Source organism: Lepus europaeus, chromosome 6 (assembly GCF_033115175.1).
Source record: "Lepus europaeus isolate LE1 chromosome 6, mLepTim1.pri, whole genome shotgun sequence".
NCBI lineage: Eukaryota > Metazoa > Chordata > Mammalia > Lagomorpha > Leporidae > Lepus > Lepus europaeus.
Genome location: NC_084832.1, coordinates 86,841,688 through 86,985,866, shown reverse-complemented (window position 1 = coordinate 86,985,866; position 144,179 = coordinate 86,841,688). Strand labels below are relative to the sequence as shown.

Genomic DNA, 144,179 nt, shown 5'->3' with positions numbered 1-144,179 from the left:
TATCAATTATTCAAGTTAACAAAAGCCAATATCATTTTTTAAACTTCAATGGAGATGGAATATTTGGAAACCAACCAATTGAGTTTATCCACAGCACCCCTGAAATTGTTATAGGAACCCAATAGCTTAGCATGAGACACAATTGCACTACTCTTTCCTTGAACTTTCCCAAGTCTTCCCACTGTATTACACTTTGTTCCAGAAGTAGCACACTTATTACCTAATCGTTTTACAAATAATTTCAGTATTTATGTGAAATCTATAATCACAGTTTCCTCCTACTTGATTTTTCATGTGTTGTCAGTTTTTAGCCCATTTTCCATCATGTTGCCTATAGCTTGGACTTCAATATTTCTTTTTTTAAAAGATTTATTTATTTATTTGTTTATTTGAGAGGTAGAGTAACAGAGAGAGGGAGAGACAGAGAAAGGTGTTCCGTCTACTGGTTCACTCCCCAAATGACCACAATAGCCAGAACTAGGCAAATCCAAAGCCAGAAGCCAGGAGTTTCCTCAGGGTCTCCCACGTGGGTGCAGCCATCTTTTGCTGCTTTCTCAGGCCATAGCAGAGAGCTGGATTAGAAGAGGAACAGCTGGGACTTGAACTGGAGCCTATATGGGATGCTGGCACTGCAGGAAGAGGCTTAGCCTACTACACCACAGTGTTGGTACAGTTGTACAGTTTTAAAACTTGCCATGGGACACCAAATCCCCTTAAGCTGGGTGGTAAAAAGTATCATCTTAAGTGTTAAAGTGGTCATATTGATAGGATTAAGGGTCTGGTAATAATAATAGATAGAATTAAAAAGGAGTGAATGCTTCAACATGGGAAGTAGTCCACAGAGCAGACTCATAGAATGACGATCACTTTAAATAGCACCCTGACCTCAGAATCAGCCCTTAAGGCATTCTGGTCTGGCTGAAAATCCCACAAGAGCATTTCAGGCACGGAAAGCCAACACATTGTGGCAAAAAATGTCCTACATGAAGAACCTTAGTGGGTGAGACCCCAGTGAAAAGAAGTGGTCATCAAAGAAGGAGGTACTTTTTTCTGAAGGTGGAAGAGAGCTTCCACTTTGCTTATGCTTTGTCTAAATACTTTTGGAGTTGGTGGATTCGGAAGGCCTAGGCAGCTCATGTCAAGAGCCTTGGGTGATCACTAACGTCATACATAAGAGTGTCAATTGTTAAATTAACAACAGGAGTCACTGTGCACTAACTTCCCATGCAGGACCTCTGTCTTCAAAGAGTTGTTTTATAGTTATGTCTAAGTGATTGAAGCCAGGAGCCAGGTGCATCTCCTGGTCTCCCATGCAGGTGCAAGGCCCAAGGACCTGGGCCATCCTCCATTGCACTCCCGGGCCACAGCAGAGAGCTGGACTGGAAGAGGAGCAGCCGGGACAGAATCCAGTGCCCTGACCAGGACTAGAACCCAGGGTGCCGGCGCCGCAGGCAGAGGATTAGCCTATTGAGCCGCAGCACCGGCCAATAGATTGATTTAACAAAAAAATTGTCATTTTCATTTGTTTGCTTTTGAGACAGATTCCATCCATTGGTTTACTCCTCAAATGCCTGCTCTGGCTAGGACTGGGCCAGATCAAGGTCAGGAGTGAGGAATTCAATCCAAGTCACCCACTTGGGTGGCAGAGACTCAAGTTTTGAGCCATCATCGCCTGCTTCCTCCAAGGGTGCAAAGTAGCAGGAAGCTGGAATCAGGAGCAGAGCTAGGACATGAACCCACACACTCCAGTATGATATATAGGCATCCCAAGGGGTATCTTAACCCCTGCACAAACACCTACCCTTAAATACAGTATTTTTGACAAAATCCAGGCTACTGATTCTGTGATCAAGCACTTCTTCTGTAATGAGTTCTCAAATCTGGGAGGCCATTGTTGTTTTATTGATTGACTAGTTTATCTGAGAGGCAGAAAGCCAGACACACAGATGGGTATATCTCTCATCCTCTGGTTCACTTCTCAAATGCCTCCAACAACCAGGGCTGAGCTGGGCTGAAGCCAGGAGCCAGGACCTCAATCCTGATCTCTATCAGAAGTGGCAGGAACCCAAGTATTTGAGCTATTCTCTGCAACCTCCCAGGGTCTGCATTAACAGGAAGCTAGAATTAGGAAGCAGAGGCAGTTATTGAAGCCCAAATACCCCAATGTGGTAGGCAGGCACCCTAACCATTAGGCCAAATGCCCAACCCTAGTAGGCAATTTTAATGCTACTGAAAACACTGTTAAGACACTAATTCCACAACCACAGAGGTAAGATCCCCAATGAACATTGGCTGCAAAATTTATCCTTTTATGATTATGTTTATTAGATGGGGTGAGGTTGATTTGGATAAGGCACAAAACAGCTGGAAGTACTAAGATTTTGGAATTTATCATTTTTTTAAAAAAAGACATTTATTTGAAAAGCAGAGTGTGACAGAGGGAGAGAAAGAGAGAGAGAGAGGTCTTCCAGCCACTGATTCACTCCCCAAAGGCCACAATGGCCCAGAGTGGACCAGGCCAAAGCCAGGAGCCTGAACTCCATCCAGGTCTCCCACATGGGTGGCAGGGCCCGTCCACTGTCTTTTCAAGCTCATTAGCAGGAAGCAGAGCAGCTGGCGTCCTCATGGGATGCCAGGGTCACAAGCCACAACATAACTCATGGCAGCAAAACACTGGCCCCCTCTCAATCACTTCTTATAGGTTCCACCTGGCCCCACATCAGACTATCTCCTAATGGGGACTAACTTTCAATATGAATTTCAGAGGGGACACACTACATTCAACCATAGCGCCACTTGGTTTAAGTTCTAAGTGCACACTCGAACCTCATTTGACAACAGATGGGGCAACAAAGAATTTGAGACCAGAGAAGCTAGGTCCTTGTCAGGAACTAATCAATTCCAAAGCTAGATGGGTTGACTTTTGCCAAACATATATTCCAGATATATAGCTAGCCATCAGCACCATCAGCATTTCTGTCACTCCAAATTTCTTTTGTGTTCCTCTCCTCCACCTGCTGGCAATCCTGGGTTAGTTTTCTGATACTGTAGTTCAGTCTTTTCTAGAATGTCATGCATTCTAGGTCTTCTGTGTCTGCCTCTTCCTTTCCCTGCTCAACGTAGCATCTTCCAGATTCATCTGTGTTGTTACAGATTTCAGTAATCTGTTCCTTTTTTTAAAACTTTATTTGACAGGTAGAGTTATAGACAGTGAGAGAGAGAGACAGAGAGAAAGGTCTTCTCCGTTGGTTCACCCCCCAAATGGCCGCTACAGCCGGCACTGCACCAGTCCGAAGCCAGGAGCCAGGTGCTTCCTCCTGGTCTCCCATGCAGGTGCAGGGGCCCAAGCACCCAGGCCATTGTCCACTGCCTTCCCGGGCTACAGCAGAGAGCTGGACTGGAAGAGGAGCAGCCGGGACTAGAACCTGGGCCCACATGGGATGCTGGCGCCACAAGCGGTGGATTAACCAAGTGAGCCACGGCGCCAGCCCATCTGTTCCTTTTTATTGCTGGGAATCCTATTGTTTACCCATTCATCTGAGTTAAAGAGCTTTTGGGTAGGCTATTAGATTGTCCAGAGAAACAGAAGCAATAGCAAGTGAATGACGGATGGATAGGGAGGAAGGAAGTGAGGGGGGTGTGGCGGGGGAAAAGGGAAGGAAGGAGGGAGGAGAGGGGGGAGGAAGTGACTGACTGTTAGGAAATGTATTTTTTGGAAGCTGAGAAGTCCCCAGATCTGCAGTCAGCAAGTTGGAGATGCAGGGAGCCGATGTGGTTGTTCCAAGTCCAAAGACCAGTGGGCTTGGAGACCAGGAAGAACAGATATTTCAGTTCAAGTCTGAAGTCAGGAAGAAAACAGTGTCCCAGCCGGAAGGCAGTGGGGCAGGAGAAACTGCCTCCTACTGGAGGGAGGGCCTGGCTTTCCCTCTGTTCAGGCCTCCACTGGTTGGACGAGGCCCCGTCCACAGTAGAAAGGGCCATTGCTTTACCTGGTCCACGGATTCCAATGTCAGTCTCATCCAGAGACTGCCTCACGGACACACACACCCAGGATAATGCTCGGCCAGGAAGTCAGGGCATCCTGTGGCCTTGTCGTGTTGATGCTTAAAATTATCCATCATGAGTGTTTTCTAGTTTGAACTAACACACATGTTGTCGTGTTGATGCATAAAATTATCCATCACGAGTGTTTTCCAGTTTGGACTAACACACACATTTGCTTATAAGTCTTTGTGGAGACATATAAGGGTACTTCAAAAAGCTTGCAGGAAACAAAAATTAAAAGTTAAGTTTATCTTGGTGCAAAAAAAAAAAAAAAAAAAATTGAAATCCAAGCACGTAAGAAGTCTTCAAAAAGTTCATGCAGGGGCTGGCACTGTGGTGCAGCGGGTTAACACCCTGGCTTGAAGCACCAGCATCCCATATGGGTGTCAGTTCAAGACCCAGCTGCTCCACTTCCGATCCAGCTCTGCTATGGCCTGGGATAGCAGTGGAGGATGGCCCAAGTCCTTGGGCCCCTGCACTCGCATGGGAGACCTGGAAGAAGCTCCCGGCTCCTAGCTTTGGTCTGGCCTAGCTCTGGCTGTTGTGGCCATTTGGGGAGTGAACCAGTGAATGGAAGATCTCTCTCTCTCTCTCTCTCTCTCTCTCTCTCTTTCTCTCTCTCTCCTCTCTCTCTCTCTTTCTCTCTCTCTCTCTTTCTGTCTCTCTGTAATTCTAATAAACCTTGGAGGGGGGAGTAAGCTAGAATCAAGAGAAGAGGTGGGGCTCAAACCCAGGCCCTCTGATGTGAGACAAGGGTACCCTAATTGCTGAGCTGAAAGCCCACCTTGCAGATTCATCTTCCAAAGAAACTGCAAACTCTTTGCCCGAGTGGTTTTATCAGTTTACACCTCCACCAGCAGTGCGGGCAAGTTTCACTAGAGCTACCTCATTGCTGACAAATGAAAAACTATGGAAGATAAATTGTTCTATAGGAAAAGTGGCTGGGAGAAAAGCCTTGGAGGAGTGGAGCTATCTGAGGGCAGAGACGCGCAGGGTCATGGCCACCGGCCAGGTCGGAGAAGTGAGGAGCTTGGAGAGGCCCTGCTAGTAAGTCATTGATAAAGCTGTGCTTCTGAGCTGACAGTCCATTGCCGGGTCCAGCATTGTAAAAGGGCCACTCCTGCGGCTGTGTCGAGAAGAGATTGTGAGAGGGCAAGGGCAGAAGCAGTGAGAACTCCCCGGGGACTCCCCTGGCCTCCGGGCTGCAGGTGGTGGTGGCTCAGCCCAGAGGCTGCAGTCAGGCGGTGTGGAGTGGACAGAATCTGTTTCCAGGGCCTCCGGGGGCTCTGGGGTGAAGGGCAGAGGCCAAGCTGATCTGGCTTCAACATTGGAGATGGGGCTCGCATAGTGGCACAGCAGGTTAAGCTGTTGGCCTGCAGCATTGGCATTCCACATGAGCGCTGGTTCAAGTCCCAGCTGCTCCATTTCCGATCCAGTTCCCTGCTAATGCACCTGGGAAAGCTACAGAAGGCCTTGGGAGACCCAGATGGAGCTCCTGGCTGCTGGCTTCAGCCTGGCCCTGCTCTGGCTGTTACAGGCATTTTGGGAGTGAATCAGTGATGGGAGATCTCTTTCTCTGTCTCTCCCTCTCGCTCTCTTTCAAATAATAAATTTTTTTTAAATTACAGAGAGAGAGAAGTATATGAAATCACTCCCTCCTAAGACTTCAAGAAATTTTGCCTGTTTTAATCGTTGATGCTGAACAGAAAGGGGCCACTCTGGCCCACATAAGGGACAGCCATATGCTAGTTTTCACATGCAACCCCATGATGGGTCAGCCAGGATCCCGCAGAGCTGAGGGTGGGCTGTAAGGTGTCCCCAGAGTAGAGAAGCCCCTGCAAATCCTCACTGGAGGAAACCCCTCCACCCTTTGTCCCGAAGAAGCTCACAGGGAGTTTTCCAGGCAGCAGCCAATTACAGAAGCAGCGGTCTAGTCCCCCTTCAGCCCCAACTGACAGCCATTCTTCATTTACCCATACGTGGCTCACAGAGAAAACGCATCACACACACAAAGAATTGAGGCCCCATGCGTGAGAATAAACAAAAACAAGAGAGGGTCAAAATAGACCCCCAAAGACTTCAGATTTTAGAACTCTCAGACACAGAATGGAGAATGAAGATTGAAAACACAGGATTAGAAATAACTGCACTGGCATTTATGCTAACGGCCAAGACGCTGGTTAGGAAGCCCACATCCCATGTCGGAGAGCCTGGCTCTGGCTCCTGGCTCCAGCTTCCCCTTTAATGCACATCCTGAGAGACAGCAGTGGTTGCTCAGGTCGTTGAATCCCCACCACCCATGTGGGACTGAGTTCCTGGCTCCTGGCTTCAGCCTGCCCGAGCCATAGTGTACCTAGTGGAGTGAGCCAGCAGATCCAGCAGATGGGGGCTTCCTCTCTCTCTCTCTCTCTCTCTCTCTCTCTCTCTCTCTCTCTCTCTCCCTCTCTCTCTCTCTCTCTCTCAAATTAAAAAAAAAAAAGTTAAAGAAATATGTACAGGAGCCAATATTGTGATACAGCAGGTGAAGCCTGTGACGCCAACATCCCAGATCAGTGGTCACTTCAAGTCCTCACTGCTGACAGCTCCACTTCCATCCAGCTCCCTGCTAATGTGCCAGAGAAAGCAGTGGAAAATGGCACAAACACTTGGGCCCTTGCCACCATGTGGGAGACCCGGATGGAGTCCTGGCTCCTGGCTTCAGTCCAGACCAGCTCTAGCCATTGCGGCCATTTGGGGACTGAACCCACAAATGGAAGATCTCTTTTTGTCTCTGTCTCTCCTTCTGTGTCTGTCAATCTGCTTTTTAAATAAATAATACAAGAATTTCTTTTTTTAAAAAAAGAAATGTGTGCAGAGGGGCTGGAGAGAAGATATTTACCAAGTACAGGATTGCAGCTGGATAGCAGGAAGAACTTCTGTTATACAGCACAGAAGGACGAGTGTGGTTGAAAACAATTAATATTCCAGAGTAGCTAGTAGAGAGCATTTGGAATGTTCCCAGCACAAAGAAATGATAAATGTCTAAGGTAATGGATATGCCAATGCCCCAATCTGATTATTGCTCATCATGTACCTGTACTGAAATGTCACATTGTACCCCATTAATAGGTACAATTATTGTGTGTCAAAGTTTAAAATATTCTTAAAATGAAAAACTGAAGAAATATATACGGAGAGCATGGAATTATGTATAGTGACCAAATTTTAAAATATTAATAATTGAAATTAAAAACTCAATGGATGAATTTTTTTTTTTTTTTTGACAGGCTGAGTGGATAGTGAGAGGGAGAGACAGAGAGAAAGGTCTTCCTTTTTGCCGTTGGTTCACCCTCCAATGGCTGCTGCGGCCGGCACATCTCGCTGATCCGAAGCCAGGAGCCAGGTGCTTCTCCTGGTCTCCCATGCGGGTGCAGGGCCCAAGGACTTGGGTCATCCTCCACTGCACTCCTGGGCCATAGCAGAGAGCTGGCCTGGAAGAGGGGCAACCGGGATAGAATCCAGCGCCCCAACCGGGACTAGAACCCGGTGTGCCGGCGCCGCAAGGCAGAGGATTAGCCTGTTAAGCCACGGCGCCGGCCTCAATGGATGAATTTTACACAGAGCTGAAGGAATTATCTAGAATGCAGCATGGCAAGTCAAAGAAATAGGCAGTGTGAAAAGAGATCCAGAGACATAAAGGATGGAGAGCAGGTCTCCCGTGTGTCTAATGCATAAATGGAAAAGAAGGAGCTAGGAAAGACAAGGAGACAGCATTTGAAAAGATTACAGCTGGGGGCAGTGCTATGGCGTAGTGAGTAAAGCCATTGCCTGCAGTGCCGGCATCCCAGATGGGCGCCAGTTCATGTCCCAGCTGCTCTACTTCCCATCCAGCTCTTTCTGTAGCCTGGGAAAGCAGTACAAGATGGCCCAAGTCCTTGGGCCCCTGCACCCGCGTGGGAGACCCGGAGGAAGCTCCTGGCTCCTGGCTTTGGATCGGCGCAGCGTCGACTGCTGCAGCCATCTGGGGAGTGAACCAGCGGATGGAAGACCTCCCTCTTTCTCTCCCTCCCTCTCTCTCTCTCTCTCTCTCTCTAACTCTCTATAACTCTGTCTTTCAAATAAATAAATAAATCTTTAAAAAAAAAAACGGAACAGAAAACATTACAGCTGGGAATTCGCAGGGATCAACAAAACGTCCTCCCATAGGTTCAAAACCCAATGAATCCCAAATTAGAGAAAAAAACAACCAACCAAAGGCACCCTGGACACACTCTAGTACCAGCACAAACCCCCAAGTATGAATTCAAATGTAAAAGGGATTTCTCTACCCCCACCGAGGTAATGTCTGCTTACATTTTGATTTCTTTTCTTTGAGATATTTTACAAGTGTATACTCATACAAAATGAGGATCTCATATATAATGTATATATTGCATAATATATGATGAACATTTCTCCATGTTAATGCATTTTCTTAAAATCAAAATTTGAAAAATTTCATGACATTCCACTGCATAAATGTACGACAATTTCCTTCAGCAGAAAATACAACAGTTGGCTATGTAAGTTGTTTCCAATTTTTGGCGATTTTAAAGTACTACATGTTGTACATCGATGCTGTACATTGATGTTGTACATTGATGTTTTTCTGCAACACTGATTATTTCTTTGGGACAGATCCCTAGAAGTGGCATTTCTGGGGTGAACAACATGGATGGCTGAGGTTTGGGGAGGCCTTTTGCCATTCTTCTTTCCAAAGAGATCGTGTGGATGGCTCCTCTTTGGCACCACAGGGGAGAATTCTAATTTCACTCTACTAAAGTCAGTGAGACATAAGTTGGCGGACTTCCCGCACAAATGTCAACTCACTTTTCTTTCTGCAAGCACTCCACAACCAAAGACCCCAATGCTAGTGGAAGAGCCCCACTTCACATCTCACTAAAGAATAAAGGTAACCAAAATCCCCTGGGACACACACACACACACACACACAACCACGAAACTTTGAAACCTCTTTCAGCTATTTTTATGCTTCGTTTTCCAAAGTGACTATGCTTCATTTACTCCAACAAAACACTTTAAAATGCAGTTGTCATCTATTCTCTGCCTCCTAGAGCTGGCCAGTTTGTTTTATGATAAATGGTGGCCTTAGTTCAACATCACGTGATTCCAGGGGATTCAGCACACGTCCCAGCCGCTAACCAAAGCCCCTAATCTCGTTTTCACATTTCTCTCTGGTTATCCTACTTGACCCTGCTGACAGAAGCACTTTGATTGTGCTGTGTAAAAAGGACAAGGGATTGAGCAGGAACAAAAGTGGGGTCTGAGAATTGTTTTTGCTACCATGTGCCCTGTCCAGTGCGCGGGCTAACTGAATAGAGAGGCTTGGAATCCTGCCAAGGCCACTTGATGGAAAACTCTGACTTCCAAAAAGTATTCTTAGTGCTTTTTAAAAACGTCATGATGAGCCCAGGTTGAAAGAGAAAGACCCATCTGTCCACAGCAAGAGCACAGCTCGCTAGGCAGCCATGTGGGGCAGGGACCCACGGACCTTTGCCACGAAGGGCTGTGCCGTAAGTATTTTGGATGATGCAAGCCAGGGGTCTCTGACGCAACAAGTTCTCCGTACTGCCAGTCTCAGGAAGCAGCCGCAAGGAAAACGCAGACAGACGCGTGTGGCTGTGCAGGCCTCTTGACCAAAGAGGGCCGCGGTATTGCCAGCCCCTGTTCGTGATCTCTATTCAGTCGCCTCGAAGGCCCCAACTGACTCCGGAAGTCTTTGAATCTGTTACTTCGGGACATGTAGCATTCGGGACCTACGTTGCCCAATACCAGCGGGTGTTAGGGTGAGGCTGGAGGGAGAGGCAGAGCTGCCAAGGCTCCAGGGCAGGCAGGGGCTATGCATCAGCCAGGAAAACGCAGCAGTCAGAACGAGCCAGACTCGGGGCTCTGTTCCCTCCGTTGGTGTGGCCGTTAGCACCGCCTCGGTCTTACTGAGCTCCTGTACGTCTCTATAACCAAGGCAACTCTCCAGTCTGAAGGTGTGTTAAATCTGTTTCTGGGTGGCGGGATGAAGAAGGGCAGCCCACAGACCCTCGCCACTCCTCCACGGGGGACGCACAGGACAGAGCCATGTCTGGCCACTTCTCCACAGGCTCCTCTGGATGAACTACAAGGGATCTTCCACAAGTTCATGCAAATGCGGATCATGAAAAAACTATGCATGGACTTCCAATTTTTTGTGTGTGCCAAAATAAACTTATCATTTAATTCCACTTTTCCATGAACTTCCCAAAATCCCTTCAAATCCTTCTGCCTGGCTCTAATAGTGCCACCCACATCCCGGTCTGTTTGTTTTTAACTGCACACTGCCTGCACACCAGCCCCTGCTGGGCCCACCTGGAACCCAGCTGGCCAGATGAACATTCTCCAGCACCATCTTGGTCACTCAGTGATTTACAAACCCTCGGTGAGTCTCTGATGCAGCTTCTTGGCCTTCCAATACCCGCTGTAGCTCCTGGTCTGCACCATTCCCCAAGGCTCCCCGCGTGAACTCTGCCCCTCCACTGATGTGGGCTCACTGCTCTTCTCCCAGGCCCCACGCTCCCCTGCATCAGCAGCTTCACTTTTGTTCATTCCTGATGAGACAGCGTCTTCTGGTTTTCCCTAGCTGGTCCCCAACTCCAATTAAAAGCCCAATCCCTCCACGATTATCTGCCCAATCACTGAGGTCTAACAAGATCCTTTGTCCTCTGTAGACCAGAGAATCCTCACCTGCTTGCGGGTCCCACCTGCCACGTGGCTAACCTGGCGCCCAGTGTGGCAGGAGCCTCCCCTCACGGATGATGAGCGCTCAAGGGCAGGCATCGAGTGCCCCAGGACGACGTGTCCGATGGTTTGGATAGAGTGTAACTGTTCCTCAAAGGCCCAAGTGCTTAAGGCAGGGTCTCCAAAGTTTTATGGTAATGGTACTAGGAGAGTAGGGGCCTAATCCAATTCTGGTGTTGAAAGGAGCAGGCCTTTGAGAAGTGATCATAGTGGGTTCCATTGTGGGAGGGGAACCCCCCATGATGAATCCCAGGGACTCTGTAAGGAGAGACCCGGACAGACACGTGCTCCCTCTTGTCATGTTCTGTTCTGCACCGCCAGGCAGCCGCCAGCAACAACATCGTCACCATTAATTGTGGACTCTGAACCTCCAGAACCACAAGCCAAAATGTCCCTTTTCTTTTTTTTTTTTTTCTTTTTTCTTTTTTGACAGGCAGAGTGGACAGTGAGAGAGAGAGACAGAGAGAAAGGTTTTCCTTTTCCGTTGATTCACCCTCCAATAGCCGCTGCGGCCGGCGCATCGTGCTGATCCAAAGCCAGGAGCCAGATGCTTTTCCTGGTCTCCCATGTGGGTGCAGGGCCCAAGGACCTGGGCCATCCTCCACTGCACTCCTGGGCCATAGCAGAGAGCTGGCCTGGAAGAGGGGCAACCAGGACAGAATCCAGCGCCCCGACTGGGACTAGAACCTGGTGTGCCGGCGCCACAGGCGGAGGATTAGCCTAGTGAGCTGTGGCGCCGGCCTCCCTTTTCTTTTTCTCTCTTTTTTTGAAGACTTATCTATTTGAAAGGCAGAGAGAGAGAGAGAGAGAGAGAGAGAGAGAGAGAGAGGTCTTTCATCTGCTGGTTCACTCCCCAGATGTCTGCAACAGCAGAAGCTAGGTCAATCCAAAGCCAGGAGCCGGGCCGGCACCACGGCTCACTAGGCTAATCCTCCACCTGCGGTGCCGGCACACCAGGTTCTAGTCTCAGTCAGGGCGCTGGATTCTGTCCCGGTTGCTCCTCTTCCAGTCCAGCTCTCTGCTGTGGCTGGGAGTGCAGTGGAGGAGGGCCCAAGTGCTTGGGCCCTGCACCCCATGGGAGACCAGGAGAAGCACCTGGCTCCTGGCTTCGGATAGACGCAGCGTAGCAGCCATTTGGGGAGTGAACCAATGGAAAAGAAAGACCTTTCTCTCTCTCTCTCTCACTGTCTAACACTCTGCCTGTCAAAAAAAAAAAAAAAAGATAACAAAGCCAGGAGACAGGAGCTTCCTCCAGGTCGCCCACGCAGGTGTAAGAGAAAGCAGCAGCCACCTTCTGCTGCTTTACCGGACATTAGCAGGGAGCTGGATCAGAAGCAGAGCAGCTAGTACTCAAACCAGGGTCCATATGGGATGCCAGCACTACAGACAGTGGTTTAACATGCTGTGCCACAGCGCAGGCCCCTTATCCCTTTTCTCCTGCTCAGATTGGTTCTTTAGATATTCATGTTGTGGTGACAAAAAGAAGCTAATACAACACATCTCAGTGCCTTGCCCAATCACTATCTGAAAGAAATGAGATGAGGGGCCAGGAGCTTCTCCTCGGTCTCCCACTCAGCTGCAGGGGCCTAAGGACTCAGGCCAACTTTTACTGCTTTCCCAGGCCATAACAGAGAGTTGGATCAGAAGTAGAGCAGCCGGGACTTGATCTGGCACCCACATTGGATGCCAGCACTGCAGGCAATGGCTCCACTCACTAAGCCACAGTGCTGGCCCCAGGTTCTTTTTACAGGCAGAGTTAGATAGTGAGAGAGAGAGTTATAGACAGTGAGAGAGAGAGACAGAGAGAAAGGTCTTCCTTCCGTTGGTTCACTCCCCTAATGGCTGCTGCAGCCGGCACTCTGCGTTGATCCAAAGTCAGAAGCCGGGTGCTTCCTCCTGGTCTCCCATGGGGTGCAGGGCCCAAGCACTTGGGCCATCCTCTGCTGCACTCCCGGGCCACAGCAGAGAGCTGGACTGGAAGAGGAGCAACTGGGACAGAATCCGGCACCCCAACCGGGACTAGAACCTGGTGTGCCGGCACCGCAAGGCGGAGGATTAGCCTAGTGAGCCGCGGCGCCAGCCCCCCAGGTTCATTTTAATAATATCAGAGAAACACAGAGTGGCAGTCTTTGCCCAAAGGCCTCACACACTTAAACAAAAGCTTTTATAGGGCACCCCAGCAAATTATGGAAGTATTTCAGATAATCAGAACTCCTCAGAGAAACTACATAAAATGAAACACACTTGGGAGCAGGTGGATTGGAGAGATGATTTTATTTAGCTACAAATAATGGAGAAGAAGGAAATGTTGATATCCCCAGGGGACAAAATTGTAGCCATGTGCACTGTATTAAAATGTGTCTCCTTTCTGGTTCCCATTTACATTCTTTACTGGTTTTATAAAAAAAAAAAAGACTCAAAAAAATTTAAAATCTCAAGGCAGAATATTTTATTGACAGGAAGGAGAAAGAAAAATATTTTACCGACAGGTCCAGAAAGCTGCTGTTTCAGTTCCATAAAGTCACTGGGACTCCCACCATCCCCCGCACAAAGCTCTTTCCTTTCTTTCTGCTTCGTGGCCCTGATCCCCTGCATTTTGCCGGAAAGTGTCTCCATCAGCCTTTCGCGGCTCAGCTCTGTGTGAGCACAACCACGCGCCGACACAGAAGCTTCTGGGCTGCATCACCAGACTAGGGGGAGAGCAGAAGAGAGAAGGCAGAGAGCTGAAACTTCCACCTCTTCTTTCACAAGGGCTGGCTCTTCACACGCAAGTCTCTGAGCAAAACTCCTAGATCTGGCGGCTCCTGACACTTCCCAGAGAGTTGAGATTTCAGTTACAGTTACCGGCTTCTTCCTCCAGGGGATGGGGAAGGGGCGTGGCCGCGCCCCCAAGTCCCTGGCAGCCAGCAGGGGGTGGTCAGAGGGCCCGCCAGCACTGGGGAAAGGTAGTGAAAATCAAGTCTGACCAACACGAGGGCCCTTGGAAAAGTCCACGGAGAGCGGAATTCGGAGAGGGGTTTACTTGGGCTGCAGAATTTGTGCAAGCCACACACAGCAGGGGGTCTTCACGGAAATGCTTCCTGTGAGAAACAGCTGTGCATGGATTTTTGCAGCAAAATAAACATCTTTGAATTCCATTGTCCACAGATGTTTCGAAGTCCCCTGCACAAGGCATTCAATGTAGAGCCGCTTGGTATCAAAGGTTGTTTTCTGACCCAAAGGAGGGTACTCAAGAAGACCCTGAGGGGCTCAAGACACAAAAGATAGTGCTTCTTTATTTTTTATACTCAATCCAGGTCTGCCGTGTGGGAGGCAGGGGCCCAGTCACTGGAGCCAGCACTGCTGCTCCAGGGTCTGCATTAGCAGGAGGCTGGAGTCTGGAGCCAGAGCTGGGCATGGAGCCAGTTACTACAGCGTGGGACACGATGTCCACTTGGCATCTTAACCCCTAGACCAGACACCTGGCCCTACTTCCTAGATTATTTCATTTCTCCCCCTTCAGGTTCAGGAAAAAGAACACAGTTTCACGCTTGCAAGCGCTCAGCTAGAGAATTCTGTGAGTTTAGCCAACCTCCTGAACAGCTGGCAGCCCCGAAGTGCTGCGACTGTGTGCTGGATATTGTCACCTGCCACAAAGCCGGACTCCTCCCCCAGAGCCGGAAGCAAGCCATCAGCCAGGCTGCCGGGATGCCACTCTAAGGAAAGGAGCTGAGGCAGGACCAGACATGCAGCCGGAGAGCACCCTGACCTCGGCGGGGCCCCTCCAGCTGGGAGTAGCACAGTGGTGGGAAGCAGGGCTTTCCTCAGTGCAAGCGACCCCAGCATCGGAGCTGCTCTGCTGCCCATCCAGCCCCTGCTAATGCGCCTGGGAAGGCAGCCAAAGATGGCCCAAGTGCCTGGGCCCCTGTCACCCACATGGAAGACCCAGATGGAGTTCCAGGCTCCTGGCTTTGGCCTGGCTCATCCCTGGCCTCTGCAGTCATTTGGGGCAGTGAATCAGGGGAGGAAAAATCTCTCCCTCTCTCTCTCTCTTTCTCTCTCTCTCTGCCTTTAAAATAAATAAATCAAAAAAAAAAAAAAAAAAAGAGGAAGAAAGGGGGGAAGAGAGGGAGGGAGGAAAGAAGGCAGGCAGGCTTTCATCAGCCATCTGGAAGGAAGGTGAGGCCCCAGGGCTACTTACAACATAGTGGAAGGTTCCCCCCATGCACCCTGGTGAACCTGGAGCCATTTGGTGAGTGGGATGTACAAATCAGAGGCCTACAGATCATTAGGGAGAGGCTGAGCCCTTACTGTGACCAGCGTCAGCTCAGCATCACTTATTAAATAAAAATTGAGCAAGTATTTTAAAGATATTATTTAGGGGCTGGCGCTGTGGTGCAACAGGTTAAAGCCCAGGCCTGAAGCGCTGGCATCCCATATGGGCACTGGTTCTAGTCCCAGCTGCTCCTCTTCCGATCCAGCTCTCTGCTGTGGCCTGGGAAAGCAGTAGAAGATGGCCCAAGTCCTTGGGGCCCTGCACCCGTGTGGGAGACCCGGAAGAAGCTCCTGGCTCCTGGCTTCAGATCAGCACAGCTCCTGCCGTTGCTGCCAATTGGGGAGTGAACCAGAGGATGGAAGACCTCTCTCTCTCTCTCTCTGTCTCTACCTCTCTCTGTAACTCTGTCTTTCAAATAAATAAAATAAATCTTTTAAAAAAAGATATTATTTGAAGAGGTGCCAGATAATTAGCGCCACCCACCCACCCACCCACCCACACAGCTGCAGCCCAGAGCAGCTCAAAGCCAGCTGTGCTCACTGCCCCTCTCCGAGCTGGGGCTGCAGCTCAGTCCCCAGGACCTGTACCCAACGCTCCTGTCTGTCCCAGCTGGCAACTCAGCCTCATAAACTCCCAGCTGCCAAGAGGCTAGCCAATCCTACAAACCCCAGCAGCCCCTCTGCGGTAAGAAATAGGCAGCCAGGGGCCAGCCCTGCCGCAACGGTGCCCGGCGGGGTGGAGCGCGAAGGGCGCCCACAGAGGCCGCAGGGTGGGCGCAGGGCGGCCGCGGTCAGAGCGGCGGCGAGGCCAGCACGTCTCCCGACCAGGAGAGACAGGGCTGCAGCGGGGCCATTGGCGGGGGCGGCGGGGCTTCCTGGCACTCACAGCCACAGCTGCAGGTCGGCAGACAGCTGCGAAGCGCAGGCTACCAGGTGGGGGCGCACCTGTCCGCCCCTTCCACGAGCGCGCGCCGGTGAGGCCACTCGGTCCCTCGGGAGCACCTGCGCATCCCGTGCCGGGGCAAGCCGATGCTGGGGAGCCGCGGGGGCCGTCGGCGTGGGAATGAGCCTGGGAGGACGTGTGTCCCGCAGAGGCTGAGAGGGAGCCCGGCTTCAAACAAGTACGAGCCCAGCGACTCTCCCCAGGGCGCCCCCTCGTCCATCCCAGGCTTCTGCCCCCCGGGCCCTTTGGTTCTGCCCGTCTCTCCCACTAGCAGAGGATAATCTGAGGCTGGATTCTTCCTCCCTGCCACACAGGAGGCCCTGGGATCGTCCCAGGCTAACGTGTCCGCTGAGCAAGTCCCGAAGTGCGGCGACCTGAACACCTCTCTGTGCAGGAGAAGTGTTCTTGTCTGGTGTAGATAATGCAGGAAACAAAGGAAGCAAGGGAGCGGCCATGTACTCCATAAGATAGAGAGGAAATCATAAATAAAATGAAATACCCAAAATGTCTTTGCCCAGCTAATGCCTAACTTACTCAACAGATGCTAACATTGCAAGTCATGAGGTATGATTAATGTTCTTTCTAGGAGTCAATCATTTTGAATGCAATGATTTTATTACATTTTTCTTATTGTGGAAAAATATGCATGCAAAGTTTGCCATTTTAACTGTATTTTTTCTAGCGGAGTATGTTCTTCTTTTCTATTTGAAACACAGAGACAGAAATAAATCTTCCCTTCGCTTGTTCACTCCCCAAAATGCCCACAACAGCCAGGACTGGGCCAAGACAAAACTGGGAGCTGAGAGAGGAGAAGCTCACTTCTCTCTGAGTTGACTATTCTAGCTATGTCACATAAGTGGAACCATACAGCATTTGTCTTTTTCTGACAAAATATGTTTATTTTACATAGCATAATGTTCTCAACATTCATGCATGTTGTGGCACAAGTCAGGCTTTCCTTTCTCTTTAAGGCTAAACAATATCCCATTGTGGGGGCCTGCACTGTGGCACAGTGGGTTAAAGCCCTGGCCTGAGGCGCCGGCATTCCATATGGATGCTCGTTCTAGTCCGCTCTTCCCATCAAGCTCTCTTCTGTGGCCTGGGAAAGCAATAGAAGATGGCCCATGTCCTTGGGCTCCTGCACCCACATGGGAGACCCGGAAGAAGCTCCTGGCTCCTGGCTTCAGATCGGCACAGCTCCTGCTGTTGAGGACATCTGGGGAGTGAACCATCGGAAGGAAGACCTCTCTCTCTCTTTCAAATAAATAAATCTTAAAAAAAAAAAAATCCCATTGTGTTAACTGCCACATTTTGCATATCCTCCTGTTCACTGTTATCTGGGTGGTTTTCACCTTTTGGCTACCATGAATAAATTAAAATGCTTTTTCCTTTTTCTTTTCTTTTTTTTTTAAGATTTATTTATTTATTTGAGAGTGTTACACAGAGAGAAGGAGAGGCAGAGAGAGAGAGGTCTTCTATCTGATGGTTCACTCCCCAGATGGCTGCTATGGCCGGAGCTGTGCGAATCCGAAGCCAGGAGCTAGAAGCTTCTTCCTGGTCTCCCACGTGGGTGCAGAAGCTCAAGGACTTGGGCCATCTTCTACTGCTTTCCCAGGCCATAGCAGAGAGCTGGATGGGAAGTGGAGCAGCCGGGTCTTGAGCCAGCACCCATATGGGATGCTGGCGCTTCAGGCCAGGGCGTTAACTCACTGTGCCACAGCGCCGGCCCCTCTTTTTCCTTTTTCTAAGGCAGAGTTAGAGAGAGAGAGAGAGAGAGAGAGAGAGAGAGAGAGAGGTATCTTTCACCCATTGGTTCACCTCACAAAGGTCAGGGCTAGGCCAGGCTGAAGCTAGGAGCCAGGAGTTTCTTCAGGGTCTCCTACAGGGGTGCAGGGACCCAAGCACTTGGGCCGTCTTCCACTGCTTTCCCAGGTGCAGCTGCATGGAGCTGGATGGGAAGTGGAGCAGCAGGGACTCAAATCAGCACCCATAAGGGATGCTGGTGTTGCAAGTGCCAGCCCCTAAGTAATTACATTTAAAATTTACAAATGAAGTAGTACTAAAAGACATTTAACAAAATTAACAGCCTCTGGCTCACTCCTGATTCCACTCCTGTTGTTCCCCAGAGGCAGTAAAAGTGTCTTATTATTTAGTTCTTTCTTCTGGTCATTACTTACATTTTTCTAAACATACTTGTAGTGTAGTGCATGTTCTTGAGTTTTTAAAAAAATGATTTTTTAAACTTATGCTTTTTAAAAATTTTATTTTAAAGGCAGAGAGACAAAGACTGAGCTCACATCCATTGGTTTACTTTCCAAATATCCACAACAGCCATAGCTGGGCCAAGCCAAAGCCAGGAACTTAGAACTCAATCCAGGTCTCCCATGAGGATGACAAAGACCCAATCAACTTGAGTCATCACTTGTTGCCTTTCGGGGTGTGCATTAGGAGGAGGCTGGAATGGAGAGCAGAGATGGGACTCCAATCTGGATGCTCCAATGTGGCGTGCAGGCCTCCCAAGCAGGGTCTTATCCACTGTGCCAGTTTTCAACTTTTGTGTGATCTGCTGACTTGTCACTGTGGAAGAGCAGCTTCTCCAGCATCCACACGGCCCTCGTACATCCACACAGTCTCCCTTCTGCTGTGGTCTCAGTGAGTCTGCTGCAGGCATTTGATAGCAATCTGTGATCAGTCAGGGTCCAGGCAGGAGACAGAAACCACACCAGTGACACTGACCAAGAAAAGTTAATATAAAGGACACTTAACCAGTAACCAGGGTGTAAAGTACCAGGAGGAATAAAAACTGTAAGGAATGCAGCCATAGTAGGGATGGAGAATAGCTGCTCTCGTAAGATGGGAGACAGGTGCCTGCGGGGAAACAGGGGCTGAGACTGAGACTGGGCTGCTGGCTGGGACCTGCTGCTGCTGCCTGCTGGGGTCCTCATAGCAGCTCTGCCCACATGCGGTGGCGGCACCACAGCACTGGCCCCTCTTTACTGAACCTTGACAAAGGCATCTCAGAGGTGCACTTTCTGAAAACTTGTGTTTTGGAAAATGCTCTTCCTCCCCCTGATGGTTTGGCTAGATGCAGATTTCTAGGCTGGAAATAATTTTCCATCAGAGGGTTTTTTTTTTTTTTTTTTTTTTTTGGACAGGCAGAGTTAGACAGTGAGAGAGAGAGAGAGAGAGAAAGATCTTCCTTCCGTTGTTTCACCACCACCACCACCCCCAAGTGGCCGTAGCGGCCGGCATGTTGCAGCCAGCACGCTGCGCTGATCCAAATTCAGGAGCCAGGTGCTTCCTCCTGGTCTCCCATGCAAGTGCAGGGCCCAAGGACCTGGGCCATCCTCCACTGCCTTCCCAGGCCACAGCAGAGAGCTGGACTGGAAGAGGAGCAACTGGGACAGAATCCGGCGCCCCAACCGGGACAAGAACCTGGGGTGTCGGCACCACAGGCAGAGGATTAGCCTATTGAGCCGTGGCGCCGGCCTTCCACCAAAGTTTTAAAGGCATTATTTTCTAACTTGCAGCACTGCTATTAAAAAGCCCAAAGACTGTCCGATTCCTAATCTTTAAAAAAACAAAACAACAACAAAAAAAACCCTTACTTTCATTTTATTTGAGGCAGGGGGAGGGGGTAGAGAGAGATCCATCCTGCATCCTCCATCCTCCAATTCACTCCCCAAATGCCCACAACAGCTAGGCTGGACCAGGCTGAAGCCAGGGGTCCAGAACTCAGTCTGGGTCCCCCTCACGGGTGGCAGGGGCCAAGTACTTGAGCCGTCACCCACTGCTCCCAAGGTGTGTATTACTAGGAGGCTGGAATCAGAAGTAGAGCCCACTGCTATATGGGAGGCCAGTGTCTCTTGGAGCATCTTAACTGCTGCGCCAAATGACCACCCGGACTCCTGACCTTTTTCATATTATGGCTTTTGGATTCTTTTCTTCACATCTGTATTTTTGAAATTTCATTTGTCCTGGTCTGTTCGTCTCACAGCGAAGCATTCCCATGTTATTTCTTTGCCAGTGTCCTCCTGTGTATTTTGTTTTCTCTAGAACTTCCCGTTGTTTGATGCTGAATTCCCAGGGTTGAATCCTAGGCTCCCCCTCTCCATACTTTGTCCCAGCTTCATGTAAGACTTTCCCAACCCTGTCGTGCAGTCTACTGAAATCTTTATTTCTGCTCTCGTAAGTTTTCCAGTCTTTCTTAGCATCACTTTTCCATAGCCCCTGCTTACTGCTTCTGCATGTTTTAGTATTAATCTGTTTTTTAAAGCTTTGCTTTGCCTCCTACATATTGCAGCCTTCTTCCACTTTTTACTCAGTTTATCTCCAGCTTTGACACAGAGAGCATGCCTCAAGTCTGTCGTGGAGAGGAAGCTCGGTGGGCCTGGGCGGCTTTGCTGACTGCTGCGGGTCACTGTGGGGTCACTGTGCAGGGTTGTGATGTCAGCCACCGAGGCATCTCTGGCCCGTCCTGGTCTGTCCCCTCACCCCAGCCCACAGCAATCCTCGTTTCTTCTGCCTGATGGGCCAGAAGCCTGGCCCAAGACTGAAGCTCGCTTTAGCTTACTGACTTGCCTGCTGCCCTCCCGGGGGGAGACTTCCACACCTGCTGCGGTCTTGCCAGAGGCTGAGTGTGGGGAAAGGCTGGGGAGAGGACCCTGGAAAGGACTGAATGGCTTCGTGGACAGTCTTTCAAACAATCTCCTACGCCCTGTCTGCAGGAGTACCTGATCCTGCCCATGCTGGAGACTTTTAGGAGTTCTGGCGCATCCATCAGTGGATTTTTGCTGTAGCAAGCTTTTCTTTTGCAGACACATTTTAGCTTTCCAGGCAGAGTGGTGATTAAACCAGACTGTCTGTCGAAACCCTCGTTTCACTAGTTGCTGGTGAGCATGGGCAAGTTATTCACACTGTTTGTGCCTCAGCTTCTCCATTATGGAAGAGGGATGATGACACAAGTGCCCTGTAATAGCTACAGCGGATGTCAGCACACGACAGCCCCCGGGGGGAAATCTGGTCCATAGGCTGTTGATGTATGTATATAGTGCCAATGAGTCAAGAATGGTGTTTACAACTTCATTACAACTGTTTAAAGAAAGGCCAGCACAACTCCAAGAGCATGCAACAAAACATCAAGAGGCCCACAAAGCCTACAATATTCTCTGGCCCTCATTATAAAAATGTTTTGTGACCTCTGCCTTACTAATACAGGTAAAGCACTACCCAAAACAAGGTCACTCAGGCTGGAAACATGTTTCATACATGTGTGGCGTTTTCAGTATATTGATGGCTTGAGACTGCTTGGAAGCCCAAATGTTTAAGTTAAATAAGAGGCCCAAGAACTCTGCTCTAGCATACACTAGCTGTGTGGCAGAGGGCAAGGGGGATCAGAAAAGAATACTGAGAAGAACATTTATGAGCTAGGAGAAAACAGAATACTGGAAACTACATTTTAAATATGTTTCAGAAAGGAAGACATGATTTACAGTTTTAAATGCTGCTAAGGAACAGGTCGAAGAACTACCCATTGGCTCTAACCACATGGAGGTCAGGGGTGACTGGTGAGAGCAGTTAGCAGAGCATGGGGTCAAAAATCTTCTTGAAGTTTAAAACAAAAGAGGAACTAGAACATGAAGACAGAACAACTCTTTTGAGGAGTTCTGCTACTAAAGGGAGAATGAGGTGGAGGGAAATAGTTTAAAACAGCGTTCAGCTTTGTTAGTATGCTGGTGCTGAGACGTGGGATCAATCGAAGCCCTTCTACTGCTCCAAAACTGCATGGATTTTCCCACTGAAGTAGAAAGCAAGGTCAGCAACTTAAGCAGGGATTGGCAAACTACTGGCTGCAGGCCAGGTCTTACCTCCCTATTCCTGCATGGCACACTAGCAACAATGCTTTCCATGTTTATTAAAAGGTTGAAGAAATGATGGCTGCTTCTGCACTACCAGCACGAGGCTGAATGTTTGGAACAACACAGGATGTGGTGCCCACGATGATACAACAAATGGCAGTGATGGTATAACACGATAGTGTTTCAAGTGCCATATGGGTTGCTGTAAACCAACATTTTGTTATTTTCACCAACCCAATGACCCCGTGTCAAAGCAGTTAAAGTATTCCTCGGGGCCTGTGTTGGCGGCAAAGTGGGCTAAGCCACCACCGGAGACACTAGCATCCCATACAGGTGTGGATTGGAGTCCCACTTGCTCCACTTCTGATCCAGCTCCCTGCTAAAGCACCTGGGAAAGCAGTGGAAGATGGCCCACGTGCTTGGGTCCCTGCACCCGTGTGGGAGACAGAGATGGAGTTCGTCTGGCCCGGCTCTGGCTGTTGAGCAAGACATTTGGGGAGTGAACCAGAGGATGGAAGAACTCTCTGTAACTCTGCCTTTCAAATAAACAAACCTTTAATACAAACAAAAACTTAGAAAAAAAACCCAATTGTACTTCAGATGTCACCTGTTAGCACATATTGGAGGATGGGTTTATGTGACAGATAGCTATGCTAAAAGAACACAATTACCCATCAATATTACCAAATAAAGCACCCATCTCAAGATTTCCAACTCACAAGAAAGCAATGGTCAGAATTAGGAAATTTAATACATACTCATTCCAACAGAAATTTCCTCAAAAAATGAAAACTTCAAATGAGGCTTTAACTCAAAGTTTCCAAGTAGCTCATTTGCTAGCTGAGTAAGGAAAGCGGTTTAATGATGGCAAAATAAATTATATTTGATTGCAGTAGCCAAAGATATATCCAGAGAAAATAAGCTTGTTTGTAACATTACTGGCCTTTTGGCAAGAAAAGTTGCTTTAAGAGTCATTGTAGAAATGTAAAAACAAGGCAGATGTCTTCCAATGGTTTCTCTTCACTCTTGATGAGTCCGAAGATTTTTACCAGTATAACTGTTGTCTTTCCCAAGAGTCAAATGTCAAGAAGAATTAGCTTTGATGAACAGATCTGTAGGTAACTACAGGCTAGAGTATCTTCAAGTGAAGAAAACATTCAGTAAAACCTGAAAGTAGAATCTGCTAAGATGGGTACAACTGATGGTGTTAAAAATACAAAGTAGGCAAAGTCTTACTTGACATGAAACGACTAAAGCCCAAGGGTGCTCACAGTATGCTGCATCAGCAGGTACTGTGCAGCAAATATCTGTTACTGAACCAGCAGTCACCATCAGTTCTATGAATTTCTCAAGACGGAAAACCTGAATCGCCCTCCCACACCGTTCCACAGCTAACCAGTGAGAAGGTTTCCCTGTACTGTTTTGTGCCAAGACCATATCTGGATGAGCAAATTACACTCAACCACTACCACTGAACAGCTTCGAAATAAGCTCTTTGGTGCAGACTTGATAATGTCTCTTTACAAACTAAGTCTAAAATTACAAGGCAAAAGAGTACTAATACACAAGGCATACTGCAGTCATTTCCAACTACTAACGCTGCTTGAATCACAAGTTAACATCAAGCTGCTGATGTGCTTTTCATGCTGTCGGAAGTTAAAAGCAACATTGCATTCGCACATTGGCAGTAGACACAGTTTCAACTCTCAAACAGTTCCAGCAGTGTCCTTCAGAGCACAACCATGTGCACATGAAGTTTCTGAATTTCAAAAGCATTTAATTGTGCAACTGAGATTTCATTTAACTTCTGATTAATCTGCAACATAATGACATGCTGAGAGGAAAAGATTAAGAAAAGAAACTAACAGGATTATACCGATGCCTTCTGAGAGATAATTATGCTTGATTAAAATCATGCTCATGGATGGATACCAGTATTTGGCAGTGCCTACCTGTTTGAAAAGAGATTTTCAAAATGTAATATATAAACCCTAAGAGATGAACATTTGCAATCAATCTTGATAGTGAATTACTAACTTTGAACCTCAATTAAACAAAACATATACTCCTTTAAAAAGCATTCCATCTGGGCCAGCTCTGTGGCGTAGTGGGTGAAGCCGCCGCCTGCAGTGCCAGCATCCCTTATGAGCGCTGGTTTGAGTCCCAGCTGCTCCACTTCTGATCTAGCTCCCTGCTGTGGCCTGGGAAAGCAGAAGATGGCCCAAGCTCCTGGCTCCTGACCGGTGCAGCTCCAGCCACTGTGGCCATTTGGGGAGTAAATCAGCAAAAGGGAGATTCTCTCTCTCTCTCTCTCTGCCTAACTCTGCCTTTCAAATAAAATAAATATTTTAAAAAAATAGTAAAAATCATCCCATCCTTCTCAGTCACAGACCTGTATTAGAAAAACTTGTACCATCTTTAGAATTTTGTGAACAGAATCCTAGGTGCCTCTGTAAAGCCCTTGATGTTCCTTTGTCTTCAAAGCCTAATACTGACTTGCTGTCCTTCACACAGTCTACTGGCTCCTGAATCTAAGGGTGGCAGACATGTTAGAGGCGTGGGGCTGGAGATGTCTGGAATGGTAGTGCAGCCACTGCCAGCCATGCTCTGTGGTCACAGCCAGTGGTGGCTGTGAGGTGGGCAAGCAGTGCTGGTGCTCATTCACCTGCTTTCTCCCTTCCCCAACTTTGCTGCAAGCTCACCAATTAGTTGTCTCAGCATGTGAGAAGAGGTCCATGAGCCACAGGGGTAGCCTGGGAGACTTCTAATTCATGTTTCTCAGAAACAGCCAGGGGCACACACAGCCTCTCAGGCCAAGACCTAAAGTGGGTCCTGGCTCTGACATGTAGTAGCGTGTGGCCCTGATCCTTCAATTGGGGTAATTCCAACAAAGCATTTTGGTTTAGCACACAGAAAACTATTCCCACAGCAACTCTTGCCCCCACCCCCTCCCCAAGAAGCCTCAATCTAATGGCAAGCAAGCAGAGAAGAGGGTATTTCAAATACTCCACCATGCTAGCTTTGACTAGTCACTTACCTGCATGTGTTCCCTACAGTTCACAACTCTGGAGCTCAGTGTAGATGAAGTTCAGAAGTGGTCTATGAATAATGGGAGACAGAGACCAGCACCAAATACTTCCACAGCGTGGAGTTTCTCTGAGTCTCCCAGGGGAGGGTTTCTCCAACTCCGAAAACAAAAATCTATTTTACACTTGCCAGCCAATGCACACAAATATGAAATGAGTCTCATGAAGAAAACACCTTTATTCTATTCTTTCAATTCTATTGCATCTTACTACCACTAGCCATCAAACTCTGCAAGACATCTCAGAAGCACACCAAGAACAGGCCTTTCTTCATGGATCGTAGGTCTCATTTCCAATACTGCCTTTATTTTCTCTTAACTTGTAAATACTTACAATCATTGACTCATTCAACACACTTATTAACAACTATTATGGGCTGGGTACCAGCCTTGATGCTTAGGATACAGCAGGGAACAAAAATGTTCCCTACATTACATTCTAGGGGTAGACATTCACTATTTCCCAGTCTGCACCTCTCCCTTTCCAGAACAGGAAACAGACTTGTATGACAGAGGTTTGGGACCCTAGTTGCATCTGTCCTATTTCATCTTAAAATATAAGTGATTGTGCTCAGTAAGGGCTCCACACCCATCTCATTCTTCTATTTCATCATACTCCAGTTTCTCCCCAGTAAGATTAAGTCCTTGAGAGGGGCTGGGTCTCATGTCCTATTAGTTCCCAGCATCCAGGTTAGTGCCTAGAGAAATAATCACTCAATTATGTGTTGAATGGATAAATGATTCACTCTGACATGACTGCAGCTCTTCAAAAAGTATCAAAGCAAGATGGAAAGTAAACAAAAGCAAAGTTTACTTTTGTTTTAGTATTTAATGCTTCTACGTTGTCATCTATGTATGCCTGTTCTAAGTTCTATTTAGTCTAATATGCAAATTTTCCAGAAGCCTCCAGTTGATGGGGTGCTGCCCCAGACACTGTTATATCATCTACGGCATGTATGTATCATGTTTGAAAAGGGAGGAAAATACTGAATTCCTGAAACCCCTTAGGGTTTCAGGTAAAGGACTGTAGCATCTAGTACCAAAATGAAAGCCTTGTGCTATGCACTATTGCCATCTGCTGACACCAGCTTGGAACTACAATACATAGTACAAATGGAAAAGTTTCATCTTGCTTAAGAATATTACATCCACAGCTTGGGACAGCTGAGAAATTCTATTTATAAAATCTACTGTTATGAAAAAAATCCTTGGTACAGAGTTCTAATAAGCTACAAGATGTTGATTTTGTCCTGTCCACACTACATTAACCCAAAAGTTGGGTAACTCACCCTGATGGGTGTTCTGCTACTCTTCTGGGGGATATTCCTAACCCTTCTTGTGTTGAATTGGGCTGAAAGCCAGAGATAAAGACTGATGCCCAAAAAATGATACCATCAAAACAAATGAAATTGCTCTACAAACCATCTGTAACACAGCTATAAACCATGTTGAAGTTAGAAGAATCTCATGTTTTAACTTTCTCACAGGTAGTAGTAGTCCTCTCTGAAAACCCATCCTAGACCATAATAGCCTTTTAGCGTACTTAAGTGTCCACAAATCTTCACTGTTCTAAACTGTCATGAACGCATCCTCTGTATATTCTTTTGGGGTTAAATGTACAAAATACTTTGTTTATGTCTCCAAAGATACAAGCCTTAATACAACCACACTCTTCCTCTTTAATTTTCTATTCCTCCCTAACTACCCTGGTTAGCACCAGTTCTTTGACACAGAGGAAATATGTTAACAAACACTACGGTGAATTTTGTGATAATGAATTTTTACTTGTGCAGTTTACTTCTGAGGAATTACCTGAATTGAGCTTTTAGAACATTAGATCTAAAACATGTTCCCCCTTTCCAAGAAAATGTCTCTGAATAAATCAAGATTCAAATGTGAATCTGTGAATGTATAACTAATTATGCTCAATACAAAATTCTAGAACCAGAAATCAAGACAATGCCTTCATTTTACAAAGAAACTGAAGCCCAAATAGAATAAAGTACCTAAAGTCTTGACAAGATTTATAATTGTTTTTCTCACTGCATTACAAAAGAAAAATATACCATTAGCATTTATACCTCCCATCAACAACTCATGGTCTGTGTCCTCTTCTTTGGTTCTGTTCTTAATACAGGTTGATTATCAGTTACCCGATATGCTTGGGACTAGAACTATTTTACATTTCAGAGTTTTTCAGATCTTGGAATATATGCATAGACTTCATCAATTAATCATCCCTATCCTAAAAATCCAAAATGCTCCAAAACCCAAAAAAACTCAGTTTCTCTTTGGCTCTCTTTCTCAAAAAGCCCAAAGTTATGAACTGAATTCAGTATTTAATTAGGACATCAACTGCCCAGATTTTAAGGACATCGCCTTTCCAGCTCATTAAAGGGTAAGGAACCACAGTCACTTATTTGGGGTGTTATTCTAACATCTAGCTTCCAAGCAAAGAAAAAGAATTACAAACTAGAATACCAGCTTCTATTCTCAGACTCAGGCTGATGGAGCTAACATGTCTGGACATCAGCTTCTAGACTTCTAAGAATTTGTTAGTAGTTGACACACACAGAAACAGCAGCACAAAATCACTCAAACAGTGAAAAACAACATTAAAACTGGTCTAATCCTAAGAATATAGTACAGTAAAATAAATGATATTCAAAATCATCTTTCAAAGTGTGTAAAGGGCTTATTAAGGGGGAAAATCCAAAAGTATTGTAATTTAGTTAAAGAAATTTATTCTTGAAAAATATTTTCATGTACACTTTCATGACTATTTTGAGGGGAACAAGGAGATTATATCCTACAGTCAATGTTAGCTTAGAACACAAGTGACATATGTATAACAATACATTTTGGAAATAATTGGTAAAATGTAAATGTTTATAGTAATTAAGACTGAAATAGGTGTAAGATCTCAGATTAAATGGACCACATTATAGTGCAAATCAAAACTTGCCATTTTTATGAACTCTCCAATGCTGTAATCCTTAAATTCTATGCATAAATGAGTTAACCCCTTCCCAAATGACAAATGGCCAGGACAGAGGGAAATTCCATCAGGGAAAAACAATAATAAATGTAAATGCATAGTACAATATGCATCCTCCTGTTTCAATATGTTTTACACACTGGTAACAACTCCATGTAATAAAGGAAAAACATGAATTCTTATTTAAGCAAAAAGTATTTTTTATGAAAAAAAATGAGCTTCTTGCCTAGAAAAATCCTTTAATATCTTGTTATCTAATACAGTAAAAACCCTTAAAAATGCATTAATGAAGATTCCATTTGCATGTGAAATCCATCTCCCTCAAAATAGGTAAATGTTTCTCACTGGGCGATTTTAAATGGCAAAATCTTCTTAGAACAGAAAAATATAGCATCTCAATAGACTTCTCAAGAAATAAAGTTATATTTACAGGATGCTATCTATAATTAGAAATCACCAAGAAGCAAAAGTACACTGCTATCATTTCATTGTCCTTTTTCTCAACAAAAGAGACCACACAAATTAAGGAGATCCAGGAATCAATGACACGTGTTCTAGGTGAAGTAACTGTCACAGAACAAAGCATTCTCATACAATAAGTATTTTTTTTCTTTTCCCCCTGAGAATCCATTGGATTGCAATCAAGACAAAGAGCTCTAAATCCTCAATCATGTTAAGACCAAAATTATGTAGACATTTGCACTTCGAAGAGGTAAAAAGTACAAAAGGAAGGAAACGCAAATAGCAAGACTTGGTGCTTAATAGTAGTATCATGGCAGAAAATTATGGTATTTGGTAAACTACACATAAGTGACATTTGGGGAAAACATTATTGCTGTTGATGGAATAAGCACCACTGAAGAAGAAAAGATGGTTAGGGTTAACCACCTTTTAATCAACAATATGCATTTATAGGAAAAGTGCCTACAGAAGTAGTTCTGGAAAAGGTTAAGTCAGGAAATTGTTGTATTATCTGTTTTAAATATGTACCCACTTTATTAAACAGACAATCAGCAATCTATCTTAGTAAAGCAGTATCAGATTTGCTAATGTCAGTCTGTTCATCATTCAACAAATATAAAATCAAGGGACAGAAAAGTTATTTAAACTTATAAAACAAGTTAGAGCATTATAAATTAATTTTTATGCCAAAAACATTTCAGATATTTATTGCTTAAATATACAGTGATTACAACCTCTGAAATTTTCCAAATTTTGTTCAAGAAAATTTCTCTTGTGTACTAACACTTACCCTAAGGAGAATGAAATATCTAAGGGATATGAGGATACTGCCTACCCACTGTGGAAATGAGCCCAATTTCTCCCCCCAGAACAATTTTTACAAGCTAATGTCACTATGGCAATTCAGGAATTAGAAAAAGAACAACAACATGGTTATACACATGCTATATGAAGTTAGTCAAATGATTTCTTTACGATAATTTGCAGACAGCACTTTGCTCGGTCTTTTGAAAGCAGGATTTGAAATAAACTGCCTTATTGTAAAAGACAAGGTCTGAACAGATAAACTGCTATGCAGAAGCACAAAGTTGGTTTTTTTTTAATGCATTCTTCTATAAGAAGTAATTAGATTTTAATAGCCAAACAATCTAACATGGAACGTGATTTCCTCTGAGATAGACTTTACCCATCAGTTCTTCTCTGTTCTTCCGTCTGAAATATCAGAAGCACTACACTGGTAATCTTCATAGTAAAATGTGACACTATCTTAACCAAAGTAGCTTGACTTTCTAGCAAAATGACTTCAGGAGTGGCATTTCTAAAAGTATCCACTGTATGCATCAGTCACATTTGGAAGCAGGCATGAGAATTCTAATAAAACTGGTAAAGTTTTAGAGTATTACACAGTTAATACTTCAGCATGATATGTACCCTTAAGGAGGGGAAAATAAATAAATAAAAATCAAGTCCATATAAATGAAGATTTCAGAAACTTATGGGTGTCACAAAAGAAAAACAGAATTTTAAGCTTTCATCAGACATTTTACAATGAAAATGCCTTGATGTTCTTGTTTTCAACTTAATCATTCTCTCTATACACATATACATCTACATGTATATGTATGTACACCTATCTTATTGATTGGGATGATCAGAAAAGCCACAAATGAGAAAAGGACACTAAGGTTTTAATAAAGGGAACAAAAAGTTGTTTTCACCAGTATCGATTCACATTACAGTACACCAGTATTGACAGCATTCTCTTGTCTATTTTTGGTACAGAAGATGGTATCTCTCTACATAACTTTGTAAGGCTTCAGTAACTAAAACGTAAAACAAACCAAAAAAACCCAAAAAACCAAGCCTATTAGTTTACAGTTTATTTTAAAAATTCTGAAAGACACTGCAAGTTCTAAACTTTTAGTAGTGCTACCCACACACAACCATCTGGTCGAGAACCCAGTAAAGGAGCCCCCTTTCAAGGAAGCTTTGCAACAGTAGAGTTGTGCAATATGGGATGTTTCTTACTACAAGAAAAAAATTATACATGGCACATTCTCATTCATATTTGTAATGTAAAAAGTTACAAACATACCTAATCAAATAAATAATAATAAAAAAAGAATTTGAATGTATTTGTTAAGTATTCTAAAACCACTACATAGAATAATGGCAACTTTCACTCACGGATTATTTACATGGTAATACCCAGTGTGGGTACACTGCTACAAAACTCAAAACAGAAGGAGTAAACTTGAAATGTTTTCCATAATAAAGACTAGCAGCACGACTATCTAATGCTGTTTTATCCCGATTGCTTCTGAAACGTTCGTTTTTAGTCTGTGTCTTCATCCAGTTCGTAATTGTCTTTGTCATAAATATCTTTTACTAGAAGAACCCGTACAAGCATATTTTCCAAGGTGTTTCGGTCAAGCGAAGTAGATGTGTACCAGACAGGGCTATCTGTAGAACTAGAGCATTCTGGTTGCAAATAAAAAACATCCGTTCTCTGATTGAGATTCTGTGGACTTTGGGGGAAAGGAAAAAGAGTCAATTCCAGAAAACAAAAAAAAATTTCCAACAACTTTCCTCTTCTTTCAAGACTAATTGAGACCCCACTAAGCACAGTGTGTACTCACACACTATGTCTCACTGCCAACATGAAGTCTCACAGCTAATCTCCATTACTTCCCCACCATAATGTAAACTCTGCATTTCACTGAATCCAAGACACCATTAGTAGACATTATTTTACTGTTACCATGAAGTAAGTTAAACACAGCCGATTGTAATTTTAATGTGCACCAATTTAAGTATCCCAGTTTCAGAAGGTGAAATGTGAAAAATGTAATCAAATGTAAAAAAAACATAATCTCAGAACTGATGAAATTAGGCAGAGCATAACAGAAATCCTTACAGCATTGTACATAATTTTTATTTATCTTTAAATATTCATTTGACAGAGTGAGAAGGAGTCAGAGAGAGAGAATGTTTGCATCCACCGGTTCACTCCCAAATTCCTGCAGCAGCTGGAACTCTTCCATAGGCAACAAGAACCCAACTGCTGGAGCTACCACAGAAGCCATTCCAGGTCCACGTCAGCAGGAAAGTGCAATTGACAGGCAGAGGTAGGCACTAAACTCAGGTATCACAACTGCCAGGCCAAACACCTGCCCCAAGACTTAACTTTTAAAATACCAACAAATAGGGGCCAGTGCTGTGGCGCAGTGGGTTAACGCCCTAGCCTGAGGTGCCGGCATCCCATATGGGCACTGGTTCGAGTCCTGGCTGCTCCTCTTCCGATCCAGCTCTCTGCTGTAGCCTGGGATAGCAGTAGAGGATGGCCCAAGTCCTTGGGCCCCTGCACCCGCATGGGAGACCCAGAGGAAGTTCCTGGCTCCTGGCTTCGGATCGGCACATCTCCGGCCATTGCGGCCATCTGGGGAGTGAATCATCGGATGAAAGACCCTCTCTCTCGGCCTCTCCTCTCTGTGTAACTCTGACTTTCAAATAAATAAATAAATCTTTAAAATAAATGAAATAAAATACCAACAAATAATAAATTTCTGAGACACAAATATCTACCTAACAAAGAGTTACTACTACTGGAAGACCTTGATATTGACAGAGCTCCCCTAAATCACAGTCAAAAATAGCTATCATTGCATAGATGCCGCTTTAGGAGTTCCTAAAAGCTATCCTGGGGCCCTAACTGTGATTTACAAATTTCTGTTATGTAAGTAAGTACATTCTGAGTTGGTGCTAATATTTTGAAAATTTTATAGAGTATTTAAAACAAAGGAAATGCATAAAATAATCTATAGTTCCTAAACATCTCACTGGTTTGAAATATTTTTTAAATGCTTGCTGGTGTCATATTGAAGAAAACAGTACTGAAAGAAATAGTATTCTCAGAACACTATTGTATCTTTCAGACCTCTTAAATGACTATTTTTGGGAGTTGGTGCTGTGGTGCAGAAGGTTAAGCCGTAGAGTGCTATGCTGGCATCTCATATATGGGTGCCAGTTTGAGTCCTGGCAGCTCTGCTTCCCTGCTAATGTACCTAGGAAAGCAGTGGAGGATGGCCCAAAGCCTTGGGCCTTTGCACTCACATGGAAGACCGGGAAGAAGCTCCTGGTTCCTGGCTTCAGCCTGGCCTAAACCTGACTATTGCAGCCACTGGGGGAGTGAACTAACAGAAGAGCTCTCTAACTCGCCTCGCTTTGCCTCTCCTCTTTCTCTTTCTCTCTCTCTCTCTCTCTCTCTCTCTCTCTCTCTCTCTCTCTCTCTCTCTCCAACTCTAACTCTTACAAATAAATAAACGTATTTTAAAAAGAAAAAAAGAGGTACCAAGAGGGGCCGGTGCTGTGGAGTAGAAGGTAAAACCGCTACCTGCAGTGCTGGCATCCCATATGGGCACAGGTTCAAGTCCTGGCTACTCCACTTCCAATCCAGCTCTCTGCTAAGGCCTGGGAAAGCAGTAGAGGATGGCCCAAGTCCTTGGGCCCTTGCACCCATGTGGGAGACCTCGAAGAAGCTCCTGTCTCCTGGCTTCGGATTAGCACAGCTCCGGCTGTTGCAGCCAATTGGGAGATGCACCAGCGGATGGAAAGACCTCGTCCCCTGCCCTCTCTCTCTGCCTCTCCTCCCTCTAACTCTTTCAAATAAATAAGTAAAATCTTTAAAAAAAAAAAAAAAAGAGAGACTATTTTCTGCTAAATCTAAGTACTTTACATCTCCATCTATCTATTCTACCTTTGAACATTTCTTTACAGTCAGTAAACTAAAGTTTTACTAACACAGCCATGTTTGAGAAGCAACAGAATTAAAAGGTAATGTGAGAGGCCAACATTGTGGCACAGCGGGTTAAGCTGACGCCTGTGATGCTGGAATTGTATATGAGCACTGCTTTGAGTCCAGGCTGCTCCATTTTTGATCCGGCTCCTTGCTAATGGCCCTGGGAAAGCACAGGAAGATGGTTGAAGAGCTTGGGCCCCTAAACCCATGTGGAAAACCCAGATGGAGTTTCAGACTCCAGGCTTTGGAGCCTTGGTCACTGCAGCTATTTGGGGAGTTAACCAACAGATGGAAGAGCCATGCCTCCCTTCCTCTTCCCATCCCCTTTCTTCTTCTTTGTAACTCTGCCTTTCAAATAAATAAATCATTTTTAAAAAGGATCAAGGCCGGCGCCGTGGCTTAACAGGCTAATCCTCCACCTTGTGGCGCCGGCACACCGGGTTCTAGTCCCGGTTGGGGTGCTGGATTCTATCCTGGTTGTCCCTCTTCCAGGCCAGCTCTCTGCTATGGCCCGGGAAGGCAGTGGAGGATGGCCCAAGTCCTTGGGCCTTGCACCCGCATGGGAGACCAGGAGAAGCACCTGGCTCCTGGCTTTGGATCAGCGAGATGTGCCAGCCGCGGCAGCAATTGGAGGGTGAACCAATGGCAAAAAGGAAGACCTTTCTCTCTCTCTCACTATCCACTCTGCCTGTCAAAAAAAAAAAAGGATCAAAAAAGTAATGTGAATTTTTCCATTACCTTTTCTGAAACTGCCTTCTATACTACTTGGCTATTTTCCAGCTCTAACAGCAGAGAGAACCAGTAGTTGCAATAGAAACCCTATTGCTTAAGAAGCCTGAAATATTTATTATCTGACTCTACAAAAACACTTTGTGCCTCCTATTTTGCAGTTACTCAAACTGCTCTAATTTAAAAGAAAATAAAAGCAGCAGTAATTGCATTAGTAGAGAATGATTTTTTTAACATGAAAGAATATTAATGTACCAAGTATAAACTGGGTATTTCACTACAATGGGAGTATAATTCTAACTGAACGGACTTGGATTTCCGTGAGAAAAGGGTAAGTGAAAAAATGTCACCTCTTGGTAGTGTTATATTGAAAACAAGTAATTTATACTATCATTTTTTAACTTTAAGTATCATTAACACTCACCTTTTAGACAAGTAACACTCAAACATTTTCACAGGACATCTAGAAGGATTGGCTGTGTTTTCAATTTGTTCAAATACTGGCTCATCATCTTCATGTTTTCTTTTTCCAGTAGTAATTTTATCTTAAAAAAATGAAAAATAAATCTCATAAAACCAACCTTGAAGAATGACAGAACTATTCACTCATCGTGTCTGTTAACAATGAAAGAATAGGATCTAGGGTCTGCCACAGCATGTTAAGATGTGGCTTCAGGCATAATTTTTCAGAAAGGAACTGAAACATATTAAGAAGACACAGGTTGTCTTATTCCATGAAAATTACAATCCTTAGGTTCCTAACATGTAACCCAAACAATCTTCAGTAAGGCAAGATTTGAATATCCCCACCACAGACGATCTGAAAACAACGAGTTACACTACCTTCATTATCTGTCCCACATAAGGAAGACACTTGGTATCGAAGACATGCTTTGTTTTCCATTGTTAAAGGATTTTTTTTCCAATGCCTAAACACAGTGCCAAAGGAAAGTCTTAAGTGTTGTTCCACTGTTTTCAGGCCAAAATACTTAGTGTTAAAGTAGAATAGGGTATTCAGAAGGGCTACTGGAGAGTGTGATCCTAGTTGTTTTATCCTCCAGAGATAGTCTTCTTCAACTCGAGAGAATATTGACCCTTAAATAGAGAAAACTATTTTAAAAGAATTATAATAAAAGTTTTTATTTAACCATCTAAAAATAAAGTTAATTTAAGAACAAATCTATACTAATCCTCCATTCAAGGCAGCTCAACAGGTAAAAATTCAGAATTACCTACATAGCTCTTTAGCAATACAGAAGCTAGGAAACACTCATTATATGGAACCATCACCTCTAGAATAAGGGATTGGAGGTCTGCTTCTATTCTTCACCAGGACAAGCAGCCATCAGTCAGAAAGGAAATCAAATTTAAAAAGCGGCCGGCGCTGTGGCGTAGTGGGTAAAGCTGCTGCACACAGTGCTGGTAGCCCATACAGGCACCGGTTCCAGTCCCGGCTGCTCCACTTCCCATCTCTTTGCTATGGTCTGGGAAAGCAGCAGAAGATGGCCCAAGTGCTTGGGCCCCTGCACCCATGTGGGAGACCCAGAAGAAGCTCCTGCCTCCTGGCTTTGGATCGGTGGAGCTGGAAGACCTCTCTCTCTCTCTGCCTCTCTGTAACTCTGCCTTTTAAATAAAAAAATAAATAAATCTTTTTTTTAAATTTTTTTGACAGGCAGAGTGGACAGTGAGAGAGAGACAGAGAGAAAGGTCTTCCTTTGCCATTGGTTCACCTTCCAATGGCCGCCGCGGCCGGCGCACTGCGGCCGGCGCGCCGCGCTGATCGGATGGCAGGAGCCAGGGGTTTATCCTGGTCTCCCATGGGGTGCAGGGCCCAAGCACCTGGGCCATCCTCCACTGCACTCACTGGCCACAGCAGAGAGCTGGCCTGGAAGAGGGGCAACGAGGACAGAATCTGGCGCCCCGACTGGGACTAGAACCTGGTGTGCCGGTGCCGCAAGGCGGAGGATTAGCCTAGTGAGCCGCGGCGCCGGCCATAAATAAATCTTTTAAAAATTTTGTAAAATTCCTGGAAAAAAAAAGGTGATTTTCATATATATTAATTTTTTCATATTTTAAAAACTGGTTTAAGAGAATTTAATACCAGAATCTCCACTGTAACCACCCAGTATCTTACTCCAGAGAAGGCAATCACATTTCTTAGAAAATTTTTCCTGAAAATTAGCTATTTGTAATGTATTTCTAATTCAGTAAGACATGACCAGATGAACTCAAGAGTACTCTAAATTAATTTCTTCATTATTTTAACATATTTTCTGTAAAAATAACAATCCCAGTAACAAATTTCTAACACCTTTATTTTTAAAATAGGATTACCATCTGGAAGTATGCTTGGTTGCCAACTTCGGAGTATTTTATTCAATTCTTGCTCAAATGTCTGGTATCCTGGATCAATAAATATGTTGTCTTTTCGATTACTACCACACAAGTACTAGAAAAAAAAAAAAAGTCTTGAAGGAAAACCAGCTAATCATAAAGAGTGAATATAACATATGTATTTCTTAAGAAAAAATAAGAAAGCTTTATACCTAAAAAAAAGTATCTTAAAGCATGAGGGATCACTAACTTTGTGTGTACACAGAGATCATAATCATAAATTACCAACTAATCTGTTGCTAAAACACTCAAAGTTGAAATACACACCCCAGAATCCACAATGTAAAAGTCAGATGAGAATTGTCAGCCTGTCAGACAAAACAGATTATCTAACTCTAGTGTTTATTACGTACTGCATGGAAGAATACTGAAAATTTTAGAGTAATTAAATTGTGGCTTAAAAAAAAGACTGAAGTTTGGGGGCCAACGCTGTGGCACAGTGGGTAAAGTCATCGCCTGCAATGCTGGCATCCCATGGTGTGCCAGTTCATGTCCCAGCTGCTCACTTCTGATCCAGCTCTCTGCTATGGCCTGGGAAAGCAGTAGAAGATGGCCCAAGTCCTTGGGCCCCTGCACCCAAAATGGGAGACCTGGAGGAAGCTCATGGCTCCTAGCTTCGGATCGGCACAGTTCCGACTGCTGCAGCCATCTGGGGAGTGAAACAGCAGATGGAAGACCTCCCTCTCTCTCTCTCTCTCTCTCTCTCTCTGCTTCTCCTTCTCTGTGTAACTCTTTCAAATAAATAAATCTTTAAAAAAATAGTTTTCATTTAGTAAGTATCTTATTAAAATATAAAGATTATTGTACTCTCATTTTACTTACAACTTCTTTGAAAATGAGACTTCTATGCTTAATTTTAGAATGATTGTATGTATAGAACAGTATTAAGCAATAAAAATAAAATGGGAGAGGGCGCACTGTGGCATAGAGTTAAGCTGCAGCCTGTGGCACTGGCATCCCACATGGGCACTGGTTCAACCCCTGCCTGCTCCACTTCCAATCCAGCTCCCTGCTGATGTGCCTGGGAAAGCAGTAGAAGACAGCCTAAGTGCTTGGGCCCCTGCACCAATACGGGAGATCCAGAGGCTCCAGGCTTCCTGGCTTTTCAGCCTGGCACAGCCCTAGCAATTGTGGCCACATGGGGAGTGAACCAGCAGATGGAAGCTCTCTCTCTCCTTCTCTCTCTAACTCTGCCTTTCAAATGAGTAAATAAATCTTTAAATATTTCACTTAACCTAATATATCTAAAATATGTAATTTCTACATATATAATATAAAACTTGATGAGATTTTACTTTTTTTTTTTTTTGGACAGGCAGAGTTAGACAGTGAGAAAGAGAAACAGAGAGAAAGGTCTTGCTTTACCATTGGTTCACCCTCTATTGGCCGCTGCAGCCGGTGTACCGCACTGATCCAAAGCCAGGAGCCAGGAGCTTCTCCTGGTCTCCCATGCTGGGTGCAGGGCCTAAGCACTTGGGCCATCCTCCACTGCCTTCCCAGGCCACAGCAGAGAGATGGACTGGAAGAGAGGCGACCGGGACAGAATCTGGCACCCCGACCAGGACTAGAACCCGGGGTGCCAGCGCCGCAGGCAGAGGATTAACCAATTGAGCCGTGGCACCGGCCAAGATTTTACATTTTTAAAAATATAAATCCTTTAATATCTTGTATTTAATGCTCAGATACTTCTCATTTCAGACTAGTCTCATTTCAAAGGCCCTGTTCTGTTTTTTTTTATTTTTATTTGAAAGGCAGAGACTGAGACAGAGAGAGGTCTTCTACCCACCAGTTCACTCCCCAAATACCAGAAACTGATAGGGCTGGGCCTGGCCAAAGCCAGGGGCTGAGAATTCCATCTGAATCTCCATGGACAGCAGGGACTCAAGTACTGGGCTTCTGGCTTTGGACTGGCCCAGCTCTGGCCTTTGTGGCCATTTGGGGAGTGAACCAGTGGATGGAAGAACTCTCTCTGCCTCTAACTCTGCTTTCAAATAAATAAATAAATTCTTTTTAAAAAAATCGCTAGGCAGGAAGGGTGAGAAAAGAGAAACAAGTACACAGATTTCCAATGCAGACTTGTGAAGACTGGAATATTACTGTTGAAACAAATTGCTGTGTAGAACTATTGGCTTGTTGCCAAATTATTGGTGGATTATTTTACACAATTTTTAATGAAACTATTTGAATAACATTTAATAAACTAACCAGTTGTAGAAACTTTTTAAGAGTAGACTTCCTTAACTATATCCAGGAGCCCTCCAATTATATAATATTCACATTTCTTTTCTTTTTTTAAAAAAATAATTATTTTATTTATTTGAAAGACAGAGTTACAGAGAGAGAGAGGTCTTCCATTCTGCTGGTTCACTCCCCAAATGACCGCAACAGACAGAGCTGAGCTGATCTGAAGACAGGAGCCAGCCTTTCAGGTTTCCCATGTGGGTGCAGAGGCCCAAGGACTTGAACCGGTGCCCATATGGGATGCTGGCACTGGAGGCTGGGGCTTTAACCCACGGTGCCACAGCGCTGGCCTCTCACATTTATTTTCATGTCACAAATTATTGTATACATTTATTACAAATCAGAACTTTCTAGCTTTAGCTAACTCACCAAAACATTCATTGCCAACACGTTTGTTTTATTTGTGACAATACATGTCTGAACAGATTAAGGGTCTGAACATATTCTCTCAAATATGTGCTTTTTGACTATTAAATATGTTTTAAGGGACTTTCATTGCTTCTCCAAATAATAGTACCTTAATTTCCACTTAAGTAAATAGATTTGTACCAGTGTGCTGTTTTACCCTACAAAGCATTTTTAATCTATAAAAAACAAGGCCCCCTGGGTGGGCATTTGGCAGAGCAGTTACATATCTGCATCTAGTACTGGAGTGCCTAGGTTCAGGTCCCAGCTCCACTTTTCATTCTAGTATGCTGCTAAGGCAGGAAGGACGGGAGATGGCAGATGATATCTTGGGCCATCTTCTACTGCTTTCCCAGGCCATAGCAGAGAGCTAGATTGGAAGAGGAGCAGCTGGGACTTGAACTGGCACCCATATGGGATTGTCGGCACTGCAGACAGCGACTTTACCTGCCACAAGGGCCTGCCTAATGAATTTCTATAATGTATTATAAGGCTCAATTCACAATGTCTTGCCCATGGTCAGATTTTTTCAAATTTCATTCTTAGGTGGAATTAGTCCCAATTGTGTGCTACTAACCATGAGTACAGCATTGTTTAAGTACGTATTTTTGTGTATATATTTCAAATCCTTGAATGGTGTACCTTTTAGTAGCTATTAAGACAAATTGCTCACCAGATTTAAAATGTATTAGCTGTGCAACTTGGGCATCTACTTAACTTGACTTCCTCATCAAAAATTATTGATGGGGCCAGCACTGTGGCACAGTGGGTAAAGCTGCCGCCTGCAGTGCCAGCATCCCATATGGGCTCTGGTTCGTGTCCCAGCTGCTCCTCTTCTGATCCAGCTCTCTGGTATGGCCTGGGAAAGCAGTGGAAGATGGCCCAAGTACTTCTGTCCCTGCACCCACGTCGGAGACCCAGAAGACGCTCCTGGCTCCTGGCTTTGGATCAGCCCAGCTCCGGCCATTGCAGCCATTTTGGACTGGACCAGCAGATGAAAGAACTTTCTCTCTGTCTCTCCCTCTCTCTGTAACTTTACCTCTCTAATAAATAAATAAAATCTTTTAAAAAAAAAATCTTGTGAATAAGAATTTTTTTACATTTAAAAATGGTTAATTTAAAGCAGTTATCTAAGTGGGCATATAACATCCTAGTTATTTCCTGGTCTGCAAAGCTTATATTATTATTACATGGCCTTTTAATTTAAAGTTTATTTTGTTTATTGAGCTAGACTGTTAAATAAACAAAAAAGTACAACTTCTCAACATTTTAAATGAGAGGGTTAACATATCCTACACACATTTCAAGGATCAATTTATTTAATAATCTGACAACCTGTGACGAAGAGCATAAATTTCTTGGAAGACAAAATTGTAAAACCCAATTTAAGAAGAAAGATAAAATCTAAATAGTCCTATGTTAACTAAGTGATTGATTTAGTGACTTACAGCCCTTCCTACCCCCACCTCACACATACACAGGCACCCAAGAAAACAAACACAAATAATGCCAGGCCTGTATGACTTCACTGGTGAATTTTATCAAATGTTTAAGGAAGAAATAACACCAATTCAAATAGGTTCTTTCAGAAAATAGGAGAAATGAACATTTCCCAACTCATTTTAACGACCAGTATTACTCTGAAACTAAGGTCAACACAAGAAAATTGTGTATTATCCTTCATGTATTATCTGTAAAAACTGCTAATAAAACATTACCAAATCTAATCTGACTACATAAAAAGAGTAATATACCATTGTTAGGAGAGTCTAATCCAAAAATGTCAGGCTAGTTTAATATCTGAAAATCAACAGATATAACACACAATTATTAATGGTTTAAAGGAGTAAACACCATGATCCTCTCAATATAGAAAAAGCATGGTGGCAAGGTTCAATACCCATTTATGATAGCAACTCTCAGCAACAAAATAGAAAGTTTTTTAAAAATTTCTGTGTCAACTAGGAATAGAAGAAAGCCTCCTTAACCTGGTAACAGAAGATACAAGAAATCCAAGAGGTAGCCTGTATTTAATATTTTCCTCCTAAGACTAGATACAAGGCAAGGGCTTCTGCTTTCACTATTTCTAGTCAGCACTGTACCACTGTAGAAGAGGAATCCTAATGGAATAACCAAGAAATGACATGCAGAGTAGATGAAATAAAACTGTCCTGATTCACAGACAAAATGATTATGTGTGCTCCAATTTGCTCTAAAGGAGATTTATATGTAAATAGCTTGTTCTGAAAAGGATTTAGAAGATTTCATTGCTCTCTGGTACTGCATTTATCCATATTGTTCCCACTATTTTTATGATAGGTTTAATAAAAGAGGAAGGAAAGAAATTCACACACAGTTCTGTAATCCCAGAGCTAGGATCACTCACAATTTTTTTAATTTTTTAAGTGGAAACACAAGATATGAATGTATCTACATAATATTCTATAGCAAATTCTCTAATTAATATCCTATAAATATTAACACTAAGTATAACAAAGAGACAATAATAGCTTCACAACTCTTCAAGTCAAATTTTAATGTCAAATACATTTTCATGAAAATCTAAAGGACAAAATTTCTGTTTTCAGAGATTTGGGGATTTTGGAATGGCAAACCTATACCACCATCTAAGCATGAAGCTCCAAGTACATGTATATCTAGCAAAGGGGAATAAGGTAAAATCTATTATATTTCTTTTGGATTGCTACTGTAAAATATTTGATGACCCTTCAGTATACTATAACTAACAGCTATGAACTATTTCCCCTAAAAAAATCCCTGCTCTTAAATAAATTACATACAAATTCAGACAATTCTAGTTGTTTCAGTAACTTATTTCATTAATTACCTATTGTTAGCAGCACAGCATTCAATTGTAGGACTATCAACTAAACTCTAAAGAGATCTTCCCTGTAACATACATTTCAAAATACATATGACTCAAACCACTAGAACTTATTCAAATCTGCAGGTCATCACTTTTAAAAAGCTGATTGTCAGGTGTATTGTGGAAAACACTCATTAATAAGTGGATGAAGGTTATCTAAAAATCCCTAAAGATAATGAGTCGTTTTTATGAGATGATTTCAAATTAACAGGTGGTTATATTATTTTACCCAAGTTAGAAATACAACAGAAGCAGATAATGAAACAGACCAAATATTCACAGAGGTTAAGGTTAAGATACTCTCTACAGGCAGATCAGCAAGAATCTATAGTCAAATGTGGCTATATGTAATGCCCCATACTGTGAATTCATTTATTTGTAACTGATAAGGAAAAAATTGTATCACTCCAATATCACATAGATGAATGTGTGTGTAGGCATATATGTATATATAAGTGGAGAATATTTATTAGACTTTGTATCAGTCTACTTTTTATTACTATACTGGAAGGCCATAAGCAGGCAACTTAACAAAGGAAAAAATCTATTTTGGCTCATGGTTCTAGAGGTGTGGAGTCTAGGAGCCTCCTCTGGTGATGGCCTTCTGGTCGGCAGTGTCCCAGGATGGGGCACAGCATCACATGGCAGGAGACAGGGAGCACACATCTGTATATGTGTATCTCTCTCTTTTTATTCTTAGAAAAACACCAGGATTCAATCATGGAGGTGCCAGACACTCAATGACCTTGTTTCATTCTAATCTGATACTTGGCCGGCACTGTGGCTCAACAGGCTAATCCTCCACCTTGCGGCGCCGGCACACCGGGTTCTAGTCCCGGTTGGGACGCCAGATTATGTCCCGGTTGCCCCTCTTCCAGGCCAGCTGTCTGCTGTGGCCAGGGAGTGCAGTGGAGGATGGCCCAAGTGCTTGGGCCCTGCACCCCATGGGAGACCAGGAGAAGCACCTGGCTCCTAGCCTCGGATCAGGCGGCCATTGGAGGGTGAACCAACGGCAAAAGGAAGACCTTTCTCTCTGTCTCTCTCTCTCACTTGTCCACTCTGCCTGTCGAAAAGGAAAAAAAAATAATCTGATATTTCCCAAAGGTTCCACCTCTAAATAACATAGTCTCATTAAATTTCCACCCTGTTAATGTCTCACAATGGGGATTAAATTTCCACACATGAAAACAAAGTATTCAAACCATATTACCAATATTCAAACCATATTAGAAATACTGAAAAATATGCACAAGTTTTGAGTGGCCTGTCTGTACCCTATTTTTCCCCCACAAATCCTTTTTGGTTTTGATACACAGTTCTAGAAAACTTCAAAGTTTTTAGGGACATATATATTGCATTGTAGCAGAAGTTGAAAGTAGCTAAGAACATCCATATAGTATCTTGGTATTTCTCAACAGATTAAATTCCTGTCTTTCTTGGTAAACCAATAAAGGTTCAGGAATCCCTTTAAAATTCTGGAAGCACAACATATTATTTTTGAAAGCAGCCATCAAATTACTAACCTCTTGTATTCCAAGGCAAAGATAATAGATACTATCAGGTGCATAATTCTCTCCATTTGGTCGTCGGATCTCATTGACAAAATGGGCTAACCCATAGTTCAGTTCAGCTGTGGTGTGAGAGAGTAGATCTTCTTTTAATTTTACTGATTTAGCTAAAAAGAAAGAAAAAGTCAGTAGTTGTTACTATTTATTGTTACAACTTTCAAAACTTTCTGAAATTAATTTCTTCTTTACACGAACTTTAAAGTAAAATAAAAAACATTCTTAGAATTGTTTTAAGTTACACATATGGTTTTTTTGTTAAAGGTAATCAATAACAGAATCTCAATTTTAAGACTTAGAAGAAAAAAATCAAAATACTTACAAGATTTTAGCTCATCTAATACCAGCAGATCTTCATCAAGTTGCCTAGTTTTGACCCAGTGTTTCCATGCATTTACCCCATATGTGTATTTGAAAGGAAAGCTGCATTCCGAATTGTCAGAGCTATCATCATGAGACTGGTATCCTGACACAGCTTTTCTCTTGGCTCCCTATGAATAAAATACCATTGTGAAACTATTTTCTTAAACCTACATTATTTCATGACTTTATGTAAGCCATCACTTAGCAAAGGCAAATTAAAAGGAAATATCTGTTTATTTACAACCAACTGGTTATCCTGAATCAGACAATAGTTGGTTACCTATAACATTTTCTAAAATACAACTCCAGGGAATGTCATGTTTCTACACAAATCACTTTGCAAAAGAAGATCATAGAAAATTCTTTTGTAAGAGTCAGTATAGTGAGAAAATAATTAAAAATAAGATAATTTAAAAACTAATAATTTAGAATAAAAGTATCCCAAATATTAACATAATATTTCCCTTACAGGGAAAACCACACTCAACTCCTTTTCACTTTTTATAGGTATTGTTTGCAGTGTAAGTTTTCAATTTTGATAATAATATGATGTATCTGTTTTTGTCCTTTTTTTCCTTCTGCTTTTGGTGTTGAACCTAAGAAATTATGCCTAACCCAAAGCCCTGAAGATTTTTTTAGCTGTTTTTTTTTGTTGTTTTTTTTTTTTAAGATTTTATTTGAAAGGCAGAGTTAGAAAGAATGAGACAGAGATCTTCCATCTGCTTGTTCATTTCCCAAATAGCCCCAATGGCCAGGCCTGGGCCAGGCCGAAGCCAGGAGCCAAAAGCTTCTTCCAGATCTCTCAAGAGAGTGCAGGGGCCTGGGCTGTCCTCTGTTGCTTTCCCAGGCACATTAGCGGAGAGCTGGATTGAAGGTAGAGCAGTGGGGACAGGAACCGGCACCCATATAGGATGCTGGCATTGCAAGCGGCACCTTAACATGCCACACCACAGCATTGGCCCTGGTACTGAAGATTTAGGCCTATGTTTTCTTCTGAGAGTTTTATATTTCTATCTCTGACATTTTGGTCTATTACCCCATTTGAAGTTAATTTTTGTGTTTGGTGTCAAATAAGAGTTCGCCTTCATTACACTGCAGGTACTCCTTCAATTTTCTTCCTTTTTAGGTTAATTTGTGAAACTCGTCTTTTGTAAGGTGTCTTTTGCTCTTGCTTTTTATGTTGAAAATCAGAAAGACAGAAAGTTGTTGATAGAATATTACAACAATTACACCTGTTAACAAGTGATCAAACTACCAAACCTGTCTTCTTATGCACTCACACACTTAAAATAGATGAGATATAATAAACCGTATACCTCATCCTCATCAAATATAATGGTAGAAAAAAACAGCTCTCTAGACAAGCTCTCAATTCCTGTAAAAGAACTGAAATTGCTTTCTTAGCAGTAGTTTTTTTATTTCTATTTATATCAAGATAATTTATAAAGAAAAACTAAGTGGTAATAATATTCACTCTTTTCCTATGTTGTAACAACTATAAATCTGAGACATTAGTTAAAAATAAATTACCACCTGAACTCTTTTACAACCTAGAAAATAAACTATCTTCCCAAATCGTCAGACACCAAAAGATCACTATATTTGTCTCTGTGCCTACAAAGATATTGCTATACTGGAGTATTGCAATAATGAATGTAAGTCTACGATTGACTTTTATACCTTTTTTTTGTTTCGAGGTCTAGGCTGTTCCTCATATTCTTCTCCAAAAACAGGTGGTAATAAAAATTCATTTTCCATATCAAGCTCCTCAGCAGCTGACAAATGAATCAAAAGAACTGTTATTCCAAATAAAACAGCACAAGCATATTTATATAAAACAAGGCCAACAAAGCACTAACATGTACATAGGGATAAACTGAGTTGGGTTGGGGGGGGTGTGTGTGTGTGTGTGAATGAACTGCTGCCATCTTAACATGACCTGTGAGCTCTGATAAATCCTGTTAAACTCCTAAAAAGGAATCTTCATGGAAATATGTGATATGAGAGGAATCATTACAACCTGAAATTCAATCATAAGATCTAAATACTTCCAGTGCAAATCTGTGTCAATCTATTAAATCTTTCTCTAAAAACATGTTTAATATTCTATTCAATGTGTCCACTAGTCATCTAGATTAAGAAAATAAATCATGACAAGCAGTAACACGTTACTTTTACAAAAGACCGGAAAATAAATTTTCCCCTTTGAAGGTAAACTTAATTCCATCAATATTTTCAAATTTAAAAAGGCACCAAAATCTCCTTAATTTGTTCCTCTATCTTGAAACCATTCCATAATAATTTACTTTCAAAAAGATTTATAGGGGCCAGCACTGTGGCACTGCGGGTTAGGTTGATACTTGCAATGCTGGCATCCCAAAGTAGAATGCTGGTTCAAGTCCTGGGTACCGGCTTCCAATCAAGCCTTCTAATACACCAAGGCAATCAGGGGAAGAAGGTCCAAGCACCTGGGCCCCTGTCACCCACATGAGAGAGCCAGATGGAGTTCTGGCTCTTGGCTTCAGCCTGGCCCAACCCTGGCTATTACAGTCATTTGAGGAGTGAACAAATGGATGGACGAGCTCTGTCTCTCCCCTTCTCTCTGTCACTCTGCCTTTCAAATAAATAAATCTTTAAAATAAAAATCTTCATTTTGTATAGCTCTGAGAAATTCTTGTTAAACTCTATAATCCAAATCTATGCCTCACTTAAGAAACACTAAAGTCAACAATCATTAAATACAGTTATGACTCCTTAACTGGATCCTAAAGCCATAAAGTAGTATTTTGAATACCTCTGGGAAAATCTATTTCAATATCCAAATCTGGTTCATAGGGTACATCAGGCATATTGGACTGTGTCTCTGAGTCAGAGTTCTTCAAGATATCTGAACCAATTATATCTGTTTCAATAATCACACCTGTAATAAAATCACAAAATCATTAGAAATCAAAATAGAAAATCTGAAAAGTAGCTGGCAAAAATAAGTCACTTAGTTGTAAATGTGATGTAAGAATAAAAACTTAAAATAACAGGTCACAAAAAGAAAAAGCATGAAGGGCCAACAATGATACAGTGGGATAAGCCTATGCCTGTTATGCCTGCATCCCATTACTGGAGCACTGATTTAAGTCCTGGCTTCCCCACATGCAAACCAGCTTCCTAATGCGTCCAGCAAAGGAGCAAAAGCTGGCCCAAGTAGTTGTGCCCCTGCTACCACATGAGAAACCTGTATGGAGTTCCAGGCTCCCAGCTTCAGCCTGGTCCACTCCCAGCCCTTGCAGCTATTTGGGGCGTGACCCAGTGGATGGAAGATCTCTTTTTGTTTCTCCTCTCTCTGCCACTCTGCCTTTCAAATAAATAAATAAGGTATATAACGGTCTTAAAATGTAACTAGAATAAATTTCATAATTATAATTAATTTAAGTACATGAACACTTTTAATCCTATAAATTTTGATTGATTCAAAGTTAATAGGCATGCTGTGATAACAAAACATCTCCAAAATGCAGAGTATTTTGAAAAGCAATCTCTTCTTCCAAATAAAGACAGTAGATAACTGCAAATTTCAACACTGAATTCTAACCTAGGTTTCCCATATCATTCAATATATGCTTATTTACAACTGCCTTCTCATGTTTTGATGTTTCTCATGTCTGAGTTTCTTAACATATCTGTTTGTAACCACAGTATGAAATGTATTTTATCTGATATATATTCTGTAGGGTGATGGTGGGAGACAAAAAGAGAAACCTAATACAATACACTGGAGACAAAGGCTCCACAGAACTATTTACCCTTTCTATCATGGACTCTTTTTTTTCCTGTTCCACTTTTTTTTTTTTTTTTTAAACAAAACAGTGGTCGCAACAAACTAATTTCACAACTCATTAACATAATGTTCCAAAAACACTGTCACATTATGAAATATTTAGAAAATTACATGTTGTGATTGTCCTCTAGGGCAGAAGAAATTAGGCATCTCATGGTTGAAACAGAACTCTGAGTATTACCGGAGGGCCAAGGGTAGGAATAAATATTCTCAGAGACTTAGAACCACCTACAAAACACTCATATAGGTTATGATAAATCCTGATCTACACAATGTAAATGATTGATAGAAGCAATAAAGTAAAACTGGAGATAAAAATTACAAAATAAAAATTTGGATCATTATTAAAGCAGACTACAAGTTAGTTTTCTGTCAGTATTACTTTTTTTTTAAAATATGGAACGCTTCACGAATTTGTGTGTCATCCTTGCCATGTTAATCTTCTCTGTACTGTTCCAATTTTAGTATATGTGCTGCCGAAGCAAGCACCAGTATTATTCTTAACAAGCATTATATTAAGCTGATTTTTCTGAATCAAGCCCTGTTAAAAGAGACCATACAAGTTCCTGTTTTGGTGACTGGGTGAGGCATGAGAGGGCATCTGGCTAGATAGAATATGGAACTCTTAATATAAAATACATTCTTTTTATAATGCTTCTCCCTACTCACAAATCAAGTTGAAACACAGTGATATACCTTGAAAGTATTGCAACTACAACACCTGTAAACAATCAACAATGAACTTATCACAAAGGGTAATACAGAGGTGCTCACTGTTGATGCTGGTGGCCTCTGTCTTCCCCTCATCTTCAGTCATGATGTCAGTCATTGTAAGCAACCCTGTATCAAGAGGATCTGAAGAAACTTTGCTCTTTAGCTCCTCAATTGCTGCAGGGATCTTCTCACTGCTATCCAACGGAGCAGGCAGAAAAACAGGAACCGGCACCTAATTAACCAAAGTATTTAGTGTTAGGTTTACTAAGCATTAAAGGTATTTTTCTAAATTAAAAGTTACTCTGACACATGACCTACTATATAAAAGAGATACAAACTTTGGCAAGAGTACATATCAAAACTAAAATGTAAGGACAGGCATCTAGTGCAGCACTTGAAATATTGCTTAGAATGAGATCAAGTCCTGGCCCCGCTCGTGATGTCAGTTTCTGCACCCTGGGAGGCAGTAGATGATGGCTCCAGTACCTTGGTCTCCACCACCCTTATGGGAGAGACCAGGGTTGAGTCTGCCTGCTGGTTTCAGGCTGGTCCAGACCTGGCTGTTATAAGCATCTGGTGAATGAACCAACAAATGGAAAGTCTGTCTCCATATATCTTGTTCTCTCTGCCTTTCAAGTGAAGTTTAAAAAAAAAAAAGTCAACCTTTTGAAATAAAGGGAAAAGAATTTTTGAGGAATTTCATTCCCACAGGGGCCTACAATAGCCATGTTCTGACACATAAATATCCTAAGTGATTTGGGATGGAATAATGTAATTTTCTTTTACACGAAATATTATTCTCTTCTTCAGTTCTAAATCTCATACCTTCACAACTATTTCTTTTGAAAATGAGCTCAAATATAAAACACAATATGCATACAGAAAACGCAGACATCTGCTAAACTTCATTCTCAAGGACAAACATATACTTGATTAAACACTAAGCAATCAAGGCAACAGAGATACAACCAGACCTAGCTGTTAAAGGCAAAAGACAGTTTTACAAGCTTCACTAAGCTAATAAACCCAACTACTCACACACTGTTTTCCCACTTGTGCCAAATAAATCTCAAAATGAGTAAGAGCTTAAAATCAGACTTACAGGAACAGGAACTGTAGTAGGAACAGGAATATTCTGACTGTACATGTGCATAGGTACTGGAATGTACACAGGCACAGGGATAGGCACTGGAACATATTCTGTCTTCCAATTATCATCTAAAAACACAATACACATGTCCATGAAACAGTCAACTAGCATTTATACACAGCTACTCAATGTTAAAATAATTTGATAACCAAGAAAAAAATTAACTACACTTCAGAACTCCAGCTTTTACAAGATTAGATCATTTAAAACAACAGAACAGAACAGAAAACAGCAATTTTTCTAACTTAAAGACAGCTCAAATAAAATTTGGGCTTTTTTTCTTAAAGAAAGAAAACATTCTTTAGAACATTATATAGTGACAGGCACCTTCCTCACCCCTACAAAGTTTTATTTACTCAAACTAGAATAAAGATAACACTGTAAACTGAATAGAATACATATCTAAATTGTTTCATCTCATTCCGATAGGAAGGAAACACAATTGTTATCATTACAGATCACACATAAAGAGATGATTTTCTCAGAGGGAACACTGTAATTAACCCCAAGGAAATTTTTGATAGCTATTGCTTCACTTTTGACATCATCTGTATTCTAGGCCTTTATCAGAGATTGATATTTTAAATTATATGCAATATTCTCAAGGTAATATCTATAACCAGATAAGCAAAAATCAAAGGCAAAAGTCAAAACAACCAAAGGAATCTATTCTGTAACCTGTCACTTAAGAAAGCTGTCTATTTAATTAAATTAGGCATAAGTATAAGGAATATAAGGAAGTATGGGAAGTCAAATTTTCCTAATTTACCTGTCTGACAAGATTTGGTCTGCATATGAGGTTTACAGTAAGTAGCTTTTGTCATTGTCAAAGGTTTGCAAAGAACCGCTTTGTTCTTCATCTCTTTTGTAGGTGTTGGAGAAGGAGGTGGTGCTGAACCCTACAGAGAAGCAAAGAAAAGTTTTTAATTTTGCCTTTAATCTTCATTACTTCCTGGTGCTAATGAATATGTAGTTTCCAAGTATAAGAAAGAAACACGAAAAAGTTGAAGAGATAAACAAAGCATGATACTGTCACTATGTTTACCATAGTCTTAATTTGGTAGGGTCAACCTGAATCTCTCCTAACTACTGGTAAAGTAGTTAGATCTGTGTCATCTTTCAAGCACAAAATCAAGGCTGCAAATGTGAACTGTGAAAATAAGAAGGCTCTTCTAAATTTACTTTTGTAGAAAGAAAAAAATTTTCACATTATGGCTGATACTCTAGCTCCCTCTACTGGAAAAAAAGATTTAAAAAAATTATAAATTAAAGAATTACCAAAAGTATTACCAAACTTTAATTTGTATATTTCCTGTGACTGAGCCAACTGCAGTCCTACAGAAACAGTCTCTCAAACACTGTACACACGGTTCACAGCAGTTTTATTTGCATTACAAACAAAACAAAAACACAATAAAAAAATCTGAAATAAGCTGAAGGTCTGTCCGTAAAACTAGAGGTATGGTACTCTCCATACAATTCATTGATATGGGAGAAGGATAGGTACTAAATATTAACACAGTGAGTCCTCACTATTCACAGCAGTTACGTCCTATATAACCACCCAGAACACTAACTTGGAGAATACTGAACCACTGCTAAAAAGAAATGCAGGGTTAGCTAGGTTTCTTGTGAACCTCTGGCCACCTTTTCATCAACTGATCAACACAGAAGCATGTTTCTATTTAAAGACACTTTATTTAGTAGTTTTTACAAATAATTATATGCAGTAATTGCTTTATAATAAAATATTCCCATTACAGCATTGCTGTGCAATACACAGTACTGTATTGAGATTAAATACAATTAATGATATTAACTCGAACTCCATCATGCACACACACTGTATACAGATAATATAGTGTATAAATACTAAGCAGGGCTCACATACAGCACACACATACTATACTCATACAGTACATGCATACCAACAACACACATAGCACGTGTATACTGTACAGTACTCACAGTAGACTCAAAACTGTACATATACTATATACTACACAGTAAAACAAAGTCCTGAAAAAATACATTAAACAAAGATTAAGCATTTAAAGTTTTATAAAACATTTTTAACTCTCAACCTAGGAGTGCACTATGAGAACAAAAGAAAACGTTGGTAGAATTGGCTCTTGTAACTCGTTCACAATTATCAATGATTTTCCTGTCACATACTGGCTCTAAAAACTGTGTTATCCTTATCTGCTTGGCTCCATCTCAAATCTTTTAAGTATCTATCTTATGGTAAAGCTTGTCACAGTGATGCTTAAATGTGAGGTTGTCCTTAAGCATAAGGTCACATTTTCCCATGTCATTGACAATTTTTCCCCAAGGTAGAATTCAATTCTATTATCATTTTTCTTCATATAGCTAAAGCATTCTCCACTCATTTTCTGTGTGATATACATCTGTTTTTAACATTGCTTTTTATGGTCTCTGTAACATCTTCTAGTCATGGAAATTTTTCAGTGTGGCCAGTTACGGATTGGAGCCTGCTTCACTCCTCATAGCCTGTGTCAACATAATCAGTACATTGCACATAGGACTGACTTCAGTAGTCCATCATGGTGGTTTCCCTGGCATTGTGTGCCCTGATCGAGGGCTGGATAAGAGACATCATATTTGCAGGCATGAAAATAACTACATTAGGATGAGTATTTTGGGTCTTCACAGCAACAAACTTAGGTATTACCCAGTAGTAAAACCATAAAGGCAAAGTTTTCACCATGGAGATTATATCCACAACTTCTAGGACAATGTAGTTTTGTTATCAATCTCAAAGTATGCCAAATACACTCAGGTTGTCTGTCCCACCTCTCATGGAATGAAATATGTGCTCATGGATTTTGAGATCTATGTATCATCACAAATTTGCACTTAAAAGTCCAAACAGCAAGGTTGCACAGTCTTTCAATAACTTAAAGTATTTGAATGATTTAAAGCCAGGGATGTTGGAGACCACCAAGTTTGTTAATCAACAACCTTGTAAAAACAAACCACTGTCAATAGCACTGAAATAGTTTTTCTATACATCCTTTTCTTGTATAACACTTAACAGTTATTCTTCCATAGTGCCCTGATTAGCACCTCACCTTCAAGTTTAGTATTTTCACACCTTTTGCCGTAAAATATGTGAACTAGCCAATGTTGCGGAGATGACTTAACATTTTCCTAATCCTGGGTAATATTGTGAGCTGAAAGTCTCACAACAATGCTGTACACTAAGCTTATTTAAATTTGCAACAATCCAGGGCCAGCACTGTGGCACAGCAGGTAAAGTCGCCACCTGAAAGGCCAGCAGCCCATGTGGAACCGAGTTCATGTCCCAGCTGTTCCACTTTTGACCACCTCCCTACTAATGGTCTGGGAAAAGCAGCAGAAGTTAGTCCAAGTACTTGTGCCCCAGTCACCCACATGGGAGACCAAGCTTCAGCTTGGCCCAACACTGGCTGATGCAGCCATCTAGGAAGTGAACCAGTGGATGTAAGATATCTTTCTCTCTCTCTAACTTTAACTTTCAAAGTAAATAAATAAAACTTTAAAAAAAAATTGGTGAGGCAAGCATTGTGGTATAGTGGGTAAAGCTACCACTTGCAACAGCAGCATCCCATATTGGTGCTGGTTCGAGTCCCAGCTGCTCAAGTGCCCAGACCCGTGCCATCTATATGGGATACTGGGATGAAGTTCCTGGCTCCTGGCTTCAGATAGGCCTAGCCCTGGCCATTGTGGCCATTTGGGGAGTGAACCAACAGATGGAAGATCTCTCTCTCCTCTGTTTCTAACTCTGCCTTTCAACTTAATAAATAAACCTAAAAAAATTGGCCATAATTAGCTTCACCACACACTAGAGATGATACCTCAACATCTGGAGCAGGTTTGTATACAAACTGGCAAATTTCTTCTTCCTTTTTCCAGATGTACTATATTGTTAACTCATTGATGTTACACTCACACCAACAGCACCATAACAGAATGACACTTATCTAACACATTTTCTCCATAAGGCACATCACAGCTTCCCTGCACTGAGGTACTCTAGAAGGCACTTCAGCACCACACTTGTGGGTCAAGGTAAACAGCAAAATCATCATGTGCAATGAAAAGCAAACACATGGTGCTAATTAGACCATAAAAAGGACAACTGTTCATAAGATGAGAGATGAAACAAGGTATGGTATCAGATTCTATACCTCACTGGGAATATGCACACTTAACCTCTCAAAATTTTACTCCTCTGCGCATCTGTGAAAGTGTAGCAATGATTCAAAGGTTACAAATGGATTTTGGTAAGTAGGCAAATTCACAAATGCGGAATCCATGAAGAGTAAGATCAACTGTACTTATAAAAAACCTCATCTGTGTATTTTTAAAAATGTCTCAAAGAGTGACACAAAAAAACTTTTTACAAGCTGTCTCATAAATATGGCCAACCAGTCTGGCATTAGGATGGGCTTACTTCATCAGCTACTAGACACACAGTCCTGAAAAATGAGCCAGGTAATTAGGTTTTAATGCTACTGGACCATGACATCAGGCAAGTGACTCAATCTCTTAAGTCTCAATTTTCCTAATTGTATAATAACATAACAACCAGTATCTACTATAACTGGGCACTGGGCAACTTTGAACTGGAAAATAATATCCCCATTTAATAATGGGTTGGGCTGAGGCTAGCATAGTGGCTCAGTGAGTAAAGCCATGGCCTGAGTTGCCAGTATCCCTTATGGGCACCAACCAGTTTCTGTCCTGGCTGTTCCACTTCGAATCTAGCTCCCTGCTAGCTAATCCTCCACCTTTCTGCGCCAGCACACCAGGTTCTAGTCCCGGTCGGGGCGCCGGATTCTGTCCCGGTTGCCCCTCTTCCAGGCCAGCTCTCTGCTATGGCCCGGGAGTACAGTGGAGGATGGCCCAAGTCCTTGGGCCCTGCACCTCATGGGAGACCAGGAGAAGCACCTGGCTCCTGGCTTCGGATCAACGCGGTGCACCAGCCACAGCACACCGGCCGCAGTGGCCATTGGAGGGTGAACCAACGGCAAAGGAAGATCTTTCTCTCTGTCTCTCTCTCACTGTCCACTCTGCCTGTCAAAAAATAAAGTAAAAACAAACAAACAAACAAACAAAAAAGAATTAGATGGGATGTCCAAAATCATGATGTCCTGGTATTGTTCAAAATCATACTTCTTATCATTCTGCAAATATTACATCATGTCAATTAACTATGCTACTTGATGAAAACCTTCACTTTGACTCCACTCTGTTTCAGGGTACTTTTACTTTTCTGCTAGTTAATAGGCAGGATTTATGCTCAAAACTGTGGAAGGATCACAAATAATGAAAATTATAGTAAAAAAAAATCCCATCTGCTCAGTACCTGCTATATGCAAGGGACTATATAAAGCACCAATTACTTCATCCTCCTAACATCTGAAGAGGTACATCTTCTTATCATTCTCATTTAATATGTGAGGAAGCTGAGGCTCAGATATTATACAAACTGGCAAGGGTCACAGACCTAAAATTCTATAATTAGGATTCAAAAAAATTCATCAAAGGTCAAAACCACTGTTCTTAACCCCTATGCATACTGTGTCTATGAGATCTGGATCAAAACAGCTACTGTGGGTTTATTATTTACTATATGACCACACTGAGGTGGTCATCACTATTGTATAAATAATGAAACACAAGAAAAATAGCAAAGTAAATTCCTCAAAATTACACAGCCAGGGGCCAGTGCTGTGACATAGTGGGTTAAGCTGCCGTATGCAGCCCAAGCATCTCATATGGGTGCTGGTTTGAGTCCTGGCTACTCAACTTCTGATCCAGCTCCCTGCTTATGATCCTTGGAAAGCAGCAGAGGATGGCCCAATTGCTTGGGCCCCTGTACCCGCGTGGGACACCTGGCTCCTAGCTAGCCTGGCCAAGCCTTGGTCATTGCAGCCATTTGGGGAGTGAATCAGCAGATGGAAGACCTCTCTTTTCTCTCTCTGTAACTCTTTCTAAAAAAATAGATGAATCTTTTTTTTTATTTTATTTTATTTTTTGACAGGCAGAGTGGAGAGTGAGAGAGAGACAGACAGAGAGAAAGGTCTTCCTTTGCCATTGGTTCACCCTCTAATGGCCGCCGCGGCCAGCTTGCTGCGGCCGGTGCACCGCGCTGATCCGAAGCCAGGAGCCAGGTGCTTCTTCTGGTCTCCCATGGGGTGCAGGGCCCAAGGACTTGGGCCATCCTCCACTGCACTCCCGGGCCACAGCAGAGAGCTGGCCTGGAAGAGGAGCAAACAGGACAGAATCCAGCGCCCCGACTGAGACTAGAACCCGGGGTGCCGGCGCCACAGGCGGAGGATTAGCCTAGTGAGCCGCAGCGCCAGCCAATAGATGAATCTTTTAAAAAAATTATGCAGCCAAACTCTCTCATCCTTTGAGGTTTGTGGATGGGGAACTAAAAGATACCAAAGTTTACAAAGAAAAGATGAGAGAGGGCTTTATAAGACAAAGGGCACAGCTGCAATGGAAACTTGACCTTCCTTTCCTACTAATAATGTACCCACCCTCCATCTTTCTGTCATTGTAATGTGGTTCAACTGATATAGGGAAAAAATATTTAACATTGTGCTGGGAGATGGAGTTTCTTAAAGTTTTGTTCAAAAGCTTACATCTTTGAAACAAGGTTGGACTTATGGCTGCATAAAAACACAAAATAGGAATAATGATTTATCCTCTTTGCTGTGGATAAAAATGTCTGGTATTAAAGTGGGATAACTCGGCTGAATAGTTTGTTCCAGGAACTCTCTTAGATACAAAAATTCAAAGATGCCTAAGTCTCTAATATAAAAAATGGTATGGCATTTGCAAAGAATCTATACATCCTTCCATGACTTTAAATCATCTCTAAATTACTTATAACGCCTACTTCTATGCAAATACTATGTAACTAGTTGTTACACTATACTGTTTAGGGAATAATAACAAGAAAAATGTCTGTACATGCTCAGTGCAGATGCAAACATTGTAGGCCTAACTTCACAGCACACAAATCAGAGGAGGCAAACTGCTCAAAGAAGTGCTGAGGAGAGACTGAGGGGTTGATGGCAGAGGCTGCAGCAGGGTGTGTTCGCTGGATTCAGCATCATGCTTGTTTCATGGCAATTTCAAGATTTCATTTTTGCCATTTTGGTTATTTTCCTCTCAGTATTTTCAATCCTATATTGGTTCAATCAGTAGCTGTGAACCAGTGGATACAGAGAGCTGACTATATTAGTGATACTGGTTACATACTTGAATCACTTAGAGAACTTCTCAAAAATACAGAATTTCTGAGCTCAGGCCCAGGCATCTCAAGGTTTTACAATCCTGCTCGGTGATTTTAATGCATAGCCACAACAAGAGCTGCCCCACATGCTTTCTGTGTTGCTGTAAGTGATCCTGAATGACCTCCCTTGCCTGATATACCAATGTTTCGATACTGGTGATGACTTTCAGGCACAGCATACACAGAGAGAGAGGAGGCAGTGCCTCACTGCTTTGAGAATTGTGACAAAAGACCTACTGTAATGATACATATATATGGCAACTTTCAACCCAAAAACTCTTAAAATACTAGCATAAAAGCAGAATTTAATGTATTACACAAAACACTAAATAAATTTGAAAACTCATGAATCCTAGCTGCTAGAATAGATCTTCAGAGCTGTACTTGAGAAATGAATGTATAAAGCCATTAATAATGTGACCCAGACTATTTCAGTCGATTTCCAATTGTTTTTACCAGTGATACCTTCTAAGCTTGTCCTAGGAAAAGATAACGGTCAACCATTTCATTCATACTATTCCTACTGTCACAAAGATGCATCTATTATGGGAACTTCAACTCAAATACTACATAGATGCCTCACTTCCATGTAAGAGGCTATAATTTATTCACATTTATTTTAGCTAGCATGTATGAAAGCCTCTGATATTAATACAATTCCACTGAATACCTCCACTGTCAAAACAGGAAAGTAAAATACTTTGACAATTATAATCAGATCAAATTAAACTAATTACTTATCATATTATAAAAATCACAATTTAGCGCTTCATTTAAGCAATACTTACTGTCATTTTGGTTCGGGACGTCTGACAACCCTGATCTAAAAAACAAATTTAAAATAAGACAAACATCACTTTCCTTAGAATTTTCTGTATCTCTATTTCTCAATTAAATTTCAGTGCTTTCTAACAAATGTTACTGAAGGAAATATTTCAAACTATTTTAACTAAAAAAAAAAAATCTCAAATTGGAATATAAAGTTTGGAAACACAGAACTAAGTAAGTAGAATTAACCATTTCCTCATTTTGCCCCTTCTGAAAGTTCTTAAATAAAAAGTTACAGCTTTTAAGGGTTGCTGTTGTTATTCCCAATTATCCTGAGCATATACAACTTGCTAAAAATGGTTTCCATTTAAAATGAAATGTTTTTTTCAGGCCCTGTTTTTCAATTAGTATTTAATTTTTAAAAGGAAATAAAAGGAAAAGCAATGCATCTATAAAACTATCAGATAGGGTACTTAATCCAGAGAATCCAATGAATCTAAGGAAGAATTTGCTGTTAAATAATCTCCAAAATCAACTATACACTATCAATGCCCTGGATTCAAAACTAAGAAAATAAAGACTAATACACAGGGTTTTTCAATTACACCTAATTTATTACACACCATAATGTAAGTTTTCAGGTCCTTTCTGAGTGGTCATGTTGGGCTCGTTTTGCTGACAGTAGAAACGTAATAAGCAATGTTGATCACAGAAATGTTTCATTTCGCCACGCCACTGCACTCGCTCCTTTAGAGTCCCTTGAGATTTACAACAGTCACATCTTGCAGCCTTAAAAAAAAAAAAGTTTCAGACATTAGAAGATTTAAAATATTACGTATGTATAACCATTTTAAAAGATTCTTCTAAAAGCTTATCTTTGAGGCTAGCACTATGGTGCAGCAATTAAGCTGTCACCTGCGACACCAGCATCCGAGCGCCAGTTCTTAGTCTCCACGGCTCAACTTCCAATTTAGTTCCCTGCTAAAGCATTTGGGAAAGCAAAGCACGATCCAAGTGCTTGGGCCCTGTGGCCATTTGGAGAGTGAAACAGCAAAAATGTCTCTCCCTCCCTCCTTTTTTTGTTTTTAAAGATTTATTTATTTGAAAGTCAGAGTTGCACAGAGAGAGAGAGAGGTCTTCCATCTACTTTTTTAAAAAAAAGCTATTTTCTCCAATTTATTATCACATATTAGCAAATGTAATATCTGATAAAGAAAAAAAAAAAAAATAGGGGCTAGCACTGCAGCCCAGCAGGTTAAAGCCCCGGCCTGCAGTGCCAGCATCCTATATGGGCACCAGTTTGAGTCCCAGATGCTCCACTTCTGATCCAGCTCCCTGCTAATTAATGCTCTTGGCAAAGCAGCAGAGGATGGGCCACGTCCTTGGACATCTGAGTCCATGTGGGAGACCTAGAGGAAGCTTCTGGCTCTGGATCAGCCCAATTCAGGCCATTGCAGTCATTTGGGAAGTAAACCTCTCTATCTCTGCCTGTCTATAACTCTGCCTTTCATATAAATAAAAATAAGTAAAACTTTAAAAAAAATTTTAAAAAGAAAAAACAGAATATGAAGCACAGACAATAAAATCAACAATAAATAAAAGTAGGTGCAAAATGAATCAATCTAATTGACAAAGTACCTTTCTATTTTTACCAGGAGTCAAAGGCCAGCATTATAAAGATAGGATAAATAAAAGAACATCGGTAGATCAAATTGATAACATTTCACTATTTTAAAAATTTTAGATCATAATGATATACTCATGGAAGTTGACTACAATCACATTGAAAATTTCTGATTAATAAAGATTTCTCAGGCTATCTAAGAACAGACCAATTCTGGGGGGTGCTGCTGTGATGCAGCAGATTGGGTCACCACCTGCAGCACCAGCATCCCATATGGATACTGGTTCAAGTCCTGGCTGCTCCACTTCTAATCCAGCTCCCTGCTAATACACCTAGGAGAGCAGTGAAAGATGACCCACGTGTCTGGGCTCCTGCCACCCATGTGGGAGACTTGGAAGAAGCTCCTGGCTAAGCCCTGACTGTTGTGGCCACTTGGGGAATGAACTAGCAGGTGGAAGATCTCTCCCTCTTCTGTCTCTTTAAAAATCATAATTATCTTAAGAAAACCAATTTGACCTACATCTAGGCAAAGAATCAGCCCTAACTAGAACATAATGTTAATATGGGGGGGAAAAACCCACTAACATTCACATATTGCATTTTAGAAATTCCACTTTCCTTTGTTTTTGCTCATTTTTACTATTTCTTAACATCATAATCAGTGAAGGGACAAAAAGATGTGATTCATTTAAAACACTATGCTTTGAGAAACTACCATCTGGCTTGGCTGCCACCTTTGAAATTTTTGATAAAGTAATAAATATTAAGCATTCTGTAGTGCATACTAATTGTGGATGTGGTTTTTCCTTTATTACTCTAAATAAATCTAAAATTTCATAGTGTAGATTTTGAAATCTCATTTTATGTCTCAAACAAATTCCATGAATAAACCACCACTATCGAAATTCCTAGTCAGGGATGTCAGCAAATACCATTTTGGCAAACAGGTCTTATATAACAAATACACCCGAAGATTAGAACACAGGTTTTTTCCCACCTCCAAGACAGGCATGTCTCCTGCTGAATAGATGTTAAATGAAGATTTGTAACATGAATTACAACCATTCAGTGATTCCGATATTACACCTCTTATAAAAAAAAACCTTGGAGCCCAAATTTTACATTGCTGGTAGTATTATGTGATAAGCTCAGTAACATTAGCACTTAAACAACTGAAGTCACATTTTACTCCATAGTATAAAGTCCCTATGTAAATTCTTACCACCCAACTGCTCTAGAAATCACCACAGAAGTATTCCAAGGGGGTTGGCGCTGTGATATACCAGGTAAAGTAGCTGCCTGCAGTACAAGCATCCCATATGGGTGCTGGTTCAAGTCCCAGCTGCTCCACTTCTGATCCAGCTCTCTGCTATGCTCTGGGAAAGTAGCAGCAGACAGCCCAAGTCCTTGGGCCCTGGCACATGCACGGGAAACCCAGAAGAAGCTCCAGGTTCCTGGAGCCTAGCTCTGGCCACTGTGGTCATTTTGGGAGTGAGCCAGTGGATGGAGGACCCCTCTCTCTCTCTCTCTCTGATTCTGCCTCTCTAACTCTACTTTCAAATAAATAAATCTTAAAAAAAAAAAAAAAAGAGGGGCTGGCACTGTGGCGCAGTGGGTTAAAGGCCCAGCCTGTTAGCATCGGCATCTGATACAGGCAGTGATTCGGGTCCCGGCTGCTCCTCTTCCGATCCAGCTCCCAGCTATGGCCTGGGAAAGCAGTAGAAGATGGCCCAAGAACTTGGGCCCCTGCACCCGCATGGGAGACCTAGAAGAAGCTCCTGGCTCCTGGCTTCGGATCAGAGCAGCTCTGGCCATTGTGGCCAATTGAGGAATGAACCATCAGATGGAAGACCTCTCTCTCTCTCTCTCTCTCTCTGCCGCTCACTCCTCTGTGTAACTCTTTCAAATAAATAAATCTTTAAAAAAAAAATGTTCCAGGATCCAATTTTTTTTTTTCTTTTTATAATTTATTCTCAAAGAAGAGACAAAAGCATAAGTAAAGAAGATTGGGGGCCAGCGCTGTGGCACACTAGGTTAATCTTCTGCATGCGGCGCCAGCACCCCACATGGGCACCAGGTTCTAGTCCCAGTTGCTCCTCTTCCAGTCCAGGTCTCTGCTGTGGCCAGGGAAGGCTGTGAAGGATGGCCCAAGTGCTTGGGCCCTGCACCCACATGGGAGACCAGGAGGAAGCACCTGGCTCCTGGCTTCGCATTGGCGTAACTCCGGCAGTAGCAGCCATTTGGGGAGTGATTCAATGGAAGGAAGACCTTTCTCTTTGTCTCTCTCTCTCACTGTCTGTAACTCTACCTGTCAAATAAGTAAATAAAAATAAATAGTAATAATAATAATAAAGAAGATGGAAGTGGGAAAAGGAAGACCTTTCTCTCTGTCTCACTAACTCTGTCAAAAAAAAAAAAAATATGGAAGTGGAGCTAGCACATTGATGTAGTAGGTTAAGCATCTGCCTGTGGCAGCCCATATGGGTACTGGTTCAAGTCCCGCTGCTCCACTTCTGGATCTTCCTGGGAAAGCAGAAGATGGCCCAAGTACCTGGCCCACTGCACCCATATGGGAGAGCTGGAAGAAGCTCCTGGTTTCAGGTTGGCCCACCTAAGGCCATTGTGGCTATTTGGGAATTGAACCAGCGGACGGACAACCTCTCTCTCTAGTCTGTAACTCTGCCTCTCAAGCAAATAAATAAATCTTAAAAAAAAAAAAAGGAAGTGACCATAATTCTGAACAGAGGAAGAACAAAGCAAAAGTAAACCTGTAATGAAACTATCTCAAAGAATCCGATATAAAAGCCGAATGCTTTATATCTCCTCCCTATAATTTTTACAACGGCTCTTCAAAATGAGTACTGGAGGGGCCAGAACTGTGGCATAGCTGGTAAAGCCGCTGTCTGCAGAAATGGCATCCCATATGGGTGCCGGTTCAAGTCCTGGCTGCTCCACTTGCAATCCAGCTCCCTGCTGATGTGCCTGGGAAAGCATCAGAAGATGGCACAAGTACATGGGGCCCTGTTCATACATGGGAGACCCAGATGAAGCTCCTGGCTCCTGACTTTGGATCAGCCCAGGTCCAGCCATTGTGGCCACTTGTGTAGTGAACTAGTGGGAAAAAAGTGGATCTCTCCCCTCCCCCTTCCTCTCTGTAACTCTGCTTTATCAAATAAATAAATAAATCTTAAAGGGGGGGGGGGGGGGTACTGAGAATTAAGGTCCAAAAAGATAAATAACTAAGGTCAAATATAAAAGAGACAGGATTCAAAGCAGACAACTCCAGGCAAAACTTGGGCTTCGGGGCAGCTACCTGGAATGGCAGTTAAATTGCTGCTTGGAACACACACATCTCATACCAGAGTGCCCGCTCCACTTCCAACTCCAGCTTCCTGCTAATGTGCACCCTGGGAGGTAGCAGGTGATAGCTCAAGTAGATTGGATCCTGCAGTAAACATGGGAGACTGGGATTGAGTTCTTGGCTCCTGGCTCCTGGCTTCAGTATGGTCCCTCATTTGCTGTTATGGGTATTTGAGCAGTAAAGCAGTGGATGGGAGCATTTTCACTATCTCTCACCCCAACCCCATGCCATCTAATAACAGAAAGAGTAAGACCTGAATTTTATCCTGTATACTAAGCTATAAAGAAAATGGAAAGACAAAATGAGTTACCATAAATGACTAAGGAATAAAACTCTGAATGAAAATAAAATACTGTAAGAAGGCTTTCAATTTAATAGCAAAAACATAAATTCAAGTTATTCCAAGTACTACTACACTAACTCTTAGCATATAATATGTCAACTTATATAAGAATTTAGAAGGTCAAGGTCATAAAACTAAACATTTCACAAAAAGAATCTGAACAATCAAATCACCTCATCATTCTGTAATTACTGACACTTGGTTTTTGCAGAAACAATACGTGAAGCTCCTTTCTTCCAGAATGTTCAAAACAAATTTAGATGATTTCTCTTTATCCAAACAACAAAGGACAAGATTAATGCCAATTTACAAATGGAAACCAAATTTTTCAGGCTGAAAAGGAGAGTAAGAATTCAATACTAATAAATGCATGCTTAAAGCCATAATCAAAATTTTGGAAGGTTGTGAACTTTTCTTTGTTTGTTTCCTTGACATCCACTCATGCAACATGTTTGGAACTGAGATAAATTATGATGAAAATTTAAAAGCATTGTAAATGACTACCATTCCAGACCAGAAAACAATTCCACTCCAACTTCCAGCCTAGCTCCAGCCATGAGAGAATATTTAGTAAAGCTTGACATAAGTTTCCAATTTAAAAAATAGTACATCATCATCTATTGCATGGTTTCCTTGTATCATGGTAAATCAAGAATTGTTTGTTAATTCAAAAACTCTAATCCAACTTACCAGCTAAACAGAAGTATATATTACCTTCAATAAGTGATAAAAAGGTCTATATTGACAGTCTTTTATATTTCATAGATAGTTTCAACTCCTCATTTCTGATTAATACATGGGTATACATACTTACAATTTTCCTATCCATTTGTTCTCTATTTCTTTTTTTTTTTTTTAATTTTTTTTTTTTAATTTTTTTTTTTTTGACAGGCAGAGTGGACAGTGAGAGAGAGACAGAGAGAAAGGTCTTCCTTTTGCCGTTGGTTCACCCTCCAATGGCCGCCGCGGTAGCGCGCTGCGGCCGGCGCACCGCGCTGTTCCGATGGCAGGAGCCAGGTGCTTCTCCTGGTCTCCCATGGGGTGCAGGGCCCAAGGACCTGGGCCATCCTCCACTGCACTCCCTGGCCACAGCAGAGAGCTGGCCTGGAAGAGGGGCAACCGGGACAGGATCGGTGCCCCGACCGGGACTAGAACCCGGTGTGCCGGCGCCGCAAGGCGGAGGATTAGCCTCTTGAGCCACGGCGCCGGCCTCATTTGTTCTCTATTTCAACAAACCTAATTTTGTAGGGAATGGGAGGGACTATCAATACGAATGAAACAGTGGTATTTTACAAACATTTTTAAAATAATTTTTTTACAACTTCCCAATGTAGCTATCCTGAGTACAATGAAATAATTCACTGCCTCCAAAAAAAGATTTCAGTGACTAAACAGTAGGTTACTGGGTACAATGCAAAGCATTCCAAAAAGCACATTTAAATAGAGAATATTGGGCACTGTTTCTAACATTAATTTCAAAAACAATTTTCTAAAAATCAATACACCTAAGCAGTTTACAAACAAAAAATTTTTAAGATTAATTTTATTTATTTGGTAGAGGGACAGGGATCTGCCAGGAGTCTGCTGGTTCACTACTCAAATGGCCACACAGCCAAGGCTGGACCAGCCAGAAGCCAGAAGCCTGGAACTCCTGTTTCTTCCACATGGGTGGCAAGGGCCCAAGTACTTGAGCCATCTGCTGCTGCTTTCCCAGGATCGTTATCAGGGAGTTGTATCAGAAGCAGAGCAGCCAGGACTCAAACTGACATTCTGATACAGGAAGCCAGCATGGCAAGCAGGTCCTCAACCTGCTGTACCACAATGCTGGCCTCCAAAGAAAACATTTTAAAGTTCAATTATCAGTTAAAATTCATAAGTCACACTAGTATAGGATATGCATATTAAAGAATTTATTATTTTCATTATTCACCCTAATGGTATACAAAATAAGTAAAAATGTGCTAACAAACTGCAATCTGAAGTTGAAAGTTTAAAAGAAAAGCTCAGTTCTATTAAAAATATGGTCACATACAGCTGGGGAACAGTGAATGTTCTGAAGTATTATCTTTAACATATTATCAAACATTTTAGCTATTATTTCATTACAATATTAAATCCTTTTCTTTGAAAAATCTGAAAGATACAAAAATGTAAATAACTATCCTCCCACCAAGCTTTTCACATTATGCCTGGAAACAATCATTTTAAGGAAACGTCTATCTACTTCTTTCCAAAAAGTTATGTAGGAGAAGAAAAAGACATTAATCTTATTATCAGAATGTTCTGGCTGCATGATGTCAAAGATCTTTTTATTCTAATTTGGAATATTTAATAAGCCTCTATTGTAAACTCAGAGCAAGCTATTACATGGGCCAAAAAACACATATCATTCAAAATAATCAAGTAAAAGAAATATAAACAGATTTTTGAAGCACAGTAAATATCTAAATAAAAATGAAAAAATTATATATACTCTTTTTAGTCTCTCAGTCTGAAACACAAAGATAAGAGAAAGTAAGATTATTGTGTACAGCAAATGCTCATGACTAAACTTAGAATAACAACAGTTGAATTGGCTGGCTCTTATTTTTGAGGTTTACTTATGAAGTACTTCTGATGAGGAGTTTGAAGTTTATATACCTAAAGTTGGATTTACTTGTAAGGGTCAGTATTTTTAATAGGGTAAAATTTAAAATTTTGAATATTTAAAATAAAAAGATAAACTACAAAAAACATATATTTAGTAGGGAGTTAATTTACCATGTTCTCAAGGTGATGATCCTGATGATAGTGGCAGCAAACAGAAGGGATTTTTGAGAGGTGTAAGAAAATACAGGGATCAGCACTGTGGAGCAGTGGGCTGCTGCCTGAAATGCCGGCATCCCCGCATTAGAGAACTGATTCAAATCCTGCCTACTCCACTTCCAATCCAGCTCCCTGCTAATGTGCTTGGGAAAGCAGAGGAAGATGGTCCAAGTGTTTGGGCCCCTGCCTTCCATGTGGGAGATCCAAATGCTGAGCCTCTGCCACCATTTAGGGAATAAATCAGCAGATGAAAATCTCTCTTTCTCTCACCCTGAGATTCAAATTAAGTAAATAAATCATACTTCCAAAAAATACAGTGAAAACCAAGTAGGATAAACTTGCTCTTTGATTTCAGTAATGGCTGCTTACAAACAGAGGTTAGGGAGATTAGGAAGAGGCAATTCTTCAAAAGTTGTATTGCATATACTGATTGCATAGAAAAATCAGAATTGTTATTTGTTTTATAAATTCCAACCATCTGACAAAAATCCACTTACCTTTATTCCTGAGATTAGCAAAATATGTAATAATGCAATTGTGTATGTTATATAATTTCTTTTTTTCTTTTCTTTTTTTTTTTTTTTTTTTGACAGGCAGAGTTAGACAGTGAGAGAGAAAGACAGAGAATGGTCTGCCTTACATTGGTTCACCCCTCAAATGGCCGCTACAGCTGGCGCTGCGCCAATCCGAAGCCAGGAGCCAGGTGCTTCTTCCTGGTCTCCCATGCCAGTGCAAGGCCCAAGCACTTGGGCTATCCTCCACTGCCTTCCCAGGCCACAGCAGAGAGCTGGACTGGAAGAGGCGCAACCGGGACAGAACCGGCGCCCCAACCGGGACTAGAACCAGGGGTGCCGGCGCCGCAGGCAGAGGATTAGTCTAGTGAGCTGCGGCGCCAGCCGTTACATAGATGCTTATTTGAAATTTTCAAGTAATGAATGACAAAAATATGTTCATTATGCAGAAGGTTTACATTAAACACAATTAGATAATTATAACTGGATACTAAACTAATTTATTTTTATATATCCTGAAACATACCATTTCACTGAATTTTTATTCAGCTAACCACAGTCTTTTGTCAAAAAGCATAATTTTTGCTTCCTCAACAAAGAGGCCAACAGATTTCTCCATTTTAATTAAAAATAATATAAAACAGGAAGTAATGAAACAAAAAAAAGCCAAACACATTTACTGTGTGCTGTGTACAAAAACCAAAATCCACCAACAGATTAATTTAAAATATTAAAATTATAGATTCAAAATCAGGCAGAAATCTTCACAATCACGTTGCTAACAACTTCTGTCTCAAACATTAAGATAATAAGTGTAAGAATACAATGGGATTGCCAAATTGGTGGTCATTAAATAGCTTTATTATTGTGACAGTATTCAAAACCATTTTTTGAAGATTTATTTATTTATTTATTTGAGAGGTAGAGTTACAGAGAGTGGGAGAGACAGAGAGGTCCTCTAGCCACTAATCCACTCCCCAAATTGCCGCCAATGGCTGAGGTTGGGCTGATCCGGAGCCAGGAGCCAGGAGCCTCCTCCTGGTCTTACGTGTGGGTGCAGTGGCCCAAGAACTTGGGCCATCCTTTCCTGCCCTCCCAGGCGCATCAGCAGAATGCTGGACTGGAACAGGAGAAGCCGGGATTTGAATCAGCACCCACATGGGATGCCAGCGCAGGAGGTGGAAGCCCAACCTACCATGCCACAGCACCAGCCTCTCAAAAGAATTTTTCAAAAACAAAACTTCCCTAAACCATGGGGAGAAAGGTGCATTTATGTGTGTTAAACTAAAATTAAGCTTCAAAAGCCAAAGTAACACTTTTCTGAGGGATTTCTCAAAATGTCATCTACAATACCACAAAATGTTGGTTTAGAAGAGAAGGAGTCCATGTTAGACAGCATAAAGTTTGTCCTTTGTGTACTTTTAAAATTTAACCTAAAGTTGAAGGCTTAAATCATTGGGAATCCACAGTAAAATAATGAAGCAACTTTTTAAAAAAGTAAATGCCAAACTTTTTAGCTAATTATTTTACTTCTGAAAATTAAGAAAGTATCTTCTTTTAATTTACAAAATCCTAGTTAGCATATTGAGTTGTAGATATTCAAAAAATGATACAACTCTCCTAGCAGTATCATCATGAAAAGTAAAATAAATAGTATTATTCTCCATCTTTTAACCGTTCTATTTTCATTCTTTATAGATATCTCATAATTTGGATGTTACTATCAAGCCTATTTTCACATGCTTTATAATTTTATTATCCACAATGAAGCTCCAGCCCTGAGACAGTTTCCATGTTATTGACACAGGAATTAACAACTGTTTTGTGGGTAATATCTGACTACCCAACATCCATATTTATACCTGATTTTCTTATCCAGAAACATAATAATGCAATGAACTAAAAGAAATTTATCTTTACTTTTAAAAACATGGACTTTAATAACATACATACACACAGTTTCAAATGAAATATTTTAAATCTCTATTAAGTATCTTCCCCACTTCAAAGTCTCCACAATTAAAAATTAAAATACCTGGATTCATTACCTGACTCCAGATTTCTGCTAATATTGACCCTTGGAGGCAGTGGTGATGACCCAAGGAATTGGGTTCCTACCACCCACTCATATGAGCAAACTAGATTGAGTACCCCACTCCAGGCTTTAGCCCCAACACAACTATAGGCATCTGGTTAATCAACCAGTGGAAAGGAGTGAGCTCTCTAATAATTTTTTTAAAGATTTATTTATTATTTTGAAAGTCAAGAGTTACAGAAGAGACAAGGAGAAAGAAAGAGAGATCTGCTATCCTCTGGTTCACTTCCCAAATTAATGGCCAGTGCTGGACGAGGCTGAAGTCAGGAGCTTGATCCAGGTCTCCCACGTGGCTGGCAAGCGCCCAAACACATGGATCATCTTTCTCTGCTTTTCCCAGGCCATTAGCAGGAAGTTAGATTGGAAGTGGAGCAGCTAGGACACGAACTAGTGCCTACATGGGACACCAGCATCACAGGCAGTGGCATTACTCACTACATCGGCCCCTCAAATAATTTTTTAGTAAGATAAAGAAACAGCAAATTTAGGGAAATAGTCCATTTGATTAAACTACATTTATTGAATATAGGTGTCTCCAAGTCTTTAGTATTGCATAAGTAATTTTTTTTAAGAAAGTAAAAATTCTACTGGACTTTATAAACAATGAACTGAAAAGATAGTATAACTGAGGCTATGCCTAAAATGTATACATCTTAAAAATAAATGAGTCACCATATTGATAATGGAAATAGCTAAAGTTTTTTAAGACTGCTCAAATGGCTGCCATAGTGAAAATCTGGAGTTACTTGCCTTATAGTACCAATCCTGAAATTTCTTACAGCAGTCTTCACTGCAGAAATCTCTCACTACACCATCAAGTTCTTTAGTTGCACCCTTCTTACAGAGCTGAGAACAATAGTTGCAAGTAACGCATCTCAATCCTAAACGTCTGGCAAAGTCCTGTTTGTACAATAGTTTGCAGCCTGAAAAATACAAGATTTAAATATTAAAACAAAAAAATCAAAAACTAATTTTTGAGCTGACACAGATCTTCTAGATCAAGTTGATTATTAGCTTTAGAAAGCATCCTATATATTTAAATAAAGTTATCTTTTGTTGCCTGACCAAAGCTAGAAAAACTGTAGATCAACATCAACCTGTAAAAACTGGAACAGAAGATGAATATTAGATGATATTTTCTAGCATGTGGTTTCAAATACTTTTTTAAGACATTAAAATCTATTAAAGTGTTTTAACAGTTTTCATTGTTCTGTCTAGTAAAATCTTGGAGTATAAGAATAAGCACACCACAAATAGACATTTTAGAGAAACCAAACAATGTAGACTGCTGAATACCTCTTAAGTAAACTTACAGAAATCTTCAGCTAAGTAGATACTGTAGCCAAATATTCCAGCTTACCTCACCCTTCAGGGAAGAAAAACTGGTTTATGGACTTTTCCAAAGAAAATAAAATACTTGCTCATCTCTTCCTTAAGAAAATGTTATTTTAAATATCTTTACATATCTATTTTATTTATTCCCTAAAATATCTATGAGAATTAAATAAATACTCTTCCATGCCTTTACTCTTGCTGGGTCACATAAGTAGAATGACTTATAATGTCTCATCAACCTTTGTAATAAGGAGCTCAAATTACAATGCCACCAGAAACACTGCATCTTGAAACTAATTTTAAGAACATGAATTACAATTGTTTTCCATATAATTTATCTGAATCATTTATATATATGAATTTATACATGTGTATATGTATACCTTGAAATATATTGTAAAACATTTTGAAAAATTTATCTTTGTTGCTTTATGCAACCAGGTATTGTGGATAATTTTTTAATATTTTATTTTCTTATTTCTGACAGGTCCTACAACAGAACTAGGTGCAGTAAAAGAAAAAGCCATATCTAACAAGAAAAGTTGCATGAGTTTAACTTTTCATTATCTATCTAAACTTTTAAGTCTCACCAGTTGAAGATTAAGCTATTTACGGACCACTATCTATCCATTTTTGTAAAATCCATATATAGTGATGTACTATAAACTAAATATTTTAGCCAACGAGAGACCACATATAGAACAGTGGTCATGTAAGATTATATTGTCTAGTGACATAACTATTTTAGATGGTCAAAATACACTTGATGATGTTCATAAAACAATTGAGATGCATTCCCCAGATTTCACACTGTTAAATGATGCATGACTGCAATCTAAGTAGCACAAAATCAGATATCTATGCAATTAGTAATAATGTGTTCAGACTTATCAATCACTAAGATTGTCATTACACAAAAACTCAGGTAAAGATAGTTAAATTAATTCGGAATCAATCTTTCCAATGAGACATTTTTAGGATTTCTCACTTGCACAGTTTGGCTCTTAAATAACAGTAAAATGTGATTACCTTTAACTCCAGGTGAAAAAGTACTAACTAAACATAAATAGGATACCTTGGTTTATAGACAGCACACTCTTACATACGTAGTTTTTTATCACATGTGGAAAGTACTAATGGAGACACTAGCTGAATGGATTCATAAATCTTTTATTTTTGCTGCCATTACCACTACTGCCATTAAGGATTTCCCTTACCCCAAAACAGAGTAGAAATATATAAAAAAAATAGATCCAAAAAAATTTTTTAATTCCACACTGGAAAATAACAGGTGAAGACAGCAAATAGGAAAGCTGGTGGAAGCTCAGTGAGAAAAGCCAAAGAAAGAACAGAAAGTGAAAGCCAGCTTAGAACTTGATATGACATTTGGGAATAGAAAAAATAACAAAAGCCCAAAACCCATAGTTACGATCTTGGTTCCTATCACTGGAGAAGTACATTTAGAACTAGAGTTCCTTCTATAATCTGCATCCTAGAATCAGAGCAGCAAAAGTATAGATGAGAAGAAAGAAAATCCTTGAATGTTTTCCTGATATCCCAAACTGAAACTTTAGAAGCATTTTCCCATTGTAGTACTGCTATAGGAAACATATTGAGTATCCCTTATCTGACATGCTTGAGACAACAAGTATTTTAGACTTCGGGTTGTTTTTTTTAAGATTTTGGCATATTTGTATAGACTACCAACTGAGTAGCTCTAAACTAAAGACCATAAAAGCCCCAAAATCCAAAATTTAAGAATCTTGTTAGCAGTAAGAGATTTTCTATTTTCAGATTTTTGGAAGGCAGCTATGCTCACCACTAAACCACCAACGCCGTTTATTTTCAGATTTTTGGATTAGGATGTTCAATCTGTTCAATTAGGAATGTTCAATTACTGAAAACCTGTGCAGGTTAAGCAGCAAGCAGAGTAGGGAAAATAGAGCTAACGGGAAGCCACTCTCATCTATTTGGAAAACCAACTTTCAAATCACAAGGTGTAAGCTTAGAGATGATATGGTATAATAACAATGCTTTAATTTAATTATCAGAACTTCCTTTTAATGGAAAAAAAGAGGTTACCCAATTTTTAGAGTCTTAGAGATCTACAAAAACATACAAAATCACAAAGCAAGTCAGTAGAAAGGTGAACTTAATTTTTTTAGTTCAGCTACATTAAAATTGGCAGCTACTCTGGACATATACTTGTGTATTTTAGAAATATTTTGGCAAAAAAAACATTAAATATCAATACAAGTTATGAATAACACTGTATATACACTTGCCTTCACTACAGAAAGGTCTCTTAACGCCAGAGAAATTTACTGTTTCATGAAGAGTCTTCTCCTCTTGACAGTATTCGCAATATGTAACTATGCAATGCAACTTCTTATAGTCATCTGAACAAGTTTTGCTGCAGAACTGATGCACTTTGTTCTAAATGCACAATGGGAACCTTGGTAAGTAATGACAACCACCTCAAGAACACGTTTAAGAAATAAACAAGCCACTTTTACAGAAACAAAGTTAAATCATTTACCTACTTAATGTGATGATCCTTTAGGACATACTTGCTATGGTACATGAACACCTAGTTTAACCAGTTCACTGCTAAATGTAAATAGCACCACAGAACTCAACACTATTAACTACTCTGAAATTACTCAGTAATAGCAAAATTATCACTAAAATAAAATGGCAGTTTTATATTGCTAAGAGAATTAGAGAAATGGGAAAAAAAGCAACGGGAAATACAATACAGGTAAGCGAAGATGAGAAGTATGACAGCAATAACATTTTCAGTCAAAAAAAATTCCTTGTTGAGGATAGGCAAGTAGGTTCAATCATATTCCAATTACACCTAACAGATCTATCATGGATAAAAGTATTAAATTTGGTGCCATCATACAGTATGCTACGAAGCTTGAGACTGAGTTGGTTCCCTTAAATAGAACGTGGCTAGAACTTTAGTTAATTCTTCTGTAACCAAAGTTATTTCACAATAACCAAAGATACCTTTCAAACATAAGAACACTTTAAAAAAGTTCATGGAATATGGAATGAAAAGTACAAAATGTAGAAAATCTGTTCAGTTTTTTTTTTTTCCTTGCACTTTTTTTTTTTTTACAGGCAGAGTGGATAGTGAGAGAGAGGAGAGACAGAGAGAAAGGTCTTCCTTTTTGCCGTTAGTTCACCCTCCAATGGCCGCTGCAGCCAGTGCATCGTGCTGATACGAAGCCAAGAGCCAGGTGCTTCTCCTGGTCTCCCATGCGGGTGCAGGGCCCAAGCACTTGGGCCATCCTCCACGGCCTTCCCGGGCCACAGCAGAGAGCTGGCCTGGAAGAGGGGCAACCGGGATAGAATCTGGCGCCCCGACCGGGACTAGAACCCGGTGTGCCAGCGCCACAAGGTGGAGGATTAGCCTGTTAAGCCACAGCGCCGGCCGCATTCGATTTTCATAACACACCTTTTTCCATGAACTTTTTGAATATTCCTCATATCCATTCAAGCAGTGATGAACAATTTAAAACTTCCAAAAAAGCAGGCTCTAAAACTCAAATTATTTTGAAGACATAGACTAAACCTAACACATAGTAAAGACAGCTAAAGACCATAATAAAGACAGTGACAAAATATAGGAAACAACTCAACTAATAAGACAATCATTAGGTGAAAGTTGCCACATTATAACTAACCGGCAATAGAAAAAGGCAACAAGGGAACTACAACTGTCAACCATGGAGTAAGAAGCCCCAATCTCCTGAGGTACGCTCAACTCTCATTCAGTATGACAGTCTCTCAACTTAACCTTCATATTAACAAAAGCAACACAGCAACAAGACTGGTGCAATACTGACACATTCTTGCTGGAAAGGACCTCATTGTCATCTAGGATCATCAGAATTCAATTGCAACATGATACTATTCCATGTGCTTGCTAATGGATTTCCTTACTCATTCTCTTTTGTGATTTATTTATTTCAAAAGCGGAGTTGCAGAGAGAGAGAAGGAAAGAGACAGCGAAAGAGATCTTCCATTCACTAATTCACTCCCCAATTGGCTGCAACTGTCGAAGCTGCACTGATAAGAGGCCAGGAGCGAGGAGCTTCTTCTGGGTCTCCCATAGGGTGCAGGGGCCCAAGCACTAGGGCCATCTTTCACTGCTTTCCCAGGCAAATCAGCAGAGAACTGGACCAGAAGCAGAATGGCTAAAACCTGAACAGGCGCCCATATGGATTGCCAGCACTACAGGCCATGGCTTAACCCGCTGATTCACAGTGCCAGTCTCCCATACTTATTCTCGTTTCATTCCTTTCTTCTCTAACTAGGCATCCAACATTATTTCTGCTCTTGCTTAAACAGGGTTATTATTCACAAGAAAATCATCACTGGATGCCAATAGCAGTCTCAAAGGATGACTGGTTTAAATGCTCTGGAGATAGCAGCAAACTAAATAAGCTAAAAATTTTCCAGGCAGTAAGGTATTAAAATAATGAAATTTTATATTTCCAAAGTACTTAGAAATCACAGTCCAATTCTGGGTATGACCTTTATAGCCTACAACTTACATATTGAGTGATTTGCCAAGACACTAATAAATTCTGACCCATGAGTAGTCTGTTAGTACTAACTACATCTTGTATACCATTTTATTACATATTCCATGCCTCATATCCCTACTATACCCATTCCAAAAAAAAAAAAGAGAGAGAGAGAAAGGAAATATTGGCCAAACTGAGTATAGCTCAAGAAAGCAATAGGTAACCAGTAACCCAAGCCATCTATCTATCCATGACTGCTCCCTTAATGGAAACAAAACCCAGTACTCAGAGTAGCAGCTAAGAGCAAAGTAAATTAGTAAACTTGTAAAAGTTAGCACTCTTATTTAAATAAAAGAAACTTTTATTAGCATAAGGCTCTCTTATTTCATTAAAATACAATGTAGTATATATGACTAAGAAATTCTCACTTTTACAGGTATTGGTGCCCGAAGATATTATAGATCACAGGTAGTATTTAAGAGGACAGGAGGAAAAACAATTTACAGTCACTCCAGGGACCCTAGCTAAAGATAACAGCATCCTGTATAACTACTATGAATATATTCTGAGTATGACGTCAATGATTTTTGTCTAATCTGCAAAGAAACAGATCTTATGTTGGTCTCACAGCCATAAGAAAGCAAACAATCCATTCTTCACAAAACCTGAAAAGCTTGTTCCTATCTACTAAAAAGGAAATATTACAGGTAATTCACCAGACTTTTCATTTTAGCACTAAATAATATATGTAATAAAACATGACTTGCCTCCCATTCCAAAATTTCCGGTTTGGAACAAAAGGAATTTTTGCAGTAGTTGCATTTCAACTGAATATCACTTGGTGCTACAAACTGACCATTTGGAGATGACTGCATGCTTAAAGCCTGGAACAAAACACAAAATATATTGTAGCTCATATATACTTTAGAATTTCTACTTGTGACTACTGTTAAATATGTACTGTCTCTAGAAAACAACATGTATATAAATTTTTTTTATCACATAAAGTTACATTTCTGAATTTTATATTTAAAATTATAGTGGCATTCTAAGTTAGTTTTATAAAATCAAAATTCAGTATTTTTACAGGATTAACTATTATTTACCAAAAATACTAAAAACAGTATGAAAAAACCTTATAGTACAACTATGGATTTTTTTTACTTAAAGCAAATATAAGTAAACAATAGGAAGGTTGCCAAATTCTGAACTAGCACATGGAAGTTTAAAAACATTTGCCTCCTATTGACCTCTCCAATAACCATAAGGCATCTAATTTTTAAACAATTTGTCCCACTGTATCATTGTCATATTTTCACTCCAGGTCCATCACAGAAAACTTATATCACTTTTTAAAATTTTACAGTCCTTCAACAAAGTTAGAAAGAAATTCATACTAGGAATTTTTTAAAAATAAAATAGGGCAAGATAGGATATAAGCAAATATGGACTTTAAAAGTATTTTTTATTTTTTAAAAAAGTTATTTATTTATTTGAAAATCAGAGTTACAGAGAGGATGAGGCAGAGACAAAGAGAAACAGAGAGAGGTCTTCTATCCACTGGTTCACTCCTCAAATGGCCCCAATGGCCAGGGCTGTGCCAGGAGCCAGGAGCTTCATCAGGGTCTCCCATATAGGAGCAGGAGACCAATCACTTGGACCACCTTCCACTGCTTTCCCAGGTGCATCATCAGGGAGCTGGATAGGAAGTGGAACAGCTCAGACTTCCATATGAACTGTGCCCAAATGGGATGCTGGTGCCACAGGCAGTGGCCTCACCCACTATGCCACAACACCAGCCCCTGAGTTTTTTAAAATTCCTAATCACAGTAGTGAGCACAATGCTATTTAATGATCATTCTTTACAACTCTAATACAAATTATATATAATTATATATGTATGTAATACAGGGGTGAAAGAAACCTTTATGTTTAAAACTCCTAAATAGAACACATTTATGAAAAAATAAAACCTATACATTTGACATTTACATTTACTAAGAATAACTTTTAAAACAAAAACCAACATGACCATTAGAGATTCCAAAATTTTGAAACTTTCCATTAAAGTTAACTATTCTTTCAAATCAAATGGAATACGTTTTAGTCTGAATGTTTGTAATCCCCCAAAATTCATACTGAAATCCTAAACCTTGAGGTAGGGGCACTTGGGGTGATCAGATTACCCTCATGATCTAAGTGAGGTTTAGATAATCTGAGAGAAGCTGGGAGAGCATATTTGCCCATTCCACCATGTGAGGGTACAGTGAAAAGACACCGTCTATGGGAAGAGGTCCTCAACACACACAAATCTATCAGAGCCTTATCTTATCCCTCCCTGTCTCCAGGGCTGAGAGAATCCCAGTCTAAGGTATTGTGTTACAACAGTCTAAATGGACTAAGAGAATACTATCCTATCACCTTAATTTTAAATGCAAAAACATCTAATAATACATAAAGCTCAAAATATATGCCTTGCATAAACATAAGGAAAAATATTGGGTTTTTTATTGAGACAGACAGAGAGAAAGGTCTTCCTTTGCCATTGGTTCATCCTTTAATGGCCGCCGCGGCCAGCTTGCTGCGGCCGGTGCACCGCGCTGATCCGATGGCAGGAGCCAGGTGCTTATCCTGGTCTCCCATAGGGTGCAGGGCCCAAGTACTCCGGCCATCCTCCACTGCACTCCCTGGCCACAGCAGAGAGCTGGCCTGGAAGTTATTCTTTAAGATGTTAATATACACACACATAGAAGGGCTCATTAAATCATAGGCAATATAAGTTTCAATTAAATGAAAAAGGTAGTTGAAACACTCTCAATAATCAATTCAGTTTACCCAACAAAATCAAAAAAAGTAATAAAAGTTCAAGAACTGACATACAGCATGCAACAGACAATGTCTTTCTCTTCTAATAATCCCTAGCTCCTGGCTCCTGGCTTCTGATTGGCCCAGCTCCAGCCATGTAGCCAACTGGAGAGTGAAGCAGCGATGGAAGACCTCTTTCTGCCTCTCCTTCTCTCTCTGTATAACTCTTTCAAATAAATAAATAAATAAATAAATAAATAAATCTTTAAAAACAAAAAAGCTAACTTGGTAGAAACAGTATTTACCATAGTCATATCAATTGCCATGATCTCAATTTTTAAAATAAAAGTTAGACTTGAATGTGGTTTATCACCTAAGTTCAGTAGGAATCTAACAGTCAATTAATTTGACAGTCACTTGGCTAAATTCAAAACCATCTCAATTTAAACGCTAATAACTGGGGCTTCCATTGTGGAGCAGCATGTTAAGATGCCACTTTTGATGCAGCATTCCATATGGGAGCACCTGCTTTGAGTACCAGATGCTCCACTTCTGACCCAGCTCCCTGCTAATGTGCCTGGGAAAGCAGCAGAAGATGGCCCAATACTTCAGCCCCTACTGTCTATCTGTGGGATCTGGACGAAGTTCTGAGTTCCTGGTTTTGGCATGGCCCAGTCTTGGCTGCTGCAGTGTTTTAGGAAGTGAATCAGTGGATGGAAGATCTCTTTCTGTCTCTCCCTTTCTTTCTTCCTTTCAAATAAATAAAAATAATCTTTTTTAAAAAAGGCACTAATATCTATTATAGCAACTATCACAGCATACTTATGAGACTTATATTTTCATTTTAAATAAATTTACATAGAGCATAGAACCTAGAGCAAAGTAGAAGGGTTGGATGAATTAACTCATGAAGCAAAATTTTATGCATTGGCTTGAACCTTTAGGTAGTACCCTGAAACTTTAATATACAACAAGTAAACCTTCTGTTACTACCTTATTAATGCTTGAATGCCTTCTAAATTATTGCTTCCTAATGGTCAACAGATTAAGTTTGAGCAATTCCAGTAATACTACCTCCTGAGAAACACAGATCTCCGAATGAAAGTTCTTTACATTTACCAAAATGAAAAATATCTCCCTGAAACTGATCTGTATTAAATTAAAACCTACTATCACATCAAATGCCATTTTTTATATGATTTCTACGAAGAAACCATGTATACTCATCACTTCCTGGGTACATACACATTCATTTATCAAGGAGTAGGTTTTCCTTAAGGTTCATGTTTTATCCAAACCATCTAACAAGAGAAGAGACTACTTCAAGTACTGAACTCAATTATATTAAATTTTTCTTGAAAATTTGTATCACAATAACAATTCAAAAATCAGATTATCTGTGCTAAGCAGACAGTGCAACCAGGTCATCTGGTATTCATTTTAAAATCTCCAACCATCAATCTGACCCTCAAAATAACATGTAAAAATAAACTAATAAGATAAAGCACATTAATTACAGTTTATTTTCTATGTTTTTTTAATTAGGATGAGAGGGTATACAAAATAAATAACAAACCTGAAATTTAGCCACACAATTGGAATTGCAAAAGTTATACAGTTTTCCATCAGGCATTGTGGCTTGGTATTGAGGTAAGGAGTTTCGCTTACAAAAATGGCAAATAATTCCCAAACCTAGGAGATAAAAGGTACATATCTGATTTCTTCATAAAGCAACTAAAGTTTTTTTTTTTAAATTTTGAATGCTGAGATGATTTTTCTTTTAAAACAACCTTCTGTATTCTTTTATTTGCACCTTAAAAATATTGTCATGAAATACAACTCTGGTATTACATTTTAAACATATACAATACATCCAATTAATTAAGTTTTGGAAGGAACAAGAATTTTAGCTAAGAACACAGAAAATCAGTAACTTTAAAAAGTATATAATGATCAAGTTAACCAAAACAGTTTTGAGGTGGGAAAGTTTAGTATGATAAGAAAATAAAAGCAGTTAGAAAGCAAAGGAGAAAAGGTAACATACTATTTGTGTAAAAAGTAATGATGATATTAAAGATTAACTTTCCAAATACCTGAAACTTACTTTGTGATTTTGCATATTTTGTCTTGTGACTGTTCATGCAAGCAGTTGAACAATATGGCTCCATATATCCATTAGGACCTATACATTGAGTCATATCAAAAAATCTGCACTGTGTTCGGCAACCAGTACAAGTTGTCAGTTTTCCATATTTCTACAATTTGAAACATAAAAAGAAAAATTTTAAAGCTGCAATTTAATTAGAAAAAAGTTGTATCGCGCTGATCCGAAGGCAGGAGCCAGGTGCTTTTCCTGGTCTCCCATGCGGGTGCAGGGGCCAGGGACTTGGGCCATCCTCCACTGCCCTCCCAGGCCATAGCAGAGAGCTGGCCTGGAAGAGGGGCAACCGGGACTAGAACTCGGTGTGCCCGCGCTACAAGCGGAGGATTAGCCTATTGAGCCACAGCGCCAGCCTAAGGCTGTAATACTTTGAAAGAAGGAAATTAAGACTTCTAATATTTTTTTCATTGAACTGCTATTATTCCAAGTGCTTTTGAGATTTCTCTTTAAACATGATTAGTCACCTATCCACAACATGTAAAACCTCACTCACGGTGCAGGTATTTGGCCTAGCAGTTAAAATGCCTGTATCTCATATTGAAGTGCCTGGGTTCCAGTTCCAGCTCTGCTCTCCATTCTAGTTTTCTACTGAAGTACATCCAGAAAGGTAGAAGTTAATAAAACAAGTAATTGGGTCCCTGCTGCCCATGTGGCAGACCTGAATTGAGTTCCCAGCTGCTAGCTTCAAGTCAGCTAAGCCCCAGCCATTGTGAGCATTTGAGGAATGAACCAGAGGACAGGAGGTTTCTCAAATACCTAATTTTCAAAAAATAGAGACCTCATTCAACCACAAAATACAAAAATTTTTTTAATTAAAAAGAATATTTTAAGCACATTAAGAGATTTCTAGTTATAAAAATTAATAGTCCTTCTGCCAGCTGATTATCTGCCAACAAGGTAACTCAAATAAATGATACAAAGAATACAAACACAAGACTTTTAAAAACTGCCAGAACAAAAGTATTATCATTGTCCTACAAAAATGTAATTCTGATAAACTAGTGTGGCTGTATTAAAAAAAATTAACTTGACGGTCACAATTAAAATCAACCATAAGGAAAGCAAGCCTTTACTGTAATTTTAATTACCTTTTTTGTCTGTCATGATGAAGTTGAAACCTAGTATCAGAAATCATGTTGCGGCCGACGCCGTGGCTTAACAGGCTAATCCTCCGCCTTGTGGCACCGGCACACCGGGTTCTAGTCCCGGTTGGGGCACCGGATTCTATCCCGGTTGCCCCTCTTCCAGGCCAGCTCTCTGCTCTGGCCCGGGAAGGCAGTGGAGGATGGCCCAAGTCCTTGGGCCCTGCACCCTCATGGGAGACCAGGAGAAGCACCTGGCTCCAGCCTTCGGATCAGTGCTATGCGCTGGCCGCAGCAGCCATTGGAGGGTGAACCAATGGCAAAAAGGAAGACCTTTCTCTCTGTCTCTCTCTCTCACTATCCACTCTGCCTGTCAAAAAAAAAAAAAAAAAAAAAGAAATCATGTTGCAAAATAATTGTGCATGTGTGATTCTGAGATTATTTAACTCTATCTTAATACCTGAGATTATCTTCTACAACATAAAGATCTAAGAAGGTCTGAAAATGTTCCATGGATGGATGAACAATAGATGTCAGGGAGATGACAGTAAGGCCAAAACTAACATGTGAAATGGATAAACTGCATATAAAGTCCCCTTAAATAACACAGGATGTTAGAACACACACAAACACACAAAACAAATTGAAGATAAAAATAATGACCCAAAAAAAGTAACATCAACATCAAAATCAATAAGAAGACAGCCTTCTTTTAAAAAAAAATTTTATTTCAAAGACAGAGTTACAGAGAGGCAGAGCGAGACAGCAAGCTATCGAGCGAGCAAGCGAGAGAGAGAGAGAGAAAGAGATTAGAGTCTTCCATTTGTTGGTTCACTCCTCAAATGGCCGCGACGGCGGGAGCTGGGATGATTCGAAGCCAGGAATCGAAGCTTCTTCCAAGTCTCCCACATGGGTGCAGGACCTGGGCCATCTTCTGCTTTCCCAGGCTATAGCAGAGAGCGAGATTGGAAGTGGAGCAGCTGCAACTCAAACCAGCACCCATATGGGATGCCAGTGCTGCAGACAGTGGCTTTAACAGCTATGCCACAGCGCTGGGCTCCAGTGACAGTTTTCTTAGCATACAACAAGTACAATAGGCTTGTGAAAGATATACTAACGTACGTGTCAGGAATATATGTTTTAGTCTGAAAATGCAAAAAGAAAACAAAAACACATGCTGCCTATTCCTCACTTACTCAATTTTTCACAAAGGAAGCCCTAATTAACAACAGCAAAAATACTAACAGAAAAGGATGCCTGCAAACATACTGTGTCGAGTTACAACCCTACCAATGGTACAAGGAAAAGAGAAATTGCTCTGGTTTTATCTTCTGAGTTCTTACCTGATGATTAAGTTTTTATACTGGAAAAAAGTCAAAAGAAAACAGATCAACAAAATCATGGAAGATAAAAGAATGTTTAAAATCCAGAACTGGGGGCAAGTATTTAGCCTACAAGTTAAGATGCCTGTTAAGACATCCACATCACACATCAGGGCACCTGGGTTCTATACTCAGCTGCAGCTCCTGCTAATGCAAACCCTAGGAGGCAGCAGTGATGGCTCAAGTAATTTTGTTCCTGCCACCCAAATGGAAGATCTGGATTTCTTTTTTTTGACAGGCAGAGTGGACAGTGAGAGAGAGACAGAGAGAAAGGTCTTCCTTTTGCCGTTGGTTCACCCTCCAATGGCCGCCGCGTTTGGCGCGCTGCGGCCGGCGTACCGCGCCGTTCTGATGGCAGGAGCCAGGTGCTTCTCCTGGTCTCCCATGGGGTGCAGGGCCCAAGGACTTGGGCCATCCTCCACTGCACTCCCGGGCCACAGCAGAGAGCTGGCCTGGAAGAGGGGCAACCGGGACAGGATCGGTGCCCCGACCGGGACTAGAACCCGGTGTGCCGGCGCCGCAAGGCGGAGGATTAGCCTGTTGAGCCACAGCGCCGGCAGATCTGGATTTCATCCCCAGTTCCCAGCTCCAACACTGGCCCAGCCATTGTGAACATTTGTGGAGTGAACCAATAAATGAGAACTCTCTATCTTTGTCTCTCTGCTCTCAAAAACAAAACAAAATGTTTGAAAACACAATAAAGATTAGGAATACGGAAAAATATTCAGAACACTTGCTACTGTGCTGTAAGATTACACAGAGAAAAGATAAACCTGCTCCTACTATCTATATGTGATTCTGACAGTGACTTAATTTCCAGGATGAATAAAAATTTTTAACAGGAGGCCGGTGCCGTGGCTCACTAGGCTAATCTTCCACCTTGCGGCGCCGGCACACCGGGTTCTAGTCCCGGTCGGGGCACCGATCCTGTCCCGGTTGCCCCTCTTCCAGGCCAGCTCTCTGCTGTGGCCCGGGAGTGCAGTGGAGGATGGCCCAAGTCCTTGGGCCCTGCACCCAATGGGAGACCAGGAGAAGCACCTGGCTCCTGCCATCGGAACGGCGCGGTGCGCCGGCCGCAGCGCGCCTACCGCGGCGGCCATTGGAGGGTGAACCAACGGCAAAAGGAAGACCTTTCTCTCTGTCTCCCTCTACTGTCCACTCTGCCTGTCAAAAATTTAAAAAAAAAAAAATTATTAACAGGAATCAAGTAAATATGGAGACCATGACACTGTCTGGAAAACGTATTATTTTATATTTATTAACATCTAACTGAAAAGCAACACTCTCCTTCATTCTCATTGCAGACAAGAAACAAACCACATAAGCTTAGTGGAACCTGTGACTTAAAATTTCTCAATTTTTTATATCATACTTGTTGCAGATACTCAGCATAACTATGATAAACTTTACTTCAAAACAATAGTTATTAATGCTGCAAGGGGCCTGGTGCTGTGGCATAGCAGTAAAAGCTGCCTGCAGTGCCAGAATCCCATAAAGCAGTAAAAAAAAAAAAAAAAAAAAATGGCCCAAGTGCTTGGGCCCCTGCACTCTCATGGGAGACCTGGAAGAAACTCCTGGCTCCTGGCTTCAGATCAGCTCAGGTCAGGTCACTGCTATCATTTGGGGAGTGAACCAGAAGTATAAGATCTCTCTCTCTGTCTCTACCACTCTCTGTAACTCTGCCTTTCCAAAAAAAAAATAAATAAATAAATCTTTTTTTTTAATACAGATAGAGTTAGTGAGAGAGAGAGAGAGAGAGAGAGAGAGAGAGAGAAAGGTCATCCCTCCATTGGTTCACCCCCCAAATGGCTGCCACAGCCAGAACTATACCGATCCGAAGCCAGGAGCCAGGTGCCTCCTCCTGGTCTCCCACATGGGTGCAGGAGCCCAAGCACTTGGGCCATCCTCCACTGCCCTCACGGGCCATAGCAGAGAGCTGGACTGGAAAACGAGCAACCAGGACTAGAACCCGGCACCCATATGGGATGCCGGCGCCTCAGGCGGAGGTCTAGCCAAGTGAGCCATGGTGCCGGCTCATAGAATAGATCTTAAAAATATATACTGGACAAACATAAATTAAGGAACACTCAAAATGTGCAGGCAATGAAAGACAAAGGAAATGTTTAGACTGATGGAGCACGGACTTTCCATCTCCAACCATGACAGACCAGCAGAACTAGATTTAACTTGCCACCTTTAGCAACTAGATAACTAGACAAAAGATAGGAAACAATGGTTTTCAAACTTTGTACACAAGCTAGGCAGGGACTGTTTAAGAAAAGGGAAAAAACTTAATTGAGCTCTTCAGCCAACAAGCTTACTGCCTGGAGGCAGCTGGGTGGATAGGGGAGAAAGCCTACTAGTTTCACAGAGCTAAGGAAACAGAAGATCAGAGCAAGCAGAATTTGGGAAGCAGAGTATTGAAAAAAATGGAGTGATACAGAAAATAGCTCTGAGTATCTAATCAGGTATTTTCAGAAAAAACTGAGCTGTGTATTTGTGGAAAGAAACCATCTGAGGCCAGATAAAGAACCAGAGAACCACCAGGAAGCAATAGGCAAAACAACTCCCAAAGGACATAGAGGCTGAAAGTACCCTGTGTTTGCTATCTGTTTTAAGAGTGGAAAGACGGGGCTAGCATTGTACCACAGCAGGTCAAGTCACCACCTTGATGCCAGCTTCCCACATGGGCTCCACTTTGTCTTGGCTGCTCCACTTCTGATCCCACTCCCTGCTAATGCACCTCGGAAAGCAGCAACAGAAGGCCCAAGTGCTTGGGCCCCTGCCACGCACTTGGGAGACCCAGCTCCAGCTGTTGCAGCCAGTTGGGGAGTGAACCAGCGGATGGAAGAACTCTCTCTCTGCCTCTCCTTTTCTCTCTATGTAACTCTTTCACATGAGTAAGGAAATCTTAAAAAAAAAAATCTGCAAATAATTTTTAAGAACATAAATATATAAAAGCAAGTAAATATAACACAAGAAAATACATGTAAAACTTAGTGAAAATAAAAATGTATCTATCTTGATAGAACATTCATCATGTAAGTTCATAATTTTAATGTACTTCAACATGCATGTGACTTTCCAGATAGAAACTAAACGGTATCAGACACTAAAGATAAGTAGCATTGCTTAAAAATGTTGGGCCCTACACCCCATCTACATTCCTGCTTACCTCAGGCTGCATTAAGAAAGAATCCTGCATGTGATCGCGAACCTCCTTCAGGAAGCTTGGATGGCTACCTACCTAAAAAAAAAAATATTTTTTTTAAACTTTATAAAAACATATAAAGAAGTGCTGGTAGACTGAAAGATAAATGAGAAATCTGTAAAAGTTGCTTCTCAATTATCTGTTTTTTTGACTTGCAAACTCATTTCAACTTTTTTAAATGCCTATCTGATCTGTCCCTATGTCAAACCTACAGAAAATTTAACCAAATAACTTTAATTTACACAAGAAAAAATGATGTAATGATAAACCACTTCTATAATAATGCAGTAAGGAAAATTTTTCCTGCCTCTGAGAAGAATCCTTTTTCTTAGATTACATTATGTATGCACAAATTTCTTTAATTAAACTATAATATTTATAATGAAATCTTAAAACTTTCAAAATTAAAAAAAAAACTTTCAAAATCAAATGATTTCGAGATCACAGTGAAATTTTCATCATCTACAAAATGGTTTGTTTTGGGATTTCTTTTTTAAATCAAAAGAGAGCTTCCAGCATAGGAAAATTTACATCTTTCATCTTTACAAACATTTAAGAAGTCATACCTATACTTACTTTTTTCTGTGGAAGTCAAAATAGTATCCCCAATCAAAGAAACTACTAAAAGGTTAAGTAGGCATTATATATTCTCTATAACCAGAATCTAGATTAATTAGCTATAACCAGTATATTCTGGAAACTAATTAAAATAGTGAGGACATAAACAACAAAGCCAGAGTTAAATTTTAGAGACAAAGGTCAAAGGAGGAAAAAATAAGAAATTTATCACTATATAATTTTAGTACTCTGACTGCAAAAAAATAAGACATTCACTAGAGCACCTCTAAAGGTGATGTCCAAACCTATCTGACTAGGTCCCTTTATCAGTAAAAAATTATGCATAGGGTCCCACCTACTCATTTATTTATGAATTATGAGTATGTTACATGAATTATAAAATACATGCAGATAATATTTTAAAGAATGAAAGATAAAACACTATTTAAAAATAATTTTTATTTTATTTACTGGTAGTACAAAGAACACTGTCCATATCCACTAGAACAGAATCATTTGACATCAGTGGAAGCTTTGTAGGAAACAGTAACAAGGAATTCCTATTGCTCTCAGTCAGGCAGGAAGCAGCTAAAGCCCAGAAGAGAGCCGAGAACTCCCACACCCACTCAGCAACAATGAGGGCGACCTCTCACATGCACTGTTGTCAAGAGAGGCCAAGCAAAGAGGATGGTCTTCTACCTCAACCTGGAAATAATGAGGTACGGCTTCATTTGATATGCAGCCAACTAAAACACAAGGTTCAAACAAAGATTTATAATTTTTTAATAGTATCTCAGAAGTTCAAGTTTTAACCAAAAATCATTTACAACAAAAGCAGGAAAAGCACAACTTAAAAAAAAATGATAATCAATAGATGCCCAACAAAAAGACAATCAACACTTAGGATGCCTGTTTACCACTTGGGCTTGAATCCTGCACCCGCTTCCTGCCAAGGCAGATTCTTAAGGCAGCAGTAATGACACAGTAGTTAGTGACACAGTAGTTAGTTTCCTCTCTCCCACATGGGATAACTAGACTGAGTTCCTCCCTTAGCTTCCATCTGACCCAGTCCTGGCCACTGTGGGCATTTGGGGAATGAACCAGAAGATGGGAGTTCTCTTACTCAGTCTCTCAAATTAAAACAATAATAAGCTTAAAAAGTAAATGAAAAAAGAAGCCAAACTCTCAGCAAAGAAATAGAGGTTATAAAGATTCAAATGGAAAGTATCAGTGAACTGGAAAATAGAATAATAGAAATTACCTCCTCTCAACAAAGAAAACATAATAGGTGGGACAAAAAAAAGAACAGAGCATCAGGGACCTGCAGAACTGTGACAAAAAATTAAACATTCATATCATTATAGAGTCCTGGAAGAGGTCAGGACTAGAAAGTTTCTCTAAAACAACGCTGTCTGAAAATGCTTCAATTTGGGGAAATACATAACTATACAGATAGAAGAAGATAAGCAAACTCCAGAAAAGATAAGGCTGGCACTGTGGTATACAGCATGTTAAGCCTCGGCCTATATTGCCAGCATCCCACATGGGTGCCGGTTATACTCCCAGCTGTTCCACCTCCGATCCAGCTCTCTGCTAATGCACTCAGGAAAGCAGCAAAGATGGCCCAAGAGCTTGAGCCCCTGAACTCACGTGGGAGACCCAGAGGATGCTCCTTTCTCCAGTCTGGCAGTCCTGGTCATTGCAGATAGAAAATTCTCTCTCTCTCTCCGCCCCTCCCCACCCCCATAACTCTGCCTTTCAAATACAATAAAAAAGTCTTTAAAAAAAAAAAAAAAAAAACCAAGATACACCACAAATTTCTGAAAACGCACAAAGAAAACAATCTTGAAACCTATGGAGGAAAATGACACACCTATTAAGGGAACTCCAAAAAGTTCATGGAAAAATCTAACTGGAAAGCATTTATTTTAGTGCCAAAAATTCTGAAATCCTCCATACAGGGAGGTCTTCAAAAAGTATTTCCTTCCCAGAACCATGATGAATCATGACCAGAGCAAAAAGTTTGTAATGCTGAAATAAAAAGATCTGACCCAGACTGTGATGTTGAATTTATTGCTAGCTCTGGTTATCTAAATGATTCAAGAATTCTTAATGTGAAAGTGAGGTGTTGAGTATGAGTGGTAGTGAAAAGACAGCTGAAGAATTTTGGGAATTCCAGATAAACTGATATTGGAGGAAAATTTCTACCAGAACAAGTCTTAAGTATGAGTAAAACATTTGTATGGCCGGCGCCGCGGCTCACTTGGCTAATCCTCTGCCTGCGGCGCCAGCATCCCATATGGGCACCAGGTTCTAATTTCGGTTGCTCCTCTTCTAGTCCAGCTCTCTGCTGTGGCCCAGGAGGGCAGTGGATGATGGCCCAGGTACTTGGGCCCCTGCACCTGCATGGGAGACCAGGAGGAAGCACCTGGCTCCTGGCTTCGGATTGGCGCAGCGCACTGCCCATAGCGGCCATTTTGGGTGTGAACCAATGGAAGGAAGACCTTTCTCTCTGTCTCTCTCTCTAACTCTGCTGGTCAAAAAAAAAAAATTTATACAATGATGAAAACATCTAATGATATGTTCTCAAAATGTTTCAGAATTTAATGGGAATTTTATTTAAATGAGAATGCCAAACTGGTGAGGCATAACCATCACTGACTTTTCACCTTCATAATAATCAACCACTTTTAATACTATTCCCAGGTCAATCACTTGTGGCCTTTTCCTCATTAACAATAGCAATGGATTTTGTATGTTTAGGGGCTATCACGAACAAAGCACCACAGATTAAAAGAAGCACAAGAAGAAAAAAATGTGTAAAATCAAGAGATATAGTAAACATGAGGTATATGGGGCTGCTGCCACTGTAAAAGCAGCATACTGGTTTACAGTCAGCATTTTTTATAAGTAAAATAGTAACAAAAAGCATTCTATAGTGAATACATCACCCAGTTACCATAGTTGTTTATTATCAAATATTAGTAACTATATACAATTACACACTACACTGTTCTATGACAGGCAGTACAGATTTGTTTACAATAGCATCACCACAAAAATGTGAGCAAAGCATCACATCTGAATGACTATAACTTTAAGATGACTCTAACTTTAAGATAACTTTAAGACTTCACCAAGCACTGCTGCCATTTGTGGAGTGAACCAGCAGATGGAAGACCTCTCACTCTCTCTATAACTCTGCCTCTCAAATAAATAATCTTTAAAAATAAATAAATGAATAAACAACCCAATGAAAGGGAAATAAAATTCCCAAAAATGTAAGCCTACTTCAAAAAGTTCATGGAAAAATTAGAATTAAATGAGAAATTTACTTTGGTGCACAAAAATTAACATCCACAATTTTTTTTTTTCTCATACTATGCATTTTCCATGAAACTTTTCAAGATTCTGATTAATACCCAGAATACATGAAGAACCCTACAATTCAACATCCAAAGTATAAACAGCGCAGGGTAGACATGTAGCCCACATTCCATGCCCTAGTCCTGGTTCATGTCCCAGCTACTCAGCCTCCAATCCAACTTCCTGCTAACGTGCATCCTGGGAAGCGGCAGATGACAGTTCAGGTACTTGAGTCCCTGCCACATACATGCAGACCCAGATGGGGTTTCAGGCTCTGAGCTTTACTGTGGTCCAACCTAGCTGTTGAGTAACAACTGAAGAATGAACCAATGGATGGAAGATATTTCTCCATCTTTTCCCGTTTCAATTAAAATGAAGGAAAAAAATTTAGTATAAATAACACATTTCAAAAATCAGCTAAGGATTTGAAATATAGTTCTCCAAAGGATATAAATAGTTAAATGCTATTTCACACCTATTACAAAAGGCATGAAAATTTTAAATAATAGGGTAGGCAAGATGCCTGCATCCCCTATCAGAGGACCTGGGTTCAATACCATCTCTGGGCCGGCGCCACGGCTCACTAGGCTAATCCTCTACCTGCGGCACCGGCATCCCGGGTTCTAGGCCCGGTCGGGGCGCTGGATTCTGTCCCTGTTGCTCCTCTTCCAGTCCAGCTCTCTGCAGTGGAGGATGGCCCAGGTCCTTGGACCCTGCACGTGCATGGGAGACCAGGAGGAAGTACCTGGCTCCTGGCTTCGGATCGGCGCAGCGCACCAGCCGCAACGCACCGGCCACAGTGGCCACTTGGGGGGGGTGAACCAACGGAAAAAGGAAGACCTTTCTCTCTGTCTCTCTCTCTCACTGTCTAACTCTGCCTGTCCAAAAAAAAAAAAAAGAATTAAATGAGATTTCAAAGTACATTTGGTTAATAAAATATTACCGTAAAACTATTACAGAACTTTCCAATACATTCAAAGAATGCCAAATTTTGATCAGAATATGAATTACCTGCTTATATTCACTGACACAACTCTGACAGCAAAATCTCTTCTGCTGACCATCAATCACCAGAACATTATTTCCAGCACCTTTACTGGGCAAATATTCTCCACACTGTTCACAGCAATTCATTATTAGACCATTGGCCATTCTGTATCTATTAAAGCAGTGGTCACTGCACAGCTTATGAGTCATATTTTTAAAGCTAACTTCATGTCGAATCTAAAAGAAAAACAATAAACAAAAAATTTTTTATCAGTCTGACAAAGTAGCTAAAAAACAAGATGTTCAAACAGAAACAAAGATGCCCCAATTTGGTTTGAGGAAAAGGAGAAACAAAATATATTTCACAATTATTTTATACTGTTTTTATACAAACAGAACCCATGTATGGCTCCAAGAAAAAGAAAATTCCACGAATTACATAACTACAAATTTCTCTAGAGGTATCAAAAATGATAGAAAAACAACCAAGCTTAGTGTTAATATTAAATTTCATAAACAGATTGGAAATCTTCAGACAAATCTAAATGACATGTAAAGTACACTCCTCAAGCAAAGAAATAATATAAATAATTCAAATGAGATTATGTATACACTTGTTCAACTTTTCAGCAAAATTGGCTTTCTTGCATAGTAACCTACTTGTATAAACATTCTAGACTAAAATCAACCATGTGCTGTATCACCTTATCTGTTAGTGCTCCCAACAACCTCAATAAAAAGCAGGCAATTAACATTGTGATTTTTCTTAATCATTCTCCCTAGAAGGGAATGTGATTACATAATAGGATAGTTATAAAAGAGTTATCATATACTCTTTTTAAAATACATATTGAGGCCGGCGCCGCGGCTCAATAGGCTAATCCTCCGCCTAGCGGCGCCAGCACACCAGGTTCTAGTCCCGGTCGGGGCGCCGGATTCTGTCCCGGTTGCCCCTCTTCCAGGCCAGCTCTCTGCTGTGGCCAGGGAGTGCAGTGGAGGATGGCCCAAGTCCTTGGGCCCTGCACCCCATGGGAGACCAGGAGAAGCACCTGGCTCCTGCCTTCGGATCAGCGCGATGCGCCGGCCGCAGCGCACCAGCCGCGGCGGCCATTGGAGGGTGAACCAATGGCAAAAGGAAGACCTTTCTCTCTGTCTCTCTCTCACTGTCCACTCTGCCTGTCAAAAAAAAAAAAAAAACATATTGAGAAAAGACTAGGTAATAACTGCTAAATACAGTTTAGAAGATTCTTAGATAGAACCAACTGAAAAAATACAAACCTCTGTTAGTTTACCACAGATTGTACATCTTGATTTATTTAGAGCTCCTTTAGTAGGATTCTGTTTGTCTTCATAGAGAGACAAACAAGATGTACTACAGAATTCCTGGAAGGATTCACTTGAATCCACTTGAGCAACAATGGTTCCTTTCATTGTAGTTATGTCTCTGAAATATAAGATGTACAACTTACAGTAAAATCTCATTTTAAAAGAATTAAAATCTAAGAGTAATAATTGACATTTTTCACCTCTACAGAGTAAATCCTGGAAACTAAACACCATCTTTGGATCTAATACATTATTTTTACTATTGAGAAACTCTTGGCAATAAAGACTGAAAAGCAACACTATTTCATACTATTAAATCCTTGCCACTACCTGACCTATCTTGAAATTCAATAAAGTTTCCTTACAGATCCCAGAAACACCAAACAAGAAGTTATTACCTATATGGAGTTAATGTTGAGAACTATTTTATTTAGGTATAAATGCATAATCCAGGTAAATATTCCTTATCAAAAACACTTGGAATGAGAAATGTTTCTGACTTTGAATTTTTTTCAGATTTTGGAATATCTGTACTTACATAATATGATATCTTAGGCAGGGGGCTCAAGTCTAAACATGAAATTCATTTGTTTCACAAATACCTTATACACACAAATAACCTTATACAATATTTTAGAGCATCTGTATTTGGACTACACCTGTCACAAGAAGTGAGATATGAAATTTCCCATTTGTAGCAAGTTAGTACTCAAAAGTTTTGAATTTTGTAACATTTCAGATTTCTGCTCTTCAGGGTTATGGGATTCTCAATTTGTACCTGTTCAATTCCCTCATCCCTTGTTTCCACCCACCTCTTGCTCCTAGATAAGCAGAAAACATGAGACACCTAGGTCACAGGAATATGGCATGCATCCTAGAGGGGTACCTGAAGGTAAATCCACCCTCCTTGCCATCCACCCCTAAAATAATGTCAACCACCATTCTACACATCATTCCTAGAAAGATGTTAGAAATGTTTGGAAATAATATTCAAATCTATGAAGATTTTAATTCTGAATTTTAAGATTATATACTACAGTGTTTAAGTCAATTACCTTAATAAAGCAATCAAAAACCTATAAAACAATTGCTTTAATATTTAACTTTAATAAACATGTATAGAGCACTAAGCCCTTTCCAGAGTTTACCAAGATCTAAACATAACTTCACAGACTTGGCTACTTCAAGACATGGTACAGAAAATCCACCCTGTTTGACCTTGCATATGATATACCATTCCAGCTATTTTTAACCAGTGTAGCCAGACCCAAAAAGAGGCAAGAGATGATTCTTTTTCCCAAGGCAGGCAAAAATCATACCTGAGTCTTTACCAGTGCCTTAATGTTCAAAACAAACATATATAAAATGCATAGTTGCTGATTTTAAAGAATCTCAATCTGAAGATAGCATTAATACAGAGATAATTATATGTAAGCATTTCATACTTAGTATTTCTATCTGGATAGAACTAAAACCTTACAATTGAAGTAAATAAACACATATTTTTACAAATTCAAAGAGTGCAATGGAGACTACAACAAAATTGATATAAAGACCTATCTAAATCAACCTCAATGGCTAACCAAACAGGAAGCCTTTTCTCCATTAACACCTAGACTGATAAACTTCCATTGCTATCTCTTTTATAAGTTTGGCTTCAAGATTCAAGCTTGCTTACTCATTTTTAAAATACAAGAAAATCACCACTAAGAGACTTACTAACAACTTTCTTAAAATTTTATATCACTAGTAGTCAACCATATGGAATGTTGAGAGGCAATCCTTACTTTTTACACATAACACAAAGTTTCTTTGGAGCAGGTTTGTGAGAAAAAGAAGAAAGGCAGGTGGTAGAACAAAAGAGGTGAGCAGATCCTTTGCGTTGATATGCTGTCTGTCCCTTCTGTAAAGGTTTTTTGCAGTTTGCACAGGTGACTTTAACTGGTTTAGTGGGTTGCTGCTGGGCTGAAGGCGGGAAAATCTGCTTAGGAAGCGAGGCCACTGGTGATAATGAATCCACCCCTGGTTGTTTCTGATTACGGGGAAATGAAGCTGACTGGGAGATCCAAGAATCTTAAAAACAAAACGTACAAGAAAACAAAATCATTTGAAACAGGTATTTACACATAGTAAATTTTATACCAGAGAAATAGTTTTAATTTCCCATCTTGTAAATTTAAGATGTTAAAGCATCAGCAACATATAGCAAAAAGTTATATAGCACAAGTTTCACAGTAAAAACATGTTTCACAACACTGTATTCTAGTCTTGAAAATGGCTGAGTATAAGATAATGCAAATGCTAATCAGCTTGATTAGCTATTCCACTATATACGTATACACATTTATTACAAAACGTTTTATACAATAAATAAAGTCAATTTTCTAAAAAAATTTTAAAAATTAATTGTAAAAAGATTGTTTCTTATTCTGGCTCTATATCTTTTACAAGATTGGGAGACTACTTCAACTTTATATTTACTGTTTTCTAAACTGGAAATGGAACTAATCTCTGAATAGTAAACAAAAAATGAGATGATACAGGTAATAAAGCAGTGACAAGCACACAGAAAGTACTAAAAAATATTACACATTAGTTATTGGGTGGAATGCATGCATGCAGTTAGAGAATATTATTTTTGGCAAAAAACATATCAACATGTAACAAAATCTTGACCAAATAGAATTTTTGACAAATATAACAGATTATACAAATCTGTATAAAAATATAATTATTTCCAAAACACCTTTTGAAACTTTTGCATATACATTTAGTTCCAGACCCTCTAAATATACCGCACAATCTCACAGAAGAGTATTACTCAGAAATGATGCAGTAACAAATACTGACCAATCCCACATTATTCTGCCAAGTTACTACCACCACAGAGGCACTGCACAGCATTGAGTATGTGTAACTATTAATAAAAGAGTATTCATATATTCTCTTTCATGCTAAGCTCTTTAGTACTTAACAAGCTGTCTTCAACTTCGAGTAATAGTTCCAATATTATAATCCTTCTTCATTTTAAAATTTTCCACACCACCACTTTTTTTTTTTTTTTTTAAGAATTATTTACTTATTTGAGAGGCAGAGAGGGACAGAGAGAAGTCTTGCATCCACTGGTTTACTCCCCAGATGGCCACAACTGCCATAGCTGCACCAATCCAAAGCCAGGAGCCAGGAGCTTCTTCTGGGTTTCTAAGTCAACCACATGGGTGCAGGGGCCCAAGGACTTGGGCATCTTCTACTGCTTTCCCAGGCCATAACAGAGAGTTGGATTGGAAGTAGAGCAGCTGGGACTTGAACTGGCGCCCATATGGAATGGCAGCACTGCAGACAGAGGCCTCACTTGCTATGCCACACTGCTAGCCCCCACATCACTACTTCTAATTTCTACTACCTTGATCTCTCAAATTTCCTTTCAAATTCTTCTGAGTTTTGAACTTCCATACATAAACATTACACGGCAGCATTGTGGGTTTAGCCACTGCCTTCAACTCTGGTATCCCGTATGGGTGTTGGTTCAATTCTCGGCTGCTCCACTTCTGATCCAGCTCCCTGCTAATGTGCCTGGGATGGCACTGGAGGACAGCACAAGTGTTGGGCTCCTGCACCCACGGGGGAGACCTGGAAGAGGCTCCAGGCCCCTGGCTTCAGCCTGGCCCAGCCATTGCAGCCATATGAGAAGTGAATGGAAGACCTCTCTCTCTTTCAAATGAGTACATAAATCTTTATTTAAAAAAAAAAAAAAAGTACAAATACAAAAGAGCTTAGGGAAATGACTATCAAAACCTTGAAGAGGGCAATATCTTAGTTCAGAGTCACTCATTCCATGAACCTAATGATTTTTTAAGGGGTTACATACACAACTATTCAGATTTTTACCTGACTCCATATAACCCCTCAATTAAAGGGTTTATACATACATTAACACAAGACTTTATACATACATACATTACACACAGTACATTTTGGTATCCTGGTATCTTGCTATTACGAGTTTTAATAAACAGGTAAAAATACAAATCAACAAAGAAAACAAATCTTATGAAAGAAACAGGTTCTTCAATCAAACATTATGTTTGAACAAATGCTGGAAGAATAGCTTTTTGCAACAAAAATACCAGTTCCAGAGGATTTTCAATTTATAGGTTTCATATTTTAATATACACTTAAAGACTATTTAAATTTAAGGATTTCAGCCAACCACCTTGATTTTTTGATTCAATTTAGGCCCTGTATAAATAAAGGCCTATATTTATATTTTAACTTTTATATATATATACTATTTTAACTATCATATTTTATAATTTTTTTAACTTTTTCCCTTATTTTCATCCTTTCACCTCTCCCAACGTCAAAAGAAAAGACACCTAATCATTTGTCTAAATCCCCAATTACATACAAAAGATATTAAGAGAATAGCACTTAAATCTGCCCAAGTTACAATTAGCCCAATAACAAGTATAAAATTTTTAGCCAAAATTTTATAACTCTTGAACTGTGTTCTCTATTACAAATAAAAACAGCACATAAACATAAGAGCCACTTCATAAATGTTCAGAAAAAGAGGTATGTCTGCTTGCTCTCAGTTGTTCTGATGAGGCCTCTAGATTCCCTTGTTTTAATAGGAGGCCAGCATTGTGACACAGTGTGTTAAACCACAGCCAGTAATGCCAGCATCCCATATGAGTACTAGTTCTGTCTGCTCCACTTCCAGTCCAACTCCCTAATAATGCACCTGGGAAATCAACAGAAGATGGACCAAGTGCTTGGGTCCCTGCCACCTACGTGGGAAACTCAGATAAGAGTTTCAGGCTACTGGCTTCGACCTGGCCAACCCCTGGCCATTGTGGCCATTTGGAGAGTGAACCAAAGGATGGAAAACCTCTCTGGGTAACTCTATCTTTCAAATAAACTAATACATTAAAAAAGCTTCACAGGAACATATTTCTTATGATAATATAGCTCCTCTAACCCAGCAATATTTCTAAGGAATTAAATATCCCAAGATATATACACACACAAGAATACTCTCAAAGAGGTATTTAAATATGAAAAACTGGAACTGAGCTAAATAGAGAACAGATTTCACACATATATGCATGATATGGATAAAAGTTGAAAATCTATTGTTAGGTAAAGGACCAGCAGGAGGGGAGAGGCTGCAAAACTGTACCTACATTATAATCTCAAGTTAGAATTGAATGCATACCCTTAAGTAATTAATTTTCAATGCTGAAACTGTCATTTTCTTCTTCATACTCTAGTATTTTGGTATTCTTATTAGAAACACAACATTTTAAAACTACTTTAAACACTATCATTTTTTAGACTTTTATACAAAGATAGAAAGTTATAATTAAAAACATTCTAATGAATGGCAGGTGGTAATATATTGCTAAGAACCTTCTGGAAAGCAACATCACAATATATTTCTATAAGTTAGAAATGCACATACAAACTCATATATACACCCATCACCACCAATATACATACAAATATATCTCTACATACCTACAAATACATATACATATTGAGAAATCTCAAGACTAATTAATAAGAAGCCTAACTCTTTTAAAACTAAAAACCAGTTATATTTAAAAATAAAACTCTAAAAAGAAATGCAGGTACAGTAACTTTTACCACTTGGAATACATTCTAAAGAAATAATCAGAAAGTGAACTGATGGGTTCATCACAGACTTATAATAGCAAAATATGGGACATGGGTACAACAAGGTTTAAAAGAATACAGAAACAGGGAGGGAGGAAGGAAGGAAGGGAATACCATTGTGTTCTTAGAATTTTATCTGCAAATCACATTGAATCTGTTAAAAACTAATTAAAACTTAAAAAATATAGAAACAAATTGAAAGCACTAACAGTAGTCATTTTTACTTAGTGAAATTACATGGCATTTTCTTTTTTTTCTTTTTTTTTTTTTTTAAAGATTTATTTGAAAGGCAGAGTTACAGAGCGGGTGTTGGGGGGAATGTGGAGACAGAGAGGTTTTTCCATCCGCTGCTTCACCTCCCAGATGGCCACACTGACTGGAGCTGGGCCGGTCGGAATCCAGGAGCCAGGAGGTTCTTCTGAGTCCTCCACATGGTTGCAAGGGCCCAAGCACTTGGGCTGTCCTCTATTGCATTCCCAAGCATATTAGCAGGAAGCTGGATCTGAAGTGGAGCAGCTAGGACTTGAACCAATGCCCAAATGGGATACCAGCACTGCAGGCGGTGGCTTTACCTGCTATGCCACAACACCAACCCCACTATTTATAAATTTTTGAAACATTTTCAATAATTAGCCACTATTGTCTATATAAATAAATAGCACTCCAAAGAGCATTCTATACTACCTAGATTCTAGTTACTTATAATTTCTAGTTCTCTGTAATTCCTAAGCTAATAAAGTTATTAGAATGAAAGAATAATATAGGCTTATGGAGAGGTATATTAGAAAGAGGCGCACACACACACGCACAGATTTAGGTGGGAAAGTAAGAGACACAGACAGAGTCATGAAAAAGCCAGATAGTTCTTATAATTTCTACATTTTTAAACCTTTTAAAATTATTTGAGAGGCAAAAAGAAAGATAAACAGGGAATGAGAGAGAGAGTACGCATTCCCATTTGCTGGTTCACTCTCCAAATGCCAGCAACCAACCAATTTAGGCCAGTCCAAAGTCAGGAGTCAGGAACTCAATCCAGTTCTCTCATGTGTGTGGCAGACTCAAGTATTTGAACTGACTTCCAGGTTGCATATCAGCAGAAAGCTTGAACTGGGAATGGATTCAGGACTCAAATCCAGGCACTCCAATATGGGATGCAGGCAATTTAACCACTAAGTCACTCACTCACCCCTATTTTCTAAATTGTAATGTCTTCTCAGACCAAGGCTGATTACAAAAAATTTTTCCAACAGGCAAGAAGTCTACCCATCTTCAAAAACGAAAAAAAAGTAAAATGTTAATTAAAAACTAAAATATAAATAGGCTGTCAAAAATATACACAGGAACTCCAAACTCATACAACTGTATGCAATTAAGTATGCACAGCCTTTTACATCACAATCATAACTTTAAAGTGATTTTAAAAAAGAATGTTTGGCTTTTTTTCAAAAGTAAGAAAAATAAAACCTTAAATTCTTAATAAAAATTATAAAAACAGCAGAAGTGTAATCTGAATCAAATTTTTTTAATGTTCATTACTTTAAAAAATATTTATTTCAAAGGCAGAGTGACACAAAGGGCAAGGGAAGGGCAGAGAAAGAGATCTTCTATCTGCTGGTTCAGTCAGGACTTAGGCTAAAGTGAAGAGCCAGGAACCCCATTCCAGGTCCCCAACATGAGCGGCAGTGGCCAAACTTCTTGAGCCATCATCTACATCCCTCCCAGGCACATTAGCAGAAGCTGAATGGGAAGCAGAATAGCCAGGATTCAAACCAGTGCTCCAATATGGGATGGTAACGACACAAAAGGCGGCCTAACTAACCACTGCACCATAATGCCAGCCCCTAGTTTTTGTTTTGTTTTGACTTGTTTTAAGATTTACTTATTTGAAAGACAGAGTCAATGAGAGAGAGACAGAGAGACAGAGACAGAGACAGAGAGGGATCTTTCAGGTTCACTCCCCAATTGCCTATAACAGCCAAGATTAGCCCAGGCAGAAGCCAGGAGCCAGGAACCAAGAATTCCGTCCAGAATCCAAACACTTCAGCCATCACCTGCTACCCCCAGGGCACACAACAGCAGGAAGCTGGAATCAGAAGTGGTGCCAGGACTCAAACCCAGGCACTAAGATATGGTACGTAGGCATCTTAACCAGCATGTCAAACAACCAGGCCAAATGTAATTATCATATAATATTACATTTTTCTTTACAGGAGTCATGAATCTTTTTGTTCTCCAACTTACATATTAAAACAACACTAGTAAAACATTAACAAGATAACAAAGCAACCATCAGACACTGGTGGTACCAAATGTAGAGTAATATTTTTTAATCCTTTAGACATAAATCACTTTGTGATTAATTTTCTAACAGTCTTCACAGAAATACTAAACACTGTTTTACAACTTTTAGTTAAGATGACAAATTTAAAACAAAGTCCATAGAATTGGCATATTTCACATGTCAAAGACACTTAACAAGGTAGCCCCAATCACTACAAAAAAAAAAAAAATCAGCCAAAAGTTTTAACTTCACTTAGATGAGGTAGAATATCTCTCACTGCTTACCAGGATTATGATGAGTTGCAGATTCTCCATTCTGAAATACGTCTCCTGTCACATTCATTCTACCAGGATTAAAAGGTCCTACTCCAGTCTTGGTCTGTGAAGTTAAAGATGGGGTGTATGTTTGTATATTAACACCAAAACTACTTGACTGCAGTCCGTTAGAGACATCGCCCAAGTTGGTATTCTGCAGTGATGTTACATGTGTAATCATTAAGTTCATATCTCGGCCGTCAGTGTTTTCTAATTGGCTATCATTCACAGAGCTTACACCTGTTTCTAAAGTTGTAACATTAGCAATCTGAATTTCAGAGTCTGGTTCTGTGGTGATACCACTACTACCCATTCCTGCATTTACCTTACTTCTTGAAAAACTGGAAGTGGAGAAATCCACATCATTGGTTCTGTTTTTAGTTTCAGAAGGTCTCCTTTCAATAAAATTGGAGGAATTTTTCTCTTGCCCTTGATTTGTTTCCATGTCCTCTTCATCATCAATGACAATTGTTTCACTTACACTTCCTTTCTGAGAAGACAGCTCTTTTGAAGAAGGAAGGATTTTGGAATCATTTGCTTGTAGTTCTTCATTTTTTGAAGATGTAAATGTTATGGTTCTTTGATCAGTAACCACTGGTGCAGAAGGTGGGGGAGGTTGTACAGGTTCAATAAAAACAACATCATCATCATCTTCCACTGATGAGTTTTGAAATTTGTTAGATCTAGACACCAAAGGATTAGGTGGACCACTGAATGAATTTCCTACATTCGTGAGACTGGTTGCCATGGCTGTATTCCCCAATAAAACAGGAGTCTGATCAGTCAACTCTAATCCTCCCAATGAACTTGTATCCATGCCAAAGAACCTATGAAGGAGGTCAAAAAAAAAAGAAAAAAATGTCAGGATAAGACATTTCATGTTACTCCAATGAAACCATTTTTTAAAAGGCAATTTTCTTTTGTTTTTTTTAATTCTAAATTAAAATAATTCTTATCTAACATCCAGGGAATACACAGCATACATTCTGTGATCCTCTCATTCATTAATCATTTCATGTAGTTTATATGTTCAGCATTATAGGATAACAAGAAAGGCAGTTATCTAATTGTCAGTAATCATATGCAATATATTCTCACTGTCACCACCTCCTTCCCAGAGTACACTATTTATAAACTTTAACACTAAAAAATATAAGTAAACCTTTCTACATATTTGAATAGGGAAACCAAAATATAACAATAAAGGTCATCACTTTGATCCCATTTATTCATTATATTAAATAAAATGATTCAGCCTAATCACTGATTTCCCAAATTCCATCTTCCTGTAATCTCCTTTTCTCATTTCTCCCATGTAAGTACATGATCAAATCTTTCTGAAAATTTGAAATTGCTCCTTTTTTGAATTATTTATTTATTTGAAAAGTAGAGAGACAAAGAGACAGAAACAGATCTTCCATCTACTGGTTCACTCCCAAATGTCCAGCAGAAGCATATCCAGGCCAAAGCCAGGAGCCAGGAATTCCATCCTGATTCTCCCACATGAGCGGCAGGAACTTGAGCCATCATGTACTATGTACTGCCTCCCAGGCATATTAGCAGGAAAACAGATTGGAAGAGTAAGTGGAACTCAATCCAAAGCACTCTAATATGGGATGCCGGTTTCCCAAGCAGCTGCTTAACCCACTGGACCACTATGCCCACCTCCTAAAATCTTTCTTGACCCTAACTGAAAAGCCTAAATCCTTTGTTGCCATGCACTAAACTGTGTGCTTTATACCCATGTAGCATGCTAAATGAAAACTGGCTGCCAAAAATATCACATCTCAATCCCTAGGACCTATAAATGTAATCTTACATGGAAAATGGGTCTTTGCAGATATGATTAAAGTTAAGGATTTTAAAGAGAGATCATTTGGGATTCTCTAGGTGGACCCCTAATGCAGTTACAAATACCCTTGTAATAAAGACACAGAAGGGGCCAATGCTGTGGTGTGGTGGGGAGAGGTGGCGAGGGGAGGCGAGGGAAGAGAAGGGGAGGGGAGGAGAGGAGAGGCAGGAGAGGAGAGGAGAGGAGAGATCGATGTAGAAGACTACAATACAAACAGAAGAGAAGATGATGTGACCTTGGAGGCTAACTGGAGCCAAAGAATGCTGGTGGTCACCAGAGCACAGAAAAGAGGCAAAGAACAGATTCTCCCTTAGAGCCTCCCAAGGAAGCATGACCCTTCAGAGACCTTGACTGATCCCAATGAAATAGATTTTATCCTCCAAAACTATGAGCGAAAACAACCCTTGACATAGGAATAATTCTGTTTCATGTTAATGATAAGAAATTTTGGCTTACAGATGCTAGCTAGGATGAATACCAAGGTCTCTAAAACTCAAAAAGTTCAAACTCTTCATCACTCTGCTATATTCATCTATTTTTTTCTGTATACCTACTATGTGCCAGGCTATGCTGAAGCCAAAGAGCCTAGAACAAAGTTCTCAGGCAGATGGAGGGAATGTATTAAATGGGCACAGCTGACAGTATGACTAACACTGAACTGAAGTCACTTTGCTTTCACAGACTAAAAGAGAAGGAAAAAAAACAACTAAAAGGAAAAAAATGAAGAGTGAGTATACACTGTAGGCAAATTCGTAGATAGAAAGATGGGCAATGGAAGTCAGCCTCATTTTCACATAGTAAATTATTGAGAAGGTGAGGAAACAAGGTTTTTACAGATCTTAAACACTGGCTTAAGAACACTGAGCCGGGGGCCAGCGCTGTGGCGTAGCGGGTAAGGCCGCCGCCACCTGCAGTGCCCACATCCCATATGGGTGGCAGTTTGAGTCCCGGCTGATCCACTTCTAATCCAGTTCTCTGCCTATGGCCTGGGAAAGCAGTAGAAGATGGCCCAAGTCCTTGGGCCCCTCCACCCACGTGGGAGACCCAGAGGAAGCTCCTGGCTCCTGGCTTCAGATCAGTGCAGCTCCATCCATTGCAGCCAATTGGGGAGTGAACCAGCAGATGGAAGACCTCTCTCTCTCTCTCTCTGCCTCTCCTTTCTCTGTGTAACTCTGGCTTTCAAGTAAAATAAATGAATCTTTAAAAAATAATAATAGTAATTTATGGAAAAATAGAATTAAAAGATGTTTACTTAAAAAAGAAACATTGACCCTTCACAAGGATTAGAAAGAGACTAATATAAATAAAAACTATGATCAATGGGTAATAGAGTAAATGTTGTTTATCTTAAAGCATTTTCTTAATTTTTAGACCACATGATTTTAATCTTTAAAGTTACTTAATTAATTTGGAAGCGCTTAGAGACAGAGGCACAAACAAAGAGATCTCCCATCCACTATTCACTCCTCAAATATCCACAATAGCCAGGGCTGAGTCAGGCTGAAACCAGGGGTCAGGAACTGAATCTAAGTCTACCAGTCGGGTGACAGGGACGCAAACACTTAAGCCAACACTTGCTGCCTCCCAGGGCGTGCATTAGCAGAAAGCTGGAAGTGAGGGCAAGAAATTGGGTCTCAAATCCAGGCATTCCAATATGCTATGTAGGTGTCCCAAGTTAACAGCTAAGCCAAACACCCGCCTTTAAATTTAATTTTTTTAAGAATTACATATTTGAAAGTCAGCGACAGAGCGAGAGTGAGAGAGAGATTTTTCACTCCAAAATAATCTGTTAACAGCCAGGGCTGGCCAACCAGGAGCTAGGAACTCCACTCCAGGTTACCATGTAGGTGGCAGGGACTCAAGAATTTGAGCCATCATCTGCTGCTTCCCAGGCACATTAGCAAGAAGTTGGATCAGAAAGGAGTAGGAAGGACCAGCACTCTGATATGGGATGCAGTTGTCCCAAGCAGCAGTTTAAACCACTGGGCCACAGCACGGGCATCTAAATTTAAATTTTCAAAAACAGAAATGATAAAGACTGAAGAGATAACTAGTTTGGTGATCAGAGAATACCTCTTAGAGCAAGCAGCATTTACACTGAAATCTGATATAACAAGAAAGTTAACAACTATGGATAAAACTGAGGAAAGAATGCAGTAGGCAAAGAAAAAAGTTTCAATATAGAGGAAATGGGCCAGCGCCATGGCTCACTTGCCTAATCCTCTGCCATCCGGGTTCTAGTCCCGGTTGCTCCTCTTCCAGGCCAGCTCTCTGCTGTGGCCCGGGAGGGCAGTGGAGGATGGCCCAAGTGCTTTGGCCCTGCACCCACATGGGAGACCAGGAGGAGGCACCCGGCTCCTGGCTTCGGATCAGCCCAGCACCAGCCATAGCGGCCATTTGGGGAGTGACGGAAGGAAGACCTTTCTCTCTGTCTCTCTCTCTCACTGTCTATAACACTGTCAAATAAAAATTTTTAAAAAAAAAATTTTTTTTAAATATAGAGGAAATGAAGTTGTCCAATTTAAGCAACAGAATAAAGTCAATATGGTAGAAACAGAGTAGGAGGGGAAGAGGAGAATGAGATGACAAGGAAAAATAGGTGCAGAAAAATTCACCCAGACCAACAATTAAATTCATTAGTTATATTCAACAGATTTATAATGCACCTAGCATGCACAAGACACCTTTTCAGACACATGGGGGAAAAAAATCAGTAAACACAACAAGTAAGCATTCCTATCCTTAGAAATAAGCATAAGATGAAAGGTGAAACCTTCAGATAAGGTGAAAATGCTTTAGTATTACTGCTACAGAAATTTGAAACATCAAATAACACTGATTTAAAAGTTTCATAACCTATTCAATTAAAATGGTTTTTTAAATGTGAGTACAGCCAATTTAGTAATAGTTAACATTTAAATAATGCTTTTTTAGTTAACATTTAAATAATGCTATTTTTAGCCAAATAGTCAAGACAGTTAAGCATTACAGCAACCTCATGAAGCAGAATTAATATTACCTCTATTTACAGATTTTATTTTTAAAGATCTCAAAAGTTATGAAAGCTTACCAAGACCTCAACCAGGAAGTAGTCAAAAAGTCAGAATTTAAATATTCATAACTTCTATGTATTATGCAATTAAGTACTTTTTTTTAAGATTTATTTATTTGAAAGGTAGAGTTACAGACAAAGAGAGGGGGAGAGAGAGAGGTCTTCTAGCCACTGGTTCACTCCCCAAATGACCATAATGGCCACGGCTACCAGGAGCCAGGAGCTTCTTCCAGGCCTCCCACGTAGATGATGGGACCCAGGAACTTGGACAATCTTGCACTGCTTTCCTAGGTGCATTAGCAGGGAACTGGATTGGAAGTGGAGTACCCAGGACTTGAACAAGTGACCATGTGGGATACCAATGCTGCAGGCTGCAGCCACAGCACCAGCCCCTGCAATTAAGTATTAAATAAGAAATAATACAACTCTTTTAACTGCAGCCCTCAATTAAATAACCTAATCAATATTCAAAACATACAAGCTTCAAAAGAAAGGAATACCAAGCCCAAAGTGGCAAGTTAAAAGATTATAAAAAATGAGATGGAGCCAGTGTGCAATGGATTAAGCCACCATTTGTGATGCCAGAATTCTACGGAGTCCCACCTACCCCACTTCTGATTCAGCTTTCTGCTTGGTCCAAAAACTTGGATGCTGCCACACACATGGAAGATGGAGTTCCCGGCTCCTGACTTTGGTCTCTCCCAGACTTGGTTATTGCAGCCATTTGGGTAGTGAGTAAACCAGCAGATGGAAGACTGATCTATATCTACCCATCTGTTTCCCCACCCCCTTCTCTGTCACTCTGCCTTTCAAAATCAATAACTAATAAACTAGGGATGGGCAACTGACCTGCACTTAAGATGTTAGGAAGGCCATACCCCACATTACACGACCTGGTTTCAATTCCTAGCTCCAGCTTTTTATTTATTTATTTATTTAAGATTTATTTTATTTGAAAGGTAGAATCACTGAGAGAGAGAGAGAGATCTCCCATTCAACGATTCACTCCAACAAATAGATGCAATGGCCAGGGCTGGACCAGGGGGAAGCCAGAAGCTGCTTCTGGGTCTCCTATGTGGATGCAGAGGCCCAAAATACTTGGGCCATCTCCCGTTGCCTTCCCAGGTTCATTTGCAGAGAGCTGGATCAGAACTGGAGCAGCCAGGACTTGAACCAGCATCCATATGGGTCCCTGCAGGAGGAAGCTTAACCTTCTATTCCACAGTGCCAGCACCAGCTCCAGCTTCTGATTCCCAATTTCTACTGATAGGGACCCTTGGGCTCCTCCCACCCACATGAAGAGCCTGGATAAGGTCCTGGCTCCCAATTTCAGCACAGAGCCATTAGGAAGCAAACTAGCAGATGGGAGCACTCTCTCCCTAATTCTATCAAATAAATAAATTTTTAAAAATTTTAAAAGTTGAACTTGTGGGGCCAATGTTGTGGCACAGCAGGTTAAGCTGTCACCTGCAATGCCAGTATCCCATGAGTTCCAATTTGAGTTTCAGCTGTTCCACTTCCAATCCAACTCCCTGATAATGCACCTGGGAAAGCAGAAGATGGCCCCAAGTACTTGGGCCCCTGCCACCCACACAGGAGACCTGGATGAAGCTCCTGGCTCGCTCCTGGTTTCAGCCAGGCTCAGCCCTGGCCATTGCAGACTATCTGGGGAGTGAACCAGCAGGTGGAAGATCTCTGTCTCTCCCTAATTCTGACTTTCAAATAAATAAATAAATCATCAAAGTAATAAAATAAAAAGTTGAACTTGTGGCTAAGCATTTTCATAAGCTAAGAGATATTCTAATTAACAAAACCATTTTCACAGAAATGAGGCAATAGCTACTAATATTACAAAATGTGTAGGCTTTTAATGTGTGAGTTCTCTGGATCCTTTCTAAGTTTTAGCATATTTCTAATTGGGAAGAAAATATATGAGACAGAAAAGCCAGAACTGGCTTCACAGTACCCTCTGGTGGTTGGTTCATGTATATTCAGTCTCCTCAGAAGAAAATAGTGGGGCACAGAATAAATAGCAGGACTTTATTACCACAGTCACTGTGCACTGCAGTAACCTACTTCTCAAACAGAACAACCATTCAACGATGACATCTGTTTTCAAACTTAAGACTATAAATTTGGTCACCTCTCATGTCACTGAGACTATATCTCAACCACAAACCTATAAAGACAATCTAATTAAAAGTCAGCCACTTCCCTATTTTCCAAGTAAAATCTACTCAATTTAGCTACTTTTCTACCTCAAATCAATTCTAATTACTTATTAAAACTGGCCACAAAAAAAAAAAATCACCTCTTAGCTTCAATTTTTTCTACAGTAAATGATGTAAAAATGATTCACAAGGCTTTTTTGGAATTCAAAGACATAACTGGATATGAAAGCACCACTTCACACACTCCTTTCAAAAGAATTACCAGGCAACTTTTCCTGTACCACAGGATTTCAGAAAATCTCCAAATACTTTTTAAGTTAACTTGTGATATTCCATCATCATAAATGCTTTCAATTTTGATTCAATAAGAATCAATTAACAGTTGATATTCTCATCAAAAGCAATGCAGTTGCAGTATAAATCTATAAATGATGTATTTATAACAAGAAAATACTAATTGTTTAAACAGTTTATGAATCTTCAAAGAAAATTACAAAGAAAAAACTTCAAAGCTCTATGACAAAAACATTTTTTCACTTACAAATGTATCTGATGGAGTTTTTCAAGATGGCAGAATAGGGAGGGAGCTCACTACTCTTGTGTAGGGGAAAGATAGTTTAAAAAAAAAAAAGTGGAGAGAGAGGAATCTCAGGGATGAGTTAGGAAGAAAATAGCAGAGGAAACTCCATGCAAACTAGAGGGACACTACGTAGAGGGTGTGGAAGAGCACAACTCAGGAACCCAGCAGCTGAAAGCCTCAGCACCAGCTTTGGAGTGAGGTTGAGATCAGACTGCAGAAGCCCAAGCCACTGGTGACAAAGCTGCTGGAAGAGGCTGGCATTGACTAGCTTGGAGCCCTGTGGGAGACACTGTACCTGCCAACCTAGAGGGAAAAAGAAGGGATACATTTCTCTCCCATTGACCACCCATCACCAATGTCCTGTAACTACAGGGCCAGTGCCATTTTAAATATAAGTAACAGCTGTGTCAGCTTGTGACCCTGCACCCAGCAACCAGCCGAGAGGAGATGACTGAGTCTGGCTGGGAGAACTGACAGGGGACTGGGAGCGCTTGACTGTGGGAGCTAGGACTTTGGGCAGTCACCGTAGACAGCTCCATATGCTTGGGGACTCCTGATTTCCCTGGTGAAGGTCACTGCTGCAGGATCTGTGTTCACAGCAAAGACAACACGGATCCTTTGTGTGGTTCTTAACAGCAGTGCCAATGAAAACTACACACTAGAGCTAGTGTCCAGGCGTCGGTCTTCTTTGAGGAGAGGAAGTGATCAGGAGAATACATCAACAGAGCAAAACAAAATTCCCCTCTGTTAAAAAAAAAAAAAAAAAGAGAGAGAGAGAGATTTACCACACCCAACTTGCACACACATGCATCCAACTTGGGTGTCACTCTGGACACTCCCCTCACTCTAGAGCACTGAACAGAACTCCCAGACAACACACAGCACAAGACTCTTGGTATTCACTGAAACAGCAAACACTTCAATAAGCTACAGAGGCATAGTCCAAAGATAAAAGCCATCACAGGAGAAAAAAGTATCACCACAAATGCCTAATAATAAACACAGCAATTTAAGAAACAAGAATAAGGAAGATAGCATGATGCTCCCAAAATAACACAACACTTCAATAACAGAATGTGAAGATGAAGAGACTGACAAAATATCAGAAACAGAATTCAAAAACTTGGATTACTTAGAAGTAATCAGAAGCAAATTCATTAACTAAAGAAATCATACATGACATGAATGAAAATTTTTTCCACAAAATTAACATTTTGAAAAGAAACAAACAAAATACTGGAAATGAATAATTCAATAAAACAAATAAAATATACAGTGGAAAGCCTTAAGAACAGACTCGGTTAGGCAGAAGAAAGAATATCCAAGTTAGAAGACAAATCTCTAGAAATTTTACAGTCAGACCAAAAACAAAAACAAAAACAAAAAAAAAAAAAGGAAGAAGAAATCAGAAAACTAAAAAACAGTGCTGGAGATTTATGGAATACTTCAAACGACCCAACATATGGGTCTTGGGAGTTTCTGAAGACATGGAAAGACAGAAAGAAGTAGAGGGATTTTTTTTTTTTTTTTTTTTTGAAATAACTACAGAAAACTTCCCTGATTTGGAGAAAGGGACATTCAAGTACAGGAAGCACATACAACTCCTAATGGACATCACCATAAAAGATCTTCACCACAACCCATAGTAGTCAGACATTCCACAGAAAAACATAAAGATTCTAAAATGTGCACAAGAGAAACATCAGATTAACTTCAGAGGATCTCCAATTAGATTCACAGATGACTTCTCATCAGAAACACTACAGGCTAGGAAGAATAGCAAAACATAGTCCAAGTATAAAGAGAAAAAACAGCCCAAATACTGTACCTTGCAGAGCTCACAGTTATGAATGAAGATGAAATAAAGACCTTCCATAACAAACAGAAGCAAAGAATTTCTCACCACTCATCCAGCCTTGCAAAAGATGCTTAAGGATGTGCTATACACAGAAACACGGTCATCACTATGAAAGAAGGTGAAGCCAGAAAAACTCCCAGTAAAAGTACAAAAGACAACCAAAGGAAACAATAAGAATATTTATGGAAAAATAAGAAGCCAAGTCATTATTTATCAACAGTCACCTTGAATGCTCAATTCTTCAGTTAAAAGGTACAGACTGGCTGAATGGATTAAAAAGCAAAAACACATCTATTTGCTGCCTACTAGAAATACATCTCACCAACAACAATACATGCTGATTAAAAGTGAAAGGATGGGCTGGTGCCACAGCTCACTTGGCTAATCCTCTGCCTGCGGCACAAGTATCCTGGGTTCTAGTACTGGTTAGGGCACTGGATTCTGTCCCGGTTGCTCCTCTTCCAGTCCAGCTCTCTGCTGTGGCCTGGGACGGCAGTGGAGGATGGCCCAAGTGTTTGGGCCTTGCACCTGCATGGGAGAACAGGAGGAAGCACCTGGCTCCTGGCTTCGGATCAGCGCAACGCACCGGCCATAGCAGCCATCTGGGGAGGTGAACCAACGGAAGGAAGACCTTTCTCTCTCTGTCCCTCTCACTGTCTAACTCTGCCTGTCAAATTAAAAAAAGAAAGAAAGAGAGAGAGAGAGAAAGGATGGGAAAAGATATTCCATGTAAACAGAAACCAAAAAAGAGCTGGTGTAGCCATCCTAGTATCAGACAAAAAGAAATGCTAATAGATCTAAAGGGAGACATAGACTCCAATACAATAATAATGGGGGACTTCAATACTCCACTTTCAGCAACAGACAGATCAACCAGAAAGAAAATCAGCAAGGAATAACAGAGTTAATTAACACTATATGAGAAAGAAGGGACCATCAAAGGAGGTATCTCTCTCTGAAGGGAAGAAAAACTTTCCACTTTGCTTATGGTCCTGTCTAAATAATGACAGTTTGTGGACTCAAAAGGCTTCCATAACTTTGGCAGCGCATGACAAGAGCCTCAGGTGATCACTGATGTCATAAATAAGAGTGTCAATTGTTAAATCAATAACAGGAGTCACTATGTACTTGCTCCACATGTAGGACCTCCGTCCTTAATGTGCTGTACTATGAAAATTAATGGTAAAACTTGTCTTCAAACAGTATAAGTCTCAACTTCAAAATCAAAATCATACCATGCATCTTCTCTAACCACAATGGGAAAAAGCTGTAAATCAACTCAAGAATCTCTAAAACATATGTAAACATATGAGGGCTGAACAACATGTTCCTGAATGAACTGTGGGCCATTGAAGAAATCCAAGACAACTCAAAAAAATTCTGGAAACGAATGAAGACGGCAATAGAACATATCAAAATTTATGGGATACAGCAAAAGCAGTTTTCAGAAGAAAGTTTACAATAATAGGTACCTACCTTAAGAAATTGGAAAGGCAACAAATAAATGAGCTATCAATATATCATAAGGATAGAGAAAAACAACAGCAAACCTAAACCAAAACTAGTAGGAGAAAATAAAATAATTAAAATTAGAGAAGAAATCAATAAAATTGAAACAAAAAAAAAATACCTACAAAAGATCAGGGTAACAAAAAATGAGTTATTTGAAAAAATAAAACAATGATATATCTTTGGCCTAACTAACCAAAAAAAAAGAGAAAGAAGACCCAAAGGAGATGATATCCCTACTAGAGCTTAGCATAAGCACTAAGTAAAAAGTAGCTGAAAAGTAATTAGGTACTATATTTCCTTCCCATTCAAGTATGGCCAGAGGTTTAATCTACTGAGAATGTACAAGAAGGACTTTGGCAGTTTAAGGCCGAGTACTTTATTTCATTTCAATGTAGGATATAAAACAAACCTTCTCCCTATCTGTCTCCGTCCATCTCTCTGCCTTTTAAATAACAGCTAAAAAATTAAAATCACAGACCACAAATCTCTCCACTTGAGAAGCAAAGACTCTTTTCTGGGAAACATCACTACATTAAAAGATACCAAAAATGGGGATTTCTAAAGAAACACACATTCAGATCATCTATAATGGAGTAAGATATCCAACAGTACCCTTACTCCCCTCAAGGGCTTAGCATACCCAGACAGCTCTTAGGAGTCCACTTCTGATTATGAACAGACAACCAAGGATTATCAACTAAGAAAAAGTATGAACGATTACCTTCATGAAAACACAAATGCGGCACATGCAGGGGATGGGATGGAGGGACTGTTGTGAGGCAGTGGTCGTCAAGCAGCAGTTTGGGACATCTGCATCCCATACCAGAGTACCTGGTTTGAATCCAGGCAAATCCGTACTTCCAAGACGGGATTCCAAGCTGGACGGGGCTGCTCCAGCTCAGCTAGTGACCAGGACAGAAGGATCGGCCCCCTCGGAACAGAGGATACAGGCCAGTGAAACTTAAGAGGAGAATAAAGCAGTAAAGACAATTTGAACCTGAAATCTGCAGGGGGGTAAATTCCCAGAAGTGGGATTGCTGGGTTATTTTGGGCATTTCCCAGGGTTCAGTGGGCTTCCTTAAGCACCCAAGCAACTACTATAGTGTTCTGCTAGACACTGGTGGAAGGGACCTCTCTGGCACGTGCACACAATCCCGCAGTCCTAGGTGGAAGAAATGGGCCTGCCTACTTAACTTGCACTGTAGTGGTAGTGAACAGCTCCCTACTAATGAGCTTGGGAAGCAGCAGATGATGGTCCATATACTTGGGTTCCTGCCACCCACGTGGGAGACCTTGATGCGGTTCTGGGATCCTAGCTTCAGTTAGGCTCATTCCCGGCTATTGCAGATATTTGGGGAGAAGATACCTTTCTCTCTCTCTGTTACTCTTTCAAGTAAATAAATACACTTTAAAAAAAAAAAAGAATGCTGAAAAGTAAATATTTAGAGCAAGAACTCCTTGAAGAAATGGTTTGTTACAGGTCAGAGACCAGAAATGCACAAGATGAGCCTAGAACATAAACTATTGTGAACACTGGAGGCAGAGATGGGGGTTAGGGTAAAGGTTTAAAGGACTCCAGGGCTAATATGACTAAGCTCCAAATGGGCCAGTAAGAAAGAATGGCAGGAAAAATCAAGCAATGAATAAAATGCATCAAATTTGTTTAAAACCATGAGTTAATTATGATCTTAATACCACCAAAAGCAATTCTAATTACAAAGGAAGATTCAATAACATAAAAGATATCAATATTCCCTAATTAATCTTCAATTTATTTTGATCCTAATAAAAATAACCAAAAATTTTAATTAGATAAACTGATTCACAAATTTACATAGATAAATAAGCAGGAACAAGAAAATTCTAAAGGAAATTAATATTAGAAGGAATTAGCATATTATGAAGCTATAATAAACAGATAAAAGGTACAGAAAATGGACCACAGGCCAAATACATAAGTTTTTAGACTCAATATATGAAGACACTTAGTATCCAATGGTCATTTTTTCTTTATTTTATTTTTTTTTTTTTACAGGCAGAGTGGACAGTGAGAGAGAGAGAGACAGAGAGAAAGGTCTTCCTTTGCCGTTGGTTCACCCTTCAATGGCCGCTGTGGCCGGCACGCTGCAGCCGGCGCATTGCGCTGATCCGAAGCCAGGAGCCAGGTGCTTCTCCTGGTCTCCCATGAGGTGCAGGGCCCAAGGACTTGGGCCATCCTCCACTGCACTCCCGGGCCACAGCAGAGAGCTGGCCTGGAAGAGGGGCAACCAGGACAGAATCCGGTGCCCTGACCGGGACTAGAACTCATTGTGCCGGTGCCGCAAGGCGGAGGATTAGCCTAGTGAGCCATGGCGCCAGCCTCCAATGGTGATTTTAACAGGGATATAAATGCTTCAGTAAAATACTATGAAACAACCAGAAGCTATGGGAAAATGTTACCTTGAGGGGGGCTGGCGCTGAAGTTTTGTCTCACAACTAAAGAAACCTCGATATAAAAATTGTTTTTAAACAGAGCAAAAATGGATAAAAAAAAAAAATCACAAGAAAATAATGATACTTTATTTTTTATAAACTTGGAGTTGGTAAGGCCCTTGTAAATATAACACACACACAAAAAAACAGATGAAAACAGACTTCAGGCAAAACAATGAAGTGAGAAATTCTAGTTATGGATGCTTCCAGCTAAACAACCATTAAGTTGGAAAAAGTAATTGGATCCAACTTCTTTCAATCCTGAAACCTAAATACACTTGAAACAACCAGGCGAGTGAGTACTAGGCAAAGAGGCTGCTGATCATTCATAAAACTAGCACAACCCAGACATCAGCTCCCATTCCTTACTCCACCTCATTCTACATTACTAGAGCAGCTGATTGGATACAAGCCTAGCAGTTGTGAGGATCTTCTACCAAAATTTGGGATTGTGTGCTTGGGTTGATCTAGCGCCAATACTTCTCGTGGTTTCAGCCTTCTGGGCAACAGCTGCTTCCCCTGGAGCATCTATCAGAAGATGTAACCAGACATAATGCTTTTTTTCCCATCTTTTTTTTTTCCATTCAGACATTTAGAAAATCTTCATCAGCAATAACAGAATAGAAACCGCAATGACTACAAAGAAAAAAAAAAAAAAAAACAAGAAATATAAACCACAAGGAGCAGAAGTCTGGCACGGCAGGTATGATGCTGCTTGGGACACCAATATCCTGTACTTAAGTACCTTGGCACAAGTCGCAGTTCTTCTGATTCCACCTTCCTGCTAATGAATCAACAGGTAAATCTCTATATCTCCCCTCTTTCTCATTCGCGCACTCACTCTCTCTCTCTCTCTCCTTACAAATAGCTAAAATAAACAAATATAAAATGGCTCACATTCTAGATGTCAGGTTTTTAAAAAAATACAAACTGTGCAAGAAAAAACAGTTTAGGAAAAAAGGTCACATATGAGTGGCTGAATTTCTTAAGTAAAATTCAGCAAACTATACATTAGGAGAATCAGATTTACAGAGCTACCAAAACATAATAATATTTAGAATGTCCAATTCTCAACAAAAATGTTACAAAACATAAAAAGAAACCAAAAATAAAAGGTTTCATTCACAGAAATGAAAGACTGAAGGAAAACCATCTCTGAGAAATCCAAACACTGTAATTACCAAAGACATGCACTATCTTAAATATGCTCAATAAACTAAAGGAAAATGTATACAAATTACTAAAAGAAATCAGAAAGATGAACAATATAAATAAAAATATATAAATAAAATGATAAAAATTATAAAAGTAACCCAAAAATTTGAGGGAATGAAGAGTACAATAACAAACTGAAAATGTCACTAGCAGGGTTTAACAGAAGATCAAAACAGAAGAATCCCTAAACTTGAAGATAACATAACTGAAATTACCCAGTCTGAAGAACAGAAAGAAAAAATGAACAAAAAAAGAAAAAAAAAAAAAAGATGAACAGAGCCAGTAGGACCTGTGGGATACCATCAAGTGCTCCGAACATCCACATTGTAAATAAAAAGGAACAGAAAAAATATTTGAAGATTGGTCAGAAACGTTCCAGACATGTTGAAGATACACACCCAAGAAGCTCAATTCACTCAAAAAGCAGGATAAAGTCAGAGATACATATTGTGGACCCCAAAATAATGATTTTGAAAGCAGCAAGACAGAAGTGACCCATTACATATAAAGGAACTCTCAAAAGGGTAATTTACATTATCAGCTATTTCCATAATGAAAGAAAAAAAATCTGTCAACCAACAATGCTGTATCCATCAAAAGACTCCTCCCAAAATAAAGAGAAATTAAAACATTTCCAGAGGGGCCAGCACTGTGGCAAAGAAGGTTAAGCTGCCACCTGCTGTGTTGGTAATACCATACGGGAGCTGGTTCAAGTCCCTAATGCTCCAACTTCAATCCAGCTCCATGCTAATGTGGCTGAGAAAGCAGCAGAAGATGGTCCAAGTATTTGGGCCCTTGCACCCTAAGGGAGACATGGAAGAAGCTCCTAGCTCCTGACTCTTGGCTTCAGCTTGGTCCAGTTATGACTGCTGCAACTAGTTGGGGAGTGAACCAGCAAATGAAGATCTCTCTCTCTCTCTATGCTATTCTTTCAAATAAATGAAGTAAATCTTCAATAAAATAAAATATATAGGGGCCAGCGCTGTGGTGCAGCCAGTAAAGCCACTGCCTGCAGTGGCAGCATCCCATATGGGTGCCAGTTTAGAGTCCCGGCTGCTCCACTTCAGATCCAGCTCTCTGCTATGGCCTGGGAAAGAAGTAGAAAATTGCCCAAGTCCTTGGGCCCCTGCACCCGCGTGGGAGACCTGGAAGAAGCTTCTGGCTCCTGGCTTCAGATCGGTGCAGCTCCAGCCATTGCAGCAAATTGGGGAGTGAACCAGCGGATGGAAGACCTTTCTCTCTCTCTGCCTCTCCTTCTCTCTCTGTGTAACTCTGTCAAATAAATAAATAAATCTTAAAAAAAAAAAAATAAAATATATAGAAACAGGAATCAAGATAATACAATAGGAAAAAAATTAACACAAAAAGGAAATGGGAAGAAAAAACATGAGACATACAGAAAATAGCAAAATCTGAAATGTAAACAGATTAAATTCTCCTATAAAAGAGACTGGCAGGTACAATTAAAAAACAGTGGGGAGAAGGGGGAGGCTGCTCTACTTCCGATCCAGCTCCCTGCTGTTGGAAAAGCAGCAGAAGATGGTTCAAATGTTTGGGCCCCCGCACCATGTGGGAGAAAGCTCCTACCTCTGGCTTCAGATGGGCCCAGCTCCGGCCATTGTAGCAAACTTGGGAGTGAACCAGTGGATGGAAGACCTCTCTCTCTCTTTCTCTCTGCCTCTGCTTCTCTGCAACTCTGACTTTCAAATAAATAAATAAATCTTTAAAAAAAAAAGGGGGGCGGGGGGGGCTGGCGCTGTGGTGTAGTAGGTTAAGCCCCACCTGTGGCACCCACATGTTCACTGGTTCAAGTCTTAGCTGCTCCACTTCCGATCCAGCTCTCTAATGGCCTAGGAAAGCAGCAGAAGATGGCCAAGTGCTTGGGCCCCTGCACCCACATGGGAGACCTGGAAGAAGCTTCTAGCTCCAGGTTCGGATTGGCCAAGCTCCAGCCATTGTAGCCATTTGGGGAATGATCCAGCAGATGGAAACTCACTCTCTGCCTCTCCCTCTGTCTGTAACTGCCTTTCAAATAAATTAAAAAAGAAAAATATGATTTTCCAAAAGCTTTATCATAAGAAGCTATCAAAAATATTATTTAAAAAAAAAAAAAAACAGAATCCAGGGACCAGCATTGTATCCCAGCAGGTTAAGCCACCACTTGGAATGCTATCATTCCATATTGGAGTCCCAGCTATTTGAACTTCCTGCTAACGGACCTGGGAAGGCAGCAGAAGATGACCCAAATATTTAGAATCCTGCCACCCTGTGGAAGACCAAAATGGACTTCCACAGAGTTCCTGGCTCCTGGCTTTAGCCTAGCACAGCTAACTGTTGCAGCCATTTGGGATGCTGGCATCACAGGCTTATGCTATAACGCCAGCCTAGAGTTTTGGTTTTTCAAGACGTAAAATTTCAGAAGATCTGTTGCAATGACATATGAGTGTATTTAACGCTACTGTACAGTTAAAAATGGTTAAGATGGTAAATTTCTTTTTTTTAATTTATTTTTATTTTATTTTGAAAAGGTGACAGAGATCTTCCATTTGCTGGTTCATTCTTAAAGAATGCCCACAAGAGCTGGGGCTGTGCCAGGATGAAACCAAGGCCAAGAACTCCCTCAGTGCTTCCCATATGGGTAGCAAGGATCCAAATACTTTAGTCATCACCAGCTGCTTCCCATGATGCTTAGCAAGAAACTGAATGAGGAGCAGAGGTGAGACTCTAACCCAGGAACTATAACAAAGGACGCAGGCCTCCCAAGCAGAATTTGAACCTATGTGCCAAATGTTCAGTCCTTTTTTATAAAAAAGAAAAGAAAAAATGATTTATTTACTTGCAAGGTAGAGTTACAGAGAGGGAGAGAGAAAGAGAGGCTTCCCACCCTCTGGTAAGCTTCCCAAATAGCCACAAAGGCTGGAGCTGAGACAATTAGAAACCAGGAGCCTTGTGGGTCTCCCACAAGGATGCAGAGGCCCAAGCCCTAGAGCCATCTTCTACTGCTTTCCCAGGCCATCAGCAGGGAGCTGGATCAGAAGTGAAACAGCCAGGACTCAAACTGGTGCCCATATGAGATGCCAATGCCATAGGCAGAGGCTTAACCTACTACACCACAGTGCTGGCCCTATTTTTTTTTAACTACAATGAGAAATAAAAAATAAGGAGGGACTGGCATTGTGGAGTAGTTGGTAAAGCCACCAAAGCTGTCACTTCAACACACATAACTCATATAGCTCTGGGTCACGTCCCAGCTGTTCTACTTCTGATACAGCTCCCTGCTAATGGCCTGGGGAAGCAGTGGAAGATGGCCCAAATGCTTGGGTCCCTGCCACCCACATGGGAGACCTAAATGAAGCTCTTGCTCCTGGCTTCAGCCTGGCCCACCACTGGCCATCTGCAGAATGAACCAGCAGATGAAAGATCTGTTTCTCCCTCTTCCTCTCTCCCTCTCTGTAACTCTAACTTTCAAATAATTGAATTTTTTCCTTAAAAAAATAAAAAAGAGAAGAAAAGAAAAGAAGGTCCAGCGCTGTGGCATAGTGAGTAAAGTCACCATCTGCAGTGCCAGCATCCCATATGGGTGCCGGTTCAAGTCCCAGCTGCTCTACTTCAAATCCCACACCTTGCTTAATGAACCTGGGAGCAGCGGCAGATGGCCCAAGTGCTTGGGCCCCTGCAGGCCGGCGCCACGGGCGGAGGATTAACCTACTGCACCATGGCGTCGGCCCCTAACTGCCTTTCAAATAAATGAATGAATCTGAAAAAAAGAAAACTGAAATACTACTTTATACCTATTAGGATGGATATTTTCTTAAGAAAAGTAAAATACATGGGCACCGGGTTTTAGTCCCAGTTGCTCCTCTTCCAGTACAGCTCTCTGCTGTGGCCCGGGAAGGCAGTGGAGGATGGTCCAGGTCCTTGGGCCCTGCATGGGAGACCAGGAAGAAGCACCTGGCTCCTGGCTTCGGATAGGCACAGCGCCGGCCTAGCGGCCATTTGGGGGAGTGAACCAATAGAAGGAAGCCCTTTCTCTCTGTCTCTCTCTCTCACTGTCTGTAACTCTACCTGTCAAATAAATTTTAAAAAGAAGAAAAAGGAAAGTAAAATAACAAATACTGATGAGGATGTCCATAAATGGAACTTTTGTGAACAGCTGGTTGAATTTTAAAAATGGAATAGCATTGTGGGAAATAGTCTGGCAGTTCTTCAAAAAGTCATATATAGGGTCAGGCATTTGGCCTAGCTGTTGGCCACCAGCTAGGACACCTGCAATCCATATCACAGTGCCTGGGTTTGAGTCCCCACTCTACTCTCCATCCCAGTTTTAGGATAATATATACCCTGTGGCTCAGCAGGTGATGGCTCAAGTAGTTTTGTCCCTACCACCCATGTGGAAGACACCACAGATGGAGTCCTGGCTCTTTGCTTTGGCCTGAGTTAGCCCCCGCCATTGGGGGTATCTGGCAAGTTAACCAGCCGAGAGGACCTCTATCTGTCTCTCCCCATCTGTCAAATAAATAAAATAGTCACATAGAAAGCTGTATACCCCAAAAAATTGAAAGTAAAGACTCCAATAGATACCTGTACACCAAGGATCATAACAGCATTTTTCACAATGCCCAAAAGATGAAACAAGTATCTATCAACAAATGAATAGATAAACAAAACGTTGGTATACATATACAAAAGAATATTACTCTGGGGCCAGCACTGTGGCGTAGCAGGCAAAGCCATTGCCTGCAGCTCCAGCATCCCATATGGGTGTTGGTTCAAGTCCCAGCTGCTTGACCAGCAATCCAGCTCTCTGCTATGGCTTGGGAAAGCAGTAGAAGATAGCCCAAGTTCTTGGGACCCTGCACCTGCGAAGCAAGACCCAGAGGAGGCTCCTGGCTCCTGGCTTTGGATTAGTACAGCTCTGGCTATTATGGCCAATTGGGGAGTGAACCAGCAGATGAAAGACCTCTCTTTCTCTCCTCTCTCTTTCTCTGCCTCTCCTTCTCTGTGTAACTCTGACTTTCAAATAAATCTTTAAAAAAATAGAATATTACTCAGTGTTTTCCCCACAAAAAAATGAATCAAATTTTTATACATGTGTACAACAATAGATGAACCTTGAAAACAGCATACTAAGTGAAATAAGCCAGACATAAAAGGGCAATATTGTATTATTCCACTACTTACAACAGGCAAATTCAGAGACAAAAAGACAGAAGTTACCAGAAAACAGGGGGCTGGGAGACTGGGATTCTATTATCTGCAAGAGTTTCCTTTTAGGATGATAAAAGTTTGGGAAATGACCTTTCTCTCTGTCTTGCCCTCTTTCTGTCATTCTGCCTTTCAAATAAATCTTTAAACAAACAAAAAAGTTTGGGAAATGGGTAGTGGTGATATTTGCAAAACACTGTGTCACTGAATTGTATGCACTTAAAAATGGTAAATTTTGTTAGTATTTATACCAGAATTTCTTTTAGAAAGGGAAAAAAAAAAAAAAAAAGGCCAGTGTCATGGCATAGAGGGTTATACCAGCATCCCAAATGGGCACAGATTCAAGTCCCAGAGGCTCCACTTCTGATCCAACTCCCCACTAAAGGCCTGGGAGAAGCAGCAAATGATGATCCAAGTGTTTGGGTCCATGTTGCCCATGTGGGAGATCTGGAAGAAGCTCCTGGCACCTGGGTCCACCTTGACCCTGCCTCAGACATTCTGGCCATCTAGGGAGTGAACCACGGAGTACGAAGATCTCTTTCTCCCTCTCTCTATGCAACTCTTTCAAATAAATCAATAAAAATCTTTTTTAAAAAAAGGAAAAAAGAAAGGAAATTGAAGATCATTTAACCATATAGGAGAAAATACTACACAGCAAGCAAACAATCCAGTCTAAAGCCAGTATCAGCTGGGTGTCCCAGGCATTCTTTACTTGGAGACAGCGCAGGTTGAGGGCCTGGTCCCAAGACTGACTTCCCACTTCAGATGCCAATTACAAGCCATAGGTGGTTTTGTTTCTGATAGACTACCAATAAATCAAGGTTCCTGAAAATCTCTCTTCAGTTTGCTAGAGCAGGCCACAGAACTCAAGGAAACACTCAACTTACATTTACTGATTTATCATTAAAAATATTATAAAAGATTTCTGATACTTCCTCTGACACTCTGTCTTTCAAATAAATAAGTAAAGTTTTTCTTAAAGTTTTTTTTTAACATTCAAAATAGATCTTGAAACTTCACTTTTACGTATTTCTACAGATACCTTTCTACCCCTAGAAAACCACCACCACTTTTATACTGGATTAATGACATTATCTACTCTAGTCCCCAGCACACCTAAAGAACTTTAAAAAAATTTAATCAGACTACACCATTTACTTTGTTTAGTGTAGATGGTTTTCTAGAGCACTTAGGAGAAAACATGATTCTTCCCTCAACATGTGAGATATTTACCTGATCTGATCCCTGCCTAAAATCCAGGTTCACTTTCAACACTATTCTTTCTCCGACTTACTTACTAAAGCTTCAGCTATACTGTCTTGGTTCAAGGAAAGGCCCAAGTTCCTTCCTGTCTCAGGATTCTTTCCAAAGTACCAATTTAGTCTCAAAGATTATTCTGTGCCAAACACTTTACTAACCTATCCCTGATCTAAATTAGGTCTCCTGCTCTACTCTCACATCAAAATGCACAGTTTCCCCAACTACACTTATCTAATGTGTAATTATGTTTATTTATTAATTTGTAATCTGTATCCCTCATTAGACTGCATATTTCAAGAGGGTAAAGACTTGTGTTTTTACTGTCTTTTGTTGTATCCCCTAAACTTAAAATAAAAGTCCTAGTAAATAAATATTTACTGAATGAGTATTTTTCCTAATAAATAAAGTGAATAATTTTTCTGTATTTTTTATTTTTTAATTCTTCCCTACCCCACTGAATTCTAATTCAATCTTTCCTGTGTTCCACAGCACAATCACTTCATCCCTGAGCCTTTGTTTCCCCCATTATAAAACAGGAAATAAGCTAAAATAAGAATCTCAGTCCTACTATCTTTATTTCTCTATTATTCACATAATTACACTTAGTAACATGATCTTAGTCCCTTAAAAAGTTATCATCCCTCCCACCCTCCCTCTCTCTGAAACTGTGCCTATCAAATAAATAAAAATAGACATTATCATATAGTGGTTAAGGCTATGAGGTCAGCAGTTATGCCTATGACAGTATCCCATATGGGCACCAGTTGGGGTCCTGGCTGCTCTACTTCCAATCCAACTCCCTGCTAACATGCCTGGGAAAGCAGTAGAAGATGGCTCACATCCTTGGGCCCCTGCACCCAGACTCCTTTCTCTTGGCTTCAGATGAGCCAAGAACGAGCTGTTGCCGCCATTTGGGGAGTAAACTAATGGATGGAAGATCTCTCTGTCTGTAACTGCACCTTCCAAATAAATACAAATCAATCTTAAGAAAAAAAAAAAAAACTGCAACACAAATAAACTTCCACTACATATGTTAATTTGGAAATAAATCATCAAAACATTAATTTATTCTTATGACTACTTGTGTCCCAAATCTGTTTTGATTACAAATTCTCCCCCAATGTTTAAACATGATGGAATAGAGGGCTCAAAAAGTTTACCTTCTTTACATGACTTCAAATGCTCCATGATTAGACCTCATCTAACCTAAAGAAACAATAACACTTGCATCAATAAGCAAATGAGACCACAGATTCAAAAAGGCTAGACTTCAGCTACCAAGAATCTATTTCTCTAATACAATTATTAAATAAAATGTTTCATAAGATTCAAAACCCATGACAATGTTTAATACCATCTTTTCCTTGAGATATGTTCCTCATGTATTTCATTAAATGCCTTCAAAATTCAAAGGAAGAGAATATGGAGTACATCAAACAAAATTAATATAAACAAATTTCAAAAGTAAACAGACTACCCTATCATTTGCAGATTTCCAATTTATTTATTTACCTAGTGAATACTTAAAATTCTTTAAAATGAATCCGAAGTAAAGAAAATATTAAGTTTTAATTTACTTATTCCCTTTATTCAATCCCTTGAGTTCTACTTTTTGTCACTGAATTTCATTACATCTAACAGGATCATAAACTACCAACTTCATAAAAGATACATTTGGTACCACTTTAATCACAACTACCTTGAAATACTGTTTCTTAAATATATTATCTCATTTTGCAAACGAATACACTATATAATCAAGCCAATTTCCTATGGCACACAGTTGCTAGGTGGCAGACCCAGAGTTTATACCTAAAGTCCACACACTGTTCATATCACAGTCTCCTACTCAATAGAACTGAGCCTTATGAACTGACCATTAGAACTCAAACAATTAGCTGAAGACTTTCATAACATATGGACAGAGATTACAAGAATGTCAAACTGTCAAGTATGTCAATTGTTGATAGCAACTATATATATAAAAAATGAGTATAGGCCGGCGCCGCGGCTCACTAGGCTAATCCTCCGCCTTGCGGTGCCGGCACACCGGGTTCTAGTCCCACTTGGGGCACCGATCCTGTCCTGGTTGCCCCTCTTCCAGGCCAGCTCTCTGCTGTGGCCTGGGAGTGCAGTGGAGGATGGCCCAAGTCCTTGGGCCCTGCACCCCATGGGAGACCAGGAGAAGCACCTGGCTCCTGCCATGGGAACAGCGCGGTGCGCCGGCCGCAGCGCGCCTACCGCGGCGGCCATTGGAGGGTGAACCAACGGCAAAAAGGAAGACCTTTCTCTCTGTCTCTCTCTCTCACTGTCCACTCTGCCTGTCAAAAATTTAAAAAAAAAAAAAAAAAAGAGTATAAAAATCTGGGGAAAAATTCTAAGACTATTTAAAACTAGCCTTAGAAAGAGTGAGACTATAGGGCAACTTTCATTTTTGTCACATATTTTTACTGCTTGAAGTTTTAAGATCATATTCAATTTTAGAACCAAAATAGTCTTTAATAACTATCCTTTTCTGATATGCATATAGTTACTCATTTCTATATATTGCCAATTGTACCTCATTGTTCATATTTATTCATTTATACAACTATCTTGCCAAACTGTAGTGCGAACTTACCTAAAAATCACACACCACACTTCCTAGCTGAATCCTTCTTTCTAAAGTCCAGGCTTAGTTAGCATTTTGTTTCATATGCCAACAGGAATCCCTCACTTTTTTTTAAAGATTATTTATTTATTTGAAAGGCAGAGTTACACAGACAGAGAAGCAGATGTAGAGAGTGAGGTCTTCCATCCACTGGTTCACTCCCCAAATGGCTGCAACAGCTGATCCAAAGCCAAGAGCCAGGAGTTTCTTCCAGGTCTCCCAGGTGGGTGCAGGGGCCCAAGGACTTGGGCCATCTTCTACTGCTTTCACAGGCTATAGCAGAGAGCTGGATCAGAAGTGGAGGGTGAACCAAAGGCAAAAGGAAGACCTTTCTCTCTGTCTCTCTCACTGTCCACTCTGTCAAAAAAAAAAAAAAAAGAAGAAGAAGAAGTGGAGGAGCTGGGACTTGAACCAGCACCCACATGGGATGCCGGCACTGCAGGCAGCGGCTTTACCAGCCACGCCACAGTGCTGGCCACAAGAATCTCTCACATTTTTGCAAAATAAGTGATGTGATCAGACTGGGCTTTAGGAAAAATTTATCTGACTGTGGACCAGAGGAAAACTGCGTTACAAATAAACTCCCTGCTTCCTAACATAATGGGTTAAGGTTCAAGAACAAGCAAAACAGGAGAGATCTAAAGATACAACCTTAAGAAATGATACTTAAAAATCTCAACATTTCACCCTAAGAGGCAATACAGAAGATGGTCAGCAGTAGGAGACCATATTAAGATCAAAATGCCAGGGCGGGCACTGTGAAGTAGTAGGTTAAGCCTCTACCTGTAGTGCCAGCATTCCATATAGGCGCTGGTTTGAGTCCCAGTTGCTTCTCTTCTGATCCAGCTCTCTGCTACAGCCTGGAAAAGCAGTAGAAGATGGCCACTGAACCCACATGGAAGACCCAGAAGAAGCTCCTGGCTCCTGGCTCCTGGCTCCTAGCTTCAGATCAGCCTAGCTTGGGCCGTTGTAGCCATTTGGGGAGTGAACTAGCAGATGGAAGACCTTTGTCTCTCCCTTTGTCTGTATCTCTACCTCTCAAATAAATAAATCTTAAAAAAAAAAAAAAAAAAAAAAAAAAACGAAGTGCCAGAAGTTAAGAGTTTAAGTGTTAAATTTGAGAGGTTTGTGTTGTGGCACAGCAGATTAAGGTGCCCTAAATACTAGAGAACCAGTTCCAGTTCTGGCTGCTCCGTTTCTGATCCAGCTCCCTGTTAATGCACCTAAGAAAGCAGTAGAAGACAGTCCAAGTACTTGGGCTCCTGCAACCCACATAGGAGACCCAGATGGGATTCCTAGCTGCCTGCTTCCAGCTGGCCTACTGTTGGCTGTGGCAGCCATTTAGGGAATGAACTAGTGAACGGAAAATTTCTCTCTCAAATAAATGATCTTTAAATAAATAAAAGTTAAATTTGTAACATTAATTTCAAATACTACCAAATTAAAACCAAAACTCAGCAGTTAAGGATTTGGCAATTATGTACCAGTGATTTCAAAAAGAGCAAATTTGGTATAGCATTGACAGATTATAAACTTGCAGTGAATGGTGAATGTCTTTCAAAGAGTACGGGAAAAATATATAATACAGTAGCATGAAAAAGATGCTGAAGGAAAGATCACTTGGCATACTGATAAACTAATAACAGCATGCAGAGACACGTTGGTGAAAAAACAGAATTCCTAGCCACCATTAGATGAGCACATGTCGCCTTTACTGTATCAGAAGCCACAGCAAGCACATCATGTTTGGTCAATACAGACAGGTTAAGAATTGCAGCTGCTATTAACTGAATACCCAACTAGTTACTGGCCAGTCACATACCCTATACAATTTTAACTGCTTATGTCAGCAATCTCAGGAAAGCATGTATTACTATACTCATTTGTTAAAAGAGTAAACTAAAATTCAGAGGTTAAGTGACTTGCCATCATCCCCTGCTTTTCCAAGGGGAGCTGCATAGCAAGAGTAGCCAGGACTCAAACTAGCACTCTGATATAGTTTGCTGGTGTTACAACAGTAGCTTAAGCCCGTGCCACAACACTGCTCCCCAAAAAAACTTTTGAACTCAGACATAATGCCACAGGTGGAAAATTCCCCACCTGACCTCATGCAATGGATCACAATCAAAATGAAGACACCCTAAAAATAATTCACTAAGTTACTTTCAGGTTACACACAAAATTGTATAGGAAACACAAATGAATTTCATGTTTAGATTTTTGTCTCATACTCAGAATACCTCAGTATATAGATGCAAATATTTCAAAATTGAAATAAATATGAAATCTAGAACACTTCTGGTTGCTAGAATTTTGTCTTGTTTTTTTGGTTTTTTTAAGATTTATTTATTTATTTGAAAGTCAGAGTTACACAGAGAGAGGAGAGGCAGAGAGAGTTGTCTTCCATCCAGTGGTTCACTCCCCAATTGGCTGCAACGGCCGGAGCTATGCCAATCTGAAGCTAGGAGCTTCTTCCAGGTCTCCTATGCGGGTGCAGGGGCCCAAGGACTTGGGCCACCTTCTACTGCTTTCCCAGGCCATGGCAGAGAGCTGGATTGGAAGTGGAGCAGCCTAGTTTCAAACAGGCACCCATATGGGATGCCAGCACTTCAGGCCAGGGCGTTATGCTGTGCCACAGCGCCAGCCCCCCTAGCGTTTTGGATCAGGGTACTTAAGCTGTCCCTGAACTCTCATATGTTCATGATTCTCTGTTACCCATTTTTAATTAGATCTATAAAATCATTACTGTGAAATTTAGTTTTCATTTTATAATTTTTGAGTATTACTTCAAATACTGTTTTCATATTGTACACTTAATATTTTCATATTGTACATTCCTGTTTCCAAATAAGTGTTAATCCTGCCTTACATAATTTCATCCTATGTCTCCAAATAGCTTTACATTGCTCTGAGAAGTTTCTATTTGGTTGTTTGTTTTCCATGACACATGCGCCTGACTTAAATTATTCCATCTTCTCTCCATTTGTATATCAGACCTTTCATCTTAATGGCCTTACCTGGCTGTTTCTCTATCTTCTCCCTAAACTTAAGTATTTTTTTTTCCTTTCCATTCCTTTTGTATTTTTAACAAGACCACACAACATCTGTTACCACATCCTATGTCCTAAAGTCTACTTATACCTTGCTCTCAGGGTGAATTTTCTTTTTAGTAACAACTTTGAATTTGCAATCATGGGATGTGGGTGGGAACCTCACATGGAAAGGGGACTACCGAGAACGAAGGAGATTAAAAGGCTAAAAACTTAATTTTGGAGCTTTTCTGCCCAAAAAAGTTCTCACATGACAGATTCCAAATCTACCCTAGTCATGAAGTAACTTTTGGGTGATGGAGTATTCTAAAACTTGATTGTGGTATTGGCTGAACAAGCATATACATTTATTAAAAGTTATGAAGCTTTTAACATAAATAAATTTCACTGTATAGGCCGGCGCCATGGCTCAACAGGCTAATCCTCCGCCTTGCGGCGCCGGCACACCGGGTTCTAGTTCCGGTTGGGGCACCGGATTCTATCCCGGTTGCCCCTCTTCCAGGCCAGCTCTCTGCTGTGGCCCGGGAAGGCAGTGGAGGAGGGCCCAAGTCCTTGGGCCCTGCACCCGCATGGGAGACCAGAAGCACTTGGCTCCTGGCTTCGGATCAGCGAGATGCGCCCGCCGCAGCGGCCATTGGAGGATGAACCAATGGCAAAAAGGAAGACCTTTCTCTCTGTCTCTATCTACTCTACCTGTCCAAAAAATAAATAAATAGGCCGGCGCCGCGGCTCACTAGGCTAATCCTCCGTCTAGCGGCGCCGGCACACTGGGTTCTAGTCCCGGTCGGGGCACCGGATTCTGTCCCGGTTGCCCCTCTTCCAGGCCAGCTCTCTGCTGTGGCCAGGGAGTGCAGTGGAGGATGGCCCAAGTCCTTGGGCCCTGCACCCCATGGGAGACCAGGAGAAGCACCTTGCTCCTGCCATCGGATCAGCGCGGTGCGCCTGCCGCAGCGTGCCTACCGCGGCGGCCATTGGAGGGTGAACCAACGGCAAAAGGAAGACCTTTCTCTCTGTCTCTCTCTCTCACTATCCACTCTGCCTGTCAAAAAAATTTAAAAAAAAGGAAAAATAAATAAATACAATTTGACTGTATATAAATTGTACTCAATGAAACTGTTAACAATAAAACAAAGTTACAGGAGCTGCTGTTGTGGCACCTCTAGTCACATGCGACTCAGGCATCCCATGTGGGCTGCTGCTCCACTTCCAATCCAGCTCGCACTAATAGCCTGAGAAAAGCAGCAGCAGATGACCCAAGTGATTGAGCCCCTGCCACCCACATGGGAGACCCAGAGGAAGCTCCTGGCTCCAGCCTAACCCCATGCTGGCTATTGTGGCCATACAGAGTAAAGGAGCAGGAGGAAGATTTATCTCTTCCTCTCTAATTCTTTCAAATAAATAAATAAATATTTTAACAAAACGAAAGAGTGTTGCCCTAATATTTATCAGTTTGCTATCTCAGGGTTCCAGGCTCCTGGAATGGGTCTGGCCCAGCCCTGGCCATTGCAGCCACATGGGAAGTGAACCATTGGCTGAAACATCTGCCTCTCTCTCTCTGTCTTTCCCTCTCAGTCACTCTACCTTTCAAATAAATCTTTTTTAAAAAAGTTTTTGAGTTTTGGAGCATTTTAGATTTCTGATTTTCAGTTTAGGGATGTTCAATATTTACCATTTTGGGGCCAAAAACAATTAAAATAACAAAATAATTCAAATAAAATATGATATGCTTGAAAGAAAAAAAGAGGGTAAAATAAAAACTTCATTTAACCTAAAACTTCACTTATTTTTCTTTTTTTTACTTGAGAGTCAGAGTTACACAGAGAGAGGAGAGGCAGAGAGAGAGATCTTCCACCCAATGGTTCACTCCACAGTTGGATGCAACGGCCAGAACTGTGCCAACCCACGTGGGTGCAGGGGCCCAAGGACTTGGGCCATCCTCTACTGCTATCCCAGGCCACAGCAGAGAGCTGGATTGGAAGTGGAGCAGCCGGGACTAGAACCAGTGCCCATATGGGATGCCAGCACTTCAGGCCAGGGCGTTAACCCGCTGCGCCACAGTGCCGGCCCCTAAAACTTCACTTCTACTCAAACCTTTACTTAGTTTTATATAACTGGAACCACAATTAATCTGATAATTATTGAGCAAAACCAAAAATTTACAAATTCCTAATTAGGATCCTGTATAGTATAGCATCAAAAGTCAAAAGGAAATACTCTTCCTGGCTATAAAGCCAAAAAAAACTGCTTAGCCAACCATTAATAGAACATATCTTTTCTGACTACCTGAAATTAAATCTAGTAGGTGTTATAATATCAATTTGTTGGGGCTAGCATTGTGTTATCATAGCTAAAGTTGGAGTCTCAGCTGTCCCACTTCCAATCTAGCTCCCTGCTAATGTGTCTGGGAAAGGAGTGGAGAATGGCCCAAGTCCTTGATCCCGTTCACCCATGTGGAAGACCCAGAAGAAGCTCCTGGCTCCTGGCTTCTAGCTTCAGCCTGGCCCAGCCCAGGTGGTTGCAGCCATTTGGGGAGTAAACCAGCAGATGGAAAATCTGTCTCTCCTTCTCTATCTGTAACTCTGCCTTTCAAATAAATAAATAAATCTTTTTTAAAAAATGACTAACCACTTTTCTTATCAAATCTAAATGTATGATTAGAAAGAAATTTACTGGGGTCAGTGCTGAGGCATAAAACGTAAAGCTGCCACCTGTGACACTGGCATTCGCAGCATCCCATATGGATGCTGGTTTGAGTCCTGGCTGCTCCAATTATAATCCAGCTCCCTGCTAATGGCCTGGGGAAAGCAATGGAAGAAGGCCCAAGTACTTGGGCCCTGCCACTCAAGTGGAAGACCTTGATGAAGCTCCTTATATCAGCCTGGCCCAGCACAGGCAGTTGCAGCCATCTTGGAGAAAGAATCAATGGATGGAAAATTTCTTGGGGCCGGCTCAGTGGCATAGCAGATAAAGCCACCGCCTGCAGTCCTGGCTGCTCCACTTTTGATCCAGCTCTCTGCTATGGCCTGGGAAAGCGGTGGAAGACGGCCCAAGTCCTTGGGCCCCTGCACCCATGTGGGAGACCTGGAAGAAGCTCCTGGCTTCGGATCAGCACAGCTCCAGTTGTTGTGGCCAATTGGAGAGTGAACCAGTGGATGGAAGACTCTCTCTCTCTCTCTCTCTCTCTCTGCCTCTCCTCTCTGTGCAACTCTGACTTTCAAATAAATAAATAAATAAATCTTTAAAAAGAAAATTTATCTCTCCCTCTCTAACTTTTTCATATAAAACCTTTTTTTTAAAAAAAGTGTACTGCAAGAATAACAGATCTTTTCCAACTTTTTATGAAGTTGTAGTAATTCTGTTTCTACTAAATTTATCTGGAAAAATAAAGTTTACCTTAAAATCAAAATCATACTTAAAAATTTAATAATTTGAGGATAAAATATTTTTAAACCTTTAGACTAATTCATAAATGCACAAAACCAAATCTGATCCTCCAATTTACTAGGAACAATAGAAAGAAAAAAAATCTCAACCCTCTAAAGAGGTAAGAGAAAATCTAATCCTCAGCAGCCTAAATTCTCTAGCAATAATCTGGTAGTATTTAAAGAACAAACAAAAGCAAGATAATTTGTACTAATAAAACATAAATGCAAGTTTCTTAAAACCAGACCTATTAAATTTTTATTACTTATTTTTAAATATCCAAAGGTTACTCTCAAATTCCTTCTTGAAATAGCAAACATGAATACTTAACAGAATATTGATCAATTCAATAACATTTAAAAACCCCAGTCAAACCCTCCTATCAAATTAAACACCATTTTTATTCAATTTGATTACTTCTACTTTTCAATGATTCTTAAGTTAAAAATAAAATAGAACCAACCCAAAGTGATTTTGTTAACCTCTCTACACATTATTTAAAGAAGATTTTTCAGTGGTTTACACAAATTTACTTTGCAGTCCAACAGAAATGCTTCAAGTTCTAGGTAAAACTTAATCCAAAAAATAATATATCCTAGGCTGGTGTTGTGACATACAGGGTAAAGCTGCCAGGAGGGATGCCAGCATTCCATATGGGCACAGCTTAGCTACAGCTCCACTTCTAATCTAGATCCCTGCTAATAGCCTAGGAGGGCCAGCAGGGTATGGTTCAAGTGTTTGGGCCTCAGCCACATACGTGGGAGACCTAGAGGAAGCTCCTGGCCGCAGCCTGGTCCAGTCCTAACTGTTGCGGCCATCTGAGGAGTCAACCAAGAGTTGGAAAATTTATTTCCCTCTCTTTCTAAAACTCTGGCTTTCAAATAAAGAAATAAATCTTTCAAAAATTTAATATATCCTAAAATATGTAACAAAGTAACAGACATGTTCTAAAGTGTTGTTATCCAAATTTTAACACAATTCATCTCCACATCACCTAAGTATTTTTTGCTGGCCTCCATGAAGATCCTCTTCCCACCCTTCCTCTTCCCACCTTTACTAAGAAATCTAAGATTACAAGGTGGCAAATACATTACTTCCTGACTGGTATACAATCAATATAAAACATAAAAATGAACTGCAATTTTTATGTAGAACCCTATAGTTCAAATTTATGGATTTATCTGACAGAAATTCTTAGTGACAATTTTATGAGTCTTACATATTGTTTTAGATTTGAAAACTTCAAAAGTCTGTACAATTCTAAAATCTTGAGTCTATGCTGGGACAGCAATAGAAGAAAATTAATCAATTGAAATTAAAAAAAAAAAAAAAAAGGAAAACAAATGGATTCAAAGCCATCTCTGTTTCCTAACTTAAGATCATCTGAAAATCCAATGTGAGAAAACACTTTAATGTGAGCTTTTCTTGCATCTCTTGGAAAAAAACACATTAAAGTTATTATGCCAGGGATCAACATTGTCGCATAGCAGGTAAAGCCACTGCCTGCAACACCAGCATCTCATACAATGGGAACTGGTTTGAGTCCTGCCTGCTCCACTTCAGATCCAGCTCCCTGCTAATGCTCCTGGGAAAGCAGCAGATGACCCAAGTGCTTGGGTTCCTGCACCCACATAGGAGACCTGGAAGAAGCTCCTGGCTCCTGGCTCCTGGCTTCAGCCTGCCCAGCCCTTGTCATTGTTGCCATTGGGTAGTGAACCAGTGGATGGAAGACCTCTCACCCTGTCTCTAACTCTGCTTTTCAAATAAATATAGATCAAAAAAAAATTATGCCAAAATCTTCTTAAAATGTCTCTTAATATAAGATTATGCTAATATTGTCAACTATGGTGGTGATCAATATCAATGCCTAAAGATAAGAGATATCTAAAAGTATGAATAATGATTTACAAATGATATCACAAGCTCTACACCAACACAAAAGTAAGAAATTTTTATCAGGATCTGTGTGATAACTGATTCAGAGTTGTCTTACCAAATGAGGTACAAAAGTCCAGCGCATGAGGTTTCAGAAAAGCAGAACATGGGAAAGTAAAGACCACCTTTTATCTTTCCCCCAACTATTTAAAAAGATAGGTGAGGGGCTGACATTTTGGTGTAGTTATGCCACCACCTGCCTAACAGGCATCCCACAGAAACATGGGTTCAAGTCATGGCTTGCTCCACTTCCGATCCAGCTCCCAGCTAATGAGCCTGGGAAAGCAGCATGAAAATGGCCCAAGTATTTGGGCCCCTGCCACCCATGTAGGAAATCTGGATGGAGCTCCTGGCTCATGCCCGTCCCAGCCCTGGCTGATCTCTTTGTAACTCTGCCTTTCAAATAAATAATAAATCTTTTTTTTTTTTTTTTTGACAGGCAGAGTTAAGACAGTGAGAGAGAGAGAGAGAGAGAGAAAGGTCTTCCTTTTTCCATTGGTTCATCCCCCCAGTGGTCGCTACGCCAATCCGAAGCCCCGAGCCAGGTGCTCCCCCTCCACCCCCGGTCTCCCATGCAGGTGCAGGGCCCAAGGACCTGGACCATCCTCCACTGCACTCCCAGGCCACAGCAGAGAGCTGGACTGGAAGAGGAGCAACCGGGACTAGAACCCAGGGTGCCAGCTCCCCAGGCGGAGGATTAGCCTAGTGAGCCACGGCGCCGGCAGAATAAATCTTTAAAAACAAACAGGTGGAGCCAGCACTGTGGCATAGTGGGTAAAGCTGCCACATGCAGTGCCGGCTCCCATATGGGCGACAGTTCAAGTCCTGGCTGTTCCACTTCCAATCCAGTTCCATGCTGATGGCCTGGGAGAGCAATAGAAGATGGCCCAAGGACTTGGGCCCCTGCACGCTCATGGGAGACAGTGGAAGAAGCTCCTGGCTTCGGATACACCCAGCTCTGGCAATACAGCCATTTGGAGAGCGAACCAGTGGATGGGAAGACCTTCTGTCTGTCTCTGCCTCTTTCTGTCTATAACTCCACCTCTCAAATAAATAAATAAATAAATCTTAAAAAAAAAAACAGGTGGAAGGGAGAGGGGAAAGGGAGAGGGGTATCTAATATCAAGAATATACTAAGACACAAAAAGTGTACTATGTATTTTTAACAGTCAAAATATTTTGTGAATACATCTAAAAGCACCTACTTCACATTAAATGTACAATAAATGCTAATCTAATAAGGCAACTTATTTAGTTAAGGTCAATTAAAAATTGTCAGGTTATCTTCAAATTACTATAAGATATAGTAATAAAACACCACCAGTTGGAATTGTTAATAAATTTTAATTCTTAGTTAAGTCATTAGATAGCAAAATGAGAACCACATTTTGGTATTATTTATAAGAATCAGAGCCAGTGTTGTGGTGCAGCAGGTGCAGCCTCTGTATGCAGCACTGGCATCCTATATGGACGCCAGATCATGTCCCGGCTGCTCCACTTCCAATCCAACTCCCTGCTAATGGCCTCAGAAAGCAGCAGAAGATGGCCCAAATGTTTGCGTCCCTACCATCCACGTAGGAGACCCATATACAAAGTTTCTGGCTCCTGGCTTCGCCATGGCCTGGCATTGGCCACTGAGGCCATCTGGGGAGTGAATCAATGGATGTAAAGTCTCTTTCTCTCTGTTTCTCCCTCTCTCTCTGTAACTCTTTCAAAATAAATAGATCTTTTTTAAAAATCACTGCATTCCATTAATATATATGCTGATATTTCAGAAAAATCCTAACTATACATTTTCTAAGTCCCTCATCTCCAAATCCCTTACCAAACTTAACCAAACATCAACAATTCAACCAAGAACAAAAGAAATAATCCTGGAAAGATAAATCTTTTGTTAAAATATGTTGTAATATTTCTGGCCGGCACCGCGGCTCAGTAGGCTAATCCTCCACCTTGCGGCGCCGGCACACCAGGTTCTAGTCCCGGTCGGGGCACCGATCCTGTCCCGGTTGCCCCTCTTCCAGGCCAGCTCTCTGCTGTGGCCAGGGAGTGCAGTGGAGGATGGTCCAAGTCCTTGGGCCCTGCACCCATATGGGAGACCAGGAGAAGCACCTGGCTCCTGCCATCGGAACAGCGCAGTGCGCCGGCCACAGCACGCCTACCGCGGCAGCCATTGGAGGGTGAACTAATGGCAAAAGGAAGACCTTTCTCTCTGTCTCTCTCCCACTGTCCACTCTGCCTGTCAAAAAAAAATATATATATATGTGGTAATAAGTACTGTCCATCCATTTGAAAGATGTGATCCTTGATCTATCATATTGGATGATCTAGTGCCTAAAGAGTTTAAACTCATTAAAGAAATAATGAACATATATTCATTCAAGTTATATTATTTAGGAAACTACAGACTAAATCATACAGACACAGTAAAGTGGCCTATCAGTTGAGACACCACTAGGGATGCACCCATCACCTATCAGAGTGGCTGGGTTCAAGTTATCAGACCTACCCTCTATTCTAGCTTCCTGTTAATACACACCCTTGGAGGAAGGAAGTGATGACTCAAGTAGGTGGGCCCTTGTTACCCATATGGGAGACCAGGAATGAGTTCCCAGCTCCTGGCTTCCAGCTGTGCCAGCCCTGGCTGCTACAGGCATTTGGTGAGTTAGCATGAAAAAGTAACTGCTATGAGGCCAGCACCATGGTGTAGTGGGTTAAGTCACTGCCTGCATCGCTGGCATCCCATATGGGTACTGCTTCGTGTGCCAGCTACTACACTCCCAATTCAGCTCCCTGCTAATGCACCTGGGAAAAGCAGTGGAAAATGACCCAAGTACTTGGGCCCGTGTCACCCACACGGGAAGCCCTTATGAAACTCCTGGCTCCAGGCTTTGGCCTGGCCCAGGCTCAGCCACTGCAGCCATTTGGGGAATGAACCAACAGATGAAGGTCTCTGTGTTTCTCTCTCTCTTCCCCTCTAACTCTGCCTTTCAAGTAAATAAAATAAAAAAAGTAATTGATAACTATAGCTTTCTTATTTAAAAAAAAAAAAGGTACTCAATGAGGCACAAGTACTTTCTATTTGTTTATACACCATTTGCTAAGTAGAAAGACAATAAACTGAGAAGACTAATCTTGGATTTTTTTTCACTGTCTAAATTTCTAGATTTGTAAAACAAGCATTTAATGTACTTTAAAACAGTAGAGTACAGTTGCTGAACTTAGCCTCCGTAAAGAAACTTCTTAAATTCAGATCCTTGCTCTACTAAATACTCTTGTTGGGTATCTCCCTGTGTCTATTTACTCTTCTACAAATTAGCAATAAAAACAGTCTCTCCATCACTGGGTTATGATTCATTACTTAATACATGTCAAGATTGGTTTGGACACGTGTCAATAATTTTAGAATATAAGGTATACTATTCTCACTTAGGAATTGTAATGCTTCCATAATAAAGTTTTTTTAAAAGCTTACAATTGGGCTGGTATATACAGCTCAATAAATGTTTTTATTACCCTGCACGATCCTTGCTAAGATTAAAGGAAATTAACATATAAGTGTGTCCAACTGTGCCTAAAATAGTGTGTATTCAATTTAAGTTGCCAACCTCATATCAGCTTTCACAAATCTGTATTAGACAATTCCTTATCTTGAATTCAGTATCTTTTGACCCACTTGGACAAAACATTTAGTCATAAGCTACTACACTTATGACCCACCATTGCCAGAGACCTGAAAGTTACAGTATCAACTGTAAACAGGTTCAAGAGATACAATGTATCCAGAGTGCTGACTTCACTGACACTCTGTAACTAGTTTCAAGGAACTGAAGTACAATTTAACCGGTAACCTTTATCTCACTGTCTAACACACTCCAAGATTGCCTTAAAAACAGCAAATTACAAGCATCAAATCAAGAATGTGTCTTAAGAATGACCAACACGTTAGATGGGAGAAAGGTAACTAGATCGGTATCCTGGTCGTACCAGCATACAAGCTGGTGACCTAAGACACTACAGATAAGAGGCCAGAACGCCATGCCTGTTCCCAAGCAAAAACATGAAAAAGATCTAGTAACTCATGAACCATAAGAGACAAAATTTGTGTTTTAGATCAGGACATAACCAAAAAGTTAAAAGACTGCTCCCAATCCTTTAAATCAGTGATCCATTGGGGGGGAGGGGAGGATGTCAAAAATGGATACATACATAGCATTTAAAACGAAGTAACTTGAATTCCCACTTTGGAACTCTAGAGGGCACCAGAAATATGCCCTCCTTCGCACCACCCCTCCTCTCCAGTAACGTGAGCAGCTGCAGAAGCCCGTCGTCTGGTTGCTGAGGTTGGTATTGCAGCAGCAGGAGCGCTGTCTGCAGCGGTGCGAACAGCAGCGCCCACTCCCAGCTGCCTCAACAGCCATTACCCGGGCTTCGCCCCGGGGGCAGCTGCCACCCAAGGGGAAAGCTCCTCCCCCTCAAAACAACGGGAAGGGCCAAGTCCCAAGGCTGAACCTCTACAACCTGACAACATCCTCTTTACAGAGCAGCAAAATCAGGAGCAAAGGACTCACAATGGGGGTGTTTTCCTCCTCACTTTCTGCCAAAGATGCACCAGACAGGGCTGTAGGTGATTCCTGGTCCTGGGATGAAAAGAAAAAATGGAAAATGGAGCAAGAATACCCAACCTGGTGGGAACACCGAGCCTTTTTCGCCAGAAGGAGGCAGAAAAGGCAATAAGAGGTCAAGGAAGTACGGCCCTTCTATTATTACCCCCACCCTGCAAACAGCCCCTTCCAACGTTAAGTGGGGCGCAACAGCAGCAAAAATATGTGTTGGGGGCCAATAATCCACGTGAAAGCCAAGATCTGGGGGAGAGAGTGGCCCGAGGGCACCAAGCCCGCTCCTGGAAAGGGAGGGGGAAGGGCAAACGTTGCCTCGACGCCAGCCAGGGATGTGCATTCCCTCCTAAATTCGCCCACCCAGCGTCATTCCCATCACTCTCAGCACCAATTTGGAAGTAGGGGACGGCTCACGTCACTGCTGGGCAGATATCGCCCATATTTGCCCCAAGCAGTTGCCCTGGGCCCGAGGTTTGCCCCCCCCTGCAGTCGGCGACCGGCAGCGCTGCCTCCCCGTCCGCCATTAGAGACCCAGCCAAACAATACGTGAGGAGCAAGAGCCGCGCAGCGCAGCGCCGGGGAAGAGCAAAGCGAAGGAGGGGACCCGGCGGGGCCACAGGCAGCAGCCCTCGCCCCGAAAAACTTGAAGACCTCAGCCTGGGCCGACAGGGTGGGCGCGCAGCCCCGAGAGCGCGATCGCCGACCGGCGCCCCTCCCCCCCACCCCCGCAGGAGAGAAAGGAAAATACCCCGCGACCGCCCCGCCGGCCCGCACCCCCCGCCCCGCGGCCCCGCCGGCCCGGCGACCCCCGCCGCCGGCGTCCGCCTCACCCAGCCCGCCCGGCCGCGCCCGCGCAGCCTTCGGGCCGCACGCGAAGGCGCCCGTGACATGAGCGCAGCCCCGAGCAGCCCCCGAGGCCCCGACGCGGCAGCGGCGACGGCGGCCGCGCCGCGGGGTATTAAGCCCGGGTCGGTGGGAGGCTCCGGAGGCTGCCCTCACCCATCTCCGCCTCCCCAGTCGCCTCCGCCTCCGCCTCCTCCTCCGGAGGCTGCGCTGCTCCCAGCCACCCCCACTCTCGGCGGCCCTGGACTGGAAAGACAGCGGGGAGAAGCCTCACCCGGTTCTGGCTGCGGCTCCGCGGAACGAACCTCCCCTCCCCCGGCCCACCCCCCTTCGGCGACACGCACAACTCCGCTCGGTCCAGTCCCGGCTTTAGCGCTGGTGAGGAGGAGGAGGCGGAGGCGGCGGCAGCGCGGCCGAGCCCGGGGAGGCCCCGCCCCCCACGCGCTCATTGGCAGGCAGCGGAGGTGGGCCAAGGAGCTTGAGAGATTGCCATTGGATGTGTCCGCCTTCCTTCAAGACCCCCCTCGGTGGGGTGGTCCGAAAGCCTGTCTGTCTGGCGAGAGCCACACCCCCGGCCCTGCCGTTCCACTCCCCCCTCCGCCGGCCCTCGGCTGGCGGCCGCGTCCCCTCCCCTCGGAGCCCCCGCCCCCACCCCCGGGGCCGCCAGGGTCAGGAGCCCGACTTTCGTGGCCAGCCGCACGGGCCGCGGCTCGACCCCTGGGACCCGAGGGTTCTCCGGGGCTGGGACGGCCCGAGGGCTGACGCGGCGACGCCTGCCCTAGCCTGGACCGGGACGCGCAGGCCGCCGCGGCTCCTAACGACTCTGCCCGAGGACGTACGCGGCCTCGATGCCCCAGCGCCCTCCCTGTCCAGTCCCTTGAATCCCCCTCGCGAGGGGCGAGCCCAGGAAGGAAGCAGAGCGAGGCCGAGGGCGCGGCCCGGGCCACGGAATAAGGGGGCTCCAGAGGCTCTGAGGGCTAGGGGGACACTTCCACCCTCGCCTCGCCCCCGTGGGGAAGAGTCCCCCCACCTCCCGTCATGGCTGCAGCAGGAGGAGACGACGTCCTCCATTTTGTCGGAACTGCTCTGGGAACTTGGGACCCTTTCAAATCCTAACCCCGTGGGGCCCAGAAACTTGGCCCTGAGCGGCCCGCACTGGGTTCTGCCATTCGGCCAAGGGAACGGCCCCCGCTTCCGGCGGCCGCGGCCCCGTGGCCGTGGCGGGGGTGGGCGCGGGCGCGACGGTGGGGAGACCCAGACGCCGCTCCCCGCCTCCATCAACCAAGATGGAGGGAGTTGCGGGCTCCCCTGGAGCTGGGCTCCCGCCCGCTCAAGGGACCCAGGCCTGCCCTGGGGGCGCCCCCAGCGCTGCCGTCTTCTTTCCACACCCGGGCGCTGGCCCTCCCCGGCCTCCCTCGGCCTCTCCACCATCTCCTTGTCCTCAACGGTTGATGGAGGCTCCATCGCTTCGCCCACCCAGTGCGGCCCCCGCGCTCCCCCGGGAGCCGGGCCAGGGGCAGACGGCGCCCGAGGGAGGCGGACCTAGGGCCGCGTCCACGAGGGTCTTTTGTTCCTCGTCTACACCTACGTCTTCGGGGGACGTCATGGTGCTGGAGATTTCCAAGACTCCACGTAAAGATGAAAGTGATGCCTCTTTGGTCTCTCCCTGGCGGTTGTTAGTGGGATTACAAGTGGTGGCGTTGGTTACTTTTCCACCAAGTGGAAGCAGGAATTGGACCTCAATTTCACGATTGTCTGACACCGCCGGCTGTTAATAGACATGTGATGTTACAACTTAAAAGTTTCACACAATGTTGATGAACATCAAGTTTTTAATGAAGCTAACCATCCATAAAGGACTCTGTAAAGGCTGAAGTGTAAATTCTAATACATGCAACGTAATCTAGTACAATTTGAGATTCATTCGTTATCAATAAAAGTTGAAGCAAGGAGCAAGTGTTTGGGGCAGCGGTTAGGACGCCTCTTAGAAACAGGCATCCGATGCCGGAGTGCAGGGGTTGGAGTCTCTGCAAGGCTCCTGATCCAGTTTCCTCTTAATGTCCACCCTGGGATACAGACATGATGGCTCAAGTGGGTCCTTGCCACCCTTGGTTCCAGGGTCCTGGTTTCTGCCCCATCCTAGCTGTTGCTGCCCTTGAGAAGTGAATTCAAGAATGGAAGATATCTCTGTCTCTCCTCCTTTCAAATAAGTTAAAAAAAATAAAAAATCCTCCCACCTGGAACTAAATACCACAAATATGCTGCTTTTATTAACGGGGCAATAGCCCCCATATGTATTTTCAAATTTAAAAACCACTTTTGTCTTTCGAGGAATTTTTTTATTTCATAATTGCAAGATTTTTCCACTTTCAGGACACTAAACTGTACCAAGATTTTATGGTACATATTCTGTTTTACATGAACATGCTTGATGTATATCTGTCATCACAACAGAACGTTGCCATGAGCTAACATTGTAATAATAAACTTACACCATCCCTTTTTTTGCCACCCTGAACTGTTGCAATAGCTTCAATTCATTATGTTTTATAATTAAATGAATTGGAGATACACAATCTGTTTAAAATTGTATCCATGAATTACATGAACTCATTTATATTAATAAATTTTGAAAATAATGTCATAGATGTAAGTGATAAGTTTCCACATGCTATTCAATTGCAGGACACTATATGCTATCTCAGCATTATTTGTAATTGATTAGAAACAATAACACTAACTACAGAAGTATTTATTATTCACATTATTTCTTCATTCAAGTCCATTTGTCCATGAAAATTAATCAGTATGTTGACATAAGAGAAATTTTTAGTTGAGAGTGAAAAGGAAAAAATGCTTCTGTGATATAATTTAAATACAAATTAGACTTAATCTTATATAAAAGTATTTTTAAATAAACATTTATGTGTTCATAACAGCATTATTCATTATTTCCAACAGGTAAAAAAACCCAAATGTCCATCAGCTAATAAGTGGATCAACAAAATGAGATGTTAGCCATACAGTAGAATAGCATTCAGCCATAAAGAGGAATGAAGTTCTAACATATGCCTACAGCATAGACAAACTTTGAAGACATCAATTCTAAGTGAAAGAAACCACACACAAAAGATGATATTTAGCATGATTCCGCTCATGTGAAATACCCAAAGTTAGCAAGTATCAGACGACATCAGATTAGCAACTGCCAACCGCAGAGGAATAGGAAGTAGGGAATGATGGCTGAAAGGTAGGGGTTTTCATTATGGAGACATGGAAATGTTCTAAAATGGATTGAATTGATGACCACCCAGCCCTGAGTACATTCAAAACTTTAAACTGCACGTTGTTGTAACTGCATGAGCTGCACAGAATGTGAATAGTATCTCAATAAACCTGTAACTTAAAGAGTGTGTGTGTAGTTATTCACCAAGCACAAAAGCATAGTAAGCATGGTAGAGAGACAACAGGGAGACCAGAGCAAAAGACATATTTCAAATACTTATCTGACCACTCAAAACCTCAGAAAGTTACCTTCTCTCTGAACCTCTTTCCTCATCAGTAAAATAAAGTAGGAACAGAGTTGTTGCAAATCAACCCTGTGAGGGTGATATTAAAATGTTGAGCAAAATTGCCTTTTTGAAAACCAGGTCATCAATAATTGATTCTGAGCACAGATTGTCCAGGTCTAAATTCTAATGTTTCCCACAACCAGCTAGGTGATTTTAGGCATGTGTCAACTTGTTTAACTCTCAGGCTCACCATGGGTAAATGTAGATAATAATTAATTCCTCTCAGAGTTACTGGGATTGAATGAGCATACAGATATAAAGCTTGCATCTCACACTTTGTAGTACTCAATTAATACTAGTTTTTGTTATCCACAATTAACTCAGCAGAATATTGGTAAAAGTCCTTCTCATCTTTTGTGAGAATCATATTAACATCTTCTCTACCAATACTGTACTAGTGCATAATACAAAACACAATAATAATAATTGCAATAAACATATCCAATCAAGTACTATTGGAAGAAATGTAGTTCAAATCAAAGTTTGGAGTTTTTTGAATTGTTTTGTTTGGAATGGGGCTTAGTGTAATCTTTATCACTTTCCCAACATAGACTAGAAGTTCAGATGAAAAAAATGGTTTGGGGGCTGAAGATTTGAGAGCAGAACATTTTAATCACTGAAGTACTGAGAAAAAATTTCTAGGGGAGAGGAAGCAGAGACTGAGACAAGCTTAACATGGTTTATTATAATATAAAAACAGCACCCCTGGGTTAGGGTGCTTTCCATAAGATTTTTTTAAATCACCATTTTAAAATAGTTAATTTTATCATACTTGACATTTGAAAATTTATATTGACTAATATTTTGTACTACAGAAAACACAAATCATAATAGCTTTGTTCATGGTGAAGAAAGAGTAACATCCTCATAAATTAAGTATGAGTCAATTGTAAAGTTTTATTTAACAAACTACTCCTATTGTATTTACTATGTGGTGGGAATTGCTCTGTATTCATTGTTAATAATAATATATAATAACATTATGATAGTCACTCTACAAAGCAGTCCATATTACTGTCACATTTTAACAAGTGAGAAAGCAAGCAGACAGGTCAGGAACTTGCCCCAGGGTCACATGGCAAGAGAGTGGTCAGGGGCACTCATGGACAGGATTCAAACCCGGAACGGGTTTCACCATCAAGCTGCCTCTCTAGCAAGGCTTTTACTCATTCTTAAGACAAATCTTAAACATATACCTAGGTAATTCAAAATACAACAACTAAATAATGTTCTAAAGCGGTGGCTTATCAACTTTCTTGGCCATGAAAACTACTAGGGTATATACTGAACACCAAGATCCAGGACAGGGGCCGATGCTATGGCGTAGCAGGTAAAGCCGCCACCTACAGTGCTGGCACCACATATGGGCACCGGTTCAAGTCCCAGCTGCTCCATTTGGGCTCCTGCACCCACGTGGAAGACCTGGAAGAAGCTCCTGGCTCCTGGTTTTAGATTGACCCAACTCCAGCCATTGCAGCCATCTGGAGAGTGAACCAGTGGATGGAAGACCCTCTCTCTCTCTCTTTCTCTCTCTCTGTCTCTGGAACTCTACCTTTAAAATAAATAAATGTAGGCCTGTGCCGTGGCTTAACAGGCTAATCCTCCGCCTTGCGGCGCTGGCACACCGGGTTCTAGTCCCGGTTGGGGCGCCGGATTCTATCCTGGTTGCCCCTCTTCCAGGCCAGCTCTCTGCTATGGCCCAGAAAGGCAGTGGAGGATGGCCCAAGTGCTTGGGCCCTGCACCCGCATGGGAGACCAGGAGAAGCACCTAGCTCCTGGCTTCGGATCAGCACGATGCGACGGCCACGGCGGCCATTGGAGGGTGAACCAACGGCAAAAAGGAAGACCTTTCTCTCTCTCTCTCTCTCTCTCTCTCTCTCTCTCTCTCTCTCTCTCACACACACACTATCCACTCTGCATGTCAAAAAAAATAAATAAATAAATCTAAAAAATAAATAAATAAATAAATGTAGTCTCTATCTCTGTGTCTGTCTACCTCTGAAATAATTTTTTCAATTTAAATTTCAACATGAATTTTGGAAGGGACAAACATTCAAACCATGGCAGTGACCCAGAACCAGTTTGAAGCTCAGTTTCTTCCTCAATACAATTAAGGAATTATATCTCTTGCGCACTTGAAGGAAAGTTTATCTGTTCATTTGCCTACTGCAGGACATTTTGGCTACTTCCAAGTGTTGGCAATTATGAATAAAGCTGCTATAAACATCCAGCTTATTTGGGTAAATACGAAGGAGCACAAATAGACCATATCATACGGTAAGAGCATTTGGTATTGTTAGTGTTTTCGATTTTGACTATTCTAATAGGTGTATGGGGCATCTCCTTACCAACATAAACATTTTGATATAACTGTTTATCCTCTAAGGAATATTTTTTAAAGATTTGCTCATTTGTTTGATAGAACTACAGAGAGAAAGTGACAGAGAGGGAGAGAGAGAAAGCTTCCATCAACTGGCTCATTCCCCAGATGGCCAGAATGGCCAGGGCTGCACCGAGCCAAAGCCAGGAGCCAAGAGCTACTTCTAGGTCTCCCACATGGGTGTAGGGGCACAAGCACTTGGGCCACCGCCCACTGTTTCCGGGGTGTATCAGCAGGGAGCTGGATTGGAAGTGGAGCAGTTGAGACATGAACCAGCACCCATATTGAAAGTCAAAGTTGCAAGTGACAGCTTTACCTACTATGTCACAGCATCTACAGAATACTTTTAACATTTTTCACTACATAAGGACCAAATCTTGCTAATTTTTTTATTACATGGAATAAAGAAAAGATTCTATAAAGAACTGATGGTCCCATATAATATCTAGGGGCTGGCATTGTAACGTAACAGATTAAGCCACCGCCTGCAACACCAGCATCCCACGTAGGAGCTTGTTCAAGTCCCCACTACTACACTAACGATTTAGGTCCCTGTTAATCTGCCTGGGAAAGCAGTGAAAGATGGCCCAAGTCCTTGGACCCCTGCACCCACATGGGAGACCAGGAGAAGCACCTGGCTCCTGGCTTCAGATCAGCGCAGTGTGCCAGCCACAGCGTGCCACCAGAGCGGTCACTTTGGGGGGGGGGGGGGTGAACCAATGGAAAAGGAAGACCTTTCTGTCTATCTCTCTCACTAACTCTGCCTGTCAAAAAAAAGAAGAAGAAGAAGAAGAAGCAATGATTTCACTCATAGCACAGAGGTCTTTCCTCTGAGATTCTCTTTAACCATTGTAGAGGATACCATATGCCTGACAAAATTAAGTAAGCTGATATTTGTTACCCAGCAGTGTCTTAAAGTAAAAAAAAAAATTAAATTGTGCTGTAGATGATCATCTTTTAAAGAATCAGAAATTGTTTTCACTTGACCTTGTGCTTTTTTTATGTAAACCAGCTAATAAAACAAAACAAATTATACCTGGGTTTTTGTTAAAATAGTAAATTAGCAGGGCTGGGCTGCTGCTGTGGCTCAATAGGCTAATCCTCCACCTTACGGTGCCGGCACACCGGGTTCTAGTCCCGGTCAGGGCTCCAG

At 41.3% G+C, this 144,179-nt stretch overlaps 1 protein-coding gene and 1 pseudogene across 14 annotated transcripts; both read right to left on the bottom strand.

The window, feature by feature from the left end:
• Window positions 1–29,400: 29,400 nt before the first annotated feature.
• On the bottom strand, window positions 29,401–137,442 carry ZMYM2 (zinc finger MYM-type containing 2). Of its 14 annotated transcripts, none has more exons than XM_062194520.1 (26): window positions 137,231–137,333; window positions 136,184–136,252; window positions 99,703–100,204; window positions 99,348–99,441; window positions 92,891–93,176; window positions 91,056–91,221; window positions 89,802–90,014; window positions 84,831–84,902; window positions 79,135–79,285; window positions 78,607–78,722; window positions 74,993–75,109; window positions 71,970–72,120; window positions 69,100–69,272; window positions 58,233–58,398; window positions 57,630–57,664; window positions 50,299–50,428; window positions 49,482–49,597; window positions 48,440–48,611; window positions 46,628–46,753; window positions 45,514–45,608; window positions 43,793–43,961; window positions 43,429–43,580; window positions 36,313–36,427; window positions 34,822–35,073; window positions 34,403–34,523; window positions 29,401–30,979 (listed from the first exon to the last, which is right to left on the bottom strand). In XM_062194520.1, exons 3-26 carry the CDS (start codon window positions 100,192–100,194, stop codon window positions 30,787–30,789), a joined length of 3,873 nt encoding a protein of 1,290 aa, XP_062050504.1. In that variant the 5' UTR covers window positions 100,195–100,204; window positions 136,184–136,252; window positions 137,231–137,333; the 3' UTR covers window positions 29,401–30,786. The 14 variants fall into 14 exon arrangements, with proteins under 14 accessions (XP_062050504.1, XP_062050501.1, XP_062050493.1 ...); XM_062194509.1 differs by lacking the exons at window positions 29,401–30,979; window positions 137,231–137,333 and adding exons at window positions 31,371–31,890; window positions 121,715–121,760; window positions 137,349–137,442 and having other exon boundaries at window positions 99,348–100,204; XM_062194513.1 differs by lacking the exons at window positions 29,401–30,979; window positions 137,231–137,333 and adding exons at window positions 31,371–31,890; window positions 111,124–111,333; window positions 137,349–137,442 and having other exon boundaries at window positions 99,348–100,204.
• LOC133762630 (U6 spliceosomal RNA) lies at window positions 48,056–48,154 on the bottom strand (annotated as a pseudogene).
• Window positions 137,443–144,179: the final 6,737 nt, after the last annotated feature.

Coding starts and splice junctions, on each gene's coding strand:
- ZMYM2 (XM_062194509.1), bottom strand. CDS start 100,194: ATGGATACAAGTTCATTGGGAGGATTAGAGTTGACTGATCAGACTCCT. Junction 78,723..79,134: donor AAAATATGCAAAATCACAAA/GTAAGTTTCAGG, acceptor TTTATCTCCTAG/GTTTGGGAATTATTTGCCAT. Junction 69,273..71,969: donor GAGACCTTTCTGTAGTGAAG/GCAAGTGTATAT, acceptor TGTATTTTTCAG/GCTGCAAACTATTGTACAAA.